This window comes from Lycium barbarum, chromosome 6, assembly GCF_019175385.1.
Source record: "Lycium barbarum isolate Lr01 chromosome 6, ASM1917538v2, whole genome shotgun sequence".
NCBI classification, from domain to species: Eukaryota; Viridiplantae; Streptophyta; class Magnoliopsida; order Solanales; family Solanaceae; genus Lycium; species Lycium barbarum.
Window position 1 is genome coordinate 97,322,446 of NC_083342.1, and position 144,179 is coordinate 97,466,624.

Below are 144,179 nucleotides of genomic sequence, written 5' to 3' on the forward strand. Positions count from 1 at the left end.
TTGATGTGGTTTTCTTAAATATCGGTGGGTTTTATGTGACTTGGGAGTAGTGGGAGATACCTAATTTTTCTATGCCTCACGATAAGAATTTCTGTAATATGTGTTTAATTATGTTATGCTATTAATAGTGAGTCTAGTTGATAAATGGACGGATAAAATGTACCAACGATTGTGATTGAGATCTAGACTGAGTTGTGACGAATGACTTGTGAGTAGAAGGTAGAATTACTTGTTCTAAGCTAATAGGCTAATAAGGGAAAGTGATAACAATGTATTGCGACCTGATTAATCTAGTGTGTTGGCTTGAAGCCACGCGTGTTAATAGGTATTGGAATCTGTGGTTACATCGGGTTTGTGCTATGGTGGTACCTTAATTTGATGATTACTACGAGGATAAATTTTCGTATGACTTGACTAGTATTTATGCTATTGTTGGCATACCCATGGTGGTATTTGTGACATTGATATATAGCTGACGTACCCAGATTGGTACTTGTGATTTAGATATATTATTAGTGTACCCATTATTGGTACTTGTAATATTGAGTATGATTATTGATGTCGATACATGCATTGCACACACTCTCATTCTTCATGATACACTGTTGAGATGTTGATGATACTTGATGAAACACTATGATGAGCTGGGCTCGATTTTTACTTGAGTGACGTGAGAGTCCGATATCTGATGTTTGTCCCGGAGTCATGGATTGAGTAAGTGCATGGACTCCGTGGGTCCCCTAGGGTGGTGCCGGTAAGAACCCCCCGTGGGTAAAGATTCGGGGGCCCTTATGTCTGTTGATCCGGGACGGGTGGCACTTAGACCTCGCGAGTCACCTTGGGTTATGCCACCGAGATGTTGATATTTTCGTCCGGAGCACATGTGTACATAGCGTATGCATGACATTGCATTGCATTCATACATTATTGCATTGCATTGTTGTAACACCTCGTACCTTTAACCTACGCTTTGACCATGATCCTAGACTTAGAAAACCAGATAAAGAATGTGAGAATTTGAAATTTCCTCTTCAGTTGTAAGATGGTGGTTTACACCCATGAACAATGACTGTATTTCAATATACGACCCGTATTTCAAGTCATAAACTGGTACCAAAGATTTCTGAGCATTCTGGAATTTGGCATTTGGAGGCTACATTGTTAAATACGAATCGTATTTTTAAATACGGCTCGTATTTCAAAACTTATTTAGAATTTGGAAAAAATTTCTTGATGAAAGTTGTAGAGCTTTAAAATACCTTTGCAACGGTATATTATGGGGGTCAAACGGACATCTGTGCAAAGAGTTGTGGCCATTTTACTGAAGAGTCAAAGTGCAGTCCACATAGAATACGGACCGTATTTCAAAATACGGCCAATATTTTGCTGGGCGTAAAATTCAATTTTCTAGAACAGTATATAGTCATCCATATCAGTCCAAATCATTAATTTTCATTCCTTCAAGCCCTAGAACGACCTCCTACCCTCTCCCATCATTAAGAACACCAAGATAAGCCTACTCTAATTATTCGAAGTCAATTCTAATACATATCCTTGTAATCTAAACAAGAAATCATCATTCCTAACCTAGGGTTTTCAAGCCCTAGAACGACCTCCTACCCTCTCCCATCATTAAGAACACCATTCCTAAGCCTACTCTAATTATTCGAAGTCAATTCTAATACATATCCTTGTAATCTAAACTAGAAATCATCATTCCTAAGAACACCAATAAAACCCATCTCAAGGTTCAAGAATTTAAGATTTTGAAAATCTTCTTCAAAGCTCAAGTCTTTAATTCAAGTTTTGGAGAGATATCTACGTGTGGGAACATCATCGTTCTTCCCCACGCCTCATAATTCATAAATTATAATTCTTTATGAAAACTAGGGTTTCTATACCATGCTCATGATAACCCTAGGTCCATGTCTATGATTATATTATGTATGAATTGTTATAATTCTATCATTGAGTTCTTAATATTTCTTTACGATTATTAAGAATATGTTACACCTCGAAAAAAAAAATCCATTGACGCACAGTGAATAGACTAACGGACGGCACGAAGTATACGATGTTTCAGTAAGTAAGAAATAGCATTTGATGATCCTAATTGAGATTTCAAAGGCATTCGAGGTAAGAGAAGAAGGTTGGCCAAGAAAGGCAAGGTGTACGTTATGTATCGGAAGAGATTTACGAATAACAAGTGTTAAGAAGGTTCCATAAGGATTGGAGATCAAACGAACAATAAAAATCATTTCAAGGAAAAGGGGGTTATACGACCGACTTATACGGTCCGTATATCATTATACGGTCCGTATAAGGGTCCGTATAACACCCAGCAGAAATGTTGTTTCTCTGATGGTGAAGTACGGTCACTTATACGGACTGTATAATATTGTACAGACTGTATAAATGTCTGTGGTAGTCCTGACGGGCTGAATTAAGTCTAAGTATAAAGTGATGTTCCCACTTCACTTTATTCATCTTCCCATTCTTACCTCTCTCTCTCTCTCTCTCTCTCAAGACTTCTAGAGTGTTCTACACATTTCATCAACGCTAAATCAAGACTAATCAAAGATCAACTTCATCAAACCAAAAGAACCAAGTGCAAGAAACTCATTAAGGTTCATCTAAGGCAAGAAATCCCGTTGGAAGTGAACTAGGATTTTGGCTCAAGTGAAGTATTTCCACTCAAGGATCATTCCCACACTATCTAAGGTAAGTTTTATGATCATTCCATGTTGATTAAGGTGTTAAGAGGTTGTAAGACTTGGATTGTGGAAGGAGATAGAAAATGGGTCATGAATATGAGAATAGTGACATCTTTGAGTGGTAGCTTAGAATGAATCATGATTTTTGATATGTTGTGATTATAAATATGTTATTAATGACATTAAGAACATGGGATAAACATTATATGTGAGAAAACGTACCAGTGTACTATGACCATGATTATGGATGAATTGAAGTGAAATTGTGAAATGTGGATAATGTAGATGAATGAAGATTGTTGGTTATTATATTGTGAATGTATTATAGACGTTTGGGAGTTGATGTATGATATGGGGAAAGTTGTATAAACAAAGGAAATGCTGCCTAATTTTCTCTAGCTTTAATTGAGCATGTTTATGTAATCGATTAGCTAACGATAATACGAACTCTCTTGAAGGTAGAAACGTGAGCGTTGAAGGAGAACGATCAAGCGATAGAATAGCTAAACGAAAATGTATGTAAGGGTATTCCCTTCCTTCTAAGGCATGACTCCCATGGCATGAATTCTCCTATTTTCCCATGACTTTCTTACATTCCGGCAATTATGAGTCTTTGATTATAAAGAGCTTCACATGAGATAGAGAAACGAGATATGTCATGAGCATGATAGTGATGATGATGAGTTAAGTCTAAAGATCCTAAAGCTAATGATCCTAACTATGATCCATTGATGTTGTTTATTGTATACACTCACCTTATGTGCTAATTCCTTGAAGGTGAGGCAGAATGCTTATAAATGCTCCATAATGAAATCGGGGGTTCACGACCTTATGTCACCCCGATAAAGTATAGTTGTCTTTGAGTTTCTATGCATGCATTATGATGAGTACATGATGATGATATTACACCGCGCCTATATGGCCGGGCAGACACCGCTAAGGCGGGTAGCATATACACCATGTCTAGATGGCATGGGCAGACACCACTAGTGGGCGACATGAGATGGTTACCCCGGACGCGGGAGGCCTGGACGCAGGCTAATGATGATCACACCGTACCTATATGGTCGGGCAGCTTATACATATATATACATGCATACATGATATGATGATGATGTTTATGAAGTAAGTCAACGTGCATTATTTCCATTAAAATTTACAGTCAGTTACAGATTGTTCTTCATTTTATATTCCCCTGTTTCATTGATGTATTGTTCTTGTTTACGCCTTACATAATCAGTACAATGCTCGTACTGACGTTTTTTTTCTTTGGACGTTGTGTTCATGCCCACAGGTTGACAGGGAGGTGATCCAGATTCATAGGAGCCATCAGCAGATTTTGAGAGCACTCCCTTGTTCCGGAGGTGCTATTGCTTATTTTGTGTATATATATTTTGGGCACGACCGGGTCCTATCCCATCTATATGTCTAGTACTCTAGTAGAGGCTCGTAGACGCGTATGTGTGGGTAGTATGGTCTCACGAAGTCCTTATTGTATGTATATCATTTTGATAGCCGAAGGGCTTATGTATATAAAGGTAAATATATCTCAAATGAAAATGGTTTTCTTATGATTATAAGCATGAGATTAATGAATGAACGCAGGATGATTACGATGAGTAATAGCATGAGTGGTGCTCGGTGGTTAGCCCCGGGTACCCGTCATGGCCCCTAGTCGGGTCGTGACAGAATCTGTCTGTAATCTCTGAAAAACCCATATATCTCATTCCATGGGTTCATGCATGCTAGTTTATGATATATTATGCTATTTTCAAGAAAACTCTATACATGTTTTACAAGTTCATGCAAGCAAGCTATAATTCATGATATCCATGTACAAGCATGTTATATTCATGAAAACCATGGGCAGCAAGTGCCACTTATTTTACATGTTCATATTTTTGGGAGTTGCTTTAATTACCGAGGAAGGCTTCAGAGAGACTAAAACTATGCAGCCACCGTAGGATGAGGATCGCTCCACCCATGTCCCGGACAATCTCTCATAATGACTAGATCCTTTCATAATATTATTAAATCTCATGTCCCTTGCAAGGTATGAGTGTTCTGCTGGTAGGACGCAAGTACCAGACCATATTGTCGGTTATATTTACTGCTCTCCCTACTCACGATACTTTACGCAAGTTATACATGTATATTGATGTGCCGCGAATTTTGGCACATTTTATGCCTTTGTAACTAGAAGTGTTGCTTGTTTTTAAGTGTTTTTACATCGTTTCTTATGTTATTTTTGTGTTTTACAGGGTTGGTTGAATAAGAATCGGAAATGATATGAAATGCTGAAAAACGGACAACTTGGAACTAAATGACGGTCCGTAACTCATGTTACGGACCGTAACGTGATCCGTACCAGAGAAGATACGTTCCGCTATGAAGGACGGTCCGTAACTCATGTTACGGGCCGTAACGTGTACCATAAGTTGAGGAAGATTTCCAGAAAGTTGCCAAGTAGTGTCACAGGTTACGCCCCAGAAGGACGGTCCGTAACTTAGGTTACGGGGCGTAACGTCGTGGCGTAACGCATTGGCCACTGAAGACTGAGGCCATGATCCGCTGGGAGATACGGACCGTAACCTGTGTTACGGTCCGTCGCATAGTGACCGTGACATCATGCTGACAAAAGGACGGACCGTAACATGTGTTACGGTCCGTAACGATGCCGCGTAAGGGTGTTTTTGTCCAGAAACTTGGCGCGATTTTTGGCCCTATAAATACTTAAAGTAGGGTTTTAATTTCATTATTTTGATTTTTTTGGGGAGCATTAACTTTAGGCTTTGAATATTAGAAGTGGTTGGAGCAGTTAAAACAACAACTTCACTTTCATTCCATATTGTATTCGCATCGTAAGTATATTATGTTAACTTTTAAGCTTTCTTTGTTAGCCAAAATTATGAGTAGCTAATTTTAACGCTAAGGTTGTGGGTCCCATGATGGATATTATGTGAATGGGTTTCTACTATTGATATATGCATAATGGTTGTTAGTATTTATTCTATCTTTGTGCATTAGCGTCGGGTAATGATTGCAAGCATTAGCCTAAGCCATTATATTAACTTTTCTTGGGAAAGAGAGTCAGTATTGGTAAGATTGAATAACAACGACTCGAGGCGTTAACCCTCATTTAATAGACTAACTTAGGGATAAGAACAAGTCTAAATTGACATTATTGGTCGCTCTTCGATTGCAACTCTTTTATATTCGGAAGAATCATAAAGAGGAAATACGACTTAACTGTTGGGAAACATTAGGAAGTCCTTAAGAGATCAAGTGCATATTCATAGAACAACCATTAGAAATATATCACATTGAAACCTGAAGCATAATATCTAATCAAGTTGGGGAACACAACCTTAGTCTCTATCTTGCATTAAGTACAATTCTAGTCAAAGCATTCAATTACATTATTCAACAAATATTTCAAACTATCAGGAATAGGATTAAAGCCTTCAAAGACTAGTAACACATACGATTAATATCCTTTTCTCTCCATATTCCCTGTGGGATTCGACCCCAACCTTGTTGGGTTACTATATTTGACAACGTCCGCTTTACGCTATTAATAGGTGTAATTTGAGCGTATCATATATGTACTCGTGTTCATGATCATGTTTCAGTTCAATCTCTATTATGTTATTTCTATGTCCCATGTTATTTCATTCAGTTGCTTTACATATCAGTACATTCAATGTGCTGACGTCCCCTTTTATTGCCCGGGGGCCTGCATTTCATGATGCAGGTACGGATTTATAGGACGCCACATCTGATCAGTAGGATTTGCTCATATCAGCTCATTGGTAAGCCCCATCTCATTCGGGATTTTAGTCAGTTATCTTTATTTTACTAGTCATGCATTTAAAGGTATGTTGGGGGGGCCTTGTCCCAGCAAGTACGTTTTCCAGTCAAAATTCATGATTAGAGGTTTCATAGACTAGTCAGTTTAGTTATGTATCAGCTCATTGGTAAGCCCCATCTCATTCGGGGTTTTAATCAGTTATCTTTATTTTACTAGTCATGCATTTAAAGGTATACTGGTGAGCCTTGTCCCAGCAAGTACGTTTTGCAGTCAAGATTCATGATTAGAGGTTTCATAGAATACTCAGTTTAGTTATGTTAGACATGCAAGGTGTTTAGCCATCTTTGGATCAACTCATGTTATTTCCGCATTTATGATTTAAACAAGTATTTCATCGAATTATTATGACATCTCATGTTTTATAAAATCTTATCACGTTCATGCTATATTTTCGCTCATGTATGTCTCATGATGATTCAGCAAGCCATGTGGTTCGCTCAGTCACATGCAGTATGGCACCGAGTGTCGTGTTTCGCCCAGGCCATGGTTCGGGGCGTGACAATTGTATTCATGTCTTATATTGAGATGATTTGGTATTTAACTTGTGATATTGCTTTCGGATTGGACATATGGAGATTTGGTACAGTTGGGTTTAGACGCTCTACTTAGGCAATGACGTGTGCTTGGATCCGGATTTATTGTTTTGAACTTGTTAAAGTATCCCGTAGACCGTCCGTAAGATTAGTTACATGTTTGGTCTCTAAGTGATATAGGATAAAGGGTGTCGTAATGATGAGTTGACTCCTAGACTAAAAAATGAATGGTATAATGATTTATGAATTGTGAAATTGTTGTGAAATTAACTTGTGGTTATTAAAGGGAAGTTAATGATTAAAGGGTATTGATGTTATAATGCGTGGTAGATAGATGTATGCCTTGATTTGGTTATTATCATGTTTATCTGTGAATTCTTTTACTGATATGTGTTTCTAACCATTGTCGGCTTATGATACTTACTCAGTACGCGTGGATTGTACTGATATTGCACTTGCTATACCCTTTTTGGGTGTAGATTGTTTCAGGTGGTTGGTTGTGGTATGTGCGGAAATGCGCGGTGCCTATCTGGAAGGCCTCCTCCCACTTCATTCCGGGATGGAGGTTGAGTCTTAGAATGTAGTGGTAATATGGAATCATTTAGTCTTGGACTAGTCTAGACAGGTCATGCGAAGTTGGACCGAGTCTGTAATTATTAAATTGTTGTAATCATATTAAATCTTGAGTTTATTGAATATATTATGATGTTCCGCTGTTATTTATAAATATCTATTAGTTTAAATGATTCGTCTTTATTTAATTGATGTGTTATTTGATAGAGTGTTCGCCTACCGAGGTGAAAAAGGTAGGTGCCCGTGCGACCCTAAATTGGATCGTGAATATTAAATGGGGTAATATATGTTTCTTTTTAGAAAATCAGAATGATTTTATAAACTATGCAAATAATATTTTACCTTTATTGTTTGGTAAAATAGTTTCTATAATAAATCATTTAGAAATTATTTCACAACAATTAATGATGCATTTTACTGATATTCAACCAAAACATAGTATAAAATAGCCGTTTATTTAATTGTGCAATTATCAGGAATTAATCAGCAAATATTTACCCCATCTAATTCAAGGGAATTGATTTGATTGAATAATCATTTTTTGCCCCAAAATTTTATTTCTGTAGACTTCCTTTACATGAACAATTCTCAAATTAATGATAATTAATTTGGATGATTAATTATGGTTATATTTGTAAATTTCTTATTATATGTTTAATTATGGCTACAATTGAAATAATCAATTAGTTAGTCAAATAGGGCCTTAATTGAAATAACAAAATACATGTTTTAATTCAATTAAGGCCATACTTGTAAATCCAATATTTTGTGAAAATCAGTTGTATTTTTTAATTGTTTAATTTTAATTAAAATGGATTAATCCCTTTAAATCTTTTTACCTGCTCATTAATTTGCATTTTTTTGTCCTTTATATATATACATTAATATATGTTCTTTAGTATATATCCGTATGTACACTATATACATATATATATATATATATATACACGTCAATAGATATTCATTAATATATTCATATATATATATATATATATATATATATATATGTGTGTGTATGTATATATATATGTGTGTGTGTGTCTATATATATATATATATATATATGTATATGTGTGTGAAATCGAGCCCGCCCTTTTTTTTTATGGACCGAGTCCAGCCCAATAGGGCCAGACCCGACCCAACTATTAAATAAAGAGGGCAACAACCCTTACCCTTTTATTTCCTCGGCCAAACGGCTCCTCTCCTTTTCCCCCTCTTTCCACCAAAAAACCTAGGCGGCACTGGCACCTCTCTCTCTATATCTCGCCTCATCATCATTGTTTATGGCAATTTCGCAGACTGCTTTTGCTTTATGCAGGTCTGTGTGACCTTATATGGTAATGCATTTATGGTTGCTTGACCTTTCTTCCATATTTTATCCAAACAAGGTTTGTAGTGTTATTTTGTCGATTTCTTTTCTTATTTTCTCTGCCATATGACAGGAAAAAGCCTGAGATCCTTAATGATCTTTGTTTGCACTTGTTTGAAATCTTGAAATTTGATTGGTTTATGGGATACCCTACGGATTGGGTTCTTGTTGACTTGTTTCTGTCCATTGATTTTTTTTGGGGTAAATCCTAGCCCTACGATGAAGATGTGAGGAGGGAACCTCAATTTTGAGGGTCATCCCACATCGAGAAATTAGGGGTTTTGAGATTTTTTGGGTACTATAAATATATGCTTTCACTTTACTGTTTTGAAGAAGAATCGAAAAAACTTCTTGCAAAAATTTGAGATATCAGTTTTATTTTGCAAAAGTACTCAAAAAGAATTAGGGTTTTGAAATATTTTGAAACCTTTAAGTTTTTCATAGTTAAGTTTAAGTTTAAAAAATTTGAAGTTCTTGTGTGTGGCTTTGGTTCGCTTGATTTGAGCTTTGGGGATTGAGTGGTTTCTCCAAATTTAATCTTGATTAAGGGCTGCACGAAAGAAAGGTAATATTCTCCTTTTGTTTTAAATTTTCCTGTATTTATTTTGATTAAATGATTATGTGTTAGATTAGGATTTATTTAGTCTAGTAAGTTAAGATTTGGTTACCTGTTTGTCCTGTTTTTATTTAAGAAAAGCTTATGTAGGAAAAGTTTAGATCTGTCTATTATTATTAGAATAACAATGTGAAGTTACTTGAATTTATCATGTTTTGGAAATCTATATGAGTGGTTTCTAGTAAATTCAAGATGGTCTATTAGTGTCCATGTGACTTTATGAGTTAGTGAAACTCTAGGATTCTTTGAAATTTGCCTATTTGATGTAATCATAACTAAAAAATGAATAGTTATAGATTATCATCTAAAACACCAGGTTTACTCTTGTTCATTGTGTGCTAGAACAGACCTGGGATTTGGTATAACTTGTTTCCCTAGACATATGTTGAGTTAAGTTAAGAAGGGACACCTGGTTTGAATCTGCCTAAAATGAAGAATGACTAGTATAAGGATATGAGGGGTTTAGTTAAAGTCTACAACATTGTCTTCATTCATTTTTGAGAAAGAGTTTACATATGATTAAGAATGTTGTCCATATTTGAAACATAAATAGTAAGAGCGGGTCTGAGGTTATATTAAGTTAAAATTTGCAAGATTAAGAATAAATTTTTACCCCTTTATGTGATTTAAGTTGAATTTGGGTTTGTTGAAGTTGTTTACTTAGTTTGCTAGGATCTGTTATGGTCTGATTGTCTTAACTAACGATGAGGATCTCTTAAGAGGGTTTGTCTACATCCAAAATGCTAGAAATGAGTCAGTTAAAGTTCAGAATTCATCTTGGGCACTTAGTTTCCATTTTACTACTATATACCTGAATTTGTATTGAATTACATGACTAATTGAAGGATAGCCTATATGTTTAGAAGCTGGTATAGTTGAGTTGTTTGTCCTTAACTGTTTAGACTTATTGGTTCATTAGATAGACAAATAAACTAGTTTGAGCTAATTGGAATGCACTGTTTTGACCTGTTATTTGTTTGAGTATCATTTATCCATTTAACACTTAGTGGACCATTTCTTCCTAAAGTACTTAACTTAAACCAGTATTGTTGGCTCATACAAGTGATTGATGCAGTTGATGGGTTACAAACTTGTTATAATCATGCTAAGCTTACTTTTATAAGATTTTTGAGAGAAGGATACCATTAATCTTGACTGATTTTCTCTCTTTGAAATAATTAAGAAAACTCTGATGATTTACTTTAGCTTAGATGTAATCTTGCAATAGATGACAATTGGTTTGTTCTGTTTTAAAAATATTCATACTTGCCTGTATCTACCTAGATTAACTACAAATACTTGTTTAAATATTAATACAATATGATATTGTGCACTATTAGTACCTATAGAATCTGGAAATGTTTCTGCTTGATTGAGTAATATGATGCCATATTTTGTGAATCCTGTTTTGAAGCTAAGTCATTAACATTGCAAACTGTAACCAGTTATATACTGATTGATATACTCAGTTTCTGTTTTATTAACCAAGGGACTGTTTGGTATATTAACTGAATATATATGTTCTCCTGTGTATACTATAATTAAATATATAAATGGAGAAGTAGGGATAGCATTTAGGAATTAAGCTTGAGCTTTCTCTGGTGTCTGCCATGTGTGGGGTTCCTAGAAGCCCTTTGAATCTTGTGCGACATCGGGATGAAGAAAGTAAAAGCTTTCCTTTATATGTCATTATATGTCATTCTTATCATCTCCATGAGTATGTACATCATGGTATATTGAGGGGAAATTATGTATATTCAATTATCTGACAACTTTCACTTTTAAAAATTGGCCTTGGGCCTATTTTATTGTTAGCAGTTTTTTGACTTAGTTTATTTGGCATTGGGCCTATTTTATTGTTAGCAGTCTTGGACTTAGTTTACTTGAGCCCGAACCTTTATGATTTTTTTTAATTAGCCTAGGTTTGGGCTGGTGTGCGTACAGTTTGGCTAAGCCTGATTCTATTATTTATGACCCAACTTACCTAGTTTAGTGATTGTTATACCCTATTTTAACCGGGGTCAAATAGTTTATAACATTCCGGTAATCCCGAGTTATTTAAAGTTAAGAGTCGCCACCTAATTATTTACGGTGAATTAGGACACCAAAAGTTTATTAAAGTAGTTATCTAAAGTTGACTCTATTTTAAAGTCTACGAAACCGAAAGATTCTAGGTAAGGGTTCAACTAACCTAGAGGGAAGGTATTAGGCATCCTCTAAATTCCATTAATAATGGTTAACCGACCGGACTTAAGTGAATTAATTAGGCTAAAAGAATACAAATATAATGTTTTAAATATTTGGGAAGATAGTTTTGTAGATGTTGCTGAAGTTATAAATAGAAATATAATAATGATGTTAAAAATAAGATTTATAGAAAATATAGTAATTTGCATGAAAGAGAATCCTAAGAGCTATTTAAAAGTAAGACCTATGAAATACTATTAGTTCAATTACGTAAAGGTTTTTAACAAATACATGTTTCAAGTGTTTAAAAGAGTCAAAGTGAAGAAGTTATCCACAGGACTAGTCTGCCTTTTATTTCTCAAAATAAGCTATCGTTAGTGTAAATTTTATGACATTTCAAATTTCTAAAATAGTAAGAGTGAATCTTGATTCTTTTAACTTAAAATGTGTAGCCATGCTGTTTTGGAAATTAATCATTCTGATAAAAATATTTTAGACGCTATAAATAATTTATCATAAAAGGGGAACTAAACCTATAGGAACAATTTGTTAGTTTCTCTTTAAAATTAACCCCCATCACCAAACTAACCCACTAATTTCGCTAAGGTTCATTCTAGCTAAGACAAACAAACAAAATGCAGTACTAGTTGCACAATACAAATTAAAGGCACAAGAAATAAAATAGAAGAGTAAATGATTTAAATGGGCTCAGCCCATTTCCGAATTGCTGCTGTCCGCTGCTGTGGGGTTTCGGCCCAACAGATTTATTACAGTGTTGCGGGTGAGGCTGATGGGCTAACTCGATAGAGAAATTACGTTGGGCTTTGGCCCAACACCGAATGCGGAAGATGACGAGTCCCTGGGACTCGTACGCGATGGTCATGCATAAAACAAAAGAAAAAGATTAGTAAAGTGAAGCTGTACAAAATACATTCTTTGAATAAAAAGTATTGAGAGCAACAGCCCAATTTATACAGTCAATAATCCGAAAGGGGAAGCCCAATACTTTGACAAAGGTGCCGGTATATATAAGTGTGTACTTGGAATATATCCTGATATATACATTTTACATATATCTTTATTATACACTGCTGATATATATAAAATGGACCGGTCAAACAGCCATCAAACAGCAGCTGAAATCAGACCAAACGAAAGGGTTGCTGCCATCAAACAGCAGCTGAAATCATATATATTTTTTTTACCAAGTCACGTTCTCGAAATACTACATTTTGGTATACTAAAATAACCCTTGTGCAGATATACGTTACTTTAAAGCAGCAAAATGGGATTTCAACAGGATTCAAGTTTCCAGAGGCATTTGAACAAAGAACATTTTAGTATTATAACAAAACCAGACCAAATAAACTACTGAACCGGTGGACATGATGCCTATTACTGCGGATACTTGTTGATAATGATAAAATATGCCAACTACAATTGACAAAAGAAAGCAAACACAAAAAAAGAAAAAGAAATGAACTGACAGATTGGAATCTAAAACTTATCAAGAATCACATAAGGAGTGTTAAACTTCTCTCGTTGAAGGTAAAACAGGGCAAACCGAACCCTTGATTATATTTATACCTCGATTACATCTCTCTAATCAAGCAAATAACTGAAAGTTATGAGGCATTTTCGATAGGCTTTCGATCGGGGAAGAGGAAAACGAATAAGGCTACAAACTTATCAAACACAACAGAACTTAAACATATAACAAAACATATTCTCATGCCTGGCCACAAGAAGGTGAAGTGTCATGCCTTAAATAAACTTACAAAACAAATAACCAACAAATAATTTCATACTTGTACAGCAACCGAACTAAGAACTGAACTAAAGTGAAACGAAGGAAGATTATTGAACTAATGGCCTAAGTTACTTGTTGTGTAAACAACTAAACCCAAACAAATTAGGCTTTGATGGACAACAACAGATTTGAAACATCTTAGAAACCAAATAAGACGAAACAAGTATCTGAGGCTAAATCTCTTTTCACGTATACTCTTATAGGAGATTCTTTAGAATTCATTAGACTGAAGCCAGACAACATTCAAGCTGACTCATTCCCATAAAATTTATACGCCGATTCCTAGCTTAACAAACAGAAGCAAACAAACATACGTTTAATGAAAGCAAGATCATCTTAACTGAGAACTAACAGATGGTTAAGCTAATCTGAACAGGACTAACAGTTATGGCCATGCCAAATTAGAAACCAAGCACTACCGACGTAATCATCCGTACATGAGCTCATACGAACATCTAAAATCAAAACCGAAATTAAACTAAACTAAAATAAGACATAAACATATAAATGCTATCGACCATTAAGCTGCAAAAGCTAAATACAAAATATACAGGAATCCTATCAAGCTACTAACCGAGATTGGATTAACTGACAACAGAACACACATAAACAAACGAAACTGACTGAAACGACAGACATGTATGAACACATAAACATTTACCGAATTACCAAAAACTGAAATTAAACTATCTATAGAAGGATTGTTTACCTTCTGTTGGTACAGTGAACGGGACGCGAAGCCTCGAATCTATTCTCGAATACGACGAACGATTTTGAAACTAAAGTTGGGTAAACCGAATATCTTAGTCGCGGCTAAAGTTCACCGAGACAGAACGAGATGTTTTTTTAACAATCTTAAAGTTTAGACTGATAGTTAAAAAAATGCTAATGATTTTTTTTTTCTCTTTTCCTCCTCTCTCCCCTTTTTTTGGCTAGGAACTAGAGATGTATTTAGAGTAGACGAAACTAGGGTTTGTCTAAGGTTCGAATTTTGGGCGGGATTTGAGATCAAATTCGTTTCAAAAATCAGAACGTTGGGGAATATGACACTGATCAGACACAAAGGGAAATGGACAAAAAATCATTAAAGTTGTTTTGGATCGGGAGCGGATAATAATTAAAGAAAACAAAACCCATCCTTCAAACGTTGAAAATCTGAAGGAGAAACGTTGGGATAATTAATTCCTATCCCTCAATTGACCACGCGCGATCTGTATTAAACGAAAGGTAACTGTGATTTTGCCGAATTTGTCGAAGAAGAGAGAGGATAGAGAGAAGGCAGAGTATTATACGAAAATGGAATGGCAAAGTCTGCCATGGTGAAAGCAGTGCAGACCTCTGTTTGAAAGGGAAGGAGATGACGAAATGAAGGGAAAGGGAGAGGTGTTATGCGGCTGTGGTGTTGTGAAAGGGATTAGGTTTTTCCATGGTTTCAACTGATTAAAACAAATGGGCCGGACGGGTCAAAATCGGGTATGGGCTGGACAGGGTAATATTAGATAGTGGGCTGATTTGTTTGGGTTGGCCAAATTAGTAAGGGAAGATTTAAAGTGGGCTGCTCCAATTAATTAAAGTGGGGGCTAATAATTTGGCTGAAAATCCTCTTCCATATTAATTATTCTTTGGGCTTCTAATTTAATAACTAGTACAATATATATTATGATAATTGATGATTAATATGTAGAAAATAAAGGATTTAACAAAGTGTTGTCTTGTAATTAATTTACGAGTACAAATCCTAAAATGAAACGATGACGAACCATTTAAAATTTGTGATAAAGTAATACTAGTAATGTTGATAGTAGAATAGTGAAAATGAAAGTAACGATGTTAATGGTGGTAGAAAAATAAAAGAATAGCAGTGAAAACAAAGTATTTAGCTCGTTAATAAATTTAAAAGCCCAAGGAAATAAATTAAAATAAAGGAGGGACAAAATTGGGTGTCAACAGATGCCCCTCTTCGACCGGAGACGATGCAAGAGTTTTCGGGCGAAGAGGTTGACGTAGTAGCCAATTTGGCTCCGACCAACAAATATGAACTTGGAAAAACTTGAAAAATACGGTTTTAGGAGAATTGGTAGAAAATATTACGGGGCAGAAGGAATGTTGGAAAATTATGGCCGAACCCCAATTTTGAGTTGCCTACATATCTCAGGTTCTATGAGAATCAAGTTGTATGTGGTTCGAAAGAAGCGGGTCGATACTGACGCTACGCTTTTGCCCCAGTGTTGAATTATAATGAGACTGGGATATAGAAAAGACTTACAAGATTGTGAAAGGAGTTGATTGAGTAGAGTTTTAACGATGGATATGAAAGAGACATTAACCTACGTATCACGTGTTTGTGGACGTAGGCAGTGTTGAGTTCGAGAGTAGATCCGTGACATTTGCTTGTGAGTTTGATATTCCTCCTCAGCATGTTTGCCCCAGTTCACTGTGTAAGATAAAGTTTCACGTTGTGCTATGTCTCTGTATGTAGATTGTACTTTCTCCGGCTGTCTTCCGGGACTCGATGATAAATGATGTCTGTGGAATTTAAGGTAAAGTCATTAAAATGGGTAAAGTGGATGATAAAGTAAAGTAATAAAGTAGGGAGTAAAGTAAGTGTATAACCGTCTGGCTTATACAGATGAGGCTATGTAGCCATGTGATGTCTCCGGTTGTCTTCGGGGACTTGATGGTGAATGATATGCCGGTGAGGCCGTATAGCCAAACGATGTCTCCGGTTGTTTCGGGGACTCGATGATATCTGTGAAATTAAGGTAAAATTATTAAAGTGAATGATAAGGTAATTGATGAAGTAGAAAGTGAAGTAAGAGTGCAGCCGTCTGGCTTATGAAAATGAGGCTGTATAGCCATATGATATCTCCGGTTGTCTTCGGAGACTTGATGAAGATTCCCGTAAGGTCCGGGGTAAAGTCGTTAAAGTAGGTAAAGTGAATGATGTCTCCGGTTGTCTTTGGAGACTTGATGAAGATTCCCGTAAAGTCCGGGGTAAAGTCGTTAAAGTAGGTAAAGTGAATGATGTCTCCGGTTGTCTTCAGAGACTTAATGAAGATTCCTGTAAAGTTCAGGGTAAGTCGTAAAGTGGATGATGTCTCCGGTTGTCTTCGGAGAATTAATGATAATTCCTGTAAAGTTCAGGGTAAAGTCGTTAAAGTTGGTAAAGTGAAAAGTAATAATGTAGCCGTCTGGCTTATGCACATGAGGTTGTATAGCCGAATGATGCCCCCGGTTGTTTCAGAGACTTAATGATAATTCCTGTAAAGTTCAGGATAAAGTCGTTAAAGTTGGTAAAGTAAATGATAAAGTAATTGGTAAAGTAAAGTGATAATGTAGCCGTTTGGCTAATGCGGAAGAGGCTGAATAGCCAAATGATGCCTCCGGTTGTCTTCGGAGACTTAACGTTGATTCCTGTAAAGTTCAGAGTAAAGTGGTTAAAGTTGGTAAAGTATATGATAAAGTATTTGATAAAGTATGGAGTAAAGTGATAGAATAGGCATTTGGCTTATGATGTTGATGGTATCGTGACAGGCCGAACTAATGACATGTGATCCTGATTTAATTCGCCTTCAATTTCGTCAACCTACAAAACAGGTATATAAAGTTATAAAGTTATTGTGATAAAAATAAAATTAAATTAAATATAAAGTTGGAAATAAAGTCGTTTGGCCTTTGAGGCGAGGCCATAATGAGCCAAATGATGCTTTTTGGCCCTGATTGATAAACTTGACTGTTGGTCTCACGGCCTTTTGATTCCTGCACTCAAAGAAAAATTCTTAGTTTGGGAGGGGAAAGTTGATTCGTGTTGACTCGAAGCTTGACTTTGTTGGCGCTCCATTCGCCTTGTTTGTTTGGATCTTGTGATCTCCGTTCAAGCTTTGGTAGATGAACAGTAGGGAAACAATTGAAAGAAAGTATTTAATTTGAAAGGTGTAAATGTAAGTATATATATAAGGAAAGGTGTATATGTAAATATATGTATGTAAGGAAAGATATATATGTAAATATATATGTATGTAAATTGTAAAACATTTCTGCCACCTTCAGATGGTGACACTTTTGAAACAATTGAAAAGTCATTTGTCTATACCATTTCCTGTCTGGTGGCCTTAATATGATCGATGTTAAACTCTTCTTTTGTCTAATCTTTCAAAATATGCCCCAGTTTTGGGCTCAGAAGGGTACACTAGACTTATGTTGTGGTGTGACCGAACCTTATACAGGTTGCCTACGTATCTCGCCAAGGAATCAGGTCAGAACGTAGTTCATAAGTACATGAGATGGTTTGTAATTTTTTAATAAAGGGACCGAACCCGATGTGGATTGCCTACGTATCCCACCAAGGGAATCAGGTCAGCGTAGTTCTGTTGTGTAAATGGTAAAAGGTTTATTGGATTTCTACCTAAATATGACTGACCTGAATGTTGATAGTCTATGAATTCCGCCGAGGGAATCAGGTTATGCGTAGTTCTCCTTGTGTAAGGATTTCTGATTTTTTGTTATAAAGCAACCGAACCCTATGTGGGCTGCCTACGTATCCCACCACGGGAATCAGGTCAGCGTAGTTCGTACGGGTATTAAAGGAAAGGTTGCAAACTAGGTTGTCTAACCTAATGTCGTACTTTGATTTCTTCTTGAATTGCTAGCTTTCAGGTTTATGTCATCATCCATCGGCTATTTCGTTCTCTTTCGAATGGAATCTTGTCTCATCCTCTAGTTTTCTTTGTTATTCTCTCGAGATGTATGTTATTCATTCGTTCATTTTATGTCACAATCATAGAGTTGGTAGATTTGATAAATAAAGTAGAAAAAATAACAATAATAGACAATTAAGGAAAATCAGAAATACATTCATAGATTTTGCAATTTAAGCTTCCAAAAAATGAGGCAAAGCAACAAAAGTTTTTGGGGCACGATTTAAGCCTCAATTTTAACATCGTGCTGTCAAAATTTCACTACATGTCAATCTACCAAGACTCCTGGCGAACTAGGGACGGAGTACAAGTCCAACTCTTCAAAGTTTTTCCTAGTTCGGCACTCCAGATGGTCGGTGTCTCGGTGTTGTGAGTAGTTGTATCAGCAACCTTCCTCGGTGCTTGTCTTTGGATTGTTCACACGGGAGCAACAAAAGTTGATGACATGATGACGTCTTTCAAATCCCCATCTTCCTCAGCAGTTATCATGTTCACGTTAGCATTTTCGTGAGTAGGTAAAGGGTTGTTGTCCACATTGGGTCGAGCTCCAGTGAGCTGGATCGCTCCTTCCTTAATCAAGGCTTCAATTTTATTTTTAAGCCCATAGCAATCCTCAGTGTCGTGCCCAGCAACTCCAGAATGGTATGCACAACGTTTGGAACCATCAAACCATCTTGGAATAGGATCGGGAGTTTTCCCTTCAATCGGTTGTATCACGCCTGCTGCTTTCATTCTTTCAAATAGTTGAGCCAAGGGTTCAGCGAACCGAGTGTAATTACGGGTGTTTTTGATGTCAGGGTTTGGACGGGTTCTAGGAGTAGCATGTGGTCGATTTTGGTAAGTTGGAGCTTGAACGGATTGATATGGACGTGGGTTTTGATGTGGAGGTACTCGGGGTTGATAGTTGTTTGCTTGGGCGTTGTAGACAGGGTAAGGAGATAGTGGAGCTTGGTAGGGTTCAGCATAGTGGTAAGAATAGAAAGGTTGTTGTGGAGGGTTAAAGTATGTAACGACTTGGCTTGACTTATGTCCTTGGACATTCATGACTGCAGCAGCATCTTCTTTCCTCTTTTTAAGCCCACTGATAGAACCAGATTGAATAGCCTTGTTTACTGCTTGCAATGCAGTAAGATCCTGAATTTTTCCTGATTTGATTCCTTCTTCTAAGGCTTCTCCCATTCGGACAACCTCTGTGAATTTTTGTCCCATCATACCTATCATTTTCTCGTAAAATATGCCGGCCTGGCATTCAATGAAGGTCGCAGTCATTTCTCTGTCATTCATCGGGGGTTGAACCCTGGCTGCTTCTGACCTCCAACGTAGTGCATACTCACGGAACGACTCAGTTGACTTCTTAGTTAACTTGGTCATGTAGACCCTATCTGGTCTAATGTCAGTGTTAAAACTGAATCGGTCCATAAAGTCTTGGGCCATATCACTCCAACCATGCCATTTACGGACGTCGTGTTGTGTGTACCAAGTAAGAGCCTCACCAGATAAGCTTCTGATGAATAGCTTCATCCTTATGTTCTGATCTCTACCTACTCCAACCAGTTTGTCACAGTAAGCCCTTAAGTGTGTATGGGGATCGTCGGTTCCATTGAAAGTATCAAATTTCGGCGGTTTGTAGCCTACAGGTAAGTCAACGTCGGGCTGAACACACAGATCCTCATATTCTACACTCTTGCTTCCTCTGGCAACTTGAAGGTTTCTCATTGCTTCTTTGAGACTGTGGATCTCTTTTAACAACATATCATCCGCCCTCGCTTTTGCCTCTTTCTCCATTTCCTCGTATTGATCTACCTCGGGCTAGAACCTGACTGTTACTGGGTTGGTATAGGCTTGTGTTTCCGCTGCATATACCGGAGGAAGATATTGTGCATTAGGAGTGACAAAATGCGCCCCTTGTATATGCTAGGTTGGATAAGTTTGGACGGTGGGAATATTTTGGACTGGAGGTGGTGTGTTATAAGTGGTGTTTGTAGGTAGTTTGTTTGGTGGGTTTAGAGGAGTAGTTGTAGGTGGTGGATTAGTGTTGGTAGGTAAAGGAATGTAAGGAGTGTGAAGTTGCGATTGATTTTGTAGGTTGACGGGTGGTGGATTAGGAGTAGCATAGGTAGTGTAGGTGGGTGGTTGACTTTGCGAAGGAGTATAGACGTATGATGGATTTGGTGGATTTGCGAGGGTGATAGGAGGAAAGTTGTTGTTGGTAGGTGCATTGTTTTGTGAAGGAAAATGTTCAGGAACTGGAGATTCGAGTGATGGAAAACGAGGTGGATTTGGTGCGACAGTTCTAGGTTCAGGAGGTGGACTTTGGAGTGTAACAGATAAATTGGTCAGGTCCCTAACCCGATTTAGTTCGCCACGTAGGTCCTCAAACTCTTGAGTCAGGCGGGCGATATGTTCGTCATGTTGCATAGTATTTCTATGTTCAGAAGTCTCGGGAGGATCGTTAGAGATCACAATGTTTTCCAAACCAGTTGAAACGGATGCGGCTGGATCAGTCATGATAATTTCTTTTCCTTGCACAAGCCAGGTACGTCGAGGTAGTGATGACGTCTTCGACCTTGTGAGGTAAGGGTGGTCGGCCAGCTCGAGTGTCAACACGAATCAACTCTTCGGGAATAAAAATAAAAAGAAACATAAAGTGCAAATGATGTTAGTTTAGGTAAAGTCATGATCATGTAAAGTCAAGTAGGTCATGTAGCAAATAATTCATCAAATAAAGTCAAACAAATGTAAATGGGTATATCAAACAATAACGCGTCCTAATATGCATGTGACCTCTTTGTGCCAGAGGTAGGCCTATCGTTTGTTTGAAGGGTAAAGTGTGCCATAATACGTCATCCCGTTGCTTTTGATTAATTAAACAAGTTCTAATTCCCGAACTAAAGTACAAAAGTAACGTAGTTTTACTACATATCAAATGAATACAACATAAAGTATTTCCTAATCTAAGTAAAGTAAATACAATTTCCTATGTCTAAATGTACAACTCCATTTTGTGGTATCCTCGGTTCTCGTCAATTGTTGATCACGGACGTACTCCAATGTGAGGTCCATACCTGTCATAGAAACGTTAGTCATCCCTCCTTCCTAAAGTTTAATTAGTTAAAGCAAATAGTCCGTATTTAGGCACAGTTATCCTTCAAACATGCACATAAAGTATGATTATTGTCACTTGGGGTCGTGAACCCACTTGGACGTTTGTGTAAAGTCATCTAATGGGTTTAATACACCAAGGGTATTAAACCTCCTAGGTTATGAAATGTATGCTCTTAACAAAGGGTGTTGGTTTAGCTCTACCTTAGGCTGACTAAGAGTTGGCTTCCTATGACACAAGGTTCCCCCAAGTGGACAACTTGGGAGTGGACAGTCTGTGGCTGTCGACTGCACCGCCGATCGACTAAATTCACAAAATCAATCTGACTAAAAGGTGTTTTAGTAGTGTACGGCCGCGAACCGCGAAACCGCTTTAAGTGTGTGAATTTGTGTGAATTTTTCAGGAGTGGAGGAAAGTGATACGGAATGACAGTTTATCAAAGCAGTAACATTTAAACAGTTTATATCAAACAAACAATTATATCACGTAAGCAATTTATAGCATGTGAAGACAGTTTAAACAAATAAAGTAACTAAATTAGCACACAAAGCCTAATTAAACTAAGTCCGTTATGGTTAGAACCTAGGTATCCCCAGCAGAGTCGCCAAGTTGTTATACCCTATTTTAACCGGGGTCAAAATAGTTTATAACATTCCGGTAATCCCGAGTTATTTAAAGTTAAGAGTCGCCACCTAATTATTTACAGTGAATTAGGACACCTAAAGTTTATTAAAGTAGTTATCTAAAGTTGACTCTATTTTAAAGTCTACGAAACCGAAAGATTCTGGGTAAGGGTTCAACTAACCTAGAGGGAAGGTATTAGACATCCTCTAAATTCCATTAATAATGGTTAACCGACCGGACTTAAGTGAATTAATTAGGCTAAATGAATACAAATATAATGTTTTAAATATTTGGGAAGATAGTTTTGTAGATGTTGCTGAAGTTATAAATAGAAATATAATAATGATGTTAAAAATAAGATTTATAAAAAATATAGTAATTTGCATGAAAGAGAATCCTAAGAGCTATTTAAAAGTAAGACCTATGAAATACTATTAGTTCAATTACGTAAAGGTTTTTAACAAATACATGTTTCAAGTGTTTAAAAGAGTCAAAGTGAAGAAGTTATCCACAGGACTAGTCTGCCTTTTATTTCTCAAAATAAGCTATCGTTAGTGTAAATTTTATGACATTTCAAATTTCTAAAATAGTAAGAGTGAATCTTGATTCTTTTAACTTAAAATGTGTAGCCATGCTGTTTTGGAAATTAATCATTCTGATAAAAATATTTTAGACGCTATAAATAATTTATCATAAAAGGGGAACGAAACCTATAGGAACAATTTGTTAGTTTCTCTTTAAAATTAACCCCCATCACCAAACTAACCCACTAATTTCGCTAAGGTTCATTCTAGCTAAGACAAACAAACAAAATGCAGTACTAGTTGCACAATACAAATTAAAGGCACAAGAAATAAAATAGAAGAGTAAATGATTTAAATGGGCTCAGCCCATTTCCGAATTGCTGCTGTCCGCTGCTGTGGGGTTTCGGCCCAACAGATTTATTACAGTGTTGCGGGTGAGGCTGATGGGCTAACTCGATAGAGAAATTACGTTGGGCTTTGGCCCAACACCGAATGCGGAAGATGACGAGTCCTTGGGACTCGTACGCGATGGTCATGCATAAAACAAAAGAAAAAGATTAGTAAAGTGAAGCTGTACAAAATACATTCTTTGAATAAAAAGTATTGAGAGCAACAACCCAATTTATACAGTCAATAATCCGAAAGGGGAAGCCCAATACTTTGACAAAGGTGCCGGTATATATAAGTGTGTACTTGGAATATATCTTGATATATACATTTTACATATATCTTTATTATACACTGCTGATATATATAAAATGGACCGGTCAAACAGCCATCAAACAGCAGCTGAAATCAGACCAAACGAAAGGGTTGCTGCCATCAAACAGCAGCTGAAATCATATATATTTTTTTTACCAAGTCACGTTCTCGAAATACTACATTTTGGTATACTAAAATAACCCTTGTGCAGATATACGTTACTTTAAAGCAGCAAAATGGGATTTCAACAGGATTCAAGTTTCCAGAGGCATTTGAACAAAGAACATTTTAGTATTATAACAAAACCAGACCAAATAAACTACTGAACCGGTGGACATGATGCCTATTACTGCGGATACTTGTTGATAATGATAAAATATGCCAACTACAATTGACAAAAGAAAGCAAACACAAAAAAAGAAAAAGAAATGAACTGACAGATTGGAATCTAAAATTTATCAAGAATCACATAAGGAGTGTTAAACTTCTCTCGTTGAAGGTAAAACAGGGCAAACCGAACCCTTGATTATATTTATACCTCGATCACATCTCTCAAATCAAGCAAATAACTGAAAGTTATGAGGCATTTCCGATAGGCTTTCGATCGGGGAAGAGGAAAACGAATAAGGCTACAAACTTATCAAACACAACAGAACTTAAACATATAACAAAACATATTCTCATGCCTGGCCACAAGAAGGTGAAGTGTCATGCCTTAAATAAACTTACAAAACAAATAACCAACAAATAATTTCATACTTGTACAGCAACCGAACTAAGAACTGAACTAAAGTGAAACGAAGGAAGATTATTGAACTAATGGCCTAAGTTACTTGTTGTGTAAACAACTAAACCCAAACAAATTAGGCTTTGATGGACAACAACAGATTTGAAACATCTTAGAAACCAAATAAGACGAAACAAGTATCTGAGGCTAAATCTCTTTTCACGTATACTCTTATAGGAAATTCTTTAGAATTCATTAGACTGAAGCCAGACAACATTCAAGCTGACTCATTCCCATAAAATTTATACGCCGATTCCTAGCTTAACAAACAGAAGCAAACAAACATACGTTTAATGAAAGCAAGATCATCTTAACTGAGAACTAACAGATGGTTAAGCTAATCTGAACAGGACTAACAGTTATGGCCATGCCAAATTAGAAACCAAGCACTATCGACGTAATCATCCGTACATGAGCTCATACGAACATCTAAAATCAAAACCGAAATTAAACTAAACTAAAATAAGACATAAACATATAAATGCTATCGACCATTAAGCTGCAAAAGCTAAATACAAAATATACAGGAATCCTATCAAGCTACTAACTGAGATTGGATTAACTGACAACAGAACACACATAAACAAACGAAACTGACTGAAACGACAGACATGTATGAACACATAAACATTTACCGAATTACCAAAAACTGAAATTAAACTATCTATAGAAGGATTGTTTACCTTTTGTTGGTACAGTGAACGGGACGCGAAGCCTCGAATCTATTCTCGAATACGACGAACGATTTCGAAACTAAAGTTGGGTAAACCGAATATCTTAGTCGCGGCTAAAGTTCACCGAGACAGAACGAGATGTTTTTTTAGCAATCTTAAAGTTTAGACTGCTAGTTAAAAAAATGCTAAGGATCTTTTTTTTCTCTTTTCCTCCTATCTGCCCTTTTTTTTGGCTAGGAACTAGAGATGTATTTAGAGTAGACGAAACTAGGGTTTGTCTAAAGTTCGAATTTTGGGCGGGATTTGAGATCAAATTCGTTTCAAAAATCAGAACGTTGGGGAATATGACACTGATCAGACACAAAGGGAAATGGACAAAAAATCATTAAAGTTGTTTCGGATCGGGAGCGGATAATAATGAAAGAAAACAAAACCCATCCTTCAAACGTTGAAAATCTGAAGGAGAAACATTGGGATAATTAATTTCTATCCCTCAATTGACTGTCACACCCCATTTTAACCCGGATGGATTTAGGAGTATGACATATTGGTGATTCCTGTTTATTGTTTTATTTTAAGGAGTCGCCACCTAATTAATTTAACGATGAATTAGGACATCTAAATGTTAACTAAGGTAAAGTTAAAACTAAACCTTAATTAATAGTCTGCTTAACCAGTGTGATTCTAGGTAAGGGCTCTATATTATCCTAAAGGGAAGGGGTTAGGCATCCTTTAGAATCCGTTAACTTACGGTTATCCGACCAAACTTAGGTTAATTAATTGAAGTTAAAGATGTAACATTTAAATTTTAAGAAGTGGGCTTGTAATGCTACTAATGTTTCAAAAGAAAAAATATGAACTGCTTAAAATAAAACTTATATATATTGCTAAGGCTTAAATAAGAAGGTTATTAAAATAAGACTAATACTTTGTATAAAAGAAAATCATAAAATACTATTTGAATAAAATTTATAATAGTTGTTAATAGATTTAAAGGAAGTAGCATAATAAAAATGAAGTTTACAAAGTATGATAACTTACATATAAGTAAAAGAAGATGCAGATTTATGCAATGTTTTAATAAAAAATTAAGCAATGAGGTATTAATTGACTTTGAGTTTTAGAAGTGTGAATAAAAAATACAAAATAGCTAACAGATTTCCTTTATCCATTTTTTATTATCTTTATCAACTATGCTTAATGAAGAATATGCGTGATTGACTCAAAAATTTGAAGAGTTTAAAAAATGTGTTTGAATTTATGTTTGCATATTAATGATGTTTTGAAATTTCTAGGATAGTAAGAATAAAATACGATTCTCTTAACTCGAAATATAAAATCATGTCATTTTGCAAATTAATTATTCCAAAATAAAACGTAAAAAGAAGAGAATAACTTATGGAATTAATTGTTGGTCTTCCTTAAACTAACCACCCATTACTAAAACTAAACCTACTAACTCATTAAGGTTCATCTAAGTTAACAAACAAAACAAACAAAGAGTCAGTTGCATAATATGAATTAAATGCAGAAAATAAAATAAAGGAGCAAATAATGTCAAATGGGTCCAGCCCGTTTTGGGACTGCTGGAAACTGTTTACTGTTGGGCTTCGGCCCAGCAGATTTCTTTTATATGTTGTTGCTGGTCCGTTGCTGCTGTTGGGCTTAGCCCAGAATATTTTAATCTGCTGTAGGTATAGATTGACTCGAGAGGAGGTAATGTTGGGCCTTGACCCAACACCGAATGCGGAAAAGGAGACAAGTCCCTCGGACTCGTATGCGATGGTCATGCAAAAAAATGAAAGGAAAAGGATTAGTAAGCTGTCAATGAACTGTATTAAACATACAAAATATAAAACTCAAACGAGCCTCTCAGAAACACTTGAGTAGGATACTTATCAATCATTAACGAATGAAAGAAAAAAGGAAATTATGAAATTTAAACGCATGAATTCAACTGTGCATTAAAGAAACACTGTTTAATGACCATACACTATCTCATTTCAAAAATCCTCTGACTGATTTTAAGCTCCAGTATAGTGTCGAACAACAAACTTCATACCTAAACTAGACTGCACTCGATTTAATTTTGGAAACAAAAAGGAAAACTGTCCTTCTCAATTTTAAGGGACAAATTTCAGGCCCAGTTATGTTCAGTCCTAATTCAACCAATAGAGTGTTTCATTCGAGAATATAGGAACAAATATGTCATGGGGATACTTCAACAGAAACACAAAACAACATAGGACATAGACCAAGGTATTTGAGATAATTCTACCATTATTGGATATGCTTAGTATTTTTCAGATTAGAATGCAATGAATTCTAATATACACGAACCAACAGTCAACAAGATAAACAAATACATGAAACTTCACTACATCCATATGCTTGACAGGCTCCCACATCAAACACATTTAAGATTTATCAAATAGCATGGTAATATACTGACTCATATTTAGATAATAGGCAAAGCTAACATAACCTTATTCCACAGAATCGAAACTTATAGGTATAGCATCAACTCTTATTTAACCAAAGAAGTGGAAATTAGCGAGATATGGACAGAGTCTATGTTTAAACCACCTGTTAGCATAAAAACTACAAGCAACGACCTTCTTTAGGAATTGGAGTAGTTAACTGATTTCATACAAACACAGGAAGGCAACATCATGCATGAAAACCATGGCAAGTAAGTTTCATTCAAATCAGGGGAGTGACAAAAATCATGGTATGAAGACAACAACCTCAACAAATTGGAACTTCCTTCTTTAAAATATAGAATTCAGACAAAAGGGACAGAACTGAGTTTAAATACTTGTATCCCTTTACAGAAACATATTCCGAGATCTTCAGATACTAAACCCGATAGTGAATTAACAACACAGACCATTGATACTGGCTAGGCTGAAATCATCCAAAACAAGCTTTTAATAAACCTGAATGACCTAGACAGGTTCATATTGGTTTAAGTTGGACTCAATTAAACAAACATAAACAATTAGAAAAGCAATAAGTGACTATACATGTTTAACTGATCATTAACCAAGTTAACTAGGAATGAAAACCTAGAATGAACCCATAAATACTTCTAGCATGATTCCCACATATAAACCAGATGCAACAGATTCACAATTCATACAGATTTTAAACGAATATCTCCTAAGGATGTATACTCATATGATTCACACAATGTTCATAAGTGAGCTTAAGCAGATTAAACTCAGCAGGATTAGTAAGTGAATAGCAATGAATGCAATGAACAGAACACTTTCAAACATGACAGATTCATATAGATTCAGATTCCCAGGAAACACAAGTGTTTTACAGTCATGTTTAATTATAAAATCACTTATCATACAAGGCTTCACTGGATTAAGCTAACTTAAGCTGGCCAGATGATTCAAATACCTAGCAAACAGAAGGATCTTTCTACTTCAACTATGATTACAGTTTCAAATTGAGCAAACAAATTAGGACACTTTGGGTGTAAATTTCATACTAATTACAACACTAAGCAGAATAGACTTAATGACTAAACATGATGTCACACCAACTACGATACTAAGCAAACGAACTAGATGGCTAAATACGGCTTCTTACCAAACTGCCATACCAAGCAAAAATAAACTAAATAACTGAATACAAGTTTCTTACCAATTTCAACACTAAGCAAGGCAAACTAAATAGCTAAACACAAAAAAAACTACTTATTATTATATAGGAACTAAAACCAAAATAACAAGGGAATAGGCCAGATCTGTTTTTAGACTGATGGTGTGAAAAATGAACAATTTGCACATCGACAGGAATAGGGAGTTGAGGTGGGGAGAAATAGGGATCAATGTCTATGTATCAAGGCTGCCAGGTGGTCAAGTATGTCCAAAAGACATCTTTAGATTGTTTAAATCTGAAACAACATCTAACCTCCTTAAGACAATATATACCAAGCCCAAGAAACTGAAACTGATGATGTTAATAGCTCCAAACAACACATCAATTTTACCTTATGCTAATTTTAGACCAGATTTATTTATCTTGTCCACAAACCATCGCCCTTATCATAGTACAAACTGGATATGCTTTCTCTCTGTTACAATTTCAGCCCTCCATATTACTATGTCATTATTGGATTGCATTAAACAAACTTGTGTTATAATCAGAAGCAAACAGAAATCAATCACAGATTTAATCACTAATCATGCCTAACCTAACAACAAACACTTAAACAAGCTCAAATATCCTGCAAACTAATTGTCCAGATTTATGTAACGATATGCGACTTAAACCAACTAGCACGATTAACTCATGCATTTGAATTAACTAAATCCAAGTTATCACACATAGCATATGTAATTGCATAAACAGGGCCAAACTCGATAATTAAACCATCATACAAACTAATTAAGCCTGAATTAACATCAACATACAAACAAACTATCCGTTGAACCAAACTAATCTAACTAATCAGCCTGTTCTAAAACTATATAGCGATTAAAAAACAGATAAGACAGAAAATAAAAGGGGAAGGGGAAATTACCTTCTTCGGGTGCAGCGAAATGAGGCGAAGGTTTCGATATCTACCTCGAAGACTATTGAGCCAGAGTTTGCGATGCTCGAATTCACAACAACAAATAAAGAAGACAAAAAAACAGGAAACAAATATTCTAATATTTTGGACTCGATGTTTTCAAATTAGCACAACCACTGCAAATTTGTTATTTTTAGGGGGATTTCGGATGACTCAGAGAGCTCTATTTCCAGGGGATTTCTCCGTTTCTAAAGCTTTGATTCTTAGGGGGGGGGGCGTTTACCATCCGAAAATCTTTTCTTTCTTGAGGGGGGTTTCACTTTCCCCCCAAAAAATCCCCTTTTTGCAATTCTATTCGCCACAGATTTATAGGGTTTCATTTGATTTAAGAAAAAAAAAAAAGGAGCGTATGAGAGAGAGGAGCGGGGGACAGGGATGAGTGGGTGACAGAGGAGCGTGGGGGGGACAGGAACGAGTGGGGGAACGGAGAAGATGGAGGAAAAGGAATTGAAGGAGAAGAGAGGAGGGGAAAGGGAGAGACAGAAGCGGCAGAAAAAATGAAGGGGGGTTAGGGATTTAGGGTTAAGGAAAAATAGGGGATGGGCTGGACCGGGTCGGGTCGGGTAGTGTTTAGGTAATGGGCTGGTCCGTTTTTAAAATATTGGGCTGGTATTTAAATGTGGATTGGGCATTAAGATGGGTTAAAATGTGGGCTGATTTTATGAATTGGTCCGAAAATAGTATGGGTTGATTGGGTTACTACATTTAAATAAAAGACCTATTTAAATAACTTGTGTTAAAATATTGCTCAATATGAAATATGCAATTATTAGTGTTTAGATAAAAAAATGGCGTTGTAATAGCCGTGCAATAGTATTTCGAAAATTCACAGTAAATAAACGCTATTATTTAATTATGCAAAGATAAATGCGATGCGTGTGCATAAGCTGGTAAAATGCCGAAAAAATTGTGAATTATAATAATAATAATAATAATAATAATAATAATGATAATAGTAATAGTAATAATAATAATAATAATAATAATAATAGTAATTGTAATAGAATAATGAAACGTGGGTATTAATAAGAGGCTAATAATTATAGTAAAATATAAATATATATATTTTAATTTTTTTCGAAATATTAGAAGCGTAACTAGGTATTTCGGAGGAGAGGCGGGACAAAATTGGGTGTCAACATTGACCACGCGCGATCTGTATTAAACGAAAGGTAACTGTGATTTTGCCGAATTTGTCGAAGAAGACAGAGGATAGAGAGAAGGCAGAGTATTATACGAAAATGGAATGGCAAAGTCTGCCATGGTGAAAGCAGTGCGGACCTTTGTTTGAAAGGGGAAGGAGATGACGAAATGAAGGGAAAGGGAGAGGTGTTATGCGGCTGTGGTGTTGTGAAAGGGATTAGGTTTTTCCTTGGTTTCAACTGATTAAAACAAATGGGCCGGACGGGTTAAAATCGGGTATAGGCTGGACAGGGTAATATTAGATAGTGGGCTGATTTGTTTGGGTTGGCCGAATTAGTAAGGGAAGATTTAAAGTGGGATGCTCCAATTAATTAAAGTGTGGGCTAATAATTTGGCTGAAAATCCTCTTCCATATTAATTATTCTTTGGGCTTCTAATTTAATAACTAGTACAATATATATTATGATAATTGATGATTAATATGTAGAAAATAAAGGATTTAACAAAGTGTTGTCTTGTAATTAATTTACGAGTACAAATCCTAAAATGAAACGATGACGAACCATTTAAAATTTGTGATAATGTAATACTAGTAATGTTGATAGTAGAATAGTGAAAATGAAAGCAACGATGTTAATGGTGGTAGAAAAATAAAAGAATAGCAGTGAAAACAAAGTATTTAGCTCGTTAATAAATTTAAAAGCCCAAGGAAATAAATTAAAATAAATGAGGGATAAAATTGGGTGTCAACAGTGATTTAAATTAGTGCAACAATAATTAAGCATTTATAGACGGATACTAATTCTTATCCCTTTCATGTAAATTTCTCTCTTGGTTTGGGGGCCTTTGCATTGATATTTCGAGTCTGGATTGAGAAATATGGCAAGGGAGGCTAAAATATTTGAAGGCCTAACTATGGGCGAAAATAGTTTACTGGTGGGCTTGGTAGGCCCACCAGCCTAAATTTAGAGTCCGGAGCCTAAAAGGCACTAAAATGCTCAAAATAAGCCAAATGGGGTGCTCCTTTCCACAATATACCAAAAGGAGTATAACGTGGAGGGGCCAACGTTATACCCAAAAAAAAAATTCACCCTGTTAGACCAAAAAAAAAAAAATTACATTGGTAACGTTGGCTGGCCAACGTCTTATAAAAATTGATTTTTGTTTGGCCAGCCAACGTTTTACAAAAATAGTTTGTAAGACGTTGGCCAGATTTAAATCATATCAGGCTGTTTTTTTTTATATAAAAAACAATTTCATTGATTTTTTATTTTTTAGCTCAAACATACATAACAAGTCATTTAATAATTAACTCAAACAAATATTTTAACTCATACAATAATTAAAAATGTGTGATATATGTGAACATAAAAAAAATACTAAAATAAGTTAAATAAACGTCACACATTATCTGAATAGTAAATGTTAAATTAAATACGTTATTAAACGGCACAAGACATATTATATATTCTTGGAAGATTACATAAGGAAACAACGATCGTACAACTTAGGAAAAAACATAAAAACCAACAAGCAATAACAACTACTGATTTCTGTCGGGACAACAATTCTTGTTATGACCTGTTTGCTAGCACGTACTACACTTCCTAGCCATGTGAGCATGAGCTATATTCATTTCATTCCTTCTTCTAGTTGTACTCCGCGCTCCTGAAGTTCGCTCGTATTCAGTGTTTGCAATTAAACTGAAGGGAGAAGGCGGCCAATATGCCTCATCACCCAACGGTGAAAAATTTCCACTGTACGTTTGCTTGTAATACCTACAACTATAGTACTTGCTAACATAGGTGTTTGGCTGAATTCCGTGTATATCACAAAATTTAATGGCATGTGAACATGGCATATGGTAGTTTCTCCACTTCCCACACGAACACTTTTTCCCTTCGGCAGAGACTTTATGGATATTTCCGCCCTTACCTTCGTGTGCAAATGTCATAATCTCAAAGACCCCTTTAGCTGCATTGTATTGCTTCATGTCAGTGTGCTTTAGCGACCTCTCCCAGTATTCATCAAACTTCTTTAGGGACCTGCCATGTGTTGGTATCCTCTATCCACATTATGCGCGGGATTTCCTATGAAAGTGCGCGAGTGACGTCTATACCAACAAAAGTACTCAGATAATGCCTCTGGGTTTTGAGTTTGATACTCGACCCGAATTACCCTTTGTCGAAGATTTGCCCAAAAATCGTCTGTTTGCATAAAATTTTGTTGATCCTCCTCTGTTATAGCATACCGCTTGTCACGTTTGTAATGAAAAGGATCAATCTCAACATATGGTCCCGGAATATGTTGTTTCCTACCAAACTGTGTGAGAACTCGGTCTACCATGTGCCACTCATGATAAATTCCACAAATAAGGGGTAACTGCGCCATCCAAATACCTCGGCCACGCAGACACCACTCAGGGAGTCCATTAATGATGGCCTCAGAATAAGGCTGCCACACAAACTACAATAGAAAGAACATAAAAGTACATGATAATAAAATAAACAAATTACACATAAGCGTAACTATTATATCAAAACGCTATTAACAACCATAATTATGATAAAATACCTGACCATCTATTAGGTTGTCCGATACATCCCTACATATGGGTAGCACATCACGTGCCTTATTTTTGCGGGATTTACGATGAGTCCACTTTCGTGCAAGAGCCGTGTGTGGCTGAAGAACCCTGGGTGGTGGTTGCATCGATATAATTCACTCCCAAGCCCAAACCTATATTATTATTATTTTTTTAAATAGAAAGCTTATAACTATCAAATAAGACAACCAAATAAAATCATATAATTTTAAAGGTCACGTACCTGCAATAAGGAAATGAATCCACACACATCCTTAGCCTTTTTCATCGGCACAGACAAGTATATAAATATGACAATGCAGCCGCTCCCCAAGCTTGTGTACTCATTGTGCTAAGGTCACGCATGTCAAGAAAGTAGTCTAAATTAAGTAAGTCACCGGACTTATTCAGAAATATCGTGCCGCCACAGAGCCATAGCAAGTACAACCTAACCCGTTTTTCCACATCAATTTCTGGGGTTTGATCTGTAATGGAATCTAAGCCTCTAATATATTCAATTAATTAATTTACTTCCAACCTACTAACACCATTAAAACAATCCTGACCGGGTGCCCAACCAGTAAGCTCGGAGATCAACTGTTGTCACCCCACAATGTCTATATTTCTAGCATTAACTTCATTCAAGGGTTTACCATCTACAACCATGCCAAATATGAGCTCAATATCTTGTAATGTGATAGTCGCCTCACTCGTACGCAGATGAAAAGTGTGTGTCTCAGGACGCCATCTCTCTATAAGTGCAGTGATGACTGTCCAATCATATGATACACATCCTACCTCTACTACTCCCTTAAATCCACACAGGCCAAAGTAGTCAAGGATGCGAGGATGAAAAGGATGACGCCTCGCGTGCTTCCAAAATTCGGTATCCGCGCGGTGTGGAATTAGGCATCCTCTCGGTCCTCTTAAGATCCCATCCCACACACCCTGTGATCGATGCTTTTCCTAGGGTGTTAACACATCGTACACTTCTGGCCCCGGATGTGGGGATACCCGTGGAAGCTCCATACCTAAATAAAATAATTGAAGTCTAGATCAAGCTATTTGGAGTAACTTAATATTAAAAAAAAAAAATTGTTATTCCAATTCTAGCAGAACAAATATGCCCTGGCTAGAATAAAGTCAACTTCCATAAGCCTTATTTAAAAACCACTGATAGTGGACCACATTAGTACCTCTAAAATATAGAGAAAATAATTGTCCACCCACTTAGACTTAGGTCCCATATAATAATGCATTATCATGACATTTTAAGTATCCATTGTTCTGGGTCAGTGAGGCATCAATTAAGTCCACTCTTCTGGCTATATAAATATCACATTAAAGGTATAATGAAAAACTTAACAAATCAGACCTTTTATATAACAACCCACGAAAATAACAGTAACATAAGAAAAATTTCTTCAAAAGTGTTATTTAACAAATTAGACCTTTTATATAACAATTCTTCTAACAGTCATGTCTAAAGTTCAGATAAAAATAACACAAACAAAAAATTAAAGAATACATAAAATCAAGATATATAAGATAAACAAATATCCTACATCTACTATAAATACACAATATTATATGAGTTAGAAAAAATACCTTAATTTAGATAGCAACAAAAGGTTTTTGATGAAGAAATTGCTCCAAAAATAAGACCGCAATGCAGGGTTTAAAAAGAAAATAAATGAAGGAGAAGGAGAAGGATAAGATTTTTGGAAAACTTCTGTGAGTTGGAAAGGAATGGTGGAGGAGGCGGAGGAGGAAGATGGAGAATTAGGGCTGAATGAAATTTTGGGGTATCTGTCTAATGTCGTGGACAGCCCAACTATTCACAAAATATATATTTTGTAAAACGTTGGCTGGTCCACATTTTACTTAGAAATTATTATTTTATTTTTTTTGTCTGACAGGTGATTTATTTTTTTTGGGTATAACGTTGGCCCCTCCACGTTATATCCCTTTTGATATATTGTCGAAAGGAGCACCCCATTTGGTTTGTTTTGAGCATTTTAGTGCCCTTTAGGCTTCAGACTCCCTAAATTTATCCCTTTATTTTTATATATTTGTTCATGTATGTGTATTTGTAAAACTCTTGCAAAACAATATTGGAACCCTTTGCATGTATAGAACTAGGAAAAACACATAGTATTTTAGGAAGTCGTCAAACCATTTTCAAAATTCGGATAATGATCGACTTTCCCTTTTTTTTTTGCGAAAATCAAAAACTTGGTTTGATTTGTAGTTTAAATATATATATATATATATGTGTGTGTGTGTGTGTGTGTGTGTGTGTGTGAGAGAGAGAGAGAGAGAGAGAGAGAGAGAGAGAGAGATAAGACAATGGAGTTTTGATTAAGTCTAGAACTGGATCAACGCGAAAAAGGATTTTCATAGTGTTAAGTAACGAGTTTTGGGGCTTTAAACCAGAGATGAAAATGATGAAATTTTTTACGGGTTCATTTTAAAATGAAAACAAAGTTGGAAGATAAGTTTGACTTCAAAAATTGGCATATACCAATGGAACTATTTTCTGGGCTTGAAATAAATTTGTAGATGGAAGACTTGGGCAAATTTTGTGAGATGGAAAACGAAATTTTGGACTTGGATAAATTCTGGAAAGATGGACCAAGGATTTCTTTGGGCCTGGGAGTTCACATTGAACTTGGACTAAAAATGAAACTGTTTTGGACCGCAAGTGGACCGAAATTGCTTGGATTGGGTTATGAAGGTAAAATGAATTTGGATCTGGGAATATTATTGACTTATGGGCTTCAATGATTAAAATGGACCTGATTTAATGAATTTATATTGTTTATATATATATAAAACGGAGATATACTCAATATTTTTGTATCTATACTTATAATAAAACCCGTAGGTACTAAACCCAACTAGAATAGTAGCGACTCTACTCGAGAGAAATCCCGAGTGTGTCCTAGTCCGACAATAAAGTGGGTTGAAAACTTGCGCGAATTTTTCTAAACCAAAACCCCTTTTTATAAGGGGACTTTTTGCCGAATTTTTCTCTTGAAATTTATGATGTGAATAAGAATGACATTTTTACGGAAAACTAAACACTTTTAAACAAGTAAATACATTAATCACACATTGAAGCTCGTAGGTCAACCGTATTATACGGATCTTTAATGCTAAGGTGCGTAAAACCTTCCCTAGGGGATCAGCAGAGCCCTTACCTCGAACTTTGGTCCAAAATATTTTTACTTATTTTTGCAAAAATCTTTAAACCCGATTTTTCCTAGTTTTCAATAATAAATTAGGTGGCGACTCCAAAATACTAAAAATTCAACTAGAGCACCAACAACCTCGTTGTAACTTTTATGCCTCACCCGCGTAAAAGCGAACCGTAACAATAACAATATGCGCTTTGTAAAATCAACCCCCATATAACAGCTATCTGCTTTTTTTTGTAATGTAATTATCAACCATATTTATAAAAATAGAATATCTATAATTACCAATAATAAATAGTACAAATTTTGACCAAATATTTAATTTGATACCTTAATATACTATATTTATGACAGAATATTATATATGAATACATATGTGGAGTTTGAAGCAACGCGCTATCATTGAAACTTTCACTGATAAAGATATTACTGCCCAAGTCATTGGAGTGGAAGAACAAGAGAATATGGAAGCCGAAGACGACAATGAAAGTGCTGACAAACAACCTCAACCTATTGTTACTTGGACTGGGTTAGAAGATTCAATAGTTCAACTCTTAGATTCCCTTCAAGGGAAAGCGAAGGTTTAGACGTAAATCTTTTTAAATTCAAGTGTCATATCATCACTAAGAGATTAGATTCTAGAAAATAAGCTACAATAAAATATCTCCCACCAATCTTCAAAGAATTTAATTTTTCAAGTACTGTAGATTTAAAATGTGTGCATTAGAGCTTAAAACTTTATACATTCAGTTATGAATCTATTGAAATTGTATTAATTTTCTTTAATGTTTAGTTAATGAAGCATTCATATATTTGAGATTTAAAATTTAAGTAATTTGTTATTTTTTTACAACATTAAAAAAAAAAAAAAAGATTTTATGCATATTTTTGCCTATAACAGTCAACTATTATTTAAATGGCAAATGCTGTTATAGATGTATAACATCATTTTTTTATAACAGCCAAAAAATTTCGGACCCAACGATGCTGTTATAGAGAGGCTTGACTGTAGTATGTTTACTAACATGACTATGCAAAATGTATACATTTCTCTCAATCTCAACATCTAGAGTTGACTGATACTTACATGTTTTTCTCATGTGCGTCAACGTCTCCCCATGCTACAATTTCTTTAAGGGAAAAGGGTCAAAAATACCCCTCCCGTCATTAAAGTTTTCAAATATGCCCCTTTTTTAACGGAAATCCGCAACATAACCCGATTTCATTTTTAAACCGCTCCATTTAAAACTGACCTAACTAAACAAAAAACGCATAAGGGTTGCCTGCTTCTGTGCCTAGAGAATCCAGACATAGGACTCGGGAACAAGTTGGTAGCATAGGGGTTTTTTATGTAGTTGAGTCGGTTTTAAATGAAGCGGGTTTAAAAATGAAATCAGGTTATGTTGCGGGTTTCCGTTAAGACAATGTTATATTTGAAAACTTTAATGACGGGAGGGGTATTTTTAGCCTAGAATTAGTTTGAAAGATATTTTTAGACCTTTTTCAAAAGTAAAGGAGCATTTTTTACCCTTTTCCCTTTTTTTAAATAGCAAAAGTGACTGCTGAGGTGGGCACGTTAGCTGGTACTCATAGAGGAATAATTGATTTAATGAAGCACTTAAAGATACATATGTTCAGTCTTTTTAAATCTTCTTTGCAGATATATTCCATAGAAAATTATCCTACCAGTTTGTTGTACTTACCATCATCACTAGTCTTTGGCACGCGCGTTGAGTGTGTATCCCTTCATAAGGAAAATTTACTTGTTATAGCTATGTCTAAGACCTATTTATTAATATTAACTATCTTTTTTTCTATTTATTATTAGTAGCTTAATTATTTATCAAATTACCATCTGTAACTTGTATTTATAAATGCAATGTATTTTTCTAAAAATAAGGTACCTCTCCCCCACTTACTCACAATCTCTTTTCTTTTCAAATATTTTTCTCGCACATCTTAAATTCTCTCTATCTGATTTTTACTCCCATTATTCTTCACCATAATTAGCACGATTTCTCTCACATCTTAGCACGATTTTTACTCCCATTACAAGTAACAAATTTTGGTAAATTTTAGTGTTTTTGTTTATGTTGTATTTCTCCTCACGACTACAGTGTATTTTTTAAAAAGATTTGAATGTATTCATCTTTTTTGGTGGAAATATAGTGGTATTTTTTATATTTTTGCTTGTATTTTTTTTGTATAGAGTGTATTTTCTTGTATTAACTTGTATTTAAAAATACATGTATTAAACTATAAGGAAATACAGACGAAATATTTAGCCCCAAAAAATAGAAAAAAATACATATATTTAACTATGAGGAAATACAACCGAAATGTTTAGCTCAAAAAAATAGGGAAAAAAATGCATGTATTAAACTATAAGGAAATACAGCCCAAATATTTAACCCAAAAAAATACATGTATTTAACCATGAAAGAGAAAGCTGATGAGTTATGGAGGAATGGTAAATATGCGATTTGTGGGGTGTATCCATTATTAGAAGATTCCATAATTAATGGGGCACTAAAAAATCGTCCAAAAAATAAGGAAGGTCAGGAAATACATGTATTTTTACAAACGAAATACATGTATTTTTACAAACGAAATACAATAATAAAAATCTAAAAATCAGCTACATATGGTAAATATGAAAAAGCATCTATAATATGTAAGAAAATCTCAAAATATGGTGGCTTATGTAAGTTTCCCTTTTTTAATCATATTTGTTGCATATGTTGCGAGTACAGGATAGAACTTAACGTAGAAGAGAAATTGCTAGATTTAACAATGATATAAAGTTCAGATCGAAGTTGGGCTCGAAAATCATGAAATTCAATAAATTTTACAAGATAATTTATAACAATATTAAAAAGACTACTTACCATGAATACGTTTCAAGCTCTCAGTTGAAACCTCGATGAATCTTAATTTATTTCGTTCCTCTTTACGATGTTGCTTAAGCGAAAAGATTAAAAGTGGCAGAAGATCGAGAATTCACTTTTTTGTGATTTCTGACTTTACCTCTCATAGCATAAGTTAAAATTTATTGCTACAACGATAGACCAAATAAAGTAACAAAGAGAGCACTATTTCCTACCGAAAAAATTAAGGATTATTTCCTAGCAAAAATTTACATATATAAAAATATACAATTTCATGAATATAGCGTTAAAAATATATTTCTGAAAAGGAGCAATTATAGAATAAAAAAAACACTCACAAAAAGTACATTAACAATAAAAAAATAAATTTACCCGATTTATTACGTGTAGATTTAGTTTTGTGTGTGACACACGAGAAACATGTATGATATATCAAAAGAATAATGTTTTACGGAAGACGAGTTTCTTAATATAACGTTCTATAACTCAAAATGACCAACTTGAAAATAATATTATCAAAACAAATTTGTACCTGTAAGCTGTGTTGCAGATAATGCTGGTTGGAGTTAGCTAAGCGAAAAAACCAATAATAATTTTTTTTACTGATAGAAGCAAAAGAAATAGAATGATGTGAAAAAGTGGTTAGATGCTTTCTTATGCACTTTTATACCCTGAAGACTACATGCAAGAATGTTATAATAGTTGAAGATGAAACAAACAAATATTCAAGTCTGCATAATGAAGGAATTTAAACTTACAAAACTGGTAGACTATAATTATGGGTCAAAAAGTTGCAGTATAAAAATATTTTATAACAGTGGAAGATAAAGAAACAAATAATGAAGGCTGAATCATTAACATACTTAAAGTTACAAAACGTACAGCCACCAAATAGAATAATTGTCCACATTCACCCGGTTAAAAGTGTTAGAAATTAGTAACAGGAACGAGAATCGTGTACCTGTTAATAGCAGCGGAAAATTCATAGAACCTTTGTTGAAGAATTGCTCCAAGCCAATTCTACTTCACTAGGAAATAGAACACTGCTATCACAAACTAGAAGTCTTGTGTGTTGTTGGAGAATAATTAGAGGAACGAAGAAATTCTTTTTCTGTTTTTTTTTTTCTTGAAGAAGAAAACAACATTTGTTTCCTTTTTTTTAAAGGGAGGAAAGAGGAGAAGAAGTTAATTAACTTCCCCACACACTCTACGTTAATAACCTGTAAGTTATCCTAAGAGGAGTGGTAACTTCTCACTTAAACTGAGTGGTAACTTCCCACTTAAACTCTTTTTATCTTTTCCTCCTAACCAGGTTGGGTCTGTCCACATGGGCGACCCACGATCCAAGCCCAATATCCAACATCTCCCACTTTGCACATGGTGGACTAGACTCATACTAGTACCATGCTAATAGCACACAACACACATAATTCATATAGACAAATAGTTCGTGCGACCTGCGAGCATCAAGAGCTAATACCTATTAAGGTATTACAAGAGCTCCATGTAGGAATTCAATCACATGCGAAAAGAATCCACTATCAATTATAAGGATCATATTACTCGCAATACCCCAGACATCAACTGCTACTCTAGTAGCTAGTTATCCGATCCCTCATCCTCGAAAGAGGTGAACTCGAGTTCATGTTTAACTTTATATCCACTATTACACTTGACACCCTTATGGTAAGTGTAATGGTCGGCCTGTGAATACAAGTTAAATTAATAATTTTAATTGTCTTCCCTTCGACTTGATTCTGTCTGTTCCAAATCAACTGCTTTCCTAGACATGCACTTCATTACCGAATCACTCATGGCTATTAGTAATATGCTAAAGTAGCAACACTGATTGAAACTTCAAGAAACAGCCAAAGGTCAAAGGGTATTCCTTTGAAAAGTTAATGTAACTTTTCGAGGTCTTACACAATGAAGCAGCAAGGATCCATTCTTCCATTAACCCATTTGTCTCTTAGCACACGTGGTATGAAACACGTGCTACGGTGTTCTCACCTTATATTGGTGCGTGCGTCTCATTCTTTTACTCATTCAACACCGTACAAATCTTGATCTAGACATCTCCAAAATGTCTAACCTGAGCTTCTCTCTTCAATGATCCTCAAATCCATCTTCTTAGAGAAACTCATATCTAGCTTACAAAACAAGTCATAACATGGTGGTGGAACTCATCTCTTCACGTTACTCAACATAAGAGACGATTGCTCGTGTGAGAGAGCCAATCTCGCAACTTGTTCGACACACTTTATCAATAAAATTACATCATCACATGCATAGAAGATATGAACACAAATTCAAGAGTCAAATATTGATGAAAATATTATAACAACCAAGTCATTTTACAATACAGAAATATAATCATATCCTACGCAAACCTAGAGCCATAATATGTTTCTCAAACAAGTCTCTAGATATCGCCTTTGTAAAAGGATCAGCTATCATTTCTCGCGTAGGTATGTATTGTAAAGTTACTTCTCCACTTGCTACTGTGTCTCTTACAAAGTTATACTTGATGCCAATGTGTTTGGTTTTGCTGTGATACTTAGGATCCTTGGTGTATGCAATAGCTGCTTGACTATCACAATGTAAAATCATTGATCCTTGAAAATTCTTTGCTACGCCCAAATGCTCAAAGAATCTTTTTAACCAAACAGCTTCTTGTACTGCAAATGCACAACCCACAAACTCAGCTTCCATAGTTGAAAGAGCCGTGCAAGTTTGTTTCTTACTTTTCCATGAAATAGCACCACCATTAAGAGCCCGTTTGGATTGGCTTATAAGTTGCCTATAAGCTGTTTTCAGATTTTTTGAGTGTTTGGCTGGCTAGCTTAAAGCCATTTTATGCTTAAAATAAGCCCAAAAAATTAATTGAGCCCGTTTGGCTTAGCTTATCTAAAGCAGCTTATAAGCTGCTTTTTTTAAGCCTATCCAAACAAGCTCTAAGTAAGAAAGCATAACTGGATGTCGATTTTCTATCATTCCGGTCACCACCCCAATCAGCATCTGTGTATCCTCTCAAGTGTAAATCATTTCCACTACAACATAGTGAATAATCAACAGTTCCTTTTAGGTATCGGAAGATCCTCTTCACAACTTTCCAATGATCTCTTCCAGGATTGGACTGATACCTGCTAACCAGACCTACGACATAACAAATGTCCGGACGAGTACACATCATAGCGTACATCAAGCTCCCGACAACACTAGAATATGGAACTCGAGACATGTCTTCTTTTTATTTTTCAGTCTCTGGACACATTTCAAGGCTTAAAGTTTCACCTCTTGCTATTGGAGTATCCATGGGTTTGCAACTATTCATTCGGAAGCGTTCCAAAATTTTCCTTATATAAGTTTCTTGAGATAGACTCAAAACCTTCTTGGAACGGTCTCTTTGGATCCTAACACCCAATATATAGTCTGCTTCACCCATGTCTTTCATGTCGAATGACTTTGAAAGCCATGACTTGATAGTTTTCACATACTCCAAATTATTTTCGGCTAATAAAATATCATCCACGTAAAGGGAAACAATTAGAAACATTCCATTGGACTTCTTCACATAGATGCAATGGTCTTCATCGATCATGGTGAAATCATATCAAATCACCTCTTTGTGAAATCTCAAATACCACTGCCTTGAAGACTGCTTCAGGCCATAAATAGATCTTTTTAATTTGCAAACTTTCTTTTCTTGGCCTTTAACGATGAAACCTACATGTTGTTCCATGTAGATTTCCTCGTTTAATTATCCATTGAGAAAAGTTGTTTTCACGTCCATTTGGTGTAACTCTAGATCCAAACGTGCAACAATAGCCAAAAGTAACCGAATTGAGGTAAACTTCACAACTCGTGAAAAGGTTTCCTCATAATCTATTCCAGCTTGTTGGGTAAAACCTTTTGCGACCAATCGTTCCTTATATCTTTCTATTGACCCGTTCGCTTTATGTTTAACCTTAAGAACCCATTTGTTCCCAATAGCTCTACGCTCAGAAGAAAGGTCAACCAGATCCCAGACTTTGTTGGTTCTCATGGACTCCAATTTTTCTTTCATTGCTTTCACCCATTCATCTTTTCCAGGACTTGTCAAAGCCTCAGTCACAGAATTAGGCTCATCCAATTCTGTGGGTGACACCAGGAAAACATAGTATTCAATCTCATAAGATCGTTTAGGTACACTTTTTTCTGGTACTCTTACGTTGTTGAAATTCAGATTTCTCTAAAGGATTTTGGGATTCAAAACTCCCACTTGGACCAGGAACCGATTCTTGATCTATTTGACTATCAAACATGTCTGAAGACATTGTCTGATCATCTGAATTCAACATTTCATAAAGAGGCTCTCCTTCTTTTATTTCGCCCTTTTTGGGAAAATCATTTTCTAAAAATGTGCTATCTCGTGATTCAATTTCAGTTATACTTCCATCTTCTAATTCACCAATGAATACATACCCTTTGGAGTGTTCTGAGTATCTTATGAAGATACATTTCTTCTTTTTTGGACTCAATTTTCCAAACTTACCAAAACGATCCTTTACATATGCAGCACAACCCCAAGGTCGTAGATCATTCAAGTTCGGTTTATGACCAGTCCATAGCTCATAGGGAGTGGAAGTAACTGATTTAGAAGCCACTTTATTTAGTATGTAGGCTGCAGTCAATAACGCATCTCCCCAGAAGGAGATAGGTAAATTTTCCTGCGCCATCATAGATCTTGTCATGTCCAATAATGTTCTATTCCTCCTTTCTGCTGCACCATTTTGTTGAGGTGTGTAAGGAGTAGTTAACTGTCTCGTAATTCCTTTTTCATTACATAATTCTTTAAACTGTTTTGATTAATATTCACGGCTTCTATCGGTTCTTAAAGTCTTTATACTTTTATCCAATTGATTCTCAACTCCATTCATATATTTTCTAAAGCATTCAAGTGCTTCAGATTTATGAGAAATCAAATAGACATAACCAAAGCACGTGAAATCATCAATAAATGTAATGAAATACAAAGCACCAGACCTTGCCCTCACATTCATTGGACCACGAACATCAGAATGGATTAATTGCAACAGGGAATCTGCTTTCTTAGCCTACCCAAATGGTTTACGTGTAATCTTTCCGGCAAGACAATTTTCACAAGTTAGCATTTCAATTTTGGAGAAAGGACCTAAATGCCTTTCCTTTGCCAATCTATTCATCCGGTTTTGCCCTGTGTGACCTAATCTTGCATGCCATGTAATAACATCAACATCACTGTTACTAGAATAACATGTCATTGCACAACAGTCAACATAATAGTCATAAGTTGAAGGATTACAATCTAAAACAATAAAACCATCATAACGAAGTCCAAAACCATAAAAAAAATATTGTCTTAAGTAATTCTAACACCATTGCGACTAAACTTTAAATCGAAACCTAGATCTAGAAGAACAGACACATATACTAAGTTACGTCGTATCTCTGGAGCATACAAGACGTCATGCAACATCAAAGTTCGGCCACCACGCAAGTCCATTTTGCAAGTGCTTATCCCTTTGACTTCAAGCTTTGTATTATTTCCTACATATATCCACCTTGACCCATGTGAGACTCGACGAAACTCCACAAACGCTTCTCAATCACGACTCACATGGTCGGTGGCCCCTGAGTCTACAATCCACACAGGATAAGATTCAGTTAGTAAAATAGTGCTAGAAACATATGTAGCACTTAGAGATGCGTTTTGAAATGCTACCTTTTTCGGCTCGGGACACTCATGAGCAAAATGACCTGGAACATGGCAGTTGTAGCATTTCATCTTACTCTTGTCTTTCTTCTTGAAAAACCATTTTCCCTTCTTGGGATTTAGGTTGTTCTTTTTCTTGGAAGGTCCTTCTCCGGTCTCCTTACCCTTTCCGTCATTTTTCCAATTCTTCTTGCGCTTGAAGACAGAAGACATTGTGCCACTTGATTCTGCCACATAGGCATTAGATACAGTTTTGACAGCACCAAGACGCTCGTCTTCAAGCTCAACATGACAGGCAACATTAGAAAAAGTTTTGATGCTATCAGTATGGGTTAAGTTAACCTTCAATTGTTCCCAACTATTGGGAAGAGACCGGATCACTGCTTGAACCTGCTGCTCATCAGAGAGAACATGACCAGCACTTTTGAGTTGAGCAATCATGTTAGACATCACCCTAAGGTGTTGCTTAACATTGTGATCATGACGCTTCTTGTAAGTGTCAAATTTGATAGTCAGCTGTCTAAGGCGGGTCACAGTGGTACCCCCATAGGTCTCTCGTAAGTGTGCCCACATAGCATGAGCAGTAGGGTATTCTTCACATTCGTCAATGAGATCTTCAACGACAGAACTTACAATAATTCCACGTGCAGTAGAATCTTTCTTTTTCCACGCATTGTAAGTTTCCAGATCTCTTCTGTGCTGAGCAGTGTTACCCTCTTCTGGGTGAACCAAAACATGGTTAATACCTCCAGAGCATCTTGCTCTTCTAGTACATACCACATTTTACGACTCCAGATGTCGTAATTCTCGCCATTCAGTTTTTCACCTTTGTTTAAGTCAGCAATGATACTCTTAGATGTCATATCTGTTGATTGAGACAATTAAGCAAGTTCTTATTCATCAATATTTACTTTAATAAATTTATGCATGTGATATTCACACTCAAGCAATTGATTCCCATAAGTGACTTCACATTTAGTATAAAATCGAAAGGTCACAAAGTTTCCGATCAACATCTACAGTCTAAATGTTTAATCAGAAATGGAAAAAATAAATCTTAACGTGAATTTTATTTAATAACTTTCAATTAATTCTCAACCCATTTAAAAATAAATAAATAAACAAACGGGATATAAAAGAAAGTTAAACAACATAACCATATATTGAAAAAGAAATTCACAATTTAAATTACAAGTTCGTAATCTCCCACTCGAATTCAAGTTCTTGAACATACACCTCAAAAGATTGACTTAGAAAGAAATCGTGATAAATATTAACTAAAATACCACTCCAAGGCTCTCGGAGGGAATCTACTAAAATTGCTAAAGCTTCCCAATCCGAGATTTTAATAAAATTAGTCAGTTCTTCTCGTTGCAACCGAAAAAGTTCAATATGTTCAGGCACTGAAGTATTAGGAGACATCTTAAAAGCTTTAAACTCTTTGAATTTCTTCTCTCCTTCCCTTCGTGCAGCCCTTTGATCTCTTAGTAGATTTTGTGTCGCCCTCGGAACATTATTCCTTATGACTTCACGTCCACGGAAATGTGTCCCACGACGACATACTCTTCTACATTGTCTCCTTGCTCGATTTCGGGAACTCCCACTTGGAGTACTTCGAGCTTGTCCCTGTCCAGCCATGTTTGAAATGAGAACAATGAAACAATAAGAATGGACATACCATTCAATATGACAACACATGCCACATTACTCGTAGAAGACAAAAAATACGTCAAGGATCATATACCAATATAATGGCATGGCTATTAGGAGGTTATAAAAAAAAAAAAAAATTTACTTAACATAACTTCAACACTTCATAACTCTTTCGTTTTAAATCTGTTTTTAATGGTTAATATATCAACGGAAAGCTTGTAACGAGTAGATTCTGAAAATATAAATCACACATTGTAATTCATAACATGTAATTTCCAGAAATTAAATTTCAGAAGCAGTTTTTCATAAAAAACTGTCATAATTTTCAGCATAACTTCAAAAAATCAGATCTTACTCTTTTCAAATCCGTTTTTAATGAGTAATATATCAACAGAAATCCTGTAACGAGTAGATTTTGAAAATATACACCACAAATTGTAATTCATAATAAGAAATTTCCAGAAATTAAATTTCAGAAGCATTTTTTTTTTAAACTGTCACAATGTATGATGCACAGAAGTTAATTTTCAGAACGTTGGCAAAGTTCATACTCATTGTTCATAGTAAAAGAAATTAGCAAGAATTTCATTTAATAAATAATCATCTAATAAGAGAATCTTCTGTTTCATTCACATGGCAACATAAATTACAAAAAAAAAACACCACGTAGAAACAATATTAGAAGAACACTGACCAAAACAAAATAGATTGTAAGCCAATGTGGCTTCATAAAGTTTGCTTCTCTGGCAATCTTTCTTTTTAAAAAAAAATTATGAAACCATCTTTGTTTTCCCATAATAATTCCAATGTACCATCAGAAGTAAGACAAATATATCCGTTTTCTTAAATCAGTAGTAATTATAATTCTATTCATTGTCAAAGGCCTATCACAAAATCTTCTCTAAATTCTCAGATAACAAGAGTTCATATTAGACACGCTTCACCTAAGAGTTTGCTTTAGAGCAATACAACAAAAATCATAAGTAATTCTGTTCCACGCAGTCATGGTATCAACTATAAACACACAGTTCTTTTACTAATCAATTCTTTTTGAAATTGAAGGGACCGAAAAAAAAATACCAATCTTTGCGAACAAGAAGAAAATATAATGCAGCGAGTTTCATTCTTCTTCACATATTCCATCTAGTATTTTCTTAGACACAGACTAGGGAACAAAAAACCTTGGCTCTGATACCATTGTTAGAAATTAGTAACAGGAACGAGAATCGTGTACCTGTTAACAGCAGCGGAAAATTCACAGAACCTTTGCTGAAGAATTGCTCCAAGCCAATTCTACTTCACTAGGAAATAGAACACTGATATCACAAACTAGAAGTCTTGTGTGTTGTTGGAGAATAATTAGAGGAAAGAAGAAATTCTTTTTCTGTTTTTTTTTTCTTAAAGAAGAAAACAACGTCTGTTTCCTTTTTTTTAAAGAGGGGAAAGAGGAGAAGAAGTTAATTAACTTCCCCGCACATTCTACGTTAATAACCTGTAAGTTATCCTAAGAGGAGTGATAACTTCCCACTTAAACTGAGTGTTAACTTCCCACTTAAAATCTTCTTATCTTTTCCTTCTAACCGGGTTGGGTCTGTCCACATGGGCGACCCACGAACCAAGCCCAATATCCAACAAAAAGTAATAAGAGTAATCATTTATTGGAAGGTTATTGTTTTGGCTCAAGGATAAAATGATCATATTAATTTTAAAGGGTATTTTAGTAAACTAACTTTGAAGGTAGGATGTTCTCACTTTTAGTATAATACTAGTATTTCGGTACGTGCGTTGCGCATGTACCACAACTCCATTAGGGTAGTGTTTTTTAAAGAAACAGATAAATATTACTTACTAAAAATTATGTTTTAGACAGAGATTATAAAAATAAAAGAAAAGTTGTAAATGAAAGAAAATGATGATTGTTTGATTTTATTTAGCTAACTCAATTAAGAATGAAACCTTTTTCATTCCTGTATTTCACTCCACCTATAAACACCTTCTATAGTAATTACATGATTATCGACAAAGATATATACTACATACTATTAATCAAGGTACTTAGATTCATCGGTTACCCTTGAAAATCATGAGAGTTGCAGATATCTTTCTAAAGTTTTGCAACTTCTTCAATTTTTTAAAATTTATATATTTCATCCCTAAACATTTTTAATGCTAATGATTATTTTGAGTTTTGACATCTTTTCCCCTCACGTGTAGAAATGCATGGGAAAAAACATACAAAGATCATACGTATCTCTCTTTTTAAATTTTCAAATTAGACCAAGAAAAAAAATAAACCACAACTTATCATTATGGTTGTAATCTATGTAAGGATTCTAAACTAAACCAGCATATGCTATTGCACCGAAAGAAGTTCAAAAACGTACTTAAGCGGATACAGAGTAATGTAAGATTGTAAGTTACTTCCATGTAACCCACATGAAAGTAGTCATCATAAACAATACAAAATTTACGGACACGAAGAAAAAAAATAAAATTGCACCCTTGTATCTTTTTCAGCCACAGAAAATAATAAAATTTCACACATATTTTGAAAATATAATTTGAGTACTAAAATTTAAATTAAAGTACGCAAATATGTGTTTTTTTTACTTATTTTTATTTTATGAGGTACAAACACGTATGAAGATCTTAATACTTCCTTCTAGGCGATATTGTTAATGTATGTTCCTTTCATCTATTTTGATTGCTCAGTTGTCATGAATAGGGTTCCAAGACTTTTGCTATGGACATTATATACTTCTGGAAAGCTCAATGTAAAGTTGGCACTACTAAAAGATCTCTATTTTTCCACTGATTTCCCACTTAAAAATGTTCAGTGGCTATCTCCCACCGAATGTCAGTGGAAAAAACTTAAAAGTTAGTGTTTTCACATGCAAAAAATAGAAAATTTCTCAAGGTTTCAGTGGGAACCTGTTTCCCACCATGCGTTTTTCCAGTGAGCTGGTTCGGTGGGAAAATCATGTTTTGTAGCACAAATTTCTCACTGAATGTTAGTGGAAAAAACCTTTATTTCTAGTAGTGTAGCCATGTGATAAAACATATTATTGTGGTATATATATTTCAACACTTGGGAATGTTTGATGTGATACTTTATTTTTTGTCATTATAAAACATAAATGTACATAAACTATTTCCCATAAAAATCTTTATCGACATATATATGTTTGTTTGAAACTCACTCAAATTATCAAAATTAGGTACTTTAACGTTGAGAATTAATATTCTAATTTTGTAAAAATGAGTCAATAACCTGGCTAATAAACTATAATAAGTACTACTTAGCAGGGTCACACACAAAAATACAAAATTTATCAAAATTGTGGGAGTACCCAATCATCTTTTGAAAGGTGTATGGATTAATAGATTATTTCTTCTAACCCATGGCAAAGATATTAAATGGTTTCATAGGGATAGGTCCATTACTTCGCCATATTGTCCTCTTTTGAAAAGTTTATGACTCAATAAAGATAAATCATTCCTTTTAAGCCATGAGAAAAATATAAAGTAACCTCACAGAAAATACACCAACACTGTTATTTTGATATAATAATTATTCAATAATGAACAACTATAATAATAATAATTAAAGAAAATCACTCCTTCACAAAACACATAAAAAAAGGCATTTCAATTGTCAATAAAACTAATGCAAGCAATAATGAAGAAAGGAACAAAGAATTACCTTTTCAGAACAACGTGCAATATGTTTAGAGTACAGGGTCAAAAACACACCTAAACTGTCACATTTTTTTGTGTTTCATACTTGAACTATCCGAAGTAAGCAAAATACACCTAAACTATCACTATGCAGTTAGCAAAACACACCTGAACTTATATACTATGATGCGTGTGCTACACTCTTTTTTTTTGTTTAAAAATAGTGCCACGTGGCACTCCACGTGGATAAATATTTCCACTGTGGCATAAGTTAATTCCACTTGGATAAATAAAAGGTTAAAAGTTAAAAGCCTAATACGTTTGGGTAAAATTAGAAATCACCGGTCATGGTAAAAAATATGCAAAATTCACACCGATATCCTCTTCTTCTCCGACATTGGTCTCATCTCTACTATGGATGGTGTCTTGTTTTCCCCCATTAACCTTCAATTTCATCATGTATTCCATATTAGTTGCTGATTTTCTGGAAAAATAAAGTTAGGGTTCTTCATGTCACAAAATATTGGGGATTTTGTATAAAAATTTGGGGTTTTGTGATTCGTCTCGCCTGAAAAGAGTTGAAAGTAGTAGAAATAGACTACACACAGGTATTCTTTCTTCACCCACAAATTTCTTTATTTTTAAATTAGGGCTGAATTTGAATTTTACTTGAGAACTAACTTTCTCCTATTTTTTTGTCATCTAAGTTAAAAAAAAATCAGGGCTTTATAAGGATTTTGATACAGTTTTATGATAGTTGGCTTATTAAAATTTGCATATATCTATTGTTCCAGGAAAATGACCGACACATACATAAATTTAAGGTTCCATATTGGTGGTATACTTGTGTTATACCCCGTATATTTATACGTCGAAATATTCGCAAGCAAGTCGACTCAAGTTAAAGACGGGATCATTTTCGGATACGAAACGGGGACTTTTAATTTTCAATTCTAATTAGTACACAATTGTTTATAAATTTTATTTAGTGTAAAGTATATTATTGGAGATTAAGTACTAATTAATCATGATTAGATTATTAAGTAAGAATTAGTGATTAATTAAATTAATTAAGCCTAATCACTAAAGTGGGCCCCACCCGAAAATAATGTAAATAAAAAAACAAATAATGGGCTGCCACGTGGCATCAATTGGTCCTAATAATATCATCAACGTGTCAATTAAGTGGATGACTTAAGGGTCACCTAAAAGGAGGTTCTCACACGTATGTAAAGCACATTTTCTACTTTTGAACATTAACATTCAATGTTGCAAGAATTCATTTGATTTAATTCAACTAAGTGTTGGCATAAGAAATTAATTTGGTCAAATTGTTCTTGGAGAAAAACGTATGGGCAGCCATAGCAGCTCCTTGAGCACGGCCAGCCCCTAAATTGTGGAAGAAGGAGAATTATAGTTACAAAAATAGTGTTCTATACGTTCAAGGAGTTGATAGCAACATTGGATATTGAATCGAGGAAGAAGAAATTGCGAAATTGGAGCAATTAAGAGTAGAAATTCCTCCGAGAAAATTAAGGTAAGATTTTCTTATTTTATGGTGTAATTGTGTTAATAGTGTGTAATGGAGTTATTAAAATTGGATTGGACAAAATTGGAAGCAAGAAAATGCATAAAATTGATATTATAGGAAATTGTGGGTTGAAATGGATTTAGAGAAGTTGTTGGGTTGTTAGAATTGTTATGGACTGAATTGTGAGAATTTTATATGTACATCTCTGTTGTTGGTATTTCTGTGTTAACAGGAGAATAATTGGAAATTCGGGTTAGGCGAATATATAGGGGAAATGCTGCCCGATTTTCGTTAAGTCCTTAAATAATGAAAACCCCTTAACGGGAAAGTATAAGCCAAAGAATAAGTTTTATAAGCGATGGGCTACGGATTTATGGACTAGAAAGTATAGCTACTGACGATAACGTTACTCTTATATTAAATAGGCTAAAAGAGCGACGAGGCGAACGAATTTACGAATAGTCGCTAACAGGTATGTAAGGCAAACCTTTCTTCCTTTGGCATGATCCTTGCGCTATTCATTCTATATGTACTCCATATGACTCCATTCTTAGACGAGTAAGGTCTATATGTTCCTCGTGATGGTTTATTGATATTGTACTCCTATTCGGTTCCGAAGGGAACATTCATAAGGTGCCAGTTGAGTTGTGTATATGGTTTTACTAATGATTTCGAGGAAATTAGTTTTATACTAAAGGAAACATAAAGTTATATTTTCAAAACCACTCCGAAGGGGGTGCGAGATTTTACTATTTCATTTCATTTACGATTTATGTTTACATTCCATAGCATCATCTCTTTGTATTGATATTTGTGGATTAAGTTTGTGTTGACATGATTGTGATATTAAGCCGAAAGCGGCTGCCCGAAGGGGCCATCATTATTAAGCCGGAAGCGGCTGCCCGAAGGGGCCATCATTATTATGCCGGAAGCGGCCGTCCGAAGGGACTATTGTGATGCTAGCCAGAAGCGGTTGTCCGAAGGGACCATTTCGTTAACATGTCGGAAGCGGCATGTGTGTTAGATTGCATTATTTACTTAAAGAATGTGTGTTAGATTGCATTATTTACTTAAAGAATGTGTGTTGGATTGCATTATTTACTTAAAGATTGTTTTGAGACTTCGTGTACACATTTATGTTTCTTCCAGCGAAGGCTGCAGGTATTGAGTTAGATTGTGATTTATTCTCTCCTAAATCAAATTACGATTATGATTTGTTACCACCTTACATACTTAGTACATTGTCCGTACTGACGTCCTTTTGCCTGGGGACGCTGCGTTCATGCCCGCAGCCCCAGCTTGTTTGGCAGGTTAAGTATATAGCTAGGATGCTCTGACGTCTGCTGGGATTGGAAAGTTCCACCTCATTCTGGAGCTGTGCTGAGTCATGTATAGATATGTATGATTATGGGTATGTCAGGGCCCTGTCCTGACTCATAATGTCCAGCTCACTTCTTAGAGACTTCTGCAGACAGTGTCCCGTGGTATGTTTGTCGAGATGTCGACAAAGTGATATCAGTTGAGTCATTTATGGATTTTAAAAGAGTATGTATTTTAGATGATTTAGATTGGTCTAAAGTACTTATTGATTGAAAGTTTTCATAATCGTTATAGAGATAATGATTTCTATTTGGAAAAATTTTATGTTCTTAAAAGTTTTTGAAATGACAGGTTTTAATAGAGCGAATGTCTAAGGGTTCGCTCGACTCTGATGAGAGTCGGGTGCCCGTCATGCCCTACCATTGCTAGGGTGTGACAACTTGTGAGTGAGTTAGGGCCTATTTATATTGGGGGTAACAAGGAGTATGCCTTTAATGTTGATATGGATCATTTGTCTATTCCGGAATTGAATGATTATTGTAGGGATTTTGGGGTTACCAATGTAGAGAAAATGTTTATTGGATCTTCTGAATGTGGCAATTTGGTAGAATTGGTGAAAGATGGGGATTTGTTGGTCTTAGCTAATTTGTTGGCTAATGGGGGTACTATGGACATTTATTTATGTCATAAGGGGGAAGTTTTTATTAAAAAAAACACACGTGGCTAGTGAGTCTTTTAAGACCACATGTAATAGGGTAGGTGGACCTCATAAAGAATCTACCAGCAAGGTTAGTGGAAGTCTCAATTCACCTTTAGGTAAAGAAATAGAACTTATTGATGGTAGAGGTCAAATTCAAGGGGTCCAACAATCAGATCTGGTGGAAAATTTTATTGAGAACACAAATGAAATTGAAGATGAATTTGGGTTGTCTAGTGAAGAGGAAGATGATGTAAAAGATACTGTGCATAGTGATGCCGAAGACAATGAAAATATTAACCTTTCAGATGATGAGAATGGTTATGGAAGTGATGTTCATGAAGAGCTAAACATAGTTAAGGCAGATTTGAAAGCATATGTGAAGAAAAAAAGGGAGCCAAGAAAGAAAAAAGTTGCTGAGTGTTTTGTGGGAGAAGTTGGCATAGATCCAGGTTTTGAAGACATTGACATACCCTAGAAAAATCTAACTGGTAAGCTATTAGATGATGAGCCTTTTTATGACAGTTCAGATGCGGATAGCTTTGAGAGTGAAAGTGATGGGGAAACAGATGTTGAAAAATCTGGTATTTTAAGAGCAAGGAGGAAGGACAAAAGGGTCTCATATGATCCAACATGGAAAAAAGTCACGTGACAAGTAAATATGGTCTTTGGGGATGTGAAAAAATTCAGTAAAGCAATCAGTAGGTATGCAATTGAGAGAGGTTGTCAACTAGATAAGATCCACAATGACCAAAAAAGAGTTAGAGTTAAATGCAAAGCTGGTGAATGTCCTTGGCTACTTTATGCTAGCAAAGACTCTAAATCTCCCAATTTCATTATAAGAACCTACAATCCAAAACACAAGTGCTATAAGACCAACACCAATACAATGTGCAACTATAAGTATTTGGCTAAGTACTATAGAAATAGAATTATTTCTCAACCTTGCATAAAGGGGTGGGAAATACAAGATTTGTTCAGGGAAGATATGGGGTTATATGTTGGTAAGTTTGTGTGTTTGAAGGCCAGGAAAATGGTGTTGAAAAGGGTAATGGGTGATCATATTGCTGAGTTTAGTAGAATCTATGACTACAGAGATGTGATTCTTGAATCAAATCCAGGAAGCACTTGTGTGGTAAAGGTGACAGATTGTGATGATGGAAAAAAACTCTTCCACTTTTTCTATATTTGCTTTTCAGCTTTGAAAAAAGAATTTATTGAGGGTTGTAGAAAGTGTATTAGGTTAGATGGTTGCTTCTTGAAGGAGATATATCAGGGCCAATTGCTTGTTGCTATTGCAAAGGATGGGAATAATCAGATGTTCTCAATAGCTTGGGTTGTAGTTGGAACTGAAAGTAAAGATACTTGGACTTGGTTTCTGAGGATCTTGAAATCTGATTTGGAAATCAATGATGAAGGAGCAGGATTAACAATCATAAGTGACATGCAAAAAGTATGATTCTCAAACTGGATTTAGCTATATTTTTGTTGGTTTTAGCTGCTGTTTAGGTGTTGTTTCTAGCTAATTTCTGTTTTTTTTTTTTTTTTGTTGCTTTGTTTAGGTGTTGTTTTAGTTGTTGTTTTTGGCTAATTTCAGTTTTTTTTGTTGGTTTTAGCTGCTGTTTAGGTGCTGTTTTTAGCTAATTTGAGCTATATTTTTGCTCTTTTTAGCTGTTGTTTAGGTGTTGTTTCAGCTGTTGTTTCTAGCTAATTTTAGTTTTTATTTTTGCTCTTTTTAGTTGTTGTTTAGCTGCTGCTTTAGCTGAAATAATTTCAGCTCCTTGTTAGCTAATTTCAGCTCTTAGTTTTGTTTTAGCATATGATTTTGAGCTGTTTTCAGGGATTATATTCAGTTGTTCAAGAGTTACTTCCGGAATGTGAACAAAGAATGTGTGCAAGGCATATACTTGCAAGATGTTCACAAGATTGGAAGGGTACTGAAAGAAGAAAAATGTTTTGGGCTTGTGCTAGATCAACATTTGAAGCTCAACTCAGGAGGAACTTGGACAAATTAACACTGTTAGGTGAAGGTATTTCTAACAGCTTAGCAAGCTTTAATCCTGAAAGATGGTCCAAAGCAATGTTCAAGACAACTTCAAAATGTGACAGTGTGGATAACAATATGGCGGAAAGCTTCAATGCTTGGGTGTTGGGTGCTAGGCACAAGACTATCATCAGTATGCTTGAAGAGATTAGGACAAATGAATGAATACGTTCACCATAGTGGTAGCATTTGCAGATAGCTGGACCTATGACATATCCCCAATGGCAGTGTCGGTATTAAATACAAATGTGGAGATGTCAATGAGGGTGGAAATTAAGTGGAATGGTGATATTGGATATGAAGTGAAGGATGGTCGATATAAACATGTGGTTAACCTAATTCAGGGAACTTGTACTTGCAGAATTTGGGCACTGAAAGGGATTCCTTGTGCACATGCAATAGCAGCCATGCATCGTGATGAAGCCAATCCCCTTGACGCAGTTTCTACATGGTACAGAAAAGAGACCTACTTGAGAGCTTATGGAAATTTCTTACAACCAATAACCAATATAGAGATGTGGCATGAGACATCAAATCCAAAAGTTGAGCCACCTCCTGTTAGGAAAATGCCCGGAAGGCCTTCGAAAAAGAGAAAGAAGGAGCTTGGAGAGGTATCAAGTTGTGGAAAGCTTTCAAAGAAGGGAAAAATCATGAGGTGCTCAATTTGTAAGTCAACAAATCACAATATAAGTAAATGTCCAAACATTTATCTCCTTAATGACACCTCTTTAAAATAGTTTAACATTTCTTTTATTACTTCGCAGCAAGGACGACCTACTAGTAGGGTAATCAAAAGTGGAGCACAAGAGAAATTAATAAGTTCAGCTGTTGTGATCAGTGATCTTGGTTATGCACCAAGTAAAGGTCTCAAATGGAATGGAAAAAATGCTATCACAGGAAGGCAACTTCAACATAAAAGTGCATTGCTTAGGTATATGAAAACCAAGTCACAAGCTTCACCACAAAGTGCAACAACAAAAGCTGGAGGTGTTTAGGAAAGACGTGACTGATTTTTGTTGTTGTTCGAACTACTTTAACTGAAGGTGTTTAGGAAAGACTAGACTTATTTTTTGTTGTGGTTTAAACTATTTCTAAGTTGTGTATTTTGATTGTGAATATGGTAGTACTGATTTTTGGTCGTGTATGGTGACTGATTTGCAGCCCAAATAGTTATTGTATGGTGACTGCTTTTTGACTAGTAGTTATTGAATGGTGTTGTTTAACATTCAGTTCAGTTCTTTAAGTGAATGTTGTTTTTAATGTATCATTATTGTTGTGTTATGTGAGAACAACAAAAGGAGGAAGTTTTGTAGGTGAATAGAGATAAGATTGAGGTACAAGAAATTAAAATAGCTTGAGAGGAAGCTATGAAGATTCTTCCGTATGTATATTTCTGTTCAAATCTTTTAGTGTGTGTATTAAAATAGTTGTGGTTGTACTTCTTGAAATGAGGGTTATAGTGCGAGAAGAAAGGAGTAGGTGTTCTATTTAGAATAAATTTGTGGAGTTTTCACAGATGTTGCTAAGACTTCCCAAGTTAAACTGTAAGCCAATATGTTTCTTCTTAATATAAGCATTTTTTGGCTTTGCTAATTCTTTCATGGAGGATGATTTGCATAGATTACACAAACAAAATTACACAAAATACCATTCCATATTACATTCACTAATTCCATATTACACAAAAATATTCAAACTTGCACAGGGCTCCCTAGCATTTGAACAACAACAAAAAATACATTAGAACATACACTAATAAACAACATCTTCAAATTTTTCTTCTTCTTCAATTCATCCTCAAGTTCCTTCTTATCCATTTTCAAGCCAAGAATAACAGCCTTTGCTTAGGCTGGGAATGTATCATCATACCAATCAAAGAACCACAACCAACACGACCACTAATCTGAAAAAATTAAATCACACTATTTAACCGGATGATTAATGGCAAAAACATATTGGTTAATGTATAGTAATTTGAAAGATGATTACCCCATAATTCGGGCATCCATAAAAACGTCTTCCCGGATGATTATTCATTGTTGATGTTCTTATCGTTGCAGGCTGCCCACATTTACAAAAGACATTCTTCCTCATTTTGACAAGAAAATATGACCAATGAAGAAGATGAAAGGAAACAAAAAGGAGGAGAAAATCTTATTAGCCCTTATAGAAGAAGAAAATGAAGAACAAGGTTGATAATGAAGAAGAAATAAATGAAAAAAATTTGCACAGGAGAAGAAGAAATGAAGAAAAATGGTTGAGAAATGATGAAGAAGAAAGAGGAGATAAATTTTTTTCATTTAAAAAAAAAAAGAAAAAAAAAGGGGAAAGCTTAGGGTTTTAAAGAATTAATTGGATTTTTTTAAAAAAGAAAATAATAATGAGTCAGCAAAATATAGCCGTTATCTATGCCAAATGGACAAGAAAAATTTGATAAAATTTTGCTTCACGCGCTTTGAGGTGAGTGAGATCAAACATTTAGTCTAGTCAGCGTCCAGGTGTGTTTTGCTAACTGCATAGTGATAATTTAGGTGTGTTTTGCTCACTTCGGATAGTTTATGCATTAAACACAAAAAAAAAAAAAAAACGTGATAGTTTAGGTGTGTTTTTGACCCTTTACTCATATGTTTATCATTGAGAACGTGATAATGGTGGCTAAAAGTTCTTCCTAATATTTCTATGAACATTTATCAATAACAGACTAAATCACTCCAACAAACATTATAAAAGTGAAGACAAATTGATACGTGGACTTCCTGAGGAAGAAATGGCTTGAGCAGTTCAACAATCTGGTCATATCAACAGGGCATCGAGTTAGCATATTATTTCCAACGACGGCACTCCAACAGAGAATTATGGAGTTTGTACCAAAGCAACGTACTTAATAATGTAAAAGTTGAAACGTACTTAATAATGTAAAAGTTGTGACTCTTTCTAAAAGTGTTTACCGTTGGTTTCCGTCTCTTAGAGAGTTTAGGTTTTCATTTTAAAATATTAAATAGGTTATTTTGATTAGTTAAAAGGGTATTTACGTAATTTAACTTTTAAGTTAGGAAGTTCATGTTTTTAATATAGTATAGATAGATAGATGATATGATGTACTTTATTTTTACAGTAACAAGGTGACTTAACAATGTTACTACATTGTATTGATTTCTTTTTCGGTATAAGCTCTGTTTCGATTTTACAAATCCACTGTCTTTCACCGTTCATAGAAAACTTACCTCAGGGAAGGTCCCTGAAAAATCCATCTCCATTGGTATCATTCAAAGGGGAAGCATCAACCTCCCAATTTTCCACGACTTTGACTAACCCCAGCATGAACATGGTAATCTTCCACTGTTTGCACTATAGGCGATCATATAATTGGGTACAACTGAATTTTGCCTCACATGGACATCCACGGTTAAGAGAGCTCTTGCCTGCCGGCCAGAAGCAATCAACCATTAGAAGTGAAAATTTCAGCTTCATAGTCATTTATCCAAGTATTATTCCTTCTATGCAACTCAAGAGTCAAATACAGACCTTATGTTTTTCACCCTCTCCATCTGTTTTTAGCAGCAAAAAAGAAAAGGCATCGACATATTTTGCTAGGCATGATAGTCTCACTCTGAAAGAAAAGAAAATAGAAACATATCAAAAGTTATAACGTCCGCTACCTTGAGTGATTGAAATCACACATTTCATTTAATTGAAGGTTAAATGTGCTTAGTCCAATAACACAAGGACTAAAATATGAGTTATGTAATAATACAAGGACTAAAACTGTTGTTTTTCTCATAATTATAACAAAAGTGATGGTCCATAAAATATCTTTGTCTTATTGATACATAATGCAATGACAATGAGAATGTTATTAAAAGCTACATACAACACTTTACATAGACTTTAGTTAAACTGAAAAATCAAATTAACCATGTTGGGCTCGTACATCGCACGGGCATTACCTGCTAGTTACTTCATACGTATATAGGAGTTTGAGTGAAAATTATTGAGTTCACATGAACCTATAACTTATAAGCTAAATTCGTCTCTCCCTGGCTATTCATAACCTCTGCCCAACCTAATTTCCACAAATTGAGGGCTAGGTAAATAAAATTCAAAACCGTGTCTGAGTAATTCATAGCTAAAATTTAAAAATTATACATCAAGACAAAGGAGCCTATACATGCTACGAGACAAAAAGAAAAATAAAGTGGCAGTTGAAACCATATCGAAACTCGACCTCAATCATGATCTGGTTAGTTAGGCTTCAATTGTGGAGGAAATAAATTGTTGGGTTTTTGGTGCGAATGGGTTTGATCTCATGAGTCATGACCTTTGGGTTAAGTGATGAACTTTGTCTCACGTTGAAAAAGGTTGAAGAATTTAATGGGTATAAATAGCAAAATATTTTTTTGTCTGTGATTTTATTTGATTGACTGATTAATTTTTTGGACTAAAATTCTTTTTCCTTTTGAATTTTTCGATGCTTTTTTCGTAAAGGGCAATGATCTCCTTTTTTGAAAATCCATCGTCCCAAAAGGCACTTGCTATCTGCTTTATATTTTATGAAAAGGCATTAGATTGGGTTGTCTCAACATCCCTTGTTGGCTATAAATTTAGAGCCCTTGTCGCATATTTTACACACCGAAAATATGAATCAGCGTCGTACGATTTGCTTTAGTCTTTGCGTCCCAACGGTGCTAGAATTTGACATACCGCTATTTTGATAATGGTATTTCCGTCTATCCTAGGAGAAAAATAATCATATATCCCAGATATTGTGAGGGGATTAAATTCAGACACACAATGAATTCTACGACTAGAAATTAATTTTGATATAAATGTTACTGTTTTAGAGTTACTGCTTTTTGTTTTAGTTTAAGCATACCTATTTACATACATATTTTGATTTAATTATTCAGACTAAAATGAAGATTAAATTCAAACACACATTGAATTCTACGACTAGAAATTAATTTTGATATAAATGTTATTGTTTTAGAGTTACTACTTTTTGTTTTAGTTTAAGCAATACCTATTTACATACATATTTTGATTTAATTATTCCGACTAAAATGAAGTGAATAGCAACAAGTACCAATAGAGATACAAAACAACTAAAATAACAAAAGAAATCATAACTGTTTCAAAAGTTGATCTGTAATTCTGTATCATCCTATGACCATTAGCCACAAAGAACAAATCCACCAGAACACATGGAAAGTGCCATTTTACTTTTCCATAGACGGAAACTCCTATAAGTAGACAAAATTATCCCAGGATTAATTTATCTCATCTTTTGAGACTAATTTATCTCATTTAGGAGATGGGATAAAATAACCCGGGGATTAATGGGATAAGATGTGATATCTCATCTTTAAGTTTGGGATGCACTTTATATTTTGTTAGGTATAAGGTATAAATTAATTCCAGGATAAATTTATACCTTTTACCAAACATGGTACAAATTTAATCCCACAGTTAGTGTTGGGATATCCAAGCTAATACAGTGTACCAAACGACCCCTACATAATTAGTAACATTCACGTAATAGTAACCATTGCAGCTTCATTTGCAACTACGCCGACACTAAGGAACTAACACAAATAACTTTTGACCTTTGACTAGGGCTGCGTATCGGGTGGTTCGGTTCAGGTTTGAAAGTTATCCGTTAAACTTATCGGTTATTTAAACCGTTAAGATATCAGTTACCCGTTAAGATATCAGTTACTGGGTTATTGGTTAATTGGTTTTTTATCGTTATCGGTTTAACCGTTAAGATATCACACAAAATTTTTTCAAGAACAAAGAATCCATCTTCAAAGCAAAATAAAAAACGAATTAACGAGATGCAAAATGAATAAAGTAGCTACAAAAGAAAGTGTCTGCAGCAGTTAGCTATAAAAATGTACTATTCAAAGAAATCAATTGCAGTTTTGCTCCATCACAACTCACAAGGCACTATTAGCCTACTGGTAAGCAAGTGTTAACTTGGTGGCAAGGCTGTGGATCGATTTCAATCAATTGGAGCCATGCCAAAAAGATTACTTCTACTCCTTCGTCCTGGTGTTCATGACTAGAACTTTATCAGACTATTGAGGCATCTTAGTCCTTAGACTCATTGTGCAAGCACTCCTTGCACCTACATTCACACTTACAATCGATGGTGATTATACAATATACTAAGTTTCTCTTTAGGTAACAGAAATCATCCACAAAGTTAAATCAAAAAGCATATCTAGCTATAATAGGCATAGTAATTATATATGGAAGGGTTATATGGAACGCTGGACAGTGGACTCCACAAATTATATATGAAAGGCTATACATGGAAGGGTATAATTGTAATTAAATAAATGGAACTCCGCCTGTGTGAGCTCGCTCACATTGCCGGTCCCAAGCCCAGATAAAGGAGGAGGGTTGCCGAGGGTCAATCGGAAACAGCCTCCCTACCCAGGTAGGGGTAAGACTGCGTACATCTTACCCTCCCCAGACCCCACTATTGTGGGATTACACTGGGTAGTGACCAAGACCAAGACCAAGGTTATCGGTTCATCCGTTAACAAAAGTGGTGAACCCGAGACCCGAACCGATACTCCAATAACTAGAGAACACCACCCGATACCCGAACCAATAACCCATTAATCCGAACCATTAATCCAATAATCTAATAATCGATTCGGGTTATTGGTTTAACCGTTAACATGCACAACCCTACCTTTGACGCCACCAACCATGAAATATATCATTCAAAATTACAATTGAGAGATTGTTAAATATTTTCAGAGTTCTCCTAATTTAATCACCAAGATCATTAAATACAAATATTTAACGGACATCAAACATATTTATTTTCTATAAAATTAAAGAATCAAAACTATCAATACAAAATACTTTAAGGGGCTATTTTAAATATTTCCCAAACATAAACTAGTAATGCTTCATCCTGTTCATTTTACTTGTCGTCCTTGCTATAAATAATGATCCAAAATAATTGACATTTTAGAAAATTAAGATATAATACTCAATAAATATGGACAGAGATTAATGGTGAAAAAAATGAATAGTAATAAATTAAGAGCAAAAAGTAAATAAGGATAATTTATTGCCTTTGTAGTCTCCCTCCGTCCATTTTACTTGCCTTGTATACTAAAAATAGTTATTCGTTTTTTACTTGTTTATTTTGGAAAATTAAGAGATAATTTATCATTACATACATATTTTACCTTTATTATTAATTATTGGGTAGAAAAGTTCAAGAAATTCTAGTGCTTGCACAATTTTTAAAATATATTTTATTGATTAGATTACTTAACAATAAGTCGGTGACATAATAAAGTTGTCGTTCTATTTTTGCTCTTTAATAGACGTGTTAAATTAATACATAACAAGGAAAGAAAATATTTTGTCAAGGAGCATGGAAAAAATACATTTCCGGAGGACTGACAGATAAACAATACATTTCCCGTGGACTGAGGAAATTGAATTTACAATTTTATAAAAGTTATGTAGAGAAATAGAACACGTGAAGAATAGGATGTTGGCGCATTAATTAGAGCATAAACATAACTAGGGTAGATCCCAGATCTGGTGGGAAGAAGAAGAAGAAGAAGAAACTAGAACTGAGATCTCCCGAGAAAGAGAAAGAGAAAGAGAAAGGATGTTTATGTTGGATTGGTTTTATGGCGTATTGGCATCTCTTGGTTTATGGCAAAAGGAAGCTAAGATCCTCTTTCTCGGTCTCGATAATGCCGGCAAGACCACTCTCCTTCACATGCTCAAAGACGAGGTTTGTTTTGTTTTACTCTTCAAATTAGTGATTACTGATTTCCTCTTTTCTAATTAATTGTGGTTTCATCGCAGAGATTAGTTCAGCATCAACCGACGCAGTATCCCACATCGGAAGAGCTCAGTATTGGTAAAATCAAATTCAAAGCTTTTGATTTAGGTGGTCATCAGATCGCTCGCCGTGTCTGGAAAGATTACTATGCCAAGGTTACTTTATTCAGGAATTATATCAAATGTCTCTCTGTTGAATGTTCACAATATTGGACTATATCTTATTGCCTGTGTTTCTCATGTGGAGTCACTATTTTATCATCAGTCGCTTTACTGCTTTACTTCTCCCAGGAATTAAAAGAAATACTTCAGAGCTATGCTCGTTGCCTGGTGCTGCAACATTTTTGGAGAGTCTGAGCAACATACCTTTAGAGGGCCATTTAGTTTTAGCTGTACGGTTTCATTCATGAGATCCAAAGCTTAAGCTCTATTATATTGCAAGTCAAATGTTTCTACGTGTTTTTGCTGAGTTTGAGAGTTATCTAGTTGAAGTTTTATGTTATTAGTTCTTTTGTGAGATGTTTTGTCTATACACAATTGAACATGTATAATAATGGAGTTAATTCATCAAATATGTTGGGAGGTAGTGATTCGGATGGGTTGCTCACGTACTTGATATAGTGGTTTGTTTACACTTATTGTGATGTAAAACTGGATCTTTAGATGATGATCACCAAAAGGATTAGAAAAGGGAAAATTCCATGAATCCTCGTCAAACTGACTACGGAATTGTATCCTTTAATGTTCGATAGACTCTTTACTGATACTAGCATGGAAAATTTTTGACTGTAAATTCCAACAACAATTGTCTTTATAAGGACTATTGTCAAAAGGATTGGTCAACTACTCTTTGTGAGGTATTTTCTCGTCTGAACCAGTAGTTTGGGGGTTTTGTCCTGAAAAGACACATCATGGGTTAAGAGGGGGTAAGCAACTTATAAGCTGTCCAAGCCAATTGTCTCCTTCCGATGTGGGACTTGACCAGGACAAGAGGCTCAGAAAATGCCATGTGGCCATCATTCCCAAAGAGGGGTCATTTGTATGAAGCAGTGCTGTTAGAGGCTCATCTAAGACAGGCTTTTAAGCCATGGAGCTCAGAAAGCTCAGGGAGGGCGCTTCGCCTCGCTTAAGCTGTGTTTTAGTGTAAATAGGGCACTAAGGTGTGCACCTCTTTGGCCATGAGTTCTATTAGTTGTTAAGGAAAGCATTATGAATGAATTTGTTACTCCCTCTATTTTAATTTGTTTGCCTTACTTTCCTTTTTAGTTTGTTTAATAAAGAACGTCAATTTCTATATTTAGTAACTCTTTACACCCAACATCCAACATGGCATATTTTTAAGACCACAAGATTCAAAAGTCTTCTTTATTTTCTTAAACGCCGTGATGAGTCAAACTGAGACCAACAAATTGAGCTCTTAAAATGGCCAACACTGTAAAGGAGAGTTATAACTACTGGAGCTCTCTAAATGGCATTCTTGAGGAATGGCCTTGGAAACATATCTGGAAAACTAGGCAGCCTCTCAAAGTCTCCTGCTTCACTTGGACTGCTCTTAGAGAATCCTGCCTAACACAAGACAATCTCAAGAAGAAAGGAATAATTCTTATCAATGGATGTTTCATGTGTGGGCAGGACAATGAAACAGTAAACCATCTATTTTTACAGTGTCCTGCAGCAGCTGACCTTTGGCATTTGTTCTACTCCTTAACTGGGCTTCACTGGGTAATGCCCTTATCCATGAAAGATGCCTATGCAAGCTGGTCACTACAGTTATTTTTTGGTGTCTCTGGAAGGAGAGAAATAGCAGATGCTTTGATGGAATCTCAACTCCTATTAGTACTCTCAACGCTAGATGTTTAGAGTGCTTATTTAGTTGGCATTTTCTTACCCCTGTAAACAGTGCGGATACTTTTTTGGATTTTGTTAGTTCCCCGTCTTTTTTTTGGTAAAGTAATAAAATTCATTAGTAAAACATCAAGAAGATGCAAGGTTACAGATGGGAAAAGCTGGCAAGCTTGGCAAAACCTGTAGAACAATCTAAAGATATCCTATCTCTACTGAACTAGAGAAAAGGAGCTGATAAAATCTAGAAAGTTACCCACATTGTTTACAGGGGCAAAAAAATGCCAACTAAAAAGACTAACTAAACACCTAGACTTTAGAGAGCAAATAGGAGTTGAGATTCCTTCAAAGCATCTGTTGTTTCTCTCCTTCCATAGGGTCCAAAAAATTACAGCTGGGATCATTCTCCAAATTCTTTTAATGGATTTGTCAACTCTCCAGAGTATCCAGCTAGCATATGCATCTTTGATGTTGAAGGGCATTACCCATTGTAGACCAAGCATAGAGTAGAAGAAAAACCAGAGGCTAGCTGCTGCAGGGCAGTGCAAAAATAGATGGTTGGCACTTTCATTGGTCTGCTTGCACATGGTACACATGTTAACAACTATTACACCTCTCCTTCTAAGATTGTCTTGTGTTAGGCATGCTTCCTTCAGTGCAGTCCAAGTGAAGCAAGTAACTCTGAGAGGCTGTCTGGTTCTCCATACAAGCTTCCAAGGCCAAACCTCTAAAAGGCTATTTTGAGAGCACCAGTTGTTGTAACATTCCTTCACAGTGAAAATCTTTTCCTTAGAATTGCCCCAGAGTATTCTGTCCTGAAAATCTGCCACCAAAGTACTTTGTCCCAAACTTTCTAATAGAGAAAGAAAATCATCAACTTCCCAATCCTGTAAGTTTCTCCTTAAAATTGGTGTCCAACAGTTGTTAACTCTATATTGAGCTAATGTTGCTTCTTTGTTAGAAGCTATCAGAAATAGTGAGGGAAATAAATCTTTTACTAAAGTGTCCCCAAGCCATTTGTCCTGCCAAAATCTGATCTTGAGCCCATTTCCAGCCTTGAATGAGACAGCCTGGAAGAATTCCTCTTGGAGACTACTGATGTGTTTCCATACTCCAACACCATGTGGTTCATTGCTTTTCTTTGCAGTCCAGTGGTCTTGAATACCATATTTAGCTTTGATGATTTCCTTCCAGTACCCTGCCTCATTTTGACCATATCTCCAAAGCCACTTCATGAGTAGGCTGTTGTTATGAAACTTAAGATTTCTAATCCCCAGCCCCCCTTGGCCTTTGGGTTGAATAACTGATTGCCATTTGACCAAAGAGAATTTATGAGTAACACTGTTACCTTCCCATAGGAATTTCCTTCTAAGCCTGTCAATTTGCTTTAGAACTGAGCTTGGCATAGGGAAGAGTGACATAAAGTAAGTGGGAATGCTGTCTAGGACACTTTTGATGAGGGTGAGCCTGCCACCCAATGAGAGATATTGCATCTTCCAAGTGGCTAGTATTTTCTCCATTCTTTCAATGACCCCACTCCATATCCCAGATGATTTGAATTTAGCACCCAAAGGAAGTCCCAAATAGGTGGTGGGAAAGGAGCCTGTTTTGCAGCTAAGAATATCAGCAAGAGCTTCTAGGTTGGTCACTTCATTCACTGGATATATAGTGCTCTTAAGCATGTTGATATGAAGTCCAGAGATGGCCTCAAAGATCATGAGGGTGGTGTTGAGATTAGAGACCTGCTGACAATCAGCTCCACAAAATATAAGGGTGTCATCTGCATAGAGTAGATGAGAGACTGAGACTGAGGTGGAAGGATTTCTGCCCACTTGGAACCCTTGAATCCACTGAAGTTCTTTGGCCTTTGCTAACAGCTGAGATAATCCTTCCATCGCAATGATAAAGAGGAAATGGGACAATGGATCCCCCTGCCTGAGTCCCTTTTGAGAAGAGAAAAACCCAACTGGACTTCTGTTCACCAGAATTGAAAACTTCACTGTCGAAATACAGAAATAAATCCACCTTATCCACCTTTCCCCGAAACCCATTTGCTTCAAAATGTTGACTAAATAAGCCCAGTTAAGCTGATCAAAAGCTTTCTCAATATCTAATTTGCATAGGATCCCAGTCTCACCACTTTTAATTTTCCAGTCTAGCACTTCATTGGCAATCATAGATGCATCAGTGATCTGTCTATTCTTCAGAAAAGCACTCTGCTGTCCAGAAACTAAGGAATCCACCACTTTTCCGAGCCTCTTAGCTAAAATTTTGGCCAGCAATTTGTAGACACTGCCTATAAGACTTATAGGCCTATAATCTCTAAGCTCTGCGGCCCCTTTCTTCTTTGGGATAAGAGCAATGAAAGAGGCATTGCATGATCTCACCATTTGGCAGTTCTGATGAAAGAAATTAAAAGCTGCTAGCAGGTCTGCTTTGATGAAGTTCCATGATTTTTGAAAGAAAGCCATAGTGAAACCATCAGGGTCTGGAGCTTTGTCAGGGGCACAAGTCATGAGAGCTTCTAAAATCTCCATTTCGGTGAAAGGAAGTTCAAGGTCCTCTTTATCCACTGTGTTGAGACTTGACAGACCTTCAAAGACAGCTGAGGGTCTCCAAGATTCAGTTTCTTTGTAAATTTGTTGATAGTACTCCAGAATACCATCCTTGATCCTTCCTTTGTCTTCAATTACTTCATTCCCTATTTTGAGTTTGTCAATGGTATTGCCCTTTCTATGAGAGTTGGCCATTCTTTGGAAAAACTTTGTATTCTTATCCCCCTCTTTCAACCATAAACATCTTGATTTTTGTCTCCATGAGATCTCTTCAGCGGTTGCTATTTGCTGAAGTTCAAGTTTGAGATTCAATGTCTGACCTTTCTCTTCTGTAGAGAGAGCTCTGAGCTCAGCTAACTGGTCCAGCTTCCAAAGTTCTTTAAGTGCCTTGTTCCTTTGAGTCTCGATTGTTCCATAGACCTCCCTATTCCATTTAGTAATGTCTTTCTTGAGATTTCTTAGTTTCTGCATTAGCACAAAGTCTGGGGTGCCTAATACAGTGTAAGAAATCCACCATCCTTCTATCATGTCCATGAAACCCTCAGCTTGAAGCCACATGTTTTCAAATTTGAAATAAGAAGGTGTGGTCTCCCAATCTCCACTTTCCAGGATAATTGGTTTATGATCAGAAAAAACTCTAGGCAAGGGGTACTGTTTGATAGTATTGAACATCTCGCTCCATTCTGTTGAGATAAGGAACCTGTCAATTCTAGAGGCTTGGAGAGACTCCTCCCCTCTTGACCAGGTAAATTGTGCTCCCTGAAGTGGAGGGTCAATCAAATCCAGGTCTAGAATAGTGTTGGAGAAGCCCAGCATCGCCCTTGATCTTCTAACACAGTTCAATCTTTCCCCCACAAATCTGCACACATTGAAATCCCCTCCTATGACCCATAGGTCAAACCACAATCCCCTGATAGATGCTAACTCGAGCCAAAGATCCTCCCTTTCTGGATTGGTATGAGGGCCATAAACACTAGTAAAAACCCATTTGAAATCCTCAGTAAGACTTTCGAATCTACATGATAAAGAAAAGGCTCCTGCTTCAAAATCAACACATTTCCAAGCTCTTTTGTCCCACATTATTAATATCCCTCCTTTGGTACCAATTGCTTTGACTTCTGCCCAAGAGATCCATCTGTTTCCCCAAATTTGCCTGATTAGAGATGGATTCATGTCTCTATTTTGGTTTCCTGCAGGCAAATAACATCAACTCCCCACTTGTGAATAAGAGATTTCAAAGTGCTTCTCTTGTCTTTATTGTTGAGACCCTGCACATTCCAGCTGAGTGTTTTAACTCTCATCTGGAATGAGCCTTGTGAGACCTGCCCCTCTCTTTCTTCCCACTCCCGTCCTGGAGACCCCAATCCAATCTTTTAAGTTCAGTAACTGCTTTGCTTTTCCCTTTCTTTAATTCTCCTGTTTTATTTTTTTGCTCAAGAATCTGCACTTTTCTTTTTTCCTCCATTCTCAGAATAATTCCCAGAAGTTCGTGTTCAAACCCAGCAACATTTACCCCCAACACTTTACAAGCCTTCATCATTGTCAACTTCGTCCATTTTGAGGTTTCCACCACATCAGGGATATCAACAGTTTGAATTTGTGGATCATGCCAAGGCAAAGGAAGAAAACTGTTGTAGGACTGAGATGAGATACCAGAGTCAGATTCATTTGAAACTGACAGTGCTGAGAATATCGGTTTGGGTATATGTGGGTCCATCGAGTGTCCTGCGTGAACCGCTTCATCATCTGCTTCAGGCTCGGATAGTGTCCCCTCCATGAGTTCTAAATCCCTGAGACTAGAAGCTTGAATTTCTAGTTCAAAAGGATCAAAAGAGAATGAAGCATTCAAGGAAGATGAAGCTCTGAAGCAGCATGGGTCCAGCTTTGGTACAGATGATCTCCACACTTGCTTCTTTTTGTGTTGCTTGAAGTGTTTGCTTGTAAGTGGGCCTTTAGTGTAGTAACCGTTGTTCAAAGCTAATGAAGTTCTCCCTTTGTAGTGTTTCTTACTACCCTGACTATTATAAGAGAATAAGGCCGGCCCATTTGTGTTTAAATCCTTCAAATTCCTTCTTTTCTCCACAGGTTCTTCCACACGTGTGTCACGTGAATCATTAATGGTATTAACACGTGGAGCTGAGAGAGAATTTGATCCCATCTTATTACCAACCTCGGGCAAACCAGTTGAAGGACCAACATGTAAAGAAAAAGACCGGATTTCCTTAATTATTGGCAATTCGAAGATCCTATCATCAAATTCAAAATTCAAACTTGCCGGAAACTTCATAGTTGATTTTTTGACGCAAATGCGAGCCCAGATCAGGTGGGTTCTGTTCTTCGTATCTTCATCAACACCGACATAACCCCCGCAACGAGCCCCTATATGTTCAAAAGTATCCATTGACCAAGCATTTAGGGGGATTCCAAAAACTTTCAACCATATGTTTTCCGAGCAGTTACCAGATTGCAATGAGAAAATGTGATGCGACCACCAAGATAAAGAAAGATGTCTTCCGTTCCAGAACCAATTCCCTGCCTTTACCCTTATTGCCTCTTGCCTGGAAGGAAGCTCAAAGAGGAACTGATTGTGGTCTAAAGGTATGACTTTGATGCCAACAGTAACTCTCCATCTACTAATGAACCATTTCTGAATAGTTTCGGGATTGGGACTGTGATGAAATGGATCATTGAAGGTGCCAACCAAGCTTCTGTGCAGAGGATGTTTTCCATTCAATTCTCCTTTGTTGGTTCCTTGACTTATATCTGGCCATCTGTCAATGCTAGCAGCTGCACGATAAGATTTTGTCAATGGGGGAGGAGGAAGCAGTGGCTCTGCTTCGCTGAATTCTTTCAGAAATCGAAGGATTTTCTTCGCAATATCTAACCATCCACTGTTGAGGCTGATCTCAGGGATTATCACTGCTGCTTTAGATGAACCATGCCAAACCTCTATGCGAATAAATCTACCATAAACATTGAAGTTTTGGTAAACTCTGAAAAGATTGTGTTGTTGTTTTCTACCCCACCTTCTATATAGTCGACCAGTGCCTTTTGATGCTTGAATAAGCGCTTCGCACACCCATCTCAGGTTCTGAATATCCATATTGATCTTGCTTGTATATCTCTTGCCCCTTTCTATTAATGAAAACCAGTTATAATATTTATCCCCCGTATTCCTGAGTTCAAAGGATTTATCCCCACTGATGAAAAAAAGGTGTGAGCCCTGCATGTTTCTAATGAAAGTCACTGAAGAGACTGAAATGACCACTGAAGGAATTTTATGTTGATTGATGTGGTCGCCGGCACTGTCAGATGTCACCGGTGATTCTGCCGGCAGCAACTCAGGTCGCCGGAGTTTTTTTTTTTTTCCCGGCACTGACAGGTCGCCGGAAAATTTATCCGGCACTGTCAGAGGTACTTAGCTTAGTACAATAGGCAGGATTCCTTTTGGCTGTTTTACAGGTTTTTTGTCTAAGTTTGCTTCCCGTTTTGATCGAAGCAGTTTCTTTTGCCCACCTGTAACCTTGCATCTTCATGATGCTTTACTAATGACGTTTGATTACTTTACCAAAAAAAAAAAAAAAGACCAACAAATTGAAACAGGGGGAGTACTTTTTTTCTTGAACTGCATATATATTTTATTTTCTCCTTGATTGCGCCTTTTTGTTACTCAAGCCCACATTTAAGTTGCGTTTTGCACTTAAAAGCCCCAACAGACCTGGAACGCTTCTTAGAGCTTTTCGCCTTTGATAATACTGGTATGAAGGGTGTTATCCTGAAAAATCCCTCACAAGTTGAGGTATTGTCCTGCCTGCAAGCGTGTTGTCCTGAAAAATCCCTCACAAGTTGACAATGGATAGGAAGTGTCTAAGCTGCTCGATCCCCCCGTATACGATGTGGGACAAGACCCAAAGATAGTGGCATCAATAAGGATATTTTATGCCCTTAATCAGGCATGATTGAGAAAAAGTTGATGAGATGTGAAAAATATGTACCAATTATCAGATTAATCATTCTTTCCAGGCACTACAGGCTAAGTTACTCGGACTCTTCACTTTCGGTGCCGCATCCGTGTCGACACACGACAGGGGTATGGATGTGGGATCCGTACCCGATCTGGTCAACCGCTTTTGGGTACTTTGACCAAAATCAACGGAGAAATTCCAGACAGATCCAATGATTTTTATAATCAAAACAAAAGCTGAGATTGACTTAAAGAAAATGGAATACCTTGTATACAGAAATTTCTATGTCACCTTTTCCTTTTATCTCCTTCCGGGTTTGATCAATATTTTCTCCTCACGTTTTCCACATAATATCTCATAATTTAGGTTTTATAGTTCTATTTTTAGATATTTCAATTATTTTTAGCCGAGTCCTCGCACCCGTATCCATACCTGGATCCGTATCCCCCAATCTTAGAATTTAGATCATGAAGGATTTGACCTCTAGATCCGCACCCGATCGGACACCCGCACCTGAGTCCGAGTAAGTTAGATTACAGGAGAGGGGATTATCTTCTTTTTGATGAATAAAAGGTGATTATCTTCTTAAATACTATAGGAGTATATCTAGAACCCAGCTTGGATCGTCTATGGCAGATGTTATGGAAACGAGAAATTTTGTAGTTAACTAGTTATTAAGAGCCCGTTTGGATTGGCTTATAAGTTGCTTATAAGCTGTTTTCAGCTTTTTTGAGTGTTTGGCTTAGCTTATCTAAAGCAGCTTACAAGCTGAAAACAGCTTATAAGCCAAAAAAAATAAGTTGGGCTACACCAACTTATTTTTTTTTTTGACTTATAAGCTGTTTTCAGCTTATAAGCAGCTTTTTTTAAGCCCATCCAAACAGGCTCTAAGATACGAATCTCTTGCCTTTAACATTTTTATTCTCTTTTGGGAAAGCTTCTTTTGCAAAATCTTTAGTATGAATTATGTTGTAAATTACAAGAAAGAAGTAGATAGTAAAATACCACTTTTATCATATGAAATTTAAGTCCTACAGTAGTATGATTGTTTAGGCATGAAAATGTGTTTCCCCAAAGTTGCAGGTGTGAAAGTACTAGATTCACAATAAAGAAACAAGTGAAGTGTAAAGGTGGAAATATATAGGTCTTTTTTTTAATACTAATTAAAGAGCTAGGGTTTAGTAATTTATCATAAACTTCTTTTGTAAAACTTAATAAGCAGGATACTGTCTGACTGGATTGTTCAATTCTTACATTTACCTGAAGGGGTTTAAGTGACTGACGCAAAATGCAAGGGTTCAACTCTGTAGCTAGTTGCAGGGAGGTCTCTGTGGCAACTGGCAACTGATATGTGCTATGGCTATTCTTTGCAGGTCTCTTTATGGGCCTTAGTATATAATAATGAAATAATGTCATAGTAATATAGTATGGCACTTCATCTTTACTTGTTAGCCTTTTGTAAAAATAAGGTATCATATAATATAGAGACGCTTTTCTCCACCATAGTTGGTTGTGTTTTGATGCCACCAAATGTGGAATTATGAGTCCCACGGACTATTGAAAATTTTGATTTTAATATCCATTTATGAGATAGGTTGTTTCCTCTGCTGCTTTTCTGAGCAGCAGTATGTCCCAAGTTGGAAATGGTAATGAATACAAGCCCCAATTCCCAAAAGTGTAAAAATTGGGGCATATTGATGGAACTCTAAAGATATTGTCTTTTTTACTTGAAGAATATAGAACTGTTATTTGTTAGGATCTAGCCTTCGTTAAATGGTCCCAATTGAAGTCATTTGGTGGTGAGAGCTCCTTTGGAAAATGGGCTTTATCACTGGCTATATTAACCGTTTTAGTTCCCTACACGTCAGGCAATATTGCATGCTTCAAAGTCGAAAATCCTCAATTCTCATGCATTTGCGTGTGTTTCCTTCAAGTCATGCCTAATAGGAATATTTAGATTCTCAAGGCTTTTATATTAGATTGGCAGATATGAATAAGCATTTGATACGTGTGTGAGTGTGCACGGATATGCATGATAATTGAGAAGTTACGTTTATCTGATATATGGAATTTCAAGCTCTTTTTGAGATAAGGAGAGGTAATACTGTCTTGATCTACAGATGCTTAGTCTAAGCTAGAGGTTAAAACTAGGAACAGAAGTCTTCTTTAATTAATTGTTCCGTATTCAGTAATAACGGTCTTTTTTATCATTGAAATCTACAGTTAATTGGATTTGGTCAATGTTTAGATACTTGTTGAATAATTCAACAGTAATGAAGTGATAAGTTAAATCATGCTGGATGCTTGTTTGACCAAAACATTGTTTGACTTCTATTTTACCTATAAAAAATTATATATAGTTTTACTTGAAAGTTAAGGAAGACAATTTTGGAGTCTAGTATATGGCAATCATAGCCTTGCTAATTATATTCCTCTGCTGAAAAGATTTCTGTGTTTAGTGAATGATGATGTTGCTTTCATCCAATGATATGAGTATGGCCTTTTAAAGTGTTATTGGGTTTGCTCCTAGTGTTTCTCTGTATACTTTCAGAGTCGTGTTGTATTCTGCAATAAATGGATGCACTGATTACTTGGAACAACCCAAGTGAAAATTGGTTTGACTAAAATTTAGTTTTACTCTGAAAGGTTAAATTAGAAAAATTACTGATTTCTGTATTATTTCCTTACAAAATCTAGCTATATTGGGCTTTGAAAAGATATATGTCGGTGTCTGTCTAGAAGCTAGAACACTAGCTTATTGTTATTCCGTTGTGACACTCTTTCTTTTCCTCTTTTCTATTGGCTAATTTTAACATGTTTAAGATTGAAAAGAGAATTCCTTACCCAAAGAAAAAAGAAGATTGTAAACTAAAAAAGAGACTGAAAAAAAAGTTATCAAAAAAAGTAGATTGAAAAGAAAATTGTATAATAAAAGAAGCAGAGCTTGGACACTTGCTTTGACATTGAGGAGTCTAAAGAGAGTTAGCGTTATCATAATAAAACTTCTTACTACAATGCGTTAATATCTGATGTATGAAGTCATGTTTGTTTTAAATGTGAAGTGCAAACGACATCAAAACTTATTGATCCGGAAATGTCAAGGAAGTAAAGAGTTGAAATGAATCTATTCAATGCCTTACATGGAATTTGTTGAAGTAATGGATGGTCTAGGGCCCAACTTAACAAAAAGTTAGCTCAAATGGTGAGGATTGTCCACACTTGTATAAGAAGGCTACTGCATATACACTTACCAATCTAAGAGTCTTGCACACCCTTCCCCCTCCCTCTTCATGTCTTGGGTTGGTTATTCATTTAAAACGTTAATTTAACTTATTTAGCGTGTTAGTAACTAAAACAGCCTCTTGTAGAAATGCACAGTAAGACTGCGTACAATATACCTTTAGGCTTTATGGTCTGACTGTCACGTCCCAAAATACCCGCTAGACGTGATTGGCACCCAGCAAACACCACCCGCCAGGCGAACCATATATCATACTCTTAATCATTTACAAAAGCACTAAAAGAAAATAAGTGCAGGTCCAACAACGTTATTAATGATAAAAATGCGAAATAGTCGCCAACCAAATCCCTAATCGATTTATAAAAACCAACCAACGCTAAGATAAAAAAAATCTCTAGCCTACATCCCACACTAAGACCATGGAGCATCTAACAGAGTTACATGAGTTTGAGTGTCGGGCATGTAAACCCAAAATAAAAAATAACTAGAAATAAACTAGATAAAGCTGAAATGACTGCCTCCACGAACAATGCGGTGGCTCACCTTAGCAACAGAATCTACTCGCGAAGTCTTCAATTATCAGCCTCGTTCTCAACGACAGTATCTGCATGGACATGCAGGTAAGGAGTGAGTTATACATAAATATAACCCAGTAAGATCTTCGACCCGCCACTTTAAATACCCCTGGAACAAGTGTTAGAAAATACAAACACACAACAAGCACAAAAACATTATGCACATGAATATATCATTATATAGTAGCAACCAAGGTCCAAACCACTGTTTATCAAATATATTATATATCTCAACACAATTTACATTACGAACCGTCACAAGTGGCAGTTAAAGAATTAGTCAACACTATGAATCCACGGCAACATACACAATGTGCCAAATATGTCAGGAAGCATACATAACAATCTCATGGCTCACAGCCGTATCACATTACGAAACAATTTATAAATAGAGTTTTAGAGTATTTGAAAATAAAGTATATGCGGCTGGCCTTAAGGACCACCGATTCTGCCAAGCACACGCTCGCCCCAACACATGGACCAGGTAGATAAAACATATTTTTAAAACGGGTTTTGAAAAGCAAGTACCCAAAGCTTAAAGTCTCACTTACCTCAAATTCACAATTCAAGCACTCTTCCCAATAAATCAAAACTGCGTTCTCGAGTCTCTGTATTGCCTCAAACTACACAAAAACGGATTTAGAATGGTCAAAACCCTTAGGGTAAACCACCTCGATATTCTTAGAGGCTTAAACGGTTAAAGTCAAATTTTAAAGGACGAAAACGCCCTCTGGTCAATGTGTTCAAAACCCGACAAGACTTATGTTTTTGGAAAGGCCTTAACGAGAGGATTCCAACGATATATAGAAGTCTAAAATCCGACGCTATTTGCCCTTTCAAATCAATTATTTTGGTTGAAGAACCCTAGAGCTAAACTTTCTCAATTCTTCAAAATATCCCCATGTTTTCACCATAAAGATTCACCCATAATTATGTAATAAACTTAAATAAAAGATTAGAATCATTACCTTGATGATTTGGGATGAAAGTTCTTAATTTTATCCCCGCTTTTCCTTTCTTTTTCTCCTTTTCTCTTCTTATTTTTTCCATTGGTTTTTCTCCCTCTGTTGCTTGGTCTCTTTTATTTCCTTTCAGCTGTCCACAATTAAACCTTCACGTCTGATGACCATCAGACTTTTGAAGTCTTTAACTTTTTTTTTTTTCCTTTTCCTTTTCCTTTTTGGGCTTGGCCCACTAAATTCCTTCTTTTCTATTTTCTTTTTAATTCCTTTTAGCAAAAATTACCAAACAAACCTTTATTTAAAAAAAAAGAGTTATTACACTGACCCCTCCTCGGACCCGTGCATAGCGGGAGTTTAGTGTACCGAGCTTCCCTTTAGCGTGTTAGTAATGGTTAAAACAACTAGAGGAAACATCACATTAAAGTTCAAAATTTTGATTCTTGAAAGTTGTATTCAAATGGAATGATATGAAACATTTTGGAACTTCCTAAAATTTATATATGGAGGACCAGAGATTTTCTCCCCCTTTTCAAAACTGTTGTGTCCGGGCCAGCTGCGCGTACCTCGACTAGTTCCATGGGGTATTTGCTACCTTTAATCAAGACGTGTACTTGTTTACTCTGTCCACCAAGATTTGGTGAAGGGGTAATTTCTTTTGATTAAGAACATCTTCAACCATGTTTAATTAATATTTTACATCGTAACGATTATTTTGTTATAAGCTTCTAAATAACAAATGTCTAAGAATTTGTCTGAGATTCATCTTTTCCTCCCTCCACTTATGATGCGAGAATTGTACACCTGAGCCTGAAAGCTATCATGGACCACATATGCATTCTGATGGCCAAGTCTGGGGTGCTGTAAGACCACCACCCTAGAGCTAATAGAAGTGTAGGAATTAACTTATGTGCAATCATTGTTCAGATTCGTTGCACTTCTAGAAAATATTACAGTTCTTGTGCCATTTACTCTCTCCCCTTGTGTTATGTTGCCACTCTGGTGTTTGTGGCACTGCCACCTGTCATGTAAGCAATTACCTTTTATAACCATGGGGCATGCTATTCTTTTTCTTGTTTTTCTTTATGTTCGTAACTTTAAACTGGCCTAAAGGATGATGTGACCATTCTCTTAATAAGCATAAGTTGCCCTTTGCAGGTTGATGCTGTTGTATACCTGGTAGATGCATATGACAAAGAGCGGTTTGCGGAGTCAAAGAAAGAATTAGACGCACTGCTATCTGATGAGTCCCTAGCTATTGTCCCCTTCCTCATTTTGGGAAACAAGATAGACATACCGTATGCTGCCTCAGAGGATGAGTTGCGTTATCACCTCGGCTTGACTGGTGTCACTACTGGCAAGGGTAAGGTGAATCTTGCTGATTCTAGTGTTCGTCCCTTGGAGGTGTTTATGTGCAGTATTGTACGCAAAATGGGGTACGGTGATGGCTTTAAGTGGGTTTCTCAATATATAAAGTAGAGTCATTAGCAATGTACGAGAAATTGAAACAGTTTGTGTCCTCTTTTATGCTTTCGTACAACTATTTTTTCCCGTCTGGAAAAGATGGAATCTGTTCATTTGTTCTCAAACGAACTGAGGTCTTTTAGTACTTACTATTATAATTTGTATGCGTTTTGCATCTATTTAGTGTGTTGAGAAGCTATTGATTGTTGGTGTAAAATTTTACGTAATTGGCTGGAAGATTGTCAAATCCCAGATTATTGACTTCCAACTTTTAGTACCCATATTTATCCGCCTCTTCTTCAGCAATTTTCTACCTGATTAATATTTTTTTTATATGTATTGAGCTTTAATGCCTCTTGTTTGTTCAGAATCAGAATATTGCTAAAACTGTTAAATCATTCCGGTTGCACAATGGTTACTTGTCGGCGTTTATGACAAAACATACGACGTTTAAGGGATTATGTGTGTGGAACTCAGTATGCCTGCAGATTGTCCCTTAGACAATAACGGTAAATCTCATGCGAGGACATCGAGAATTTGAAGTAATTAGTTCCATTGAGTGTCAAATCCGTTCTAAGCTAGGGTATAAATACTGGCCAAATGCAGCTTGCCTTGAACCCATTTGTTTGTTTAAATCAAAGTTACATTTCAAATCAGATAATATAGCACGTTTAACACATTAGAATGACCATAGCTTTGTAGTGAAGCTGGGATTTTGATTTTGTCAATCAGGCTTCCCTGGGACATTTTGTTTTGTTTTTTTTTTTCTCTTTTTTCTGATTTATCTTTCAATGACAAGGAAACAACTTTGAGATGAATCAGTTGGAGATGCAGTTGATAATCAGTTGAACGGTTCCTCATTTCCTGACTTGCTCTTTCTTGTTAGGTAGGACTCTTTCTCTCTCTAGTCTATTTCCCTTTGAAATTTAAATATTGCGTGTGTTAGATTGCATGCCCAAAGCTCCATGAGATCACGCAGTAAAGAGGAGCAGGTCAACTAGTTTAGCTTTAACCCAAACCATCACAAAGAAATCAACTCCAAAAGAGATCTTTTAATTTATTTCCCTTTTCTTGACATTTCGTTGGAGTCATTACCACCAAGTCCACCACTATGTCCCTCACAAAGTCACAAGATGGAGCGGTTTAACAAACTCCTTTCTTTACTACACAGTTCTAACCCTCCATTCTTAAATATATGTACTTTATTATGTATTTTATTAATGCCCATTAAAACACCCCCTTTTATTCATTTTCTATCTCCATAGGACCATAACTCATCTTAAGTAGACTTCTTGAACCATCACCAAGAAACTCCAAAATGGGCAATTCCATTCCACAGGGCACAAGCAAGGTTATTTTTTCAGATGGAACAGTTCATTGTTATGACAAGTCTTTGACTGTGGCAGAGTTGATGCTAGAAAATCCCCAGCATATGGTGGTTGAATTCAAGCCTATCGCGGATGGGAAAAGGCCGATTCCATTGCCTGCTGATATGAAACTGGAGAAGAACAAGGCTTACATAATGCTTCCAATAAGGAAAGGCAAGCCAGCAAGCTTGTCATCTGATGAAGCACGGAAAATTTTAATGAAAGCAAGTACTATGCTTAAGTCCAAGTCTCTGTTAGCTTCCTATACTGGGTTCTTGCCTGTATTCGCTCGTATATGTCCAGCAGCAGCAGCAGCAGCAGTTTCTTCGTCATCATTTGGAAATGGTCGCGATTATGTTCTTAATTCGGACAAGAATCTTTGCTTGATGAAAAAGGAAGAAGAGGAAGAAGGAGCTAAACATGATTATTTCAGTGATATTCTTGAAGGAAGGCCTGAATTCTTAAGCAGGCAATTGTCAGGAAAAGGATGGAAGCCCAGTTTAGATACCATTAAAGAGAAGAGCATGCACGCAAAAATTCGCCATTGGTTGTTTTAAGGTGTTCGTCTTTGCCCAATTAAATAATGTCATATGTTTAAGATCGACGCACTGGTAAAACTAGTTTTCGTTTCTTCGTCTTTCAGTTGTCTCGTGTTTTCTTTAAACTTTTTTTTTCCTCTTCTAAAGTCCCTGGTAGGATTTCATCCATTCCACCTAGTGTCTAGACATGGATTTTAGTCTTATTTAAGTTTTTTTTTCTTGTGACTTTGAAGAAATCCATGGGGTGAAGTCTTGTCAGTGTGTAATTTGTAGCTTTCAATTAATGCATGGTGTGATAAAGTACTGTAAATGTGTTGTGCTTTCAGGTAACGTTTATCTAAAGTTGGAATTAAGGAGAAAAGGGAACTAAATCAACTACTGAAGAATTAAATACTCCTAGTATAAAGGGCAGCCCGGTGCACTAAGCTCCCGCTATGCGCGGGGTCCGGGGAAGGGCCGGACCACAAGGGTCTATTATACGCAGCCTTACCTTGCATTTCTATAAGAGGCTGTTTCCACGGCTCGAACCCATGACCTCCTGTATAAATAAATTATAGATGGTGGTGCTACAAGTACATTTATTAGACTTTGTCAACCAAGAGTGACGACATATGCAACTTGGTGTTTTGATTTATGTTTTGACTAGCTCTTCTTGGTTCCAATTTGGTGCATTTAATTAACCCGCAAGAGTGGCTCAGTTGGTTGAGCATGGAGCTTTCATAATGGAGGTCTCAGGTTTGAAATCCCCCGTCCTTCTGGGTCGAGCTCTTCGCACGGGGCTTGCCTAGTGCGGGTTATCTCTCCTGTGTGGTTTGCGAGCTATTACACAGGAGCTGGATTTGCCCTGTGCACACCCGAAAGGTAGCGGCTGTGGGTTCTCATGTTATAAAAAATTTGGTGCATTTAATTAGACGAACGAATTTCTAGTAAGACCAATTCTACCCAACTGGCTAACTCATTCTAGAAGAGCAATTAAAAAACTTGGGGGAGTTGTGACTGAACAAAAGAAGTACTATATTGTTTTCAGTTTAATTCACAAGAAAAGATCGGGAAAAAAAAAATCACGAAACGAAAGTATTTGTTTTATTGGTTTGAGTTGAAAACACAATCAAATAGATATAAATGCATATTGTTCGACTTCCATACCACGAATGAGGAAAATACCAACATCATGTGATGCAGAAGGACGATTGAATTAGTTCTTCGTTTATTGTGTGTGTAACCATATTAGAACAGCTCACCAATCTGGAGAAAGTTGTTTTAATAATTTGATATTCAGCCCTACTAATCTGGCTAAGTCGAATTTAAATCAGGTAAGCCTATTAGGAGCGGGGGGACTCCCTATCAAGAAAATTTTTATTTTCAAAACTTAAAATCGATAAATTTGATTAAGGATCAGGAGCGGACCCACGTGGCTCTCTATGAGTGCTCAAACATCCATTGATTTGACTCGAAATTCATATTTTTACACAGAGAATTGATAACCAAGGAACAAATACTAGACGTAAGCATCCATAGACAAAACATGATTGGTGGGTGCTTTGGTTTTAAGCTGGATATGGGAGCTCATTCTTCAATGAAAATGCAGGATCGAATCCGACTTAACCTTTCTTTTGTCATTTTCTACTAATGCCTTCTTTCTCCCTTGCTTTGTCTTTATTTTTTTCCTCTTTTATTTTCCTTTCCAATTTCCATATTCATTCTTTTTCATAACAGAAATGTTTTTTTTCCTTCTTTTCCCTTCCTTGTTTTCTTTATTTGCCTTTTCTTTTTATCTTCTTCCCATCCCCCTAAACTTATTTTCCCAAAAAAGACAAAACTACTCCGCAATAATAGAGCTAAACTAATTCTCCCCAAGAGCTTCTTTTTTAAGCAAAACTTGTCTTCTTTCCTCGTTTAGTCTCAACAATTTGGCTTTCTTACCAAGATAATTGCCCCTATTCATTTTCTTTTGTATATCTTCTGACATAGACTAGCTAATTGGGTATAGTTTAAAATTATTTTGTGTAAATAAATAGAAAATTTCAAAAAAAATTCAACCTAAAGCTAATATATAATTTTTCGTGGAATTTGATTTTAAAAATAAATCTAGTGAAAGCAATGATGATATAATATATTAGCTATCGTAAACAATACTGAGGATAAAATAAGTAAATAATAGTATTGTAGTTTACTTGTTAAAATAATTTTTTAGGTCTAATTTTAATTAGTCGTACATTTATACGTTGTGCTCGCGATAACTTCAGTTAGCCTACCTGTTGAGCACCTTCAATATCCTGGATCCGCCACTGTTAAGGATAGAGGGATCTTAACCATCTCACACGTTCATGGTAGTTTGGGCAACTTGTGTAGGTCAAACAACATGTGTATGAATAAAATCCGGATTCTCTTCATTTTTTTTTTCCTCTCGTTGATCTCTGATGCTTACTCTTGTCAAAAAATTAAATAGGCAACCGGAAGAAATGAACATAAATGACACTAGTCAAAAATCAAATGAACTGGGGAATCAGGGCATATTGTCTAATCTTATATACTTGTGAAAGTTTTTGTTCAAGAGGGCAATTATATACATTATTTAAATGATTACTCTTAATTTGTTCATCAAAAAATCTGATTCCTCTTTGATTTTAGTGGATGATATCATCTTATTGCACGTGTTGATGAAATTTGTGCTCTTAAAGCATTCCTGGACAACCAGTTTAGAATCACAGATCTAGGCCTATTAAATTACTTTTGGGATTGGCTTACTTTCCTAGAGATATTCATCTTAGCCAAAAGAATTTCATGTCTGATTTGATAAAGGCTTTTAATTGTCAAGATGCTTCGCCTTGTTGTTTATCTAGTTTCTCGGCAGTCGGCATCAAGAATTTCATATCCTTGTTGATTTGATAAAGGATTTTAATTGTCAAGATTCTCGACGCTTTGTGACTGGGTTTTGTGTTTTAGTTGGTGGTTGTCCTATTGGTTGGAAGTCTAAAAAACAACCCATTATTTTCCTTTCCTCCGTTGAGGCAAAGTATTGTGTTAAACTGTTAATGACAAAATTATAGCTGAAGTTACATGGGTGTTTCATTTTTTATCTAATTATGATGTTTGTTACACTGACCTAATTTCTATTTGTTGTGACAATTAGGCTGCAACTCATATAGCTCATAATTCTGTTATTCATGAGCGAACTAAACATACCCAAGTTGATTGTCACTTTATTCGTGCTAAATTAGTTGTTGATTTAATTCATCTTCACCGTGTTCCTAGTACATTTTCAGCTGACAAATTTTCTTACAAAGTCGTTGATTGAAGGAACTCTTGATATTCTACTTCGCAAGCTGGGGGTTATTCCACCTCCTACTTGAGAGGGGATGCCAAAGTTGATGAGAAGTCCAATTGTGTTTCTAGACCCAAGTCTAAGTAACTGAATATCTTTGAGAAATTGGGAAATGACATATTAAGTTGAGCCCCTAATCAACATAAAACAGCCCAAATTATTAAAATTGACACCCGATAGTCTACATACGCATTCATATTAAGAAAGTTGATATTTTATAACAAAATAAAATACTTCGGGGCTCTAGTTGCTGTAGTGGGTGTATTTTAATTCATTTTTTCAGTTTCTTCATCAATTTCGTTGTTGGGTTGAAATATTTAGAGCCCGTTTGGATTAGCTGAAAAAAAGTTGTTTTTAAGCATAAGTGCTTAAAGTACTTTTTAAGTGCTGAAAGTTATTTTATAAATAAGCAGTTACATGTTTGCATAAAAGTGCTTAAAGAGTTTTTAGAAGTAAGGGTAGTATTGGAATTAACAGAAAATATAAGGAATAAAAGGGTAAAGTTGTTGGTCAAACCAAAATGCCTTTTAAGCCAAAAAAAAAATAAAAAAATTGGGGTTGAGCAACTTCTTGGTTTTGGCTTATTTTAAGCACTTTTTAACTTAATTTAAGTTGTTTTCTATTTTACCAAACACCCAAACAAGTTAAAAATGGCTTATAAGCTGGTTTGACCAGCTTATAAGCCAATCCAAATGGGCTCTTAATCATTTTTGGGTTCTCCATCGATATTTTGAAGATAAGGACCTAAAACACCATTAAAAATCATTAACACTTGGTTCAATTTTTTTTTTCTGCAGGTTTGTGACTTGTCTTGATTGGGTGATATTGGGTTTTGCTGGAAAAATCTTAAGGAGCTTGAATATAATGCTTGGAAGTGCTTGGAAACGATTTGAGGCGGATTTGAGCTGAACTTCTGATTGAAAACTCGAGGTTAAAGATGATTCATCTATGTATTTCTCACTATATCACGTGTGTATCGGTATATATCATATTATATAGTCGTCTATCTCCTATATATCAAGTATACCTGTGTGTGCCCTTGAAAATATGTATGTGATTTACATTGATATACGGACATAGAATGTGATATACACATCTCGCAATAAATCTGTGTGTGACACGCATTGATATACACAATATACGAACGTGATATACATATATCACAGAGACGTTTTGTAGGTTTGATTTTTCACGTGAAACAAGTCTGAATCATCTCAAATCTTCCTCTTTTGTATGTAGCCTTGTCCAAATATTTCTAGTCAACACCTCACACCCGTTCAATTTAACATCGAAGAAGGAGAAGGAAAAAGTGGAGGAGGATGAGGAGGAGAAGAATAAGGAGGGCGAAAAGGATTTTTTTTTTTTCTTTCTCTTGAGTTTTGCTTCTGGGCTTCTCTAATTTGAGAAAATAATGACTAAGGTAATTTTTGAAAGGGAATATATATTTCAAGCGTGAAATTAGAAGAATCTTTAGAATTATATGTCTATATACTATCGAGTTTTTTGGGCTTCAGTTGCTGAATATATTTTCTTTCAGAAATATCATAACACTTTCATGGGACGCCTTATGTAATCGCCCTCATTTAATCTATGCTCACTTGTAAAAATATTTAACTAGTACCCAATATAAAAACAATTCAGTATTCTCAACATCCCTTTTACTCCTCAAACTTGGGATTTGCTGCATAAATGGATCCTTCACAAGACCAAAGGCAAAATTCGAATAGCTTTGGTGGTTAAAATGATGTATACAGAATTCATCCATGAAATCTGGATTTAGAGAAATAATAGAATTTTTGATAAGGTTGTATAGAAAGTGTTATAGCAAAAAGAATAGCATGTAAATGTTGTGTTAGAACATCTCCTGCCAGCAAGTTGCTAGATAGGTTCAGGTTCTGATTTGAGTTTATGTAGGGAATTTAGCTTCTGTTTTGAGATGATTAGCTAGATGAGTATGATCTAGCTCGCATTTTAAACCTACGATCTTTCAATCGTAGGTTTAATGCATGCAAGGAACCCAACACTTGAATTGAACAATCTTATTTCCTGAAATTAATACCCAGTAGATAATCGAGATTTGAAGTTAGGATTTCTTCAAGCGAACTTTAGATGTCTGAAGTTTGTACAGACACGGTGAGAACTTCATATGAAGTTTGCAAACGTCAATCAGAGTTATCTAAAGTTTGCACTGCAACCAAAAACCTTCATACGCGAAATTTAGGAACTTCAGTCTTGTATGTACGAAGTGTGTTCGGAAAGGGGAAAATATGCAAAATACGCAAGAATATTTGTGTAGCTATTTTGAAAATATTGATCTTTTAGACATGCCGTGACTAGCGGTAGAGCCAAAATTTGAAGTTATGGGTTGGAATTCTAGTCTCTTAAAGTTATTAAGTTACATTTTCAATGAGTCTTTTTATATAAATACAAAGATGGGACCAACGCTACTTAGTTCGGCCAAACCCGTAACCAAAGGGCTAGCTCCGCCCCCGGACGTAATATTTGTGTGACTACCATCAAAGGATGTAGTTGGATGAACGAGATTCCTCCATCTTAGGCAGAGGATCGGGTTTAAGCCGAGGGATAAGGAGCGCTTCCCCCTTTAAGCCAATCTGAATTAGTCAAGTTAGTGATATTTAGACATCAAATAGTTAAATCAAAAAATATTTATGTGACCAGAAAAGCTTGTTACTAAAAGAAAGTAAAAATATAAATTAAATTCAAATTTAAAAAATGAAACAAACTAAAAGGAAAATAGATACACGTAAATTAGGAGGGAGGGAGTGGTAATTCATTTGAATAATAACCGTAACAAGAACCAATGAGACGTAAAACTCAAACCACATTTTAAAATTCTGGCTTTCCACAATTAAAAGCAGCATGATTACTAGGGTGAAGGGCTATTACTCTCCAATCACCAATTTCAACACTCACCAATCACCGATCTGCAATTTTTTTTCCAGCACTCACCAATCACCAACCTCAAGTGGATAACATATTGATTGCACTCAACTGTAAGGATGTAGTACCTCCGTTCACTTTTACTTATTCAATTTAGACTTTATATATCCTTTAAAAAATAATAATTGATGTGGATATTTTATCACGATACTCATATTAATTTATGTTTAGTCTTAGGTCTTGAAAAATAATTTAGGAAATAAGTAATTAATGCTTAGAGTAAAACATGAAAAAAATACATTTGTACTTGATATGCTAAAAGTGACAAGTAAAAGCGAAAATGCATTTTTAATATAGTGGACAAGTAAAAGTGAACGGAGGGAGTAATAAAATAGCATGTGGTTCGTTTTTGCTACTCCATTTGTTCTCTTTTGCTTTTGCAATTTATACATAATCTAAAAATATGAAAATATTTATTTTATTAAATTATCCTTTAGATTAGGAAATTGTTACTTAATAATAAAACTGAAAAAAAAAACAATTGATTATCATTTGATTTGCTAAATTAAACTAGTAGAATTTTTTTTTTGTTATAAACACGCACACAATCCCGTATGCGAGCGATGTGGGAACTTCAAGTTCACAACATTTTTTTGTATATACTGGATAAATCAGAAAAAACGGAGGGCCATATGGGAATGAAGATAGTCCTTAATTAAAGTATGTTTTACCAGTCAGAAATCTCAAGTGGATAATAGATTAATCCTAATTGGCAGCTATCGCCTGTTGGTGTAACAACCTTGCTTTACTCCTCTGATCTCCATGATTGCAGTAATAATTGCTCTGTTAAACAATTATTGAAGCTGGACCCTCAAATAATTATATTGGTTAGTTACAGAAAGTAGGCTAAAAGGAATATCGTCTTTGTATTAGCAAAATGAAGAAACTAGTGCAACTACCAAATGCAGATTCAAGATTAAAAATCAATTGATGTGAAGTATTAACGCACTTGTTGCTCTTTGATCGTTAATTAATTATTTTAGAAGATAAAATCTCGATACTCACTCTAATGATAGTGACGGACCCATATTTATCCAATTGATATTCTTTCGCTGACTGCATATATATATAATACTTCTTTATATTTTGTGAAAATTTTGATTCCTCCACTATTGATGAGATAGTATCTTTACGTGTCAAGCGACTATAAAGTCACTCAAATCTCATTATACTAATGTCTTGATGGGTGGGACTTTTACTCTACCACACACTTTATGGTTTAGTCTTTTTATCTATATATATGCTCAAAAATGTCCCACACACACTTTATGCTTTGGGTTATCCATCTTGTACAGTATTTCTTTTTAATTTCTTCTGGAGAAATTTAACTATGACCTGTATGTTATTGTTGAATATTTAAGAATTTGGTGACTTATGACACCGTTATATATTTACGTGTTAGCATATCCTAGGAATTGATTTTCTTTTTTGTTTTGTTCGCTTCTAAATGTTAGTAGTACTATCTAATTTCAACTTTTTTTTCCTCGGTGATATTTTCATATTTGATCTATTTTTAGATTATACTTTTGTTTTAACAGATATTACAAAAAAAGATGCAATATTCAAAGTTAGCATAAATTATACTCCCTCCATTTTAATTTGTTTGTCTGGTTGACACGAAGTTTAAGGAAGTAAATAAGACTTTTAATTCTTGTGGTCTTAAATTAACAATATGTATAATGTACCAAAATGTCCTTGAATTTTGTGATCTTAAACTTGCTATTTGAAAACTTGAAATTAAAGTTGTCAAGAAAGGAAAGAGACATTTCTTTTAAAATTGATTAAAAAAAGAAAAATAAATTGAAACAGAGGGAGTAGCATCTTTTCACTACTACTTTATTTAGGGGTGTTCATGGTTTGGTTAAAAACTGATCCAAGCGGAAATCGAACCAAGCCGATTAAACAGATTGATACTTTTTTTTTTTTGGTTTGGTTTTAAAATTTTAAAAATCGATAATATTTGATTTTGTTTTTGTTTTAAAATAAAACCGAAGAAAAAACTGAATCGAATTGACAAATTATATCCTTACATAATTTTTATAATTATATACATACAACAACGACAAAATGCCCGGTGTAATCCCATAAGTGGGGTCTGGGGAAGGTGTTAAGGTAAGATGTACGCATACCTTACTCCTACCTTTGTGGGATATAGAGGCTGTTTTCGATAGACCCTCGGCTCAAAGGAAGAAATCCAAGCGGTAATGAAAGGAATTTAACGACAGCAAAAGGTAGACATACAAAGCAAATACAGCAACAATAGTAGTAAGAAATGGAGAATACGTATGATACTATGTGATCAAATTCTAAAGATATACTAGTAAATATTGAGAAGATGAGTAGAAAAAGAAAGAAAAAAACATACTACTAAGATTATGACACTACTCGGCTACCTACTAGTCCGGTATAAAGAAATACTACTAAGATTACGACACAACTCGGCTACCTACTACTCTTTTACCATAATCCTCGACCTTCATACCTTCCTATCTAGGGTCATGTCCTCAGCAGTGTTTTCAGAGGCGTTTTCAAGCGAGTCCTGGCGGGGAGTACCAAAAATGCCCTGGGGCGTAAATGAAAGGCGTAGATCCATGGGGCGTACGCCCTAAAATTTGTGGCGTAAGTCCCAGGCGCAAAAGCGTAAGCCCCGGGAGTTAAATTTGATTTTTATTATTTTAAAAGTATTTTTGCTATAAATTATGATTTTTATTATTAGTATAATGATATTTATACTTTATGTTATCATGTTTTCATGTTGTAGTGATTTTTCCTAAAATATATAAATAAATAAAGCAACTCTCATAGAAAATAATAGTGCCATAAATATATATTTTTAGATGATTATGCCTGAATTGATATGATAGAGATTTCATAGCACTATTTTCTTGAAGCAACTTTATCCATTTTTTGTCATTGCTCTTACAATTTTTGCCCTTCTCCTTCTCTGAATATACAAATAAAAGTCTGTGTAAATATTAGTTAATCACATCTTTTTCTTCCATAAGGATTAGCCAATCTTTCTTGTGTCATAGAAGATAAAATTTCAAGAATCTTTAGCTTTTGAGTATTCTAGCATACATAAAATATATCATAAGACTCTGGCACACTGCATAGTTAAATGTATTGACTACTCTGAAAATATTTCGACGAAATGATGTTACATTTACCTAATAAAAGTTTTGTCACTTTATTTGTTTGTTTAATGTGAAGAAATAATAGTAGAAAAAGAAGCAAAGAGTATATATTTATGTATGGTTAAAAGCCGGACAACCGAATCTAACCGAACAAAAATCGAGGACAACCAAACCGATAAATGTATATTATATTTGGTTTGGTTTGGTTTGATTTTAAAATTTAGAAAATCGTCTAAATTAATTTTCTTTTAATTTTAACCAAAAATCGACCCAACCAAACCGTATGCACCCTTAACTGTATAATATATATATATATATATATATATATGTGGGGGGGGGGGGGGGGGGGGACTGCATATATATACATGTTAAGGAGAAATATTTACGAAACGTGACGATAGTTTTTCTTATTTACAAAACATAACGATATATTACGAAACATGACGGATTTTCATATATTTTTCGTTTTTTTATTTTTTTTTCAGAAAATATATATATTTTTTAAATTTAAAAAAAAAACTTAAAAAACAAAATTTAATTTTTTTTAAAAAATAATTTTTATATTTTTTTAAAATAATTATATATTTTTTTATTTTTTTTGCTCAAAGGCTTAAAACATTACCTCAAATTTTTGTGTATGAAAATGTATGAAATGTGTATGTATGAGCGAAATTTTTAATATAATTTTCGTACACAAAATTATGAGCGAAAACTTTAAGCCTTGAATATTGTATGAAAGTTGTTACAATGTTGTTGTAGTTGTATTACTTTTCTATAAACATTATATACGAAAAATGTGAATGAAACTCTAAGTCTTGAGCGAGATATACACATTTCATAACATTCTCATGCATAAAATTTTGAGTGTAATGTTTAAGCCTTGATCGAGATATGCACACTTCATACATAAAATTTGAGCGAACTTTTTAAGACTTGAGTAAGATATACACATTTCATACACAAAAATTTGAGCAGCGATTATTTTAAGTCTTGAATGTTGTATCAAAGTTGTATACAATGTTGTTGTAGTTGTATTAATTTTACAGAAATCTAACATGAACTTTATACACAAAAATGTGAGCGAAATTTTAAGGCTTGAGCAAGATACAAATTCATATTGTTTTCATACACACAATTTTGAGCGAATTTTTAAAGCCTTGAATGAGATATACACATTTCATACATTTTTCATACCGTTTTCATACATTAAATTTTGAGCGAAAAAAATATAAAAAAATATTTTTTTTTTTTAAAAAAACACGTTTTGTATAGGGTTTGTAATGTTATGTTTTGTAAATATAAAACTATCGTCACGTTTCGTAAATATTTCTCCTTAAGATGTATATATACGTAGTTGTCCCTATATATATATATATATATATATATATATATATATATATATAGGTTTTGCTACCCTACAACATGAAGGTTGTACGATAGCAATGTACCCAATTTATAATTTCCTTAAATACCCTTAATATTTTATTAGGATCTTTTAAATGAAGGGTTTTTTCTGTATTTTACAAAAGCTACGCCAACAACCAGCCTCTCTTTTTCCTTTTCTCCATCGGCGAAATTCAACCCATCATTTTTCCCTTCTCTGTTTTCCTATTTGTTCGTATCTTATTATTCTATTCTAATTAATTTTACTGGTACAGAAAAATTGGGTTGGTGAAACCCAAAGCAAAGTTTGGTGGGGTTACATACACACATCAACCATTTCCTTTCCCGATAGTAACAATGAAAAACACAGTGTCAAATTATGGGTTACTTTCAATATTGACTGCAGAAATAGAATCATTTGGAGTATAATTTCCAATTTTCAGTCAAACTTGAAGACATTTAAAGTTCAGAGAAAGATCCAATCCTAGTTGATATGTCGATTTAGTACGACCTCACTTGATTTTTGAAGGATTACCGACTGCAATTAACACATTTCTTATCATTTTTATTGTTTTATAGAACTTGGTGATTTGAGAGATATAATGAATTTGGAATGAAATTAAATGATTTAGATATCAGCAAAGGGAAGAAAAACTGGGCATCTAGAGTCCGTTTGGATGGGCTTATGGCTTTTGACTTATAAGCCAAAAATCATAAGTTAAAAATTTTAACTTATGAGTTTTGACTTATTTTTATTATTTTAGCTTAAAACTAAATTCTTTAATTTTTTTTTTATTCAAGTACTCTTTTCACATAGTGTTTAGAGAAACGCCATGTGAAAAGACTGGGGAAAGGAACTTGGATGACTAAAAAGACACCAAATACCCTTACTTCCTGTGTTTCTAATTTGATGGGAGGGACATTTAAGGAAAAAACTATTTTTACATTGCTATCTTACACGCATGTTGAGGCAAATATAATAGATGCAAGCGATTTGCATCAGTCACCAATCACGGTCACGGATGACATCAAACCACGGAAAATAAAAGATTAACATTTCTCTTTCTATAGATGGCTTATGCCCGTGCTGCGCACGGCCCAACACTTCGGATTATAGTGTATCTATATATATGTAGTTGTGTTTAAATAGTGATTATATATATATATATATATATATATATATATATAACATTGTAATTTGTGCTCCGTATCTAAAACTTTATTTTATTCGTGTTTGCTAAGAAAATTTATTAATATTTTTTAAAAGAGAAGGCTTGTTTAAAAGAAAACTATTTTCCTCTCTTTGAGATAAAATAATAGCAATATTTAAGCATCAATTGATACTTTCAATTTTAATTCGATTAATTTAAAAGTGTAAAATACTTATTATTTTTTATCAAATTTTGATTTGGATAATTGTAATTCAAATTATTAAATTAATTTTACATGTTTGAAACGAAATAAAGTAGAAATTAATTTTCTATTTAAACGAAGAAATGCTATTTTTTAATTTTTGGTAAATATTCCCGGTTTAACTCATTTTACTTGTCATGTTGTCTTTTGCATGGTTTTTTAAGGAAACGTGAATTAGAATTATAATTTGACTAATTTACCTTATTCATTATTTGATCTTCATTTGATATTAATCTCTTTTCACATTTATTAGAGTAAGAATAAAAATAAAAAAGTAATTAAATTGTATCTTATTTTTTAAATATATATATTTTAAGTATATTTATTTTAGTAAACATATCAAATAAATGACATGGCGGAATAGCAAATACAACAATTAAATATTTTGAAGAAAAGTAATAATCCATGTTTTTTGCTGTGCAATAATTTCGTTTGCTCTCACTAATGGGTTAATATGCATGTGGCAATGAATCCACTATTACTGACTTGATGGGGATACTTTGGGAATTGCATGAATATTGTTTGATTTTTTAGTATATGGGGTGCACGTTTTTTTTTTTGACGTTTCCTTTTTTTTTTTTTTTAAATATTGGGTCCATGTTTTTTTTTTCATGAGTTTGGGGAGGGTGGGGTCCAGGTTTTTTTTTTTAAGAGTGACTGTCGACGAAGCATGGGTAAACCAATGCTTCTATATAGTAGAAAAATAGAAATATAATAAAATATTTCTATCTACCTTTTAGAAGAGTTGGTAATATAAAGTATAAAACGACATTTTTTGCCCTTAAATAAAAAAGTGGGTGGGACCACAAAGGATTTTTTTACTCTTAAATAAAAAAGTAGGATCGAATACGGACGACGATCTTACCTTTATAAACCGACTCTTCTATATAGTAGTAATAGTGAAGTAATACATATAATTTTTTTATCAATTGATTTGGATAATTCTAATTCAAATTATTATATTAATTTTACATGTTTAAGATGAAACAAAGTAGAAATTTGATTTTTTATCTAAATGAAGAACTTCTATTTTTTAATTTTTAGTAAATTTTTTTTGTTTAACTCATTTTACTTGTCATGTTGTTTTTTTTACACGGTTTTTTAAGGAAACGTCAATTAGAATTATAATTTCACTAATTTACCTTTTAAATTATTTGATCTACATTTAATATTATTTTTTCTTTTATGACATTAATTTCTATTCACATTTATTAGAGTAAGAAAAAAATGAAAAAGTAATTAAATTCTATCTTATTTTAATATATAAGTATTTTAAGTATGTTGTTGTACAATAATTTCATTTGCTCCCACTAATAGGTTGATACGCATGTGGCAATGAATCCATCATTATTGATTTAATTGTTTGATTTTCTAAGCATTTTTTTTAACATTGTTTGTTCTTTTAATATGGGATTTTTTTTTTTAATATTGCTTGCTTTTGTTAATATGGGGTCCACTTTTTTTTTCCCGTGAGTTTGGATGTGGTGGGTTCCACTTTTTTTTCTTCTCTTGTTTTTTTTAATACTAGTTGGTGTTTAATATGGGGTCATGAAGAACTTCTATTTTTTAATTTTTAGTAAATATTTTTTGTTTAACTCATTTTACTTGTCATATTATTTTTTACACGGTTTTTTAAGGAAACGTTAATTAGAATTATAATTTCACTAATTTAGCTTATTAATTATTTGATCTCCATTTAATATTGTTTTTTTCTCTTATGACATTAATCTCTTTTCACATTTATTTGAGTAAGGAAAAAATGAAAAAGTAATTAAATTCTATCTTATTTTAATATATAAGTATTTTAAGTATGTTGCTGTACAATAATTTCATTTGCTCCCACTAATGGGTTGATACACATGTGGCAATGAGTCCATCATTATTGATTTAATTGTTTGATTTTCTAAGCATTTTTTTTTTAACATTGTTTGTTTTATTAATATGAGATTCTGTTTTTTTTAATATTGCTTGCTTCTGTTAATATGGGGTCCACTTTTTTTCCCGTGAGTTTGGATGTGGTGGGTTCTACTTTTTTTTTCTTCTCTCTGTTTTTTTTAATACTGGTTGGTGGTTAATATAGGGCTCACAATTTTTTTCAACATTGTTTATTTTTTTAATATGAGATTCACTTTTTTTTTTTAATATTGCTTGATTTTGTTAATATGATGTCCACTTTTTTTTCCCCCTGAGTTTGGATGTGGTGGGTTTCACTTTTTTTCTTCCTTTTTTTTTAATACTGGTTGATGTTTAATATGGGGTTCACATTTGTTTTAATATTAGTTATTATTTAATATATATGGGATCCATAATTTTTTTTTATTGTGGGCCTATTTAATATGGGGCCCAATTTTTTATTTTTTTTTGGGACGTCGGACGACGAAGAGTGAGTAACAACTCACTCTTCTAAATAGTAGTAAATTTGGTCAAAGGCAGAGTATTCAAGAAAAGAGTCCGGAATTTTTTTAAACCAAAAAAAAAAAAATTGAAATCAAATTAACCCCTTAAAAAAAAATCAAAGTAGGCTTCACGCACAAAATTTATGCGTAAAAGGGCCAAAATGTATATTTACACTTTGATCCTTTCACGCACAGATTCTGTGCGTGAAACCACTATCCCCCAACCCCAACCTTTATTCTTTGAAAATCAAACTCAAAATTAAGCTTTTTTCCGTACTTTGACTGAGGATTAGTCGTGTTTCAAAACACCGAAATATAAATATTTTATATCGAACTTAGTATTTTTTTTAGTGTACAATAATATCGGCTTATTACATCAAGTATACATATACATTTGGATCGCCATTTTAGGGGTTGTAAAGTGCTCCGAAGTAAGTTTGAAAACTTGTTATATTTAGGTTTATATTAGGTTATTTTTTTCTTTTATGTCTTTTTTAATTTGTTATTGTATTGTGTAATCCACACCTTTTGAATGTGCAAAAATAAATATAATATTTAAAAATAATTCATCTAATACGAGAGGTTCATAATAATTGAAAAATATTTCATTCCATTAGCAACGAAATACATCATTAAATTACAATAGACTTAAAAAAAAAAATCAAGTTCTAGACACTCTTCTACTTCCAGATGTGCTGCCACCACGGGAGTTTTTCCCACATGAATGCTTATCATGCCCAAATTGCTTACATGTCGAGCACTTGCGAGAGTAAGTCTTTTCGCTAACATTCGTTTGATTGTGATAACGGGTTAGCTTGTTTTTTCCCAATTTACGGATATGATTCTTGTTCACAACTATAGAAAACGGCGCGGCTGGCCAATAAGCTTGATTACCAAGGGGATGGAAGTGGCTGGAATATGCTCTAAGGTATTTGACGACCTTATATTCCTCCACCACATAATCAGTTACATTTCTGGCTATTCTCTCAAAGCACTTGACAGCATGATAACACGGCATGTGGTACATTTGCCACTTACCATAAGTGCATGATTTTGTACGCTCAGTAACGATATGTTTGTTTCCTCTTTTACCGTCGTAATAATCCGTTCTAACTTGATACACTCGTTCAACGACGTCATACTCGGTCATTTGGTGACCCTCTGCCTTTCTCCTATGGTGCTCCATCTTTTTGTAGGGCTTGCATCCATGTCCCGTCCTCGGCTAATATGACTCTATCATGCCTTGTTTACAATGCCATTTCCAAAATTTCCAAAATTTGTTCCCCCACATCAATTTGTTTACAATGCCATTTCCAAAATTTGTTTGCAAATTAGCCTTTAAGTGCCTTAAACAATACCAATGGTAAGCATGTGGAGGCTGCCACCCTTCCAGAGTACGTATATTGTGCAATATGCCTTTATGATAATCCGATAGGATACATAAGATATATAATGTACTAGGTCAGATAAGTTACCTTGGAGTTTCCTCAATGTCTTTAAGTAACACATGAGCAATCATTTTTATATCTAAATTAAAATGATCTGCTTGATTTTGTCCCATATCATAATTGTGCTTTGGATGGAATTTTGTGATTTCCCACAGACCATCAGGCTTAACAATTCAACGAAGCAACCACTGACAGCCTTGAGTGTGTCGCTTACAAACCAACTTCCATACCGATTTGGTTGAGTCATCAACCTTAAACTCCCTCATATCCTTTATACAATACATTTTGACAGCCCGTTGCAACGCTTTTTTTTTATGCGAACATCATTCCCTTTGCAAGGACGCATTCATCAGTCATGAGATTTTTTTTGTTCAATCCACGTTTTTTGGCAACTTATATCATCATCTCTTGTGAAGACAAATGTATCCTCACGACCTTGTAGACTGTCAAGATATAGAATATAGTCAGAATGTCACTGCATTGGGCTGTCAGGAATTGGGTTTTTCGCCATCGGATGTGGTACGTGATGGTGAGTTGGTTCTAGGGATTAAAATGAGTATCTTCTTCATCCCTTTCACTATCTTCATCATCGGTTACCTCTGCATTATTATCTGGTTCATTGCTATCACTCTCTGATTTATCTACATAATTGGACAATCAGCACCATCTAAGAAAGGCCTCCTCCTACACGATAAAAAGCATATGTTAAATTCCAAATTCATATATATATAACATCAAGGTGATGAACCTACACATATTGAGAATGAGCATGGTGTGGAGAATGATCAACTCCACCAAACTGAGAGGACTGCCCAATATCCACAGTTGGTACCACTGGCGAGTTTTGATAATAATCAGCTGCACCGAACTGAGAATTATTATAATAATCAACTCCACTGATTATAAAGACCCCCCCCCCCCCCCCCCGCGAGGGTACTTAGGGGTTTGCAACTATATAATAGCCCTTTTTTGTTATTAGACTACAACGTATTCAACGTCGAGTAGTAGAAACTCAGCTTGGTCTTTACTCCTTCCAAAAGAACCAAACAGCAGTGATGATGAGAGTTTAAATCATAGCAGTTTTTCGAGTGATACCAGTGATTTCAAACTAGACGAGCTAAATCCCCACCCTCTTATAGAGCGTAATGATGATTTTTGCAGTGTGAAATATTCAGATCCGCGAGAATATTATGGTTTACGCCGAGAATGGTCACATCGGATTGCCGAATCAGAACGTCTTGTTTGTGACTTGGAAAATCTCAACACTCCAATCCCGACAAGGTACTCAATAACCATGCCTCGAGTAGGTCTAGAAACTTGCGAGCTTGTCGTACAAAGGATTAGAAAAGAAAACAACAGAATGTTGGCAAGACGTTGTAGATTTTACATGCTAAAGTTGGCCGAAGAACAAACATCATCAACCGGTAGACAACTAACATCTCTTGCAAAAAAGATGTGTGTTAAGAGACCGCCAATATCGTTATGAGGACGATATTGAGGACTTCTATTCTGATGATGATTAGGGTCTATTTAGGCTCACTGTCTTATATTGTGGGTCATTTAAGTTTCAGACTAAGGCTGTTAATTTGTATTTTTATTTTATGATGAAGTCATTAATTTGAATTAGTTTGGCATGTTTTTAATTTGCTTTTATTGTTAAAGTCTATTATTAATTGACAATTTAACAAAGAAATACAAATAAATTAGTACATAAAGGGTGCGGATTACATTATAGGGGAAAATGTACAACTAGTAAAAAACATAATCTTTAGAAATATTAAACTTAATAAACAAAATACATATAAATAATGAACAATAACAAGATAGCACAAATAATCTTCCACAATTTAAGTTTTTCTTTCAAAGCTATTTTCTCGTGTTGAGCATCTCTAAGTTTAGACTGCAGCAAAATTCATTTTTTTTTTGGAACCGGTGAGCAAGACCTCCAAAAGTTCAATTTTTTCTTCAGCTTCCACAAGCTTAAATTGCGAGTCCAACTTAGTGATATCTCTAGCGATACGTGAAGTCGCGGTATCTCTATGAAAAAGTGGATTTTTAAACTTCGCCGCCACCGTTTTATCCACGTGAATGCTATCTTCCCACCGAAAGTGTTTGCAACCGCCCATATCCTATAAACATTACAAGAAAATCAGTTTTTTAAAGTAAAATATGTGGATAGCATGAAAAAAACACTAAAAAATGTAAAAATACTTACTTCGGGCACTTTACAAAGCCAAAAACGGCGACCAGGATTATCTTGGGTCTTTGATGTTTTTAGTAGGGGTGGGCGTTCGGTATTCGGTTCGGTATTTTTGAAGTTCGGGATCGGTAATTCGGTATTCGGTAATTGAAAATAGATACCAAATACCGAACTTTCAAACTTCGGTTTGGTAATTCGGTAATCGGTAAATTAAACTTCGGTTCGGTACGGTATTCGGTAATACCATATTGAAGTCGAAGTCCACTGTATTACATCACAGGAACTTCACTGCTTAAGGTGTCAAACAAGAAATTGATTAGGTTGAAGCCTTCATATACACACAATTTCATTAGGATATCAGAGGCAAGTACATTAACTGTCTTCTTTAGCAATGCCATAAACAGCTGAAAGAACAGAAATACAACTATCCTTGTGGTGAAAGCACGTTTCACTGTACAACTTCCATTACATTTGTTCTTTAGGAAGTATAGGGGGAGTGAGTAGATTCATTTCTCCTCCACCAATGAGCTAATCTAATAAATAATTAACTTTCAGTAGAAGGAGCCCAAACAATAAGCATTCAAGGATATCTGGCTAACTCCTGCATTTTCATATTTTCTTTTGTTATTTCCTCTATCAGTGATGCTTTCCTTTCCAAAATACTCAACTCCTCTTGAACCTGAAAATCACCACACATATCAATGTATTAAGTTTTCCTAATACTAATAACCAGACAATACGGCAATATAAGAAAGGATATGAGAACAGACAGGTCTAACAAATCATGCTGGAATTTAAACATTTAACTTCAACTACTTGTGAAGAGGTTCTAACGAAGCAGAAAATAAAACTACCAGATATTAAACATGGAGGACAGGAACGGAAACTAAAACAAAAGAAAAATACTAAAGACCACATCGAAATCAAAACAGGATTGAAAAGCAGACGAAATGCTAAATTACATAGCAAAAACTACTTATCTAGTTTAAACGAAATTAAAACTAATCTCCGCTAAATCGAAAATACACAAAACTAAATAAAAGCATTAAAGACAAGGAAGAAAATTACCTCCAGAATGATTCCTAAGGGCAGCCGCAGTGATCAGTGATCACAAGCAGCAGCAGTGATCAGTGATCACAAGCAGCAGCAGGTAAAGGAAACAAATGGCAAGAAGGATTTAAAATGAAAAATGAAAATTCATAGCCTTATACCTGAGGCATCTTGCGATTACAAATCAAGAACGAGGGAATCTTTTGAGCTATCAACCATATCTAAAAAGCATTTAAAATGTGTCAACAATTAAACTAAGTAAAAAAATATAAAAATAAAATACAAAAACTGAAAAACATACCAAGTTCAAGTTTCATAAGATCATTAAAATCTTCTTCAACCTTTATGGGATAAGGCTCATTTCGACGCCAATCTTGAAGACAAATAACAACTTGCACCAATTTCGGAGTCAAAGAACTCCTAAACGAATCAAGAATACGGCCCCCGGTGCTAAAGGCACATTCCGATGCCACACTAGAAATTGGAATTGCCAACACATCACGAGCCATCTCGAAAAGAATTTTATATCTAGGAGAATGAGCTTTCCACCATGACAAGATATCAAAATTGTCCTCATCATCATTCGGCTCTAGTTCTTCACTAAGATACTTTTCCAACTCCGACTTACCACCCAAACCTGTACCATCTTGTTTGTTCCTCTTCATTTGAATCCTATTTCTCACTTTTGTTGATTTTGTGCTAGTGTTAGAGCTAGATGAATCCGATGTCTGACCCGATAAATCAGAGAGAGAAGATGAGCGTCGAGATGCATTAGAGAATTTTGCTACATACTCTTCAAACATAGATTTCATGTAAGTCACCACTTCATTTTTTATTTCACTCCCCTTTTCATCTCCAAGCATATCCTCAAGTGCGTCGCCAACATACTCAAGTTTGTTACGAGGATCTAAGATAGAGGCAATAAAAAGCACTTTATTCATTTTTTCAGGAGCACCCCAATACTTGACAAACTTTTCTTTCATTTTTTCTCCCATTTTTGCCAAAGAAGGATCATCGTCTTCCATACACTCTCTCAAATGATTGTGAAGCTCAACTATATCTTCAAAGTGACCATTAGAAGTGACGTAGAGTGAACCTGAAACCTTCTCAGTTAGATCATAAAACCTTTTAAGAAATATTACCATATTTCTCACCTTTTGCCAATCATCACTTTCAAGTACACCTGCAATACTTCCATCTTCACAAACATGAGTAGCAAGATAAGTTGACAATCCAGCATCTTCAAGATCAAACCTATCAAATGCACTCTCAAAATGTTGTGCGGCATCCAACATTAAGTAGGTCGAATTCCACCGGGTTGAAACATCTAAACATAATGACTTCTTACTGTCTATGTTTTTTAGTTCACAACATTCCGCAAATTTTCTAATCCTTGCTGGCGATTGTCTAACATATTTCACCATTTGCCTAACACGTTTGATAGATGGACCAACTTCTTTCATGCCATCTTGCACAATAAGATTCAAAATGTGAGCCATACATCTCACGTGAAGATGGTTACCACATTTCATGTTAGATCCCCAATTAACCATTTGTTTGTGTAACTCTTTCACCATGACATCATTAGAAGAAGCATTATCTACAGTTATAGTGATTATTTTCTCCAATTTCCAATCAAGCAAACACTTACTAATACAACGGGCCATTTCGTCACCCTTATGACTAGTAACAACCTGAAAGTTTAAAATTCGTTTATGCAAGAGCCAATCACTATCAATAAAGTGTACTGTCAAACACATATAATTTATTCTCTGTATAGAAGTCCATGTGTCTGTGGTTAGACAAACTCTCGGTGATGTTTCTTTCAAATACTTCATAAACTTTTGTCTCTCTTCACCAAAAATTACATAACAATCCCTAATCACTGTTCTACGGGAGGAAACTCGGAATAAAGGTTGGGTTTTTTTCATAAACTTCTTAAAACCTTCCTTTTCAACAAAACGAAAAGGAAGCTCATCAAGGATTAACATCTCAACTAAAGCCCTCCGAGATACCTCTTGATCAAAAGTCCAAGTTGCCCCATCACCCGTTTCACCTTCTAATGGAAAGTTTAAATTTGATTGTTTGTACTTAGAATTGGAAGTGTTAACTTTATTTGGATTTTTATAACAAGTTTTCAAATGTTTATTCAGTCCACTTGTTCCATTTTTAGTTGCATCAGCTAAGAGAACTTTACCACAATACTTGCACTTTGCTTTATTAATTCCATCTTCTATGAGCTTATCATAATGCGGCCAAGCAGCAGATCTTGGTTCTATAGCTTTCCTCTTCACAGTCACTGGATGTTGTTCAACTTCCGGTGTTGAATCAAGAGACTCAGTAAGAGGTGTGCTTGCACTGACATTGGTTGTTCGACTTGTTTCATCTTCCATCTAAACATAAAAGAGATTACAAATGTTATAAGACATAAATTGCAAGGCTTAACAGAATAACTTATTTTCTTTAACAAATATCTTTCTTTCTCTCTCAAATACTACTGCTATGGATACTATCCATTTATATCTTTCTCTCCCAAAAACAACAACAACGAAACATTGGAAGTGTAAAACAAAATCAAAGAAATACAATACGGAAGCTATTAAAGAAGCTTAAATTAGTGAATCTCACCATACGGAGGCAGGAATGTGAGCTGGTCAGAAACTAGTAATCGACTTCAAACGTTGTCGTTCACGCAAACAATGCCGGCGCCTTCTTAAAGGGGTGTTCGGGTCGGGTTAAGGGGTTTTTGGAGGCTGAGATGGTACAGTTTTTGGAGGCTGAGATGAAACAGGTCGGGTTAAGGGGTTAGGGATGAAGGTGAAGTGATCGATGACGACGATGAGACGATGTTGATTACTTAGGGATGAATAGGAACTGATCGATGACGACGATGAAGGATTGAAGGTGAAGTGTTACTGTGTTAGGGACTTAGGGTCTTAGCCTCTTAGGGATTTTTACGGATCTGGGCCATTTGGCTGTTGGATTTCCAGATTTGGGGTATTAGCTATTGGATTTCCAGACTTGAAATGTTAAATGTTTTACAATGGGCCTTTGCCCTTTAGCCCCTTACTCATGTACAATATTGTTGGTAATTTAATTTCGGTATTCGGTATTTACCGAATTACCGAACGGTATAATTATAAATACCGAATACCGAAACCGAAATTCTAAATTTTATATTTCAGTACCGAATACCGAACCGAATTACCGAATACCGAATACCGAAATACCGAAATAGCCGGTTCGGTTCGGTAATTCGGTTTTCGGTATTTTATGCCCAGCCCTAGTTTTTAGTTTGCAGTAATAACCGCATTCACAAATATCGGGTTGTATAACAAACTTTGAAGTTTCAAAACTTTGAGACATGTTTTTGGGAGTGCAAAAGTGTGTTGAAAGGGTGAAAATAGAGGAAATAAAAGAGAAGAGTATGCTGAAAATGGGAGGTTGCAGTGGGATTTTGATAGTGGTTTCACGCACAGATTAGCCTACACTTTGGTCCTTTCACGCACAGATTATGTGCGTGAAGCCTATTTTTTTTTTTTTTTTTTTTTTGGGTTAGAAAAGTTCCGGACACTCAAGAAAAGAAAAACAATTGCAGCTTGATTCTGATACGCAGTAGTATAACCATTTTATACTCAGGCTAATAATTCCAAAGCTGCTTGAGATCCCATATATGCGGTGTCATTTAAAGAAATGGTATACGAATAACAAATATAATCCTGATTATATCTCTTGAAAAGAACAAGTAAAAATATTGCATCTGGTTCATTTTATTTGTCAAACACTCCTTAAGAAAATATTAATATATATAATTTGATAAAATTATACTTGATTATATCTCTTGAAAAGAACAAGTAAAAATATTGCATCTGGTTCATTTTATTTGTCAAACACTCCTTAAGAAAATATTAATATATATAATTTGATAAAATTATACTTATTTATTCTTTAATCCCGTTTTAATACTACTCTTTCTTTTCACCATTTTGATCTCTCTCCATATTTATTAGAATATGAATAAAGGTGACAAAAATAATTAATTTTAATCGATTTTTTAAAATAACAAATCTTTTGGACCAGTTATTTTTAGTAGTCATGACAAATAAAATGAATATCGGAGAGAGCAGTATGAATCTTTTTTCTAATACTCCCCGTTACCTTGTATTTGTCCAGTATTGAATTTATTTTCTTTGTTAGAAATTATTTATTAACTTATATTTTATTAAGTTGCTGATATTAACTATGCTTTACAAATTTAAATTGGAATATTAGTACCGCAATAAGTTACTTAATTATAAGAATAAGAAAACCAAAAAAAATCTCTATTGATTTTCTAAAATAGTCAAGTAAAAAAAATATTTTTAATATACTGGAGGACTAGTAATCGAAAAAGGAGGGAATATATTTTTGTTGTAGTCCAAAATTAAAAAAGAAAGGAAAAGCGGGGAAGTGTCAAAAAAATAAAAAGAAAAGAAAGGAAGTGGGGATTAATTAAAAATGCAGAAAAGGAAGTGGTGGTACCTTCCCAAGAACACCAACTCCAACTTATGAAAAAACAGACTAGTGAGGATGTCGAAATTTTGTCGTCCATAACCAAGCTACTAACCTACCATTGTCTAATATTAATAATAAAACTGATGAAACAACTTAAAAAAGATTTTTCAAGATTAGATCTGCGTACAGAATGGTTCAATCAGCATCCCACAATTTGTATGTTCCGAAGAAAGCAAAATCAGATAAAAGAAGCAGAGGAGGTACTGCTATAATAATGATCTCATTTATTGCTAGCATACCATATGTTAAATCATATTCCTGGACGCGCAGAGCATTACTAATAGGTTAATTCGAACTTAATATAAATATACATTTTTTCGAAATTTGTGTCTGCCTTTGTTACCTTTACCTTGCGTTGATCACGGTTCATAAGTTCACTACCTTATTTAACAAATAACCCAAAATCTCTTTATCCTTAGTTCATTTACTTTTCTGTTCATGATTTTTGAGTGTGGCCATCAATTAATCATTAGAATTTGATGTTCAACTCAAAACTTATCTATTTTTTCAATAAAAAATGAGTGTAGGTAATTAAAATAATTATTAAGTTTAAACCTATTGAATAACTTGCTATATTTTAGATTTAAAATACATCAGTCCAAATGAATATTGAGGCAAATATAATCTGATAAATTATTTAAGTTCAATTAATATGAATTTAACTAATAGTTCAATTTTGTTGGGCTAGTTCATTGATTTAAATTCACTACAGCAAATTTGATTATCAGTGACGAACTGTTTTGTCACTTAAAATTCAGATTTCATCACAAAAAATATGTTGTGACGAAAAAAAAAATCGTCAAACGTTCGTCCCTAAACATGGGTCGCAATTTAGTGTTTCGTCGCTAAATAAAGTTTATTAGCTACAAAAAATAATTTCGTCCTTAAATGCTTATTAATTATGACGAACTTGTTCGTAAAAAAAAAGTATAAAAAATTATGGTTAATAGTGTATTTTTGTCACTAAAAAGGCGATTAATGCCAACAAAACAACCTTGTCACTAACTACTGTTTTATTCAGCGCCGACCATAATTGTCTTTAAAGTCATATGTAATTTGTAGCTGAAAAAAAATATAATTTCGTCACAAAAAACTATCAAATAATTACATATGACTTTAAAGACAATTAAGATCTACGCACTTATTGGGTCTTAAAAAGTCTTAATCATTAAGATCTTAAATCAAGTCTTAATATCATTAAGAGGTATTTTTACATGATTTTTTTTTTTTTACCACCAGCTCCACCCCTAACCCCACCCCACCCACCCCACCAACCACCCTCCACTCCAACCCCACCCACCCTCCACTCCAACCCCCCACTCCCCACCACCCCCACCCGCTCCCCACCACCAACCCCACCCCACTCCACACCACCCACCCCACTCCACACCACCCCCACTACCTCCTACCCCTCACCCCAACCACCCACCCCTCCACTCCCTCACCACCCACCACGACTATGAATCATCTCCACCATTATTAGTGAACATAAATGTTTCATTTTTTATCAAATAATATTTATTTTATTGTATTTATTTTCTGATATTTAGTTATGTTTTATTTGAATTGTATATTTATTATGTTTAAATGAATACATTATGCACATTCAGATGTTGAAAAAAACAGTCTTAATTTTCAGTGTTCAGACCTAGAGACAACATCTTAATCATTCAGATGTGCATTCAGATTCAGACGTCTTAATCTTAATGAAAACAAATGAGACCTTAATAAGATGAGAAGTGGAGATATGGGGGAGTAAATGGGGTGGGACACGACACTAGTGTTTAAAAGAGGGATTTGGTAAAAGAAAAGGGGGGAAAATTGCCGCCTAATATTTCGTGCTAATTTAAAAAGGAGTAAAAACAAAAAGAATGTTGCGAAAATTATATATTTTAGAATTAATAGGATTAAGTTTTGGATACACTCCTTAAATTTTAAAATTTAAGCACTTATGCCTCCTATATTATAAAAATTCTACATGTACACCCATATGAGGTATATCTTTAACTAAATGTATTAAAATATAATTATTTAAATCAAATTAAAATTATAAATAATGAGTTTTTATGTATTTATTTTTATAAAATTTAATAGGGAAGATAAACATTTTTGTTGAATATCTTTATTCACGCATTTGATTAAAAAGGAGAATTTATTGAAACGTGTATCTTTATAAACACGAAATGAGCACTTATTAACTACTTAATAAGATATACGGACTATTAGTAATAACTTTTCTCTAATATGACTTAGTTTCCTTAAATTTTAGAATTTAAAAACTTGTACCCCTATACTATAGAAATCCTACACTTACAAGCCCTATGAGATATATCTGTAACTAAATATACTAATTTTTTTTTTTTTTTTTAAACATGTATCTTTATAAATAAGAAATGGTCACAAATTAATTCTTAATAAGATACCAACTATTAATAATAACTTTCTATAATATGAGCCAGTTTCTGATACACATCCTAAATTTTAAAATGTAAACATTTATACCCCCACCCCCATAATATAGAAATCATGCATTTACACCCCCTATGTACCCCCTGTGAGGTACGCAGTATATCACAATATAATTATTCAAAAGTAAATTAAAATGATAAATAAGAAGTTTTATGTATTTATTTAATAAAATATGATAAAGATGATAAACATTTTTGTGTGATATCTTTATTCCCGCATTTTATTAAAACAATGATCTTTTTTAAACATGTATTTTTATAAATAAGAAAAGAACACAAATTGATTACTTAATAAGATATACCTAATATTAGTAATAACTTTCCTATAATATGACTCAGTTTATGATACATTCCCTAAATTTGAAAATTTATTCACTTATACTCGTTATACTATAGAAATCATACACTTATACCCCCTATGACGTACATCCGTAACTACATGTATCACAATATAATTATTCAGATGCAAATTAAAATAATAAATAAGAATTTTTTATTTATGTTTTAAATTAAATATAAGAAAGAAGATAAACATTTCTGTGTGATATCTTTATTCACGCATTTTATTAAAAAAATGATTCCTTACATTTATTTTCATAAATAAGAAATGAACACAAATTTTTTGCTTAATAAGATATACCATATATTAGTAATAACTTTCCTATAATATGATTCAGTTTATGATATACCCCCTAAATTTTATTTAAACACTTATACTCCTTATACTATAGAAGGCATACACATACACCCCTCAAGAGACAAATCTGTAACTAAATATATTAAAATATAATTATACAAAATAAAATTAAAATTATAAATATGAAGTGTTTATGTATCTATTTTTGTGAAATTTAATAAAGAAGATAAACATTTTTGTTGGATATCTATATTCACGCATTTGATTAAAACAAATTTTTGAAACATGTTTTCTTTATAAATAAGAAATGATCATAAACTTATTTTTCATAAGATATATTGACTATTAGTAATAACTTTCTATAATATAACTCAGTTTCTGATACACTTCCTAAATTTAAACACTTATACCCCCCCCCCCCCTTCGCTCCCCAATAATATAGAAATCATGCACTTACACCTCCTATGAGATATAAGTAGATATTTTACAATATAATTATTCAGAAGCAAATCAAAATTATAAATAAAAAGTTTTTATGCATTTATTTAATGAAATATAAGAAAGAAGATTAACACTTTTGTGTGATATCTTTATTCGCGCATTTTATAAAACTAATGAATTTTTGAAATATATATTTTTATAAATTAGAAATGAACACAAATTGATTACTTAATAGGATATACCGGATATTAGTAATAATTTTAATAATCTTCCTATAATATGACTCATTTATGATACATTCCCTAAATTTTAAATTTAAACACTTATATACCCTATATTATAGAAATCATACACTTACACCCCTTATGAGGTATATCTGTAGCTAAATTTATTAAAATATAATTATTCAAAAGAAAATTAAAATTAAATATGAAGTCCTTTTGTATTTATTTTTATGAAAGTTAATAAAGAAGATAAACATTTTGGATATCTTTATTCATGCATTTAAATAAAACCACAATTTTTTTAAACATGTATCTTTATAAATAAGAAATGAACACAAATGAATTACTTAATAGGATATACCGATTATTGGTAATAACTTTCCTATATGACTCAGTTTCGGATACTCTCCCTTATAGCCTCTATACTATAGAAATCACACACTTACACCCCTATGCGGTATATCCGTAACTGAATGGAGTATATCACAATGTAATTATTGAAAAGAAAATCAAATTACAAAATAAGAAGTTTTGTGTACTTATTTTTATGAAATATAATAAAGAAGATAAATATTCTTGTGGGATATGTTTATTCACACTTTGGTTAAAATAACGTATTTTTTTAAATATGTATCTTTATTAATTAAAAAATAAATAAAAATTGATTACTTAATAAGATATACTAAATATTAGTAATAACTTTCTTATAATATGACTCGGTTTTTGATACACTCCCTAATTTTAAAATTTAAACACTTAATCCCCCTATACTATAGAAATCCTACACTTACGAGTTACACGCCCTCTGAGATATATCAATAATTAAATCTATTAAATAAGAAGTTTTTATGTATAAAATTAAATAAAGAAGATAAATATTTTGCTGGATATATTTATTCAAGCATTTGATTGGAACACCAAATTTTTTGAAACAAGTATCTTTATAAATAAGAAATGAACACAAATTAATTACTTGATGATAGATACCGGCTATTAATAACAATTTTCCTACACTTTAACATGTAAGTTAATTGTATTTTTATTAATGATAATATATCATTATATAGTTTTTATTTTTATTTATTTATTTATTTATTTATTTATTTATTCTTTCAGTTTTCACTCTAAAAAATCGTAGCCAAAGATCCTTTATATTTAGCTATGAATATTTTTCATCGCAAATAGCTGAATTATTCAATTACAAATTTTAAGGTGTCGCTATTTAAAACATTACATATTTTGTGACAAAATTTTTTGTTGTCACTAAGTCGCATGTTGATTAGAGACAATAAATGATTCATCACTAATTGCTTATCTTATTAGTGACCATAAATTATTTGTCACTTATTGCTTAGGTTATTAGTGGCAAAAAATTAAGGTCACAATTAATATAAAAATTATGGCATAAAAATCATTTATACTCAGCTACAAAATATTTTTCGTCGCAAATAGTTGAATTATTCAACTACAAATTTTAAGTCGCCGTTATTCAAATCATTACATATTTTTGTGACAATTATTTTTTGTCACAATTAGTCACTAATTGCGTATATTATTAGTGACAAAAATTAAGGTCACAATTAAATATAAAATTTCATGGCTAAAGCTTACGAAATTTAAATACAAACTCTAATTTGTTGCTATTGTAAGAATATACCTTCTGTGACGAATTTTTTTCCGTATCCAAAATTTAACTAATTTAAAGACAAATAATGATTTGTCACAAATTGGGTAGATTATTACTGACAAAATAATGTGTCACTGATAACTTAAATTCATGGTTATTGTTACTCAATAAATGGCGCCAACTCATTATTTGGTGGGAAATTTTAGTAGACAATTTTTTTGCAACGAAAATTTGTGTTTCGTCACTGAAAGTATGTAACTCATGTATTTAAAGACGAAATTTAATTTTTGTCACAAAAGGTGAACAATTAGTGACAAATTTTGTGTTGTAGCTAATAATTCCGTAGCTAAATATCATATTTGTTGTAGTGATTTTAAATGATAAGTCATTTTATTAACCCCAACATGTCATCTTATCCAAGACGTCAATATTGGTGCCACGTGCCAAAGACGTGACTCGCCAAGATAAATGAAAGAACCAGCAAGATCATGTTAAAGGCTAAATGACGTGGCTTGTTCAGTCAAATCAAAGATCAATGAAAATTGCAATGCGTACAAGCAACAAGTTCCTTTCAATCAATGCGATTTTATCACTGCCCTAATCTAATCGGTCGTTGATTCAAATCAAAGGAAAAGGATTTATCCTCGTCATAATTCTTCTCTCCCACAACTATAAATAGTGTCCTGAATCTTCATCACTCAGAAGAGAACCAAAATTCATAACAAGAAGCAAGAGAGAGCTGGTGGATCAAAATCGTAAATTTCTCTACAAGTTACATTCAAGCACTCAAAAAATCAAGTTCAAGTTAAGTATCAAATATCCAGGTCCAAACTTAAGAACGAAGAACAGATTAAAATTTAAGGAGCATGGGTTCAAATCATCCGTTCTAACTTAAGGAGCATGGGTTCAAATCATCCGTTCTAGTTAGATTTAAAACCATCGTTCATGGCAACAATATAAATTGAATATCAAGCTCAAATTAAAGGTCCTTAAATTTATTTTCGAAAAAAAAAAAGAATTAGAGGAAATTATAAAAATTGTAATATTTACTGTACATAAAGTACTATGTTTGTTAAAGTATTTTCTAATCTCGATTATTTTTCAAGCTCGAAATTCATTATTTACTTTGAATTCTTTTTCTTCTCTTTTTTTCATTAGAAGTGAAATCTTTGAAAATAGTAGTGACAAGAGGGGTGCTTCCTTTGCTGGCAATCGCCTCAGTGAAGCAATGCAACAATAATTGTATGTAGGAATAATTATGCCGCCCAAGCAACCCAAGCAGCTAGCATGGGACCTTGTTATATTGCTTTGCTCTGACCTTAGTCTTTTACATGTAATAATCCACTCTTTGAAGCAAAGCTAACAAAAATTGCTCCATTCGTCCATTCCTTTTACGTAAGTTTGTTGCAAATGTTTAATTAGTCATGACAGAGACACCTAATAAAATTTGAGATGGAAGCATGTTTTTTTAGAAGGGTTTGGACTTTTTTTTTTCCTGATTAGTTCCTCAAATTTCTTATCATAGGTGTATTCGGGATTTAAATTTAATGGCTTCGTAATTGAGATTCATAGCATTGGATTCATTATATTGTTAATGTCAAAAGTCCCATTTTAGTATTAAAAAAGGATGGGTGGTCTATTTATATGACTTTGGGCAATCCTCACCTCTTGAGTTAACATTTCGAGTTGAGTTAGATCCAAGAATCATTCTTAACATGGTATCAGAAAAAAATTGTTGTGCTCCTAATGTCCATTCCTGAGCGTGGGTTAGTGTCAAGAGTCCCACATCGGTATTAAAAAAGGATGGGTGACTTCTTTATATATTAAACAATATTCCTCACCACTTGAGTTAGTTTTTGGAGTTGAATTAGATTCAAGATTCACTCTAATAGTTAAAATTATGGTTCATATATAACATTTGTTGAGATTTTAATAAATTTTTACTTAAATATCTAGACTCTGTGTCGTCCAAAATTCTGTATAGGATAAACCCATAGCCTAGGGAAAAAAAAAAAACCCATAGCCAAAAGGTTACGTCCGTCTCCGCTCTTATCTGCACGCAAACAATATAAGGATTTTCATGACGATTCCTTTCTCACATTTATGACGATTCCTTTCTCACATTTATCACTATACGATTCCTTTACCTATATATACATAGTTTAATTTTAGAAAAAGGAGATTCGGATGAACATCTTGTACTGGTGCTCCTCCCATGTTTATTACCATATATATTTAAAGTTCTTTTAAGAGACTTTCACTTAAATTTGTTCTTGGGAAAGGGAAATTTAACTTTAGTTGTACTTATACATAGTAATTCCTCTTTTGACCGCCACTGATGTGCTGCTTTCAGGTCTTAGCAATTTCTTGGGTTGTCACATAGTAAAGGCCGAGGATCTCACTTCTTGTAGTGTTCCTTGTTTATAGTTTATCTAAAGGACAACTTGACATTAAATTTCATGATCATGATTTCTTAGTCTTGTCGTTTTTAATCATCAAAATTAAGCTGTTGAAGATTCTGAAGATATTTTCAAAAAATAAAAGAAGATTCTAAAGAAAATTAGGCATCCAATCTGACTTTCTACACATTTATGATTTTTCAATCTTTTGAAAAACATATCTCACCAAATTTAATCTCCATGAACTCTCAACCTCCAATTAAGTATTAACAATAGCAAATATGCAGTGCAGAGACATCTGATCAAATTAATGATAAGTCTAAATTGAAGGTCACAGGACACTAGCCTAAATCCCTTTTTAATTCCACATGCAACATGTCTTTAACATTATTATTTTCATATATTCTATGTTCAAAGGCAAATTTAGAATTAATTTTATGAGTTCAACCTTTAAGGTTTTTTGGCATTGTGAACTCATTGTGTTTTTAAAGTTATGAATTCATATATATTATTTTAATATATTATTTTTATGGCTTTTTACACGATGTTAAGTGCTAACGGGCGTCTTGTGTATTGAATTAATCCGATAAATTTATATTTCACGTCAAAATTATTGGATTGCAACGAATAGAGTAATGCTGACTGTGTTCCTCGACATGCTAACTTATCCAGATCAATATTTTATGTATTCTTGCTTTACCTAGTGGCCGTGCATTTATTACTTTAATTGACTCCCTCTATAGTACATGAAGTACTTCAATTTATGACGGAGGAATTCTTGCTCATCCAAATCCCTTCTTAGGAGTCATATACCACTTGCCACTAACCCGCAACTGCCGCTTTAAATTTCTTAACAACTGTTTGAACCAGCCAAATAATCAACCACATAGTCCCCTGTTCATCCCCCGCACCATTAGTGACGGAGTCAGAATTTTTACTAGCAGAGTTCAGAAATATAAATAAGTAAACACACAAAGAAATTAAGGGAGTTCAACATCTACTGTATATAGATAAAAAATAATTTTAACCTTGTAAATAACATGTAATTTTTTGACGAAGGAGGTTCGGATGACACTGGCCCCTTACTAGCTCCGCCCCTGCGCACCACCCCTCATAAGCTTATACTCGCACCATTCAGCACACGTCCCGCACCTTTGCCATTCATTTCTAGTGCAATGTTACTGGTGGTGATTGTAAGATAAGTAGCTTTGTATAATAGCTACGTGGTTACAGCTAGTGTTGGTGGTGAGCGAAAGATGTTTTTTTTTTTTTTTTTTGTGGTGTCCCGTATTCGCATTGGGGTCCGACTAATCCGGATTCGTGCCGGGTAATCTCACATTGGGAGGCAAAACACTCTCTAATAAGCATGACTCCGTACCCAAAGGGGTTTCAATTCGAAACCTCTTGATTAAGGATGAAATATTTTTTTAAAATTGGAAAGTATTCTCCGACTCGTCCAAGATAGGAAGTTGAGCGCCGCTATATTAGAAGTGATTTGGTTAAATAATAGCACTAGTCCACATCGTTCAGCAGGTCCTGCAAGTTGCAACCTCCAGCTTGGAATGTTCAAAAAAGAAATATAAAACCTTATCCTATATATCTATAAGCTTCCTGAAAAAACAGTGGAACATCATGGTGTGATCTGATGGGTCATGAAAAAACCGCTACTCGTTAGACATACGATTCCAAGATATTTTAAAGTGATGTGTATAATTCCAATTACACTGTTACATTTTTATAACAACTGATGCAATTGTAACAAGATATATTTTTAAAAGATTATATTTATATGCAACTATATATTGTAAGTCGAAAATAACTAAGGATGAATTTATCGACAACCCATTAAATTTGTTATTTAGTAAATTTCATTTTGACACTCAAATTATATCATATTCTAATTGAGCATTTGAACACAGGCATGATAAAGTATTCCTAGCTATTAGACACTTCTAGCCCATTTTTTTGCGTGTTTTCAGGCGCCCATTATATAGATAAATTAATCACATAAAATATGTCCTTTTCTTTAGTTATAAACATCAACATCAATTGGAACAAACATGAAATTTTATGGCTTATTAAGGCTTTTGCGTAGGAGATGACATATTTTAAGTGACTAACTTATTTATGTATTGAACGCTTGAGGACAAGAGCAAAAACTTTTTCAAAAAAATGAGTCGGAAATGTGATTTTTTTTTATCATGTGTTCAGATACTCAATCGAATAGATCGTAATTTGAATGTTTAAATAAAATTTATGGAGTAAAATTTAAGAGGCTATCGATGTATCGAGCAAATAATTAATGTGTGCATCCGCATCAGTTATTCATAAGGTGATGAATCCCCATGCCCATGTCCTCATGCATCATTAATTCCATAACCACTAGCTATAGCCAATACCCATGCCAACAAATCAAAAGCTCTGTTCTATATATTCTCCTCTATTAACATCCAAAGCTCTCACACAATTGGGAAGGACAAATATTCTCTCTTTCCCACAAAAATGAGTGGAGGCATTAACAAACCAACTTCCACTCTCTTCATTTTTCTTTTCCTTTTTGCTTCTTCTGTTCAATCAGCTCGTCCCCCATTTGCCTGTGACCCAAAAGATGGGGCAACTAAAAAGTTTCCTTTTTGTCAAACCAACTTGCCCATTGGTGACAGAGTAAGGGACCTCATTGGGCGATTGACATTACAAGAGAAGGTGAAATTGTTGGGAAACAATGCTGCAGCTGTGCCAAGGCTGGGTATTAAAGGGTATGAATGGTGGTCAGAGGCACTACATGGAGTTTCAAATGTAGGACCAGGGACTAAGTTTGGAGGTGATTTTCCAGGAGCTACCAGTTTCCCTCAAGTCATTACAACTGCTGCTTCTTTCAATGCTTCCTTGTGGGAAGAAATTGGACGGGTAAGAATAAAGATACTATGATGTTACTTTTTGATACTCTGCTAATTATATTAAAGTTTTAGGTTCTTTGCATTAACTACATTGCGGACAACACTTGCACAATATCACTTACGATACAATTATGAAGTGTACGAACTTGATAGTTGGAAAAAACAAAGTGTTACATAGTATAAGATATAGTAGTATTTTTGATAGGCTTTTGGTGAAAATCGTACAGGCTTAACTCAAAGTAAATAATATCACATCATATTAAGATTAACTCAAAGTAAATAGTATCACATCATATTAAGAGTGTTTTTAAACTGATTTAGCTCAATAATTTTAAGTAATTTTAATGAAAAATATTATTTTGGTGAACTAATAAAATAGTAACCAACTTACTATCCAGCTATACCACTTAAGGTGCGACCAACTAAAATCCGTTGTATTATCTAAGCATACTTTTCTAAGGTTAAGGATAATGTCATTGTTACTTTCTCTACTTTTTTTTCGGTTCTTGCGCCTGCGTGGAATTGCTGAATGTTGGCGGTGGGTATATTTTAATTTCTACACATTTGACTATGCACCGATTTTGATGTTTTCTAATTATTTCTAAGTGAAGGACAGGTTGCTATCTTTTTGGAACAGAGGGAGGGCAAAATTTATTAATCTAGTGCTTTCGAAAGAATTAGAACCTGTTGCAAATTGTTACTTAATATCGTTATGCATATTTTCTTAAATTAGACAAAATTATTGGCACCAAGCGTATCTTTGATGAACATTTTTCAGTTTCTTTTTTGTTTATCTTATGCTTCATATATTCCCTAATATCCATACAATCGAAATAGAAAGAAGTGAAATACTTTTTCTAACCCTAAGAACTAGGATGGCAGCTCATGGATGTGATCCATCACTCGACTAACTTCGTTAATTTATTACTCCACTTATCTCCTTTGGCTTCATATAAGTACATGAATATCCATTAGTCTTTAACAGTTTAGAGTCTAAACTAGTCTATGTTTTAGAATAAAAGGCCACTTGCAGATCAGCATATGTAAAGGATAGTGGGGCCGGCGAGTTTAATTCTAGTTCTAGAAAATATTTCAGCCAACCCTTTATAATTTGAATAGAAAAATATTTGATCCTAATTAAAATATTTGTATATTACATTTAAATCTCTTACCTAAAAAATTAAAATTAATTTAAAACATTATAATGAATCACAAAATTAATTGAATAATTAGAAAAGAGAACGGTGGTAGTTGGATAATTGGGGAGTATAATTAAGAAGAAAGAAATTTAGAACGTGGATTTCCGTTTTGGTAAGGTAAGAGTTTTCTTTCTTGTGCACTAGTTGAATCCAATCAAAGGTTTGGCTGCTAGAGAAAAAGTTGGTTTATGGATAGGTAGGTCGATGGGACACTTTGGGTCCCATTGGCCATGGTTTATTCGACAATGATTATATGTAAGGGCATCAAGCCAAAGTTGCAATTTTGCCAGAACAGGCTCTACCTTCTATATAAGGTCACATGCCTTTATCAACTCCAAAACAATGTTTGTTTCGTAACTTAGGTTCATTATTTCAACTTTAATTCAATACTCCGTATATACTCCATTTATTTCAATTTATGTAAATCTATAATTTGTTGGAGAGTTTACGAGGTGATACTTTGATCATATTTATCTTACATTATTTCTAAATTATTTGAATTATAAATTATCATGACTTATACTACTTTTTATGTAGTTTCTAAATATATAAATTTTGTTTTTACAAAATTAAAAAATCTATGTCAAAATTATAAAATTTGGCCCTCATACTTCGAAAAAGTTTACATAAATTGAAATGGAGGGAGTATGAAATACAAAAACTAGTTTGAAAAGTATATTAAGTATACTAATAATTTTTCCTCATAAATTTTAGCTTGTTTTTTGACTTCATAAAACATGATTTTTACTTTCAAATATATATTTACCTTAATTTTTTTTCAACCTCAACCAAAATTTGCCAATAGTGGCGAAGCTAAGCATTTTGCTTACGAGTTGCCGGAACTCAATTTGACGCATATTATGTATTTGTGTTAAAGCTACGCTCAATATAACTCATTAAAATACTTTTTTTTTTGGATAAAAAGAATTCATTAAAGAAATTTTAAATTTATAACTCATAAACTTAAAATTCTAACTCTTATTTTGTTGACCAACCAAAGTTGATATTCACTTTTATTAAAAGAAAAATTATGTTATTATTTCCATCTCTCTTTACTTGTTTAATGGTTATACTAAGGCTCACATGATTTGAAATCAGGTTGATTTGAAGTTGCAGTTTTATTTAGACATGTAATTTGAATTTCTCAAGTTTTTATTTTTATTATAAACATGAAAATCTACAAGTTGTAAAAACTATCGAATCTTATATAATCTTACCGAATGAGCAAACCATAGTTCATAACAAAGTTAATACGCTACTAGAAGACATTTTTAAAAAATACAATATCTATTGATCGAACTTTAGTTCAATAAAAGAAAAATTGAACATGAGTTGCAGTTTAACTACTCTTTAATATAATCCTCCCATATGGTACGAATAATCTCTTCACGTCGAGCATACATTTCCGATCAGATGACCGAGAAGACGAACCAATATTTTTACTTGAGTCAAGTTTTACGTTTAAAAAATATGTCTATCAACTTATGAACTTTTTTTATAAAATATAAATTTATGAGTCAAGTTTTATATTTAAAAAAATTTGAAATCATAATTTGGAATCCTAAATTCTACTTTTTGGAAAATTTGAAATTATAGTTAAAATTAAAATTTTGTACAGATTTCATAAATAAAATGCTAATTTGAAATTTAAATATGAAATCATGATTTCACATCGCGTGGTCAGACGCCTACTAAATTGATTAATGTGTGATATGGTGGCAGGTGGTATCAGATGAAGCAAGAGCAATGTACAATGGAGAGATGGGAGGTCTGACATATTGGAGCCCAAACGTGAACATTTTACGAGACCCAAGGTGGGGACGGGGACAGGAGACACCCGGTGAGGATCCAGTGGTAGCCGGTATATACGCAGAGCGTTACGTGAGAGGTTTACAGGGAAACGAATTAGGTGACCGGCTGAAAGTAGCAGCATGTTGCAAGCACTATACGGCCTATGACCTCGATAATTGGAGTGGGGTTGATAGATTCCATTTTAATGCTAAGGTAATTTCATACGTCACTATTCTCATCAAATTTGTAACATCTCGTGAATTTCCCAGGCATTTTCCCTTTCTGACTGCTCCGCACTTCTAGGCACCATCACTTTTTGTATTTCCAGACATACACTGATTAGTTTTTCTTGCAATTTGACGAAACAGTGTGCTCAAAACAGAGACGCATATACTACTAAACTTTTAAGACCCGGTATACAGAGCATTATAACCAATAACAAAAGATGCATATTAAAAAAAAATCACTACATGTATTATGTATAGTTCAAATTAAGACAATGAAGATGTCTTTAGGAACTATGAAAAGACTAAATTATCACTAGACTCAAACCTAGGCCACCCTTAAATTTAGTTTATTTTCATTAGTTATCTCAAGGAGAATACGCGAAGCAATTAGACGGTAGGGAATGGCGATGGATCTAATATTCAAATTTTGCGGGTTTGAATTTAAGATTTTACCCTAACTCATTTCAGTTACTGGTTCAACATCAGTTTTATACTATGTTAAAACACACATTGAGTTTGAGTCAATACTATTGAGTTCAAATAAACCTGTAAAGTGTAAACTAAACCTGCATCTGCCCCTTGTAGGGGTAAGGATGTTATACATATTAGTAGTAGTTAATATTTGATATTTCAATTCAAATTGTAGCTGATCCCACTGAATTGTCTCAACTTAAGATAAATCCACCACATAAATAGTGGGTGTATGTGCACCACAATTGCAGCCTTAGATTGAATATATGCATTTAAAAAAATTTACTATGTTCTCAAGAGTGTAAAGTATTTTTTTTCTGAACGTAGTTGTGATCAATTGCATTGAGGTTTAGTACTAATATAGGAGTTGTTGGAATTCGTAGGTGCACCAACAACCTGTATCTTCTATGCCTATCACCTCAAATGCCTTTGGATCATTTGTATGAAACATTTATAAAATTAAGAAACCGTTATTTCTCTTTTTTTTTGTTTTTTGAACCATTCATTGAAATGCACACGCATATTAGTTAGAAGGACATCATTTTGTATGGAACTTCAAGAAACATTAAATTTACCAAATTATTGAAATGTACACAGGTTAGCAAGCAAGACATTGAAGATACATTTGATGTACCATTTAGAAGTTGTGTTAAAGAAGGTAAAGTGGCTAGTATTATGTGCTCCTACAATCAAGTCAATGGCATACCAACTTGTGCTGATCCAGAACTTCTCCGCAAAACCATACGCGGTGGTTGGGGTCTCAATGGGTACATTGTATCCGACTGTGACTCCGTCGGAGTTTTCTACGAAAGCCAACACTACACCTCAACACCTGAGGAAGCTGCTGCTGATGCTATCAAAGCGGGCCTGGATTTGGACTGTGGGCCTTTTCTGGCCCAACATACTGAGAATGCAGTGCATAGTGGTATACTCAAAGAGGCTGCTATTGATGCCAATTTAGCTAATACAGTTGCTGTTCAGATAAGGCTTGGAATGTTTGATGGAGAACCATCAGCCCAGCCTTATGGACATCTTGGCCCAAGAGATGTTTGCAGCCCGGCCCATCAAGAACTCGCACTTGAAGCTGCTAGACAGGGCATTGTTCTGCTTAAGAATCATGGTCCTGCTCTTCCTCTTTCTCCTCGACGCCATCGTACTGTTGCTGTCATTGGACCTAATTCTGATGTTACCGTCACGATGATTGGAAATTACGCAGGTAAAAAAAAAACGGGTTTTCTCGTAGAAACAATTCAATAATCAAAAGGCGACAATTTGTGTCGTATATTGAAATTTTAGTGTGTCATCGTTGCACTTGCACAATTGGCCTTTTCTTCTTCTTGTATAAATGCTAATTGGGCTTCTTGTAATATAGGTGTTGCATGTGGATACACAAGCCCATTGCAAGGAATAACAAAGTATTCAAAGACCATTCACCAAAAAGGTTGTGGCGATGTGGCATGCACTGATGATAGACTCTTTGCTGGAGCATTAGATGCTGCACGTCAAGCGGATGCAACAGTGTTAGTAATGGGCCTGGACCAGTCTATTGAGGCTGAATTCAGAGATAGAACTGGGCTACTATTGCCTGGATTCCAACAAGAACTTATCTCCGAGGTAGCCAAGGCCTCAAGAGGCCCTGTAATATTGGTTCTTATGTCCGGAGGCCCAGTTGATGTTACATTCGCTAATAACGATCCTCGAATTGGTGGTATTGTTTGGGTTGGCTATCCTGGACAAGCTGGTGGTGCTGCCATTGCTGATGTCCTTTTTGGAGCCCATAATCCAGGTAAACTCACTAAACCTTTATACAAAAGTTGGCTTCACTTTATTCTTTGGACGCATTTCATTGTTGTAGCACATCACCTTACTCAAAACTCACAAACTTCATAAATGGACCAACTCATTTTATTATACTGAGCAGAAGGCAATATAGTGGCATTTGCACAAATAACCGTTTTTGAGATCACTATTTAAATTCTGTCGTTGTTAGTCTAAATTTGACCGCAAAAAAAGTTCATCCAGCTACTTCTAAAGTGAAAGCTAGCTCATTAGATTGACGGGGACATAATTTAAAAAGTAGCCTAAAATGCCATCTACGTAGTTCAAATTATCTCTTCATATAATAAAGTGTCATAAGTGTGAAAACATTTACAGTACTGACGTTTCACAAGTATAACTAACTGAATACTGTTATTTTTAGGTGGAAAGCTGCCAATGACATGGTATCCACAGGAGTACCTGAACAATTTACCAATGACAACAATGGACATGCGAGCAAATTTAGCCAAAGGCTATCCTGGAAGAACTTACCGTTTCTACAAAGGTCCATTAGTATACCCATTCGGACACGGATTAAGCTACACAAAATTCATAACCACGATTTCTGAAGCTCCAAAAATGTTGGCCATTCCAATAGGCGGCCACCATACTCTCAACACCACTAGCACATCGAACAAGGCAGTGAGGGTGACACACGCAAAATGCAGTAAGCTATCAATTCAGGTTCATATCGACGTGAAAAATGTGGGATCAAAGGACGGTTCACACACACTGCTAGTATTTTCGAAGTCTCCAGTTGGGCTATGGGCGCCACATAAGCAATTGGTTGCGTTTCAGAAAGTGTATGTACCAGCAGGATCGCAGCAACATGTGGTGATACATATTCATGTGTGCAAGTATTTAAGTGTGGTAGATAGGGCTGGTGTTCGAAGAATTCCTATAGGAGAACACAGTCTTCATATTGGTGATGCTAAGCATTCCTTATCCCTTCAAGCATCAGTTCTTGGGGTTATTAAATCTTGATTTTTTTTTTCTTTTTCATTGTGGGTAAAATCTCCACATAAAGATGTCTTTGCGTTTAACGGAGATTATTCTTTCCCCAATTATTCTTATTCAACAAGGGGATAAGCACAATATTAGATTTTATTAAGTAAGAAGAAAGAGGATACTGTATGGAAAATTGTAACTTTCAATTGAAACAAATGGGTATCCATTTCAAAGCTTTTTCCAACATTTCTATCTTTTCCATATTTTTCTAGGCTCTGCTTCTGTATCATGTAATTCCAGAGCAACAGAATTATGGTTAATGGCAACGCTGATCACTTGCATAAACCAATGCGTGCTAATTAAACTAAAAACTTACTAGGTAATAGCTGAACGTGTGATGGTTATTATCCCAAATTTAGTTATTTTGCAGTTGTTTAAAATGCACGAACCTGATTTTGAGACTGCTCCTTCTTTTATTGACTATCAAAATTTTGTTTAAGTTGGATGCCGGAGCAACACAAGGCTTATTTCTTTCTCTATTCTAACCTGATTAAGCATAAAGATTTAAGCTTTTACTATCTCGTGGCATGAAATAAGTAACTGCTAAGCCAGGGCGGAGTTAATAAGGGGCAAGGGTTCATCCGAACGACTTCGACAAAAAATTATACTATATATACAAGGTTATATTAAATGTATATATAGCAGATGTTGAACTCCTTGACTTTTTTGCATGTTTACTTTTTTATATTTTTTACTCCACTCGATTGAAATCCTGGCTCCACTACTTTGTTAAGCCAAAGTAATACTCCCTTTGTCCCAATTTATAGGGCAACATTTGAGTAGACACGAATCTTTAAGAAAGAAATGAAGGCTTTTGATATTTGTGATCCAAAATAAGCCTTAGATATTTGTGTGACTGTAAATCATCTCATAAAGTTAAATTATTTTAAATATAAAAATATGAGATTCTTTTTGAGACAGACTAAAAGGAAAGTGTGCCACATAAATTGGGACAAAAGGAATAATATCCTTTCATAGAATAGCATTTCCAAATTGCAGGAGTACCAACAATCACACACACCTCCACTACCACCAAAATAGAGTTGAGACAACAGATGGGGGATAAGCCAAACATAATACGGGCATTGGCAAATCATATTTACTTGGACATGAAAAGTGTTCCATCGAAGGCTAGAGAGAAAAATAATGAACTCTGAAAAGTTGAAAATCTGTATAGTTCTCTCTTTCTCCTTCATCAACCCCAAAAAAAGCAGTTAAAAAGAAGTCTCAAATCGGCATTCTTGATATTGTTTCTGGTCAAAAGATGTTCCCAAAAAAATGCTTAATAGTGCTGGTATTCATCGGCGTGAAGCTCTGATGGGTGTGTGAGAGGGAGAGGAAGAAGGTGAAGAGATTTTGGCAACCAATGTCTAGTGAGAAAGAAGAGGAAGGCTTAAATACCACGTGTCGAGAAGGCATGAAGATGTAGGGTTGTTGTACACCAGTACAACAAATATTACTATTTGTAGAATTATGAGATGCAATGTTCGCACACAGATTGTTCACTTACAATATACTAGACCCATATAGCATTGGCACTAGTAACAGTATCACCAATATTACAAGCCGAAGATCATCTAACATAAATGTTCGCGCACAGTGCGTCATTTGAAATAATTGGAGGACCCTATAACATCGTTTGTCCACAAAAGTCAATTTACAATGCGAAGAAACAAAAAAAAAAAAAAAACAGCACTTCTAAACTTGCATTTACTTGATCTTCTATGTTGATCCAAACTCTGAATTCCATTTCTCATGTCGTTGAATGTCCCCTGCAGAAACTGAGGGCTGTATCTTATCTAAAGCTTCTAGGAAGTCATCCATCGTAACTGGAATTTTCAGAATATCAGCCTTGGATATTTTCTTTATCTCATCTGTGGTTTTCCCTGCTATCATTCCTCTCATGCCATTAAAAGAAGCATCCCTGCAGATGTTTGTTAGATCGTCTCCACTGTAACCTTCTGTTCTTCGTGCCACTTGGTCAATATTCAGCCCAGGAGCTAACTGGCAGTATTCATCTTACAGATTTTTAGAATCAACAAAATTTTCAAAGAGCAATAATAACCGCACACGAATCCAGGGCATTTCGATGGAACACATTTCTTTTTCTTAAATGAGTAAGCAGTTCTCAAGAGCAGAGAAAATATTTGAGTTTGCTTTCAAGCCACAATGTAACAAAAGCTTATGTAGAAATTTCAGACATCACCCTTCCTTGTCATTTTAGTCACTTAGAAGCTCTATTGAGATGTAACCAAAAGGTCTCATATTTTTTTTTTTTTTTTTGAGAATGGTAACTACAGAAGGTCTCTTATTATTAGTTTTTTTTTTTTTTTTTTATACTAATATTGTATTCAGTATAATATTATAATCACTGGACTATAGTCATTCCTTTTATTGACTTTGAACATCAAACCTATTCTTTTGAGTAGAGATATATGATGATAATATAGCAGAAGACAGACCAGCCGAAACAATGATATATAGCTTACCGTGATTGATTTTAAGTTTATCTTTATAAGCTCCTTACGGCTCGTAAAATCAGGAAGAGGGATGTAAATCCGCTTTTCTAGCCGCCTCCTACAGTGAATCACCAATTAAACAAGATCAAGAGATGAAACTAAAGCAAATATTGACTGGGAAATTAAGGAGTAAAGTTAACCTTAGTGCCTCGTCAAGACTCTCGGGGAAGTTTGTTGCTGCCAAAAGTGTCACCTGTTTACCTGATGTATTATTAGAATTGCTTAATCCATCGATCTGAACTAGAAGTTCAGACTTCACCCTTCGGGATGCTTCATGCTCTGTTGCAGACCTGAGAAACAGCTTCAAATTATTACAATTAAAAAACTAAGAAATTATAAGTTTTAAGGAACTTTTTATGCTCATTAATGTTGACTGTTGAGCACATGCATAAACGTTATTGGTGGGATAAGCAGGACAAAAAATTTAGAGTTTTTAAGGTTTATGCACTGATGTTATACAAAAATCAGGCTACTTATAATGTAAATTACAAAATCTTTATGATAAAAGATTAATTGGTGACCTGATATATAAAGATAATAACTAGTACATGTTATAGATATGATACTAGCAAATAACAGTTTAAACTCACTGCAAACTAATTGCATTGCTCAGACACATGCATCAATATGTAGCTTGATAAAAATCTCTATGTTGGAAAGTACATGCCAGTAGTATCAACTCAGAGCAGACTTAGCTGCTCAAATGAAACTATAGTATGATTCGGTTTTAATAAAACATACACCTTTGTTTTCCTTCCTACTGGGTCACTATAATTTTGTTTTGAACTTCTCTGCTCTCAGCAGCTCCTTTGCAAGGCTTGGATAATTAGTAGAGGCAAGAACAAGCTGGTCATCTCTCTAGCCACTAGGACGTGTAAGCCCGTAACATATATCTACGTACGCCTAGAAGTCAAATTTATTGAATATGCTATGAAAATAAACCTTACAAGACAATTAATGAGAAAAGTTCTCAGCTGTCACCAGGGGCGGAGCTAGCCCTTCGGGGGTGGGTTCGGCCGAACCTAGTAGCTTTGGTCCGAATCATATATTTGTATATTTTTTTGTCGAATATGTACAAATTATTAATTTTGAACCCAGTAACTTTAAAGAATTAGAACCCCGAACCCACAAACTTCGATTCCTAGCTCCGCCTCTGGCTGTCACATGTATATTTAGAAAGAAGAGACTATATAATTACCCTCTGGCATTGCAAAGAGAATCAACCTCATCAATGAAAATTGTAGTTGGAGCATGAGCACGGGCAACATCAAACAAGCACCGTACCAATTGTGTACTCTCCCCGTACCATTTTGACAACAACGAAGTACTAGAAATATTCATAAATGTTGTCCCACACTCTGTAGCAACAGCTTTGGCCAAGAGTGTTTTCCCCGTGCCAGGAGGGCCAAACATAAGAACTCCTCTCCAAGGTCTCCTGATTCCCTGCAGCAAGTAACATTCAATATATTAAGTATCCATCACTCTTTTGTTATTGTGCCATCCATGTACTTAAAACATGCTCATAGCTGCATGCAAGTCAGAAATTGTAAATTAGCAAGAATTTGTACCTGGAAATACTCAGGAAACAACGGTGGGAGTACCATTGCTTCCTGTAGAATCTTCTTTGCTTCACTTAGTCCGGAAACATCATCCCATTTCACCCCTGGATCTGTATCCAATATTTCCTTTTCAAGCTTAGCAGCCAATTGAGGATGAGGTCCGTTGTACTTTGCTTTTGGCGTAGCGCCTTCTACAGCATTCTGATAGTTGTAAACAAGGCCCGTGAGAATATTATAACCAACTTAAAGTCTCAGCTTAGTACAAATAGAGTGAAGGAGCTTTTCTGCACCAATTGCTCTAAGAAAATTTGCATCAATTCAACGTATAGTTACTTGATTTTGTTTATGTAACAATAAACTCCACAGCTTTTATGTAAATCTCATCTATAATCAATTTGGCCTTGTAGAGAGAAGATTAAAGATTATTTAAGAATGGAGTTTCGCAAAATACGTTGTGATTTGAGTCTAGATGATGGCCTGGAAAGCAACATTTTAAAATGTTCTCGTATAGTATTAAAGGCAGATGAGATATTTGTACCACTTGTTGCGCTGAGTTTCCGTAGCCATTCACCTGTGCAGAAGAGCTGATCCCTCTTCCCTATAAATTTTTTGTAAAACAAATAAACTTTGTAACCTAAAACAAGAAAAGTTGGTAAAGAGAAAACAACATAATATTACAATTCTAGCGAAGATAAATGTTAAGATTGGAGTTTGGCAAAATACTTTGTGATATGAGTGTAGATGACGGCCTAAAAACCACTGGAAATTTTTTAGGGAGATTACTGTGAATACTAGTTTTGTAGTGCAGCAGATACAATTTATAGTAAAAGAGAGGATAAAAATGTTTATAGGATCAAAACAGGCAATAAAATGTATAGGATTTCTTGAGGCTCTTAATTTATGCTTAGTTCTCTTTGAGGCTTGCTTCTCTTGGCACCCTTCCTGGAAGGTGGTCAGGAGTTCAAGTGCTCTTTAGTTTGTAATTTCTGTTGGTGGTTGGTGGTAATAAGATTTTACAGTTCATTACCAAAAAAATAATTATAGGCAGATGAGGTATTTGTACCGCTTGTTGCGCTGAGTTTCCGTAACTATTCACCTGCGCCGGTGAGCTGATCCATCCTCCCTATAAATTTTTTATAACACAAATAAACTTTGTAAAATAAACAAGAATAGTCGGAAAAAGGAAAAAAAAAAAAAATAACATAACAATTCTAGCGAAGATTAAAGATCATTTGAGATTGGAGGCTGATGAAATACTTTGTGATCTGAGTCTAGTTGATGGCCTAAGAAACAACATTAATTGCTAAATATTATCCGAGAGTATTAAAGGTAGATGATAATACACCTGCCCAGCTGAGCTGATTCCTCCACCCTGTAAGATTTTCATATTTAAAAAATAATAAAAAAAAAAATAAAAAAACTAAAACAAGAAAAAGTTGGAAAAGTATAATATAACAAATTCTGTAAAGATAAAAATTTACTACATTTAAGTTTGGAGTTTGGTAAAAATAATAATTAAAAAAAAAACAGTATGTGATTTGAGTCTAGATGATGGCCTAAAAAGCAACATTATCAAACGTTCTCGGATGGTATTAAAGGCAGACAAGATATTTGTACCAGTTGTTGCGTTGTGTTTCTGTAATTATTCACCTGCCCAGCAGTATGCATGCTGTTGATGAGGTTATTGTTTGAAAAAGTAGGATTATTTGAGTAATTAGTTGCCGGTAGACTTGCAAGTTGTTGTTGTCGTAGTTGTTGTAGTTGTTGTAATCTGTGTAGCTGTTGTTGTGAAGCACTTTGAAGTGCATTTGCCACTGCATATCGCTGTCCTACTGTTGGCTCTGCTTGTAATGATGCCACCTGCAAAATTTGCAATGTACTTGCTCATATCACAAGTCTTTGTGATTGTAGACTCGAACTTTGAATTTTTCTATTGCGGTTGAGAAATAATCTAAATCTGACTCTATAGGAAACTGTAGCAATACACAGAAAATGTGATAGATTAATTTACATGCTACAATAGGTTAGAATACACTGATAGTTTACAAAAATTTACATATCCATCGTCATGTAACGATGAAAGTTTAATTTTAACAGCAAACAATTCACTCTATCCATTCGTTCCGTTAATAAAGTACAATACAATACAATACAATATAGTACAATACGACACACTATGAAGCATATGAATAACAACCATCCAAACAGACTGTAAAGATTATTTAAGATTGGAGTTCGATCCGTAAATTACTTTCCTGAACTTCGTAAATACTAGGTACTTCCTTCGTCCCAATTTAATTGTCTTACTTTCCTTTTTGGTCTGTCCTAAAAAAAGCAACTCTTTCTATATTTAGTAAGTTAGACAGCTTAAACATCCTACCTGGCAAGTTTAAAACCAGGACACTTTAGTACATTACACAAATATTTAATTTAGGACCACAAGATTCAAAAGTCTCTTTTCATTCCTTAAACTTTGTGCTCCGTCAAACTTAGACACTTAAATTGGGACGGAGGGAGTAATAATTTGAGATCAAAGTAAAGCTTTATTAACTAGGTAGACCTCAAATCCAAATTAAACTCTATATAATAAAATTGAGCTTAAAATTCAGTGACATGAAAGGCTAAAAGCCACAACAATAGTAGTATACCTGCTGAATTGGAACATTAATGGGCTGAACTGGAGCATTCATGGGCTGAATTGGAGCATTCATGTGCTGAATTGGGGCATTTATGGGCTGAACTGGAGCATTCATGGGCTGAATTGGGGAATTAATGGGCTGATTTGGAGCATTAATGGGCTGTGATTCCACTGAACTTGATGATCCAATATCAGTTTTTTCAAAGTCAAGGGTATTGAAGTCATTATCAACGTTACGAAGACCGTCCAGGTAAATACGAGTGAAGCCAGTAGAGCTTAAGCCTTTAGAAGCAACTAAGAAAGAGCGGTAATTAGCAAAGTATAGTGAAAGTAAAGATGGAACCCTTAGCAAATCGTCATTTAATGTAGGTTGAACGGCCATGATCCATGCTGACAGTTCCATCATGTCTAGATGTTCATCTTTGTTAGTGTCGAACTTGTCGAATATTTTCTTCATCTTCTCCTCTTTTGTGTTGCTATTTGGAGCCACACCTACCATCTTTTTCCTCAATTGTAACGTCACCAACACCTACAAACAAATAACCAAATTTGTTAGCTTCATGTTGCATGTAACATGGTTTCTGATCGAGCATTATTGTTGCTCTGAGGGATAAAATTTGGTTTTGAGTTACAAAAGCCAAAAAAATAGTTCTTGGGTTTTGAATCCCCAGCTATTTTGGTGAGACAAATATTTGCCGTAACTGTCTATTGATGAATTCTTTACTTTAACTAAATATATAGAAGATGTCGTCCTGCCTGTTTAGTGTTTACTGCCCACGCGGCTATATAATCTATGCTAAAAATATTACACTTGGGTTTTACCTAAACCCATCAACCGGTTCGGTTTTACTGGTTCAAACCGGCAACTGGACCGATAAAGCCGGAACCGGTTGAACCGGTTAACCATTTATTATATATTGGTCCGGTTTCAATTTTTTTGAAATCGGAACCGGTTAAACCGGTGGAATTTTTTTTTTTTAATTGTAGCCGTTGGCAGCCCAATGGACCGTTGGGCAACGGTCCATTTGCAAAAATGGCCGTTGCCAAACGGTCCCCAACTCATTTTTTGCCCCTCCAAACCCCCAAACTTTTTTTTAACACTTTAACCCATCACCCACCCCTATATAAACCCCTCTCCATTTCCATTTTAATCCACACCAATTCACTCTTATCTTTTTCTCAAATCTCATTCTCTCAATTATAGTTACTTTGCAACAATTAGCCACTTTAAATTTCTCTCAAATAAATATTATAAAATCTTATTATAGTTTCAATTATTAATTTTGCAATTATAATATTGTTGGTGGAGTTAATGATTTTGCAACAATCCGAAGTAGCTTTGGTGGATTTGCAATTCTAACCCCTATATAAACCCCACAGTAACAAAAATTTTAGCCTACTTAGCAGAAATAGCTAGAGTTTTACAAGAGTATAAATATAAACCTGGTTATCAAGCCGCTATTTTTGATATGACAACAAAATTTAAGAAGTAATTTTTTCCCATCCCAACTTTATTTATATTGGGTTCTCTTTTAAATCCTTGTTTAAAAGTGTCTTATACTAAAGCATTGGTTGGTCAAATTTATACATTTTTAGAAATTGAAGAGGGAGTTCAACCATCTTTAGCTAAAACCGAACTCGCTATTGATTACGAGTTTAGAAAAGTTTTTACTCATTATTCTAATTTGGAAGAACATGCTACACCCGTTGCTCCACGCCCTACTACTTCTCAAAGTAGCAAAAAGGGCTTGTCGGGATTAAAAGTTTTACATTCACATACAACCCCTTTTTGTAATGCAAACTTTGATGAATATCAATTTTATTTGATGCAACCAAATGTGGATATCAAGGAACTAGATGAGTTGGACGTCTTAGCATGGTGAAAGAAATACAAGGCAAGTCATCCGATACTCTCAAGAATGACTCGAGATATTCTTACGGTTCAAGTATCAACCGTGGCTTCGGAGAGTGCATTTAGCCAAGGAAGACAACAAATTGGAGACTATAGACACTTATTATCCGACTTTAGCTTGCAAGTACTAGTGTGCATTCGCGATTGGATTAGATCGGAGCGACGCAACCAAAACTTAGAAGCGGAGGAAGGCGAAGAGAAAGAGATTGAAGATTTGATAGCAAGTGAACCGGACCAAATGGAAGACTTTGAAGATATCTCCATGGCCGAATATGATATAGGGGAAGTTAACCAAATGATCGAGAATTGGTGATTTTATTATTCTACTATTTCTTTGCAACTCATGTATTATTTGCAAGTTAAAAAAAACTACATCTTGCAAATAAATGTTATCTAAGAATGAATAAAATATATGGCTCATTGAACTTTCTTCTATTTACTTGTGTTCATATTTTTACTTATATTAAGTTAGGAATATACCTAAAATATACTAAGAATATACTTATAATGTACATCTACTTAAATTAAAAACTAGAAAGTTATATACTTGAAAAATAACTAAAATATACTAAGAATATACTTATAATATAAAATACGAATTTATAAACTTAGAAAAAAATTAAGCTATAAATAACTTAAGTTATAATATATAAGTATATATAGTATACATATAACTTAAACATATATGTATATATATATATATATATATATATATATATATATATATAAGTTATATAACCTAAGTATACTGATATATATAAGTATATTCTTAGTATATTTTAGGTATATGTAGTATAACTTAAGCATATAACTTAATATATATATATATATATATATATATATATATATATATATATTGCTGTTAGTTAGTTAATATATAAACCTTACTTATAAATAAATATAACATATGTAAATATACCTACAATATACTAATAAATACTATAATATATATATAATATACAAAAAATAAAAAAAGAAGAAGAGGTTTTGCCACTTTTGAACCGGACCGGTCCGGTTTCGATTATTTAACCGGTAAACCGGAACCGGTGGCCGGTTCCGGTTTTTGAACCGGAAACCGGCCGATTTGTTAACCGGTTACCGGTCCGGTCCGGTTCAAACCGGTTAACAGGCTTAGACTTTTACCTAGCTATACACGTACACGTCAAATATTACACGGTCATTGCACTTCTACTCCTATTTTGTATCGATAAGTATTTAATTTTTATCCCTAACAATTTTTTCGGGGACATAAGTACGTAATTTCGCATCATAATATCTCAAAAGTTATGCTCCACGTCCTTAAAAAGTCAATATCTTACTAGACATAAACTTGATTTTGAAAGACAAATTAAAGACCAGCCCATTTGAAGAGCAAACACTTAGTCAGTTCTTGTCAGATTGGGACTTAGTCAGTTCTTGCCAGATTGGGAGCCTACTTAATCTTTATGTTTTATGCTTATTAAATAAGATGTTCTCCGCTTAATGAATAACCATTTGTTACCAATGGAGAATTTCTTATCATCTTAAATTAAGGTGATTGAATATACATCAATGGAAATTATAAACTTCATGCACAATAGAGAGATATGGTTAAATAATAATAATAATAATGAATGGAGTTCCTTTTTCTATTCAATTTCCGTGCAATTAAATGAATATTACACTGGGTTTGCTTTGCTGGATCGTCTTCTACTCTATCTGGAGTATAATATGGTTATCTTTTGGCTAATATCTTTGTAATAGGCTTGAGCCTAATTGAATACGATTCAATTAACATTTTAAGATGTATTTTTTTTTTTTACGAAATTGATATGAGAAACATTGCAATTTATAGTACTTTTTATGTAGTTTTCAAATATGTAAATTTTAATGTTAAAATATTGAGTTAATTTAAACCAATTTAGCTTCAAAATTTAATCAAATTGACTATGAAAAAGCAAAAAGTGACACATAAATTGAGATGGAGGGAGCGTTTCTTAGCAGAGACTGTTTCTTGGAGCCAAAGGACGTAGAGGAGAAACTTTTGATCATTTTTTTGTTTTGCACAACTTGGAAAGCTCAGTTTTGCCCCTGTAAGAGAAGGGCAAACTCACCAATTTGAGAAGAGTTAGTTGGGTTTATTTTATGAAATTTTTACATGGTATAGCTAACATATAAGAGGTATTTAAGCATAACAAGTACACTTTAATTTTATTACAAACCATAGTTATAAGGTATTTGTATTTAGAGCTCGTAGCTATAATTTAGCTGATTGTAGTTTTGGGCAAACTAAATGTATTTGTTGTTTGACTGATCTAATAAAAGCCCAATTGAAAATAAAAATTTTGCTCCAAAGTTGCATATATTTAGCACAATGCATAAGGACAAATAATGTAAAATATAACTATAATGTAAAATATAACCAAACAAGGAGTACACAAAAAACTATATCATAAATCAACTATAAAGGACCTAGTTCTAAAGAAAGAGAATTTTCTATAGACCACTAAAAATGCGAAATTTTCATTTTGTTGTTGTGAGAACTACAAAACTTCGCTATCCTCCCTAATTTGGAAAATAAAAGAGCAAATGTCACTATTTTTCTTAGTAAAGGAAAATTTACTCGAGTGCATTCAATGGAAAGAGTTAATGTACCATTGTTAGGTGATAAATCGAAGTGATAATACGTGGTGTTAATTTATCACTAGGAAGGTAACTGGTGTGAAATTAATTTCACTCGACTTTTATTACAACAGAAGCTAGGAGGTTCATATTGAAATCTCCTGGCTTTACAAAATTTGCAGTTTGGAACTTTCTTTAAAACGGAAGGACTACAAGGTAGTTCTTTGATATTCCAACAACCCACCAGTGTTGATCTGCGCCCTGGAGAATCCTAGTCTAGTTTAGTAAGAGTCAAACCTAAAAGGATGGAATATGTAATGTAACATTGTGATACAGAAAGACCTCTGACAATTGGTGTAAGGTGGAACAGTTATTACATGTTCCGGCTGTCGATCCTGTAAGATTGAACGTATTAACTAGAGTGAATAACTATCTAACTGTACCTTTAAATTCTAAAACTTAATTTATGCTAACCTATTTCGTACACATTGGCACATTGAGTTGGCTGTTCCTTGTTAGAAAGAGCAGAAAATCCATCGCTAAAGAAGCCAGTAGTCGACAATTGAATCATGTTTAGAGGTTAGGGAAAAGAATCAATCTGCCCGGAATGTCTAGCAGAAGAATTTTCAGAAAGACGACGCCTTCTTGCAGAATAGTCTACGCGACGGAGTTCTAGCAGAGCTTCCTTTTGTTCAGTTGGCATTTACTGGTAAACAATACGACATCTAAGGTTTCTTTCACTATTTTTGGTAGAGAGACATGAACGTTCATTTGTCTGCCCAATTTGGGTTACGCTCATCTTTCTTTTATTGTCAGACATATGATGTCAAGTGTTTAATAGAGTTCTTTTGTTAATGTTAGAATTTTTGCAATCTTAAACCAAACATTCATACCAATGTAAAAATACGCTACGAACTCACCGGTGCCCTCAGAATTCCCAACGGAGGCCATCTTGACCCGGTCAACCTACCAAAGCCCCAAAAATGAGATTCCAACCAAAGGACCAAAACGCTCTAGAGTGCCTCGGGAATTTAATTCGATCTTAAAGCATAAGCATCAATTTACCATAACATAGAATAAAGCGCAAGCATTGAGCATTATAACTAAACATATATGACGAAAGAAATCGAGAACTTACCACTATCAGCCAGACTATTTTCCTGTTTTCTTTGCTCGAGAAAATTTGACTTTTAAAACCCTGCGAAAGCCAAAGTAGCCGACCATTATATTCCAGTAAAATTAAACAAATGATCAGTATTGCGGAATATTGAAATTCAGCAAAGTGATCTGAAATTCAACAAAGAGGAAAAAGAAGTCACATGCAACAACTGAGCAAAAAATTAGAATAAAAAATTCATAAATTTCAGCCTCAAATACATGTATGGTAAAAGTCAGGCTTAGATTTTTAATTTCAGAGAGGAAAAATTAGGTACGTTGAAAGCTTTATCGATTTAGCAACTTTTAACTCAAAGAACACATTTTCGTTAATATTGATTGAATTAGGGTTAAGAGATTTCTTTCCTCTTCCTTTATCTTGAGCCATCATTTGGTACAAATCAGAAGCCACTGTTCATCTTCTTCCATTTGTTAGTTCTTTTATTTTTCTTCAAATTTCTGAATCAAAATTCCTAGTTGACTTTGCTGAATGTGCCTTTTTTATTCCTTTATTGTCCTTTCATTTAAGTCATCCCATCTTAAAACTCTAAAACCACACAGAAGTCACTGTCTTAGGCCAACACTATGACCGTCGATACTTTGCCTCCGTTGTCGGTTCCTAAAACACAATTTTAGTAGTTTTCCACTGGATCTTCAACGTGCATGTTGTGTAATTTCGTTTTATCCCTTTTTTTGTATAATCATCAAATTTACCCATAACAACACTGTTCAACTGGGTTTCTCATTGCACAATTTTATAATTTTTGTTTTCATAAATTTTCTTATTCCTCTAATTTTTTGAATCAGCCATGTGTTTCGATCTTGCTTCAATTAATATTTTTGGGGCCCGGTATTTTCTAATTTCTAGTATAAGGGAACACACCTGTAAAATTCATTAGGGAAAACACCAGTAAAATTCATAAAGAGAAGATGAAAGAGGAATAGTAAGTAAACCCACCACCAGAAAACAAAGCAAACAAGAAAGGTAGACATTTTTCTTCTCTGAAGGAAGGAGCTTTTCCCTAAATTCTTCTATGAAGTCCAGAACCCATAAAATAGCCAAATGTATATTTACCTTTACTAAAAAGGTATAAAAGTGAATATAGAAGAATACTTTAATACAAACTGTAGCTATAAAGTATTTGTATTTACAACTCGTAGCTATAAGTTATATGTATTTGGATGACTGTAATTTTGGCAAACTAGTTGTATTTGACTATGTGTTGTTTGATTGATCTATATACATATGTATTTGGTTGACTGTATTTTGGAAAAGTCTCGTAATTGACGACATGTATCGTTTGACTGATCTATATATGTATGTATTTGATTGACTGTATTTTGGCAAAGTGGAGTATTTGGTTGTATGCATTGTTTGACAGATCAATATACATTTGTATTTGACTGACTGTATTATGAAACTGTGTATTTGAATACACGAAAATACACGCGAAACATATAAAACATAGCTACAAATGTAATTACAAAAAACTGTAGCTACATTTGGTTAGGAACCTAGAAACTATAGCGGTTTATGTAAGTTACTCTTGTTTTCTTCTAGCTCCGATTTGTTTCGCTTTGACCACACTTGTGATTGAAAGTATAATTTTCTATATTTGCGCCAATAAATTCAAAAACCCTAGAAGTAGAAAAATCAACAGCAAAAATAAAAAAATACTTATGAAAATTGAAATGGGTTGAAGTATATACATACCGGAAATGTTGTGATGTACTGATCGATGAAGGAAGAAAACGACGTCGGTGATTGGAGAAAAACAAAAAGAGAATAAAAAGATCGGAAACGTGAGCTGAAATGGGTGTTAAACTATGGTCGATAAATTGTCACATGAATTCTCTCTCTCTCTCTCTCTCTCTCTCTCTCTCTCTCTCTCTCTCTCTCTCTCTCTCTCTCTGGTTTGGGGCGGATCTAGGGTATTGGGTGTGCGTCTCCGAGAACTTAGTAACGTTTGCTAATTGGGAACGCAATAATAAATTGATCTATTGATTCTGTGGCAAAATGGAGGCATTGAAAGCTTTGCCTCCCTCCCCAATGATGGTTCAATAGGCACTTCAATTCTGGGATCCACCTCTGATTAGATTGTTGTGGGGATTCTCATTTAATATCTAATAAAAGAGTGTGGCACAGCTAGAGAGCTTATTAGAAAAATAATAAATCATCGTAAAGTAAAAGTTTTATAAATTAAGATCAACCGAGCCTTGTTCAAAACATATATAATTAAATACCCTTGCATAATTCAAATTATAGGGTCAAATGATTTCTCTGACCTCAAGTTAATTCAACAATTGGTCAAACAATTAGTAATCATTCCATGCTCAATACTATAAATTCAAAAATATTATTGCAATAGAATAACAATAATACTATAACAGATGTACTTACCAGTGAAAGCGAGAGCGAGTTAGATCTACGATGGAGAGCACTCAGACGTGATTCAGATTGTAACTTCAAGGCCGTATATATAAGAAATTTTGTGAACAAAGCAATTAATAACATGCCTATTTTTTTTAATCATCTACTAGATTTATTGAAATTTTCCGAATCTATCTTTGATTTCGCGATTTATTTTATTGCGAAGATATTTTGATCTTTTGTGTGAGCTTACCAAATGTGGGATAATTAACCAAAAAATGCAATTTTTTACAGTCCTCACAAGAATTTTAATCCTATGGGCTATGATTTTATTACATGTGGCTTTGCTTTGTGTTTCTCTCGTCTGATCTCATTTTTTGGACTCATTCTTTTTCTTAAGTCCATTTTTATGTGGGCCTACGTAATTGGTGTATATTGAACTATAGTAAATTTTTGTGATTTTTCCCAACATCCTTCGGTTCATATTATATGGTACTTTTAGCTTTTATAGTTAGTTCGATTTTTTTTTCTTCATATAATCGAGAATGAATTAATATTTTTTTTTGCCAAATTGACCATTATTTAGATAAGTGAATTTTTACATAACCAAAAAATCATGTTAAATTGGCATTATTTATTACGGTAATTTAGTGAAATGCTTCTTATTTTCTAGGGATAAGTGATTTCTTATAAGGGGTGTACTCAAGCTAGAAACATCTTATAATGTGGACCGAACATATTATTAGATTACCATTTACATTAATGACTCCAAAGACGTGACACCGCTGATCATCCCCCTTCCCCCCTCGAGGATCATGTGGATTGTATGCTATGATTTTCCGCCATCCATGTTTCTGCTCAAGTTGAGCTTTGCCCGATCACTGATATATTCCCTCAAATAACCAGTTAGGAGCAGTTAGGCCACCTCGATTCGCAAGTTCACGCAATCCTCAATTGTGTGACCATGCGTGTTGTGATAGTGGCACCACAAGTCGGTGTTTCTTTTGTCCAGATTAGAACATATATCTTTGGGGAATTTGTCCTCCTTCACGTTTCGCATTACTGCCACCAAGTCTACGACCCGATGTTGAAATTATGCTCTGTTAGCTTGGGGGACCTGATCCTTTATGTGCCGACCGGAAAAACTGCAAAACCTGTTTTCCAACCAGATTCCCGTTGTCTCTTCTATGGTTGGTCTCACGTTCTCCCTACAGGATTTTGGGAAGTATGGTTTGAACCGGCTTCTCGGGTTTCTTGATTCGTGTTGCTCCCAAACGTACACGCAAGTATACGTGGTCGTACAAGTAATATAGACTGTTAAGTCCAGATATCGATCCCACAGAGACTTAGATTCTACTGTTAAACTAATTCAAATTCGAATGAAACTATTCAAGAAAGTGAAAATCAAGATGTTTGTTGTACTAAACTAAAACTGAAAAGTAAACAATTTGTGATGGGTGTTTTTGTGACTGGGAATATCTTGACAAAGATTGTAAGAATTTTCAGATGAGAGAAAGATCTAGGGTTATGGCTTTCGACAATCCAGTTGATCTTCAGACAATTCCACCTATTTTATTTCCTGGGTTACTAGTTAACGGGTTAATTATGCTTTATGATATTCTCTCGAACTACTCACAAGCCTGTAGATGTTACTTTAATGCCTATATCTCTATGATCATTAGAGGTAACAAGAACACGTTTATTCCACCGTATTCAACTAAGTAGGGCTAAAGGGTATATCTCTATCCTCAGTAGCGAAACGATTAAATCGAACAAACTCTATTTATTCTTATTACGTACGTGAATTCCCTTTCTCAAGTTCAATTCACGCACCACAGATAGTGTCTAACTATTGGCCAGATAATCAAACAATTAAAACCAAGAATAAATAAGCAACCCACAATATGGAAAATCAATAGATAATAATTGTCATCACATCAACTTTCAAGTCTTTCGCCACAACCCTAGAATTAGGAGATTTAGCTACTCATGATTCGATCATAGACAAAAGAAGCCATGAATAAACTAGGGTTGAAAAAGATGAAAAATAAAATAACCTAGAGAGATAAAAAGGAGAACGGTGGCTTACAAATCCTTCAATAATCCCAGAATACCGTTCTCAGCTATAAAAATGTCTATATATAAGCTAGGGTAAAATTAATACATAAAGAATCCAAATCCTAGTCTAATCGGGAAAAATGTCCGCAGAGTCCCGCTTTCCTTTCGCATCGCGGAAGGATCGCGCAATGGTTTGCAGCTTCTCGCTTTTTCCCCGCGATGCGGATCGATCGCGAAGTCTGATGACTGAGTTTGGTTGTTCCGCTTTCTTCACGCGATGCGGAGCGATGGCCTGAAGTTCTGAAGCTTCTCGCGATCCTTCCGCGATGCGGAAGGAAAACGGGGTTCTGCAGGTGATTACTCTTCCGTTAGTTCATCCTTTGCGGTAATCGACTTGTCACCTCAGCCAATCGACATCTGCTACGACTTCCAATCATTTTAAGCACATTTTCCATCGTTTGTCGTCATCGTACCTACACACATGAAATGTAACGACATAAGTTCAAATACGACGGTTACTTCATGAATTAAGTGATAAAAGTCATAAGAAGAAGTTGTAATACGACACAAAACATGATATTTGTGCCAAATATCAATTCGAGATTGATTGCATGCTCGGGTCTTTCCGAGGAATGACCTTTCACTTTGATAGGCCAATTTCCCTTAAGTCACCCTCGGTTTGCATCTTGGCCATTTACCGATGGTTGATTTCGTTCCATGTTCTGGTCGGGAACTCCTCAAACTTTCTTTCAGCTTTCTCGATGCGTCTAAACTAGTATGGTTCGACCCCTCAGTGAACGCGGCTGTGGCCCAATCCTCGGGTATGGCTGGTGTTACGGTTCACTTTTACACGAGGCATAAAAGCTACTTCGAGGTTGTGGAATCTATTTGAATTTTCGTATTTTTAGAGTCGCCATTTGATTTATTAGGGAATTAGGAAAATCGGGTAAAATGTTTTAGTCAAACAAGAGGTAAATCCTTTTTAAACTAGAGTTCGAGGGAAGGGTTCTAGTGATCCCATAGGGAAGGTTTTAAACATCCTAGTATTAAGGATCCGCAGAATACGGTTGACCTACGAGCTTCAATATGTGATTAATTGTAATTATTTGCTAAAATGGTTTTCTTTCTTGTAAAACTGTCACGGCTTATCATAAAGTGTTTTTTTGGCAAAAGTCCTTTTTTTAAGGATTTAAAAAGTTGGATTTCCTTTCGAAAAAATGTATACAAGGGTTGAAGTCATTTCATTTTCGGACCAAAACACACTTAAAATTTCTCTTAAGTAGAGTTCAACTAACTTGGTCCAATGTCATGTCTGTTACGGTTTACTTTTATGCGAGGCATAAAAGCTACTTCGAGGTGTGGACTCTATTTGGATTTCTTAAATTTTTTAGAGTCGCCAACAAATTTATAAGGAAAATTAGGAAAATCAAGTTAAAAGGGTTTATTCAAACAAGAGAAAAAATCCTTTAAAAATCAGAGTTCGAGGTAAGGGTTCAAGTGATCCCCTAGGGAAGGTTTTAAGCACTCTAGTATTACGGATCCGTAGAATACGGTTGACCTTCAAGCTTCAATGTGTGATTATTGCAATTATTTGCTAAAAATGATTTTCTTTCTTGTAAAACTGTCATGGCATATCATAAAACATTTTTTTGGCAAAGTTATTTATTTAAAGGTAAAAAGAGTGGATTTTTCTTTAAAATTGCTTATAAGGGTTGAAGCAATTTAACTTTCGGACTAAAACACACTTAAGATTTCTCTTAAGTAGAGTTCAACCAACTTGGTCCAATGTTATTCCTTTTAGCCCTTATAAATTTTATTGAAAATTTTGAGTACATCTTCTTCGTAAATATGCCATGGTTTATACAAGTACCAAAAAGTTTTTCCTCAAACACAATACTTGATCGATTTTTACCATTTTTGAAGGTCAACCACGTACCACTTTTAAACCTTTTATTCAAACTAATCTTTAAGTATGCTTCCTTCATTTGTTCAACTTAAGGTTGGGCTTGGCCCAAAAGGTTGAAAAAAACCTTAAGTCTTTTTAAAGTTCATTTTCCACACCTTATGACTTTTGAAATCAATTTTCAATTTGTATAGCCTTTAAGTCCAAAGAAACTGCAGATTGGTCATTAAAAATGGTCAAAGTTGTTTTCCATTCTTTGCTACTGAAATTCAGTAAGCATTAAAGTGTTTTTAAAAAAACACCACACATACACTAACTTTCCCGTTTCCAGTATTTGTGTTAAAAAAAAATGAAGAAAGATTTTCAAGTTATTACCCTTTTGTTTCAAAAATCCTGAACATATTGTTCCTTTATCTTTTGTTGTTCTTATTTTTTTGAAATAGTGACGGGTTGCTATCCATTCTAATAATCTTCTAAGTTCATAACCAATAGGGTTTCAACATTTATACACGTTCATTGACAAATACATGTATACATATATGAAAATGAAAAGAGAGAGTAAGGCTGGTGGACCTACCGAGCCCACCAGTTGCCATTTTCACCCATGCTTGGGCCTTCAAGCGATTCAGACTCTATAGAGAAAATGAGTGAGCTATTGGCCCTTAGCTCGACATCTTGGCTGATGCAGCTTGACCCAAATGGCCTTGACGATGTATGTCATGCGAAGAGAGGAGGGGAAAAAGAAAATAAAGGTTAGAGGGCATCTATACTTAGTAGTTATTTTAACAAGAATTTTAAAGGGGACACACATGAGCACACATACAAATATACATATCATATATAGTCAACTTATTCTACTGGGATATTGCAAAGAAAACTAATTGACAAGAAGATAAGCCCAAAATATCCTTAAAGATCAAACAAAGAAAGCAGGCTCAATACAGAAATAGAATCATGCCAATGTCAACTAAGGAAAGGCCCATGTCAGTTATGAAAGTAAAAACTTAAGGGGACAAGCCCAAACAGTTTTGACTCCAAAAATAAAGACATAATATACAGCGGTATACACGACATGCAGTTATGATATATATTGGGGTGTATATATGTCAGATAATCATTATATACTTAGTATATTCGTCTTCAGTGATATCAGATAAGGAAGAAAAGAAGAAAAAGAAACAATGAGAATGAACATGGTATATCAGTCCCCTCAAAGCAATCTCAAATATTCACATATGCATACTGGAGATATGCACTCAAACAGTCAGTATACTTATTCATGATGACCATTACAACACTACTTCTGAGGAAGAACAACACATGGCAACTAGTTCAAAGAGGTGGATGATGAGTACACTCATATTGGCATCAAATATATAAACAGAGATCACCCCCCTTCAAAATCTGGTCAATATCCATAACATTCAACATTTTTATTTAAAAGTGCAGTCAAGAATCGGGGAAGAGAGAAGGGATAGTCATGTTAAGTTTCACATCAAACCCCTTTACAATCCTAGGACAACATGTAGCTAATTCTGAACCAAAGCACAATCTGGCAAAGAACACTTTTGAGCCTAAATTATCATAAAGGAAGATGTAGCACTATGACCCCTAAGTCCTACTAGGGTAACTCAGTATACAAACCAACACACTTGGCCAAATGGATAAGAATATGCACAGATAGGTTCATTATTCCACAAGCAGACCTCTAATTTCCCTTTATGCAGCAGTTCTTTATAGTTTTCCTTTCTTCCACTTTCAGAGGCAAAAAAGGTCTCATGGTATTGTAACCACACGAGAAGGAACGCTAGCAACCTAGGATTGATAGTTCTAGACTGAGTGTGGACTTAAAGTCTTTCTTAAATCCTCCTTAGCCCTAGGAAAGTTACTTATAATATTATCACAAACCAATTGACTACCTCGTAAACTTGTCACGACCTAATTAGCTATGAGTGGCACCCACACAAATCCTTTAGTGGGCGAACCAGCTACTTAACCAACCATCAAACGATTACCAATTACTTAACCACTTTTAGATAAATCAAGGATATAACAAAAGTAATAATCACCCCAAATATCTAGTCATACCATAAATAAATACGAATGCGGAAGTCTATCTATTACAACCCAAAATCCAAAAGTCATCTTATAAGGACTCCAAAAATAAAGTGTTTGAGGAAGTAACAACTGGCTGAAATAACATAAGTAATATCTGGAATGAAAATGGACATCAATAAGAGAAGATCTTCAGGCGGCCTAGCATGGGTAAGAGCTCACCCTCACATCTGTCGAAACTGGCCTCAAGCTTAATATGAGGTCTGGTAGATGTCGCTGGATCACAATCTGCACTCAAAAGAATGCAGCAAGGTAGTATCAGTACAAACACTATGTACTGGTAGATATCATAGGCGGACTAAGATTAGTATCATGCATAAAATCATAAAATCAATAGGACAGACAAATAGGCACAACAACACATAACTATAACGACCCGCTAGGTCATTTTGGGAGAGTGACTTAGAATACTAGACCTCCGTTGAAAATTCTGAGGCCGCGGGTGAGTCCGTAGAATGATTTTTTTTTCTTTTTTCTTTTTGTGTTTGTGCATGTTTTGTTTGAATTTGTAGGGCCTTGGTTTGGTGTGGGAATTTTGGGCGAAAACTGGTGTAAAAACCCGAGCTACTGGTCAAAATGGACCGTTGTGGCGAGTGAGGGACCGCTGCAGCGGGTTTGTCGTAGCGGTCAGGGGGTCACCGCCGCGGAAGGTGGAACTTTAATAAGGTCCGCCATAGCGGGAGCCTTCCTGCTATAGCGAGACCGCTACAATGAGGATGGGACCACTGCAACGGTTGACGGGAGGCAGAATCCGTGATTTATTTTTTTTATTCTGAACACATTTCCCACATAACACCAAAATAGTTTTGAAGAACCGCTGTGGCTAAAAATTAAGGCTCGGGCTAAAGTGCGCTTGAAAGGTAAGTCTTAACCCTTGACTTTATTAATTCCATTATCGTGTTAGAATCCAGGACTAATTAAAGGTCCGTTAATGGTGAATGAAAGGGATAAAATCCTAGAACTTAAGAAAACCCGTGGTTAATGAATCGGTTTTTGATTTTATTGTTGATTAATCACCTAGGAGTATATATTATAACTTTCTAGGATGAGAACTGGTCTATTAATGGTGGAACTTGTTGAATGAGACCTAGGGTTTTATAAAAATGATGACTTTGGTATAAGGCTGTTTGTAAAAGGGTGAGAATGATTTGAAAACCAATGAACGGATAGAATATAATTATTGGGGTTGACATTATGATGAATTCACGCTCAGTGATAGTCCACCCATTTGAAAAGGGTAGAAGTAGTTGGGTTCTTTCCCCTAAATTGTTGTATTGTTGGAGTAGATGATAGAATACTCATGTTGCTCTATATTTCTAGACTTTGAACGTTCGGAAGCTTAGCGAAAGGGGAAAGCTATCGTAGAGTGATGGCATTGTTCCAGTTCTACTTTTAGGTAGGTTACAGTCTACTTGAGTTAGACTTTGATTAGTTGATTGTATGTGATACGAAATTGATATGAATTATATGATGAATTGATATGAAATAATAAAGCAGGAGTTCTTATATACTCTTCTTGTTGACTTGGAATAATCCCTTATTCATGATTGTTGATGAATTGATTTGAGACTTAATATGACTTGTCATATGGTGATTTGTATTCCCTCATATTGACTTTGATTGTTCACATTCCGTATTGATTGTAGAACGGAAATACATTGTGATGAGAAAGATATATATACATACGAAAAGGCACATTTGACGGGGGGTGAGGATGTGATCTAAGTTAAAGGCTCGTGATCCGAGGTAAGATTCTAGAGCGAGGGTACGTGGACACCATGGGTCCCCTGCAGGTCATGGCTAACGGGTCAAACACTACCATTTAGCATGTGTGTACGGATATGTCACATAGTTGAGATAATTTGTGATTTACGATTTCATTTGGTGATTACGTGGGTTGAGTTACTCTTATTGATTTCTATTTGTGTGGATGTACCTTACCCTGTGTTGGCCGATATTTCGGTGATGATTTCTATTGGTGGTTTTTGAGATTATGTGATGTTGTGTCTATCTGTCTATTTTATTGATTTTGTAATTGTATGCATGATACTAATTTTAGTTGGCCTATGATATCTACCAGTACATAGTATTTGTACTGA

General features: G+C 34.7%; 6 protein-coding genes and 1 long non-coding RNA gene across 8 annotated transcripts; 5 read left to right on the forward strand and 2 right to left on the reverse strand.

Moving 5' to 3' along the window:
• The first annotated feature begins 9,036 nt into the window (after positions 1–9,036).
• Positions 9,037–37,128, forward strand: LOC132644946 (uncharacterized). Its single transcript, XR_009583965.1, has 2 exons — positions 9,037–9,625; positions 36,657–37,128. It is a non-coding gene; the product is annotated as an uncharacterized LOC132644946 (long non-coding RNA).
• Positions 37,129–53,866: 16,738 nt separating this feature from the next.
• On the forward strand, positions 53,867–57,094 carry LOC132599831 (uncharacterized). The gene is made up of 3 exons (XM_060313023.1): positions 53,867–55,256; positions 55,644–56,513; positions 56,612–57,094. Exons 1-2 carry the CDS (start codon positions 54,465–54,467, stop codon positions 56,010–56,012), a joined length of 1,161 nt encoding a protein of 386 aa, XP_060169006.1. The 5' UTR covers positions 53,867–54,464; the 3' UTR covers positions 56,013–56,513; positions 56,612–57,094.
• A 6,232-nt stretch (positions 57,095–63,326) lies between these two features.
• LOC132644948 (GTP-binding protein SAR1A) lies at positions 63,327–78,553 on the forward strand. The gene is made up of 3 exons (XM_060361638.1): positions 63,327–63,621; positions 63,696–63,827; positions 77,967–78,553. Exons 1-3 carry the CDS (start codon positions 63,493–63,495, stop codon positions 78,285–78,287), a joined length of 582 nt encoding a protein of 193 aa, XP_060217621.1. The 5' UTR covers positions 63,327–63,492; the 3' UTR covers positions 78,288–78,553.
• Positions 78,554–78,679: 126 nt separating this feature from the next.
• Positions 78,680–80,532, forward strand: LOC132644947 (uncharacterized). Of its 2 annotated transcripts, XM_060361637.1 has the most exons (2): positions 78,680–79,158; positions 79,679–80,530. In XM_060361637.1, the coding sequence occupies exon 2, from the start codon at positions 79,684–79,686 to the stop codon at positions 80,194–80,196; it is 513 nt and encodes a 170-aa protein (XP_060217620.1). In that variant the 5' UTR covers positions 78,680–79,158; positions 79,679–79,683; the 3' UTR covers positions 80,197–80,530. The 2 variants fall into 2 exon arrangements, with proteins under 2 accessions (XP_060217620.1, XP_060217619.1); XM_060361636.1 differs by lacking the exon at positions 78,680–79,158 and having other exon boundaries at positions 79,170–80,532.
• A 16,246-nt stretch (positions 80,533–96,778) lies between these two features.
• Positions 96,779–101,881, reverse strand: LOC132644237 (zinc finger BED domain-containing protein RICESLEEPER 2-like). Its single transcript, XM_060360810.1, has 3 exons — positions 99,790–101,881; positions 99,010–99,117; positions 96,779–96,879 (listed from the first exon to the last, which is right to left on the reverse strand). The coding sequence occupies exons 1-3, from the start codon at positions 101,879–101,881 to the stop codon at positions 96,779–96,781; spliced, it is 2,301 nt and encodes a 766-aa protein (XP_060216793.1).
• Positions 101,882–114,277: 12,396 nt separating this feature from the next.
• On the forward strand, positions 114,278–121,435 carry LOC132644949 (probable beta-D-xylosidase 2). The gene is made up of 5 exons (XM_060361639.1): positions 114,278–114,745; positions 117,657–117,938; positions 119,021–119,639; positions 119,796–120,209; positions 120,624–121,435. The coding sequence occupies exons 1-5, from the start codon at positions 114,341–114,343 to the stop codon at positions 121,223–121,225; spliced, it is 2,322 nt and encodes a 773-aa protein (XP_060217622.1). The 5' UTR covers positions 114,278–114,340; the 3' UTR covers positions 121,226–121,435.
• Positions 121,436–122,735: 1,300 nt separating this feature from the next.
• LOC132644950 (katanin p60 ATPase-containing subunit A1-like) lies at positions 122,736–134,677 on the reverse strand. The gene is made up of 12 exons (XM_060361640.1): positions 134,592–134,677; positions 133,617–133,676; positions 127,976–128,494; positions 126,945–127,187; positions 126,673–126,699; positions 126,391–126,450; positions 125,866–125,925; positions 125,337–125,528; positions 124,967–125,211; positions 123,909–124,058; positions 123,739–123,826; positions 122,736–123,253 (listed from the first exon to the last, which is right to left on the reverse strand). The coding sequence occupies exons 3-12, from the start codon at positions 128,462–128,464 to the stop codon at positions 122,972–122,974; spliced, it is 1,836 nt and encodes a 611-aa protein (XP_060217623.1). The 5' UTR covers positions 128,465–128,494; positions 133,617–133,676; positions 134,592–134,677; the 3' UTR covers positions 122,736–122,971.
• Between the last annotated feature and the right edge of the window lie 9,502 nt (positions 134,678–144,179).

What these genes read in the sequence shown, in the direction of transcription:
- LOC132599831 (XM_060313023.1), top strand. Translation starts at nt 54,465, where the DNA reads ATGGTCTTTGGGGATGTGAAAAAATTCAGTAAAGCAATCAGTAGGTAT. An exon ending in TCATAAGTGACATGCAAAAA is followed by an intron (nt 55,257 to 55,643) that starts GTATGATTCTCA and finishes AGCTGTTTTCAG; the next exon opens with GGATTATATTCAGTTGTTCA.
- LOC132644948 (XM_060361638.1), top strand. Translation starts at nt 63,493, where the DNA reads ATGTTTATGTTGGATTGGTTTTATGGCGTATTGGCATCTCTTGGTTTA. An exon ending in TTCACATGCTCAAAGACGAG is followed by an intron (nt 63,622 to 63,695) that starts GTTTGTTTTGTT and finishes GTTTCATCGCAG; the next exon opens with AGATTAGTTCAGCATCAACC. An exon ending in GGAAAGATTACTATGCCAAG is followed by an intron (nt 63,828 to 77,966) that starts GTTACTTTATTC and finishes TGCCCTTTGCAG; the next exon opens with GTTGATGCTGTTGTATACCT.
- LOC132644947 (XM_060361636.1), top strand. Translation starts at nt 79,591, where the DNA reads ATGGGCAATTCCATTCCACAGGGCACAAGCAAGGTTATTTTTTCAGAT.
- LOC132644237 (XM_060360810.1), bottom strand. Translation starts at nt 101,881, where the DNA reads ATGGAAGATGAAACAAGTCGAACAACCAATGTCAGTGCAAGCACACCT. An exon ending in TCTTATGAAACTTGAACTTG is followed by an intron (nt 99,118 to 99,789) that starts GTATGTTTTTCA and finishes GGTGATTTTCAG; the next exon opens with GTTCAAGAGGAGTTGAGTAT. An exon ending in GATATCCTTGAATGCTTATT is followed by an intron (nt 96,880 to 99,009) that starts GTTTGGGCTCCT and finishes CCAATTATGTAG; the next exon opens with ATAAATCAGAGAGTGATAGC.
- LOC132644949 (XM_060361639.1), top strand. Translation starts at nt 114,341, where the DNA reads ATGAGTGGAGGCATTAACAAACCAACTTCCACTCTCTTCATTTTTCTT. An exon ending in GATGATTGGAAATTACGCAG is followed by an intron (nt 119,640 to 119,795) that starts GTAAAAAAAAAA and finishes CTTGTAATATAG; the next exon opens with GTGTTGCATGTGGATACACA. An exon ending in TTTTGGAGCCCATAATCCAG is followed by an intron (nt 120,210 to 120,623) that starts GTAAACTCACTA and finishes TGTTATTTTTAG; the next exon opens with GTGGAAAGCTGCCAATGACA.
- LOC132644950 (XM_060361640.1), bottom strand. Translation starts at nt 128,464, where the DNA reads ATGGTAGGTGTGGCTCCAAATAGCAACACAAAAGAGGAGAAGATGAAG. An exon ending in GAATCAGCTCAGCTGGGCAG is followed by an intron (nt 126,451 to 126,672) that starts GTGTATTATCAT and finishes AAAAATTTATAG; the next exon opens with GGAGGATGGATCAGCTCACC. An exon ending in GAAACTCAGCGCAACAAGCG is followed by an intron (nt 125,926 to 126,390) that starts GTACAAATACCT and finishes AAAAATTTATAG; the next exon opens with GGAAGAGGGATCAGCTCTTC.